The following is a 144,179-nucleotide window of genomic DNA, read 5'->3' on the forward strand; positions in this document are numbered from 1 at the left end:
GGCCCGATTGGGTTCGGACCTTACACCTTATACCAATTTGAAATCAGGCCAGCCCAATTGGGTTCGGACCGGTCTCGGGCCCGGGCTCGGGCCGGGCTCGGCCTGTATTTTTTCAAAAAAATCAGGCCTAGGCCCGGCCCGAAGCTCGAAAATTTTTTTCGGGCCGGGCTTGGGCAAGGGTAGAACCCGGCCCGGCCCGGCCCAGTTCCAGCCCTATCGATAACAGCATCAAAATCTGATGTGCTCTTATTGCTAAAATGATTAAAGATACTATTTTTATCGAACTCCTAGTTTTATAGAGCAGGGTGAGTCAGATCGATCCACATAGATCTTAGGTGATTATATTTAGAACATAAAGTAAGAGAAAATTTAAAATTTTATGTGCACTGAAATCATTATTTAAAAATTATTAGAAACTAAGTAAATAAGAAAAATAAATTTTAAATTAATGATAAAAGTGATCAAGCAAGGAAGATCTCGGGGATTATGAATCATTCTTTTATAAAATAGATTTTAGTACTCAAGATTATGCAAGGATGGCTTTTTGTCAATAGTCTTTGAGTGTAATCTATCTCTATTTGAGTACGAACTGTATCTTTTGGATCATGGCTCATCTTTTTATTATCAGAGATTATCCCAAGAGGCTTTATAAAAAAAACTATAAGAGATCAAACCCTAAAACAACCTATTTCCTTCTTGAGCATGCACTGTATCCTTTGGATCACAGCACATTTCCAAAGGAGATAGATTATTTAAATTAATAATTTAATTATTCAAATCAAATAGAAGTGCAAGCATATATTAAAAAAAGAAAATTTCTTTTATTCTATGCATGAAAAAAGTACATAAAAAATAGAATAAGAAAAAATAAATCTAATTTACAAAAGAAGTCATCTCCTCTTCGAAATGGAAGAGTTTTAGCCGCTCATGGTATTAATTCCACTCGCCATCGCTCCCTTCATCTTCCTTCTCGCTGGAATGCTGAAGAAGAGGCTAGGAAAAGGTAGAAGAGGGATTGGAGGATTGAATGCTTGGATTTATTGGATGCTTGAATGATTTTTAGGTTGAGACATTGGGACTTATTTATAGGTACAGAGAGACATGAAGTTTAATAGATTAAGCAATATTGGATTAATAGAAGAAAGGATGGATAGCTAAGGTTTCTTAATTTTAAGTGGACATGTAAGGCTCCTTGATGATGGATGGTTGAGATTTATTGAGAGGATCAAGGGGCACTAGATGGTGGCATGAAAAAGGTTAGATGTGAGAAAAGAAGGCATTGGATAGTTAGGATATGGCATGAAATAAGATGGGTCGAAAGAAAGAAAAGAGGGAGCATAAGTTGTTTCTTAAGGAGGCGTTAGGGTTTCAATTGATGTGGCTTGATGGAGGGCTCAGATGCGATGAAAGGAAAGAAGGCACACACCCTAGATGGTGTGAGAAATGGAGGACTTCTTATGTGGCACTAAAAATAAAGAGAGAAAGGAGGGTGGTGTGTGCTCCAAATAAAGGAAAGAGAGGGGTGTTGGGATCTTAAGATGTGGCGCTAGGGTTTGTGATGAATGGCCTTGCATTTTGGCCATTGGTTGGAGCTTTTCTTTTAAGCCCTTGGATCTTGATATGGTTTCAATCTTCTAGGGTTTGGTGCTTTGAATATCATCCGTAGAGTGGAGCATTGCTTCTTAGTCCTTGGATGATTGTCTTATTTGATTAATCCTTTAAATTGGTTGCTCTTAGCCTCTTGATTCTTGAATTTTACTTTGGATTTGAACCAATTTGGATCTTGATTTTGCTCAATCTCTCAATTTTCTGTAAAAGAGGAGAAAAAGTATCAAATTCTATATAATATGGATCAATTAAAAAAAGATTTAATGCTTCTATGTCCTAATTAGTGTACTTATCAATCATATCCTAATAGAGACCAGCTAGCAGATGGATCATCTCTACTTGTGGAACATGGCTTTCAGAGTTGGATTTTATAGGAGTAAAGTCGGTCTAGTCATCGAAGACATCAACTCCCGAAAGGGATAAACTTTAGATGGTCTAGTTTGGGAACTTTAAGACTTCTCAACATGGTGTGGACTTTTTGATAGCCATAATGTTTGAATGCCAATCTTTTTTTCTGACCGTTTGACGATAGCTATTTGAATTGTCGCATCAAATATGTGAGAAAAAAAGTATGTTCACAGTAAAATCTTCTGTCAGGTAGATAAATGGTGTGCACATCTCTCAACAGCTTCAGAGGAGTGCATGGATGAACCACCAATATTGATAACGACTTTCAAAGACTTTCACTACCATGATACTATCTACCTTAAGAGAGGAGGTAGGATGCAGTGAGGGCTAAGTTTTTATACTATAGTTAAAAATTAGACCAAAAGAGAGCAACTAAAGCACAAAAATTAAAGATAAATACAAGAGAAATTAAAGGTGAAGATATAAATAAAGATAAGATGTTTGATTGGCCAAAGGATCCTCTCTTCCGGTTATATCTGATTATTTATGAAATGCAACTCTAAACCATTAACTACTAGATTCCCATATTCATAATTGCCCATGTTAGTTCACCACATATCTCTAGTGATTTGGTACTCATGTCCTAGGATCACATTTTTTCTAATAGCCGATCATGTTTGTCCCATTCTACATATAACCATAAGCTGAAGATTTAGTTGTCAGTCATTATCGAAATGTTTTGATTCCTATTATCCTATCATTGTTCGATTTGTGCTTCTATGCTTGTTGCGATTATTCAATCTACTCCTAGCGAGCTCCATTCAGCTTGATAAGGATCACATAGCAACTTTGCTTAAAACTATCCTAGTCTTTAGCTTTGTCCACATGACACCTATTCGAAGCAACTACTCAGGTTGCCAGGATGAGGAGTAAATCTCCAATTTGGCAAACACTAATTGCAATCCCTAAACCCTAATCTATGATAACCAGTAGCTTCGAGCCAACCTTGAGTATGACTGGTTCGTCCACCAGCATCTAGAGGGAGGAGAAGAATAGCGAGATCATGTTGTGGGTAAAGAAGAGTATACTTTATGCTGTATAAAAGGATAAAAATATCGTTCTTGATGTTTTCTAATGACACCATTGATTGACAAGAGAAGGATCACACTACATTGCTTGGAATGGACATTAGTGACAATGGGAGAGGGACGTGAGAGATGGGCAATGGATAACAATGAGGGAAATTAAAGGTTAGGGATCAATTGATGATGATGATGGGTTTTAGCAATGCCATTGATAAGTGAGAGGAGGATCATGTTGTATTGCTTGGACTGGTCAATGACAACAAGAGAGGGACGTGAGAGATGTGATTGATGATGATGAGAAAAACTTGAGCTTATGGATCAATAGATAATAATGATAGTCTTCAGCAATGCCATTGGTTGACGAGAGGAGGATCACATCTCCTTACTAGGATTGGCCATGGGCAGTGACAAAAGGGAGATCTGATAGATAGGTGGAGGCTAGATAGACAAAGAGTAATGATAAACTATCAAGCAAAAGGAGTGAGGGATAGAAGAGTCTTAAAGAAAGGAAATCAAGGGTTGGGGATTGACCGATGATAATTAGGAAAATTTGAATACATTCAATTATTTGATGGAACTAGAGTGAACGTCTATTTTAAGTTAGGGCTCATTGATCGAAACTAACCGACTAAATCATACTCCTAGTGGGTTGACTCAGCCGCTCGAAGTGTGGTTGGATTTAGGCTTAGGTTGGGCCTTGGGCTTGGTTCCAAACTCCATCTTAAACTTAGATCAAGCTTTGAACTGGTATGGATCAAGTATCAGGAGAAATTCTTTGTGCACCATGGGCTGCGTGAAAATTTATCATGAAACACACTGTTTTATATGATTGATTAATATAGCTATCACTTTCTAACATGCATTTAATGCCAGTTCCACTTTTTTGTTTGAAAATTTTGAATGACAAAAATATTATTGCTCTTTCGAAAAAATTATGACATCTTATATCCATATTATGACATCCTGCATGTAAGAAGTTATAATTTTGATGTGGGTATCATAATATGTCATAGGATGTCATAATTTTTTCAAAGAGTAGGGGTATTTTTGTCATTCAAAATTTTTTAAAAAAATAAAATTGTAGGCATTAAATGCTTGTTGAAAAATGATTGGACAAAAATACCTCTTCTATATTATGTATCATTTATATATGAAATCATAATTTGACGTAGGATATCATAATATATCATAGGATGTTATAATTTTTTGGAACATATTATGACATTTTACTGATAGAAAGTCATAATATGTAATTTTTTTAAAAAATAAAATATTTTTATAATATAAAATTTTTAAATAAAAAATAAAATTATAAATATTAAATATATATTAAAAAATAATAAATATATTGATCAATCATAAATATTAAAGCAGTAAACTCTGCATCGGATTTTCTGCACCCGCCCGCGGTGCACAATGAATATCCCCAATTGTCCGTATGAGCTGTGCCTGACTTCTCTACGGACTTGAACCCACACGTGAGCCGAATATCTCGATGTTAGGCCATGGCTGGATCGGAAACCAACCGACTTATAGGCCTGGGCTAGTCTGAGCCCACTTCCAGCTCTAACCCTGATCTAAAGTCTGAAGCGGCAAAGCACTTCGCGGCTTCTTTGCTGCCATATCACATGTCCCCCGTACGAACTCCGTCCGCCGACTCAACATCATCCGCCAGTTGCCTCGGGGAACGGCGCTCGCTGTAGCGCAGGGGAGTATTTTGAAGCTCTAGATTTACTGATCGAGGCCCTAAGACAAGCAGTGTTGGAAATTCAAGTCGAGATGGAGGGACTACGGGAGAAATTGCACAAAAAATCGTCCTCTATGTCTGTGGATCAATTCGTCTCCATCATGACCCCTCTAATCGATCTAGAAAAGGTTTCCTCTCTCTCTCCGTGATGTGGGAATTTGGTCTGTTTTTCTTACGTTGAATTTGAGATTTAGGGGTTTTCCGAGCCTTGAAGTTTAAAGATTTAGGACATGTAGCCAACGAGCGCTATTTGAAATTCTAGGTTGCTGGGAATGCAATTTTGTTCCCGTCGTGGGATGGTCAGTACTACAGCTTGGCTTCACATACTTAGTTCGCCCAACCGAGGCCTTCATCAACGTTCAACTTCACCTAAACCTTTACTAAAGGTTGCTGCTATTATAGGAACAAGAATTAGATGACATCTTTCTGAATTTTCTTGGTATGTAAAATACTTTCTTCTTTGTACCATGTGCCGAGGAAAAAACAAAATTTCCTGCCATCGGTTTGAAGGGGAGCGTCGTTTTGGGAAGCTTGAGGTCTACCATTGCTTTGCCCTATGTGATTTTGTATTTTTATGTGGAGAAAGTGGCTAAGCAAGTTAAGCATGAACCTCCTTTACCTACATGGGAACAAAAGATTTGGGTCCCGCACCAAGGCATTCTGTGTGCTTACCGTGCTGTGTGATTTCAGACTTTGGATAAACCAGGAGTAGATAGGAAGAGTAGCATGCATGGTACCTTCCGTACCGAGATGTGACTGGTACACCTCCTACCATGGTACTATTTCAAACCTTGCGTGAAGGTGTTTCTTGGTTGATAGAGTGAACAATTCAATCCAGCCTTGTAATTGTCAGTTGATGACTGGACGACTTGTTGTAGTTTTTTGTAAGCACAATGCATGGCCACTTTTCTTAAGAAAAGGCACTTCATGAATGATTACTGAGTAAAGAAATGGTTGTTTGATTCATCCTGTTAAATAGGTTGCTTTCTTATCATTGATCGTGCATACTTCCCTACAAATAAACGTAGTCATTGTTAGTTACTTTCCATTTTCCACCCCTAAAATTGTAGCTTGTTTCATTCCTGAGCTCGCTGATCTAACTTGACACATGATAATATGTGTTCCAATTAATCATGGAATTTAAGTTGTGAGCTATTTCATAATTTGGTCATTCTCATCTAAATGAATTATCCTCATGATCACCTAGCTAAATGCATTTAAAAGAAAAAACACGTTCTTTGAGGTGCTATATCTTGCACAATGAATAGCCTGAGCTTCTTATGAGATCTGTGGCTGCGGCCTTTTCTAGTGATTGCAAATACTGGTATATTGATGATGAGCTTCTTGTCCATGGCTGTTCTAGGAGGCTGAGATATCAGCATCTCTTGGTTCATCATCATCAAGGAGCTTAGATATTGCTCAAAAGAAGGGTTCTGCTATTCTTAATCTGAAATGTACAGATGCTCAGGTGTGTATTTTGTTCAGTACTCTTAATGTTTAATTGACTCTTTTTATGTAATCAATTTCTGATTGTGCTGATATTTTTACTAGACAGGGTTGATGGGAAAAGTCCTTCTTGAGTTCCAATCTAGCAAGGGGGATGTTCTTCCTGCTCACAAGGTGATAATCATGTAGAAACCAACTTGTGGATAACTTCCCATACTCTATATATTTATACACTCCTCTAGGTGAAAACAAATTCTGGCAATTTTGTGTGTGACATTTAAGTGCTCTATATTTTCTGTTCTTTTTTCTGTTGAAAAAAGTCAGCTTGTAAATAGATTCCCACACTCTTTATATATTTGTAGATTCATCCAGGTGCAAGTGAAATCTGCCAATTTTTATGTGTGACACTTAAGTATTTTACATTTTCCATTCTTTTTTCATCAAAAAGAGTATGCAAAGAGGTGCATTCCAAATTCTCTAACTGAAAAAGGGTAGCGAGAGTGTGTGGCTGCTGCTATAGTGTTATATATTTCTTCCTTTATTTGTTAGTTGTGATATGGAGGACCTAGGTCGAGAAGAAAAGGTATAATGATCCGTTGATGTGAAGTCATTTTTTCTCTTATAGTAATTATGCCAAGAGGCTTTAAGTGTTTTTTTAAAATTTTAACTTGAATGGTGCGTGCAACATTTTTTTTTCTTGTTATCATCTCTCTTTGTATCTTTGTCTATTTTTTCTTAAGTTTTGTAAGGGCCTATGAATAACTAGTAGCAAAATTGAAGAAAACTTGTCTTCATAGCTTTATTCTACCAAATAATCTTTTTTGGTACCAAAACAAAACTAGTTTAAAGAGGGTATGTATGGGATTTGAGACGAGCTGATAAGCACCTTTTTAGTCACTTATTTCCTCTTAACCTAGATAAATCCAAAATTGTCTAATAGTTTTATTCAGACTTTATTCAGACGTTTTCCTTTATTATAGCCTCAAACTCATTCCTTTTATTGATATGCCTAGAAACTTTGGAGGGATCTATGGTGTCTAGGTGTCCAATTGCTTAATCATTGAGACTCTTAAGTCTTGATGTTTATTTTCTAACTTAAGACACTAGAAGCCTATCAAACACTTTAAGACTTATTACAATTCACTGAAAATTACATATAACAAAATCACTTAATTGATTTAAAAGGCGGGCTTTGGCATAATGGTAAGGTTGCTCTATTGTGACCTGGGTATCATGGGATTGAAAAATGGAATTAGCCTCATTAGATGGTAGGGTAAGGCTGCATATACTTGACCTTCTTCAGATTTCTTAGTGGCAAGAGCCTCATGCACCGGAATACCTTTTTTCAGTCTCACTTGCTCCTCATGCACAAACCTTAATCTTTTGCATTGAGTTAGATTTGATTGTTCCTATTTATAGGCCAAGAATAATTTATTGAGGTAATAAATTTCTAATTGGTGCATCTGACACTTTAACCCAGGTGATTGATAACAACTTTCAGCAACTTTACCAACTGAACCAGTAGACACCCACTCCATGGATATATTAATTGCTTTGCATGATTCTAATTAATATAATTATTTTTATTCTGTTCTAAACACATTGTTCCTAACCTCCTTTTGCTAGATATTTACTAGGCACTAGTCTTTTTTTTTACTATCATGCTTATGATAAAGCTGCTTTGCGATACCACCAAATTGCATCAACACTTAATTACACTTTAAGGTCTGGCCTTCATAGTGTGTTATATTATCGTAAAAGGTTCCTATTAAAAGGTTCCTATTAATATGGAATTTTTAGATCTCAGTTTATCGTTGTCATTTGAGTTTGTCTTCATCCTATATATGGTAGCAGTCAAGATTTTAAATCATGTGGGATAGGGGTGTCCTGGTTTTTTCTTGAAATGAGATGCTTTATTGTCTGGCCCTATCTCGACGGTAGTCCCGGTCGTGCATTCCGGTAGATATTTTTTGTCTCTCCCTTTCTACTTTCATTTCTTTCTTTCTTTTTTTTTTTCCTTCTTTTTTCTTTCCTTTTTTTCTTTCTTTTTCTTCAACCTTCCTTTCTTTCCTTTCCTTTTTCTTTCTCATATTTTTTTTTTCTTGTTCTCATTTCTTTTTTCTTCTTTCCTTTGTCTTTTTTCTTCTTCCTTCATTTCTTTCTTTTCTTTTTCTTCTTTCCTTTCATCTTTTCTTCCCTTTTTTTCTTTCTTCTTTCTTATTCTCTCCCCATGTGGATTGGTTTCAGAGTCTTGATCCCATCCTAGTAGTCCTTCGGAACTTAAAACCTTGGTAGTAGTCCTTGACTTGACCTTCCACATTTTACCTATATCAAATAATGTGTTTTATTAGACATAGGACCAAAGGGCAACTATGCTCTAGAGGCTATAGATCAGCTTGGGTTGACAAAGTTCATTATGGGAGAAGGAAAAAGACCAGTGTTCGTTTTTGATAAATTCCTATAAAACATAATCTAAGTTGCAGCAAATTGTATATTGCAACAATATTTCTACAATACTACTCCTACAGTCTCTTCCTTGTAGTTCTAGTAAAAAGGACAACTAGAAACTCTTCAATAATAAAATTCATAATCAAGGTTTGCTGAACCAATATCAAGGCTCATATTGGCTGGCAACAAGGTCGATATGATGTTATATTGTTCTAACCATGAAGAGGGAGAGGGAGGAGAGTGAGGAAGAGAAAGAATGAGGGAGGAAGGGAGGGAGAGAAGGAGAGGGGGGAGGTTTATTGCTTGATGATGTCACGGCATCGTAGATGGGGGAGCGAGGTAGCATCTGACAAAGAGTGATAGAGAGAGGCTTACTAGATGACAACATTGTGGTGTCAAAGAGGGGCAGTGAGTGAGCATCCGACAAAGAGAGAGGGAAGGGGGAGAGGAGAGACTGAGAGAGGGGGGAGGCTTACCAGTCGACAGTGTTGAGGCATCGAGTGTTCAGGGGAGAGAGAGAGTCCTCAAAGGCTCTCAAACTTGCGAATCGGGGTGGGGGGGGGGAGGTGAGGGTCGGATGTTATATAACTGGATCGACCTATCTTGCCGAACCATCTTGACTAGGTGTCGGTTCGGTTCTTTTTGGCGTTTGCTGTTCACAATCCAATATTACCCATACATGGAAAGGCCACTAAAATGTTTTCCAACTGCTATTCTGGTAGGTTAAAGATTTCTTGACCCATCCTATACTTAGAGCATGATTTTAAGATGATATTCCTCCTCACGAACCAGGACTCAAAAGCTTACTGCAAAAGTTAGCCACCAAAATCCCTAGAAGATGGAAAATCCAAAATCCTCATCTTTGTCTAAATAACTAAAACATAAAACTGCAAACTCTCAATAAAACAGCAAATTAACTCTAATAAAAAAATAAAAAAAATTAAATCTAAACTTGAACTACATCATTACCTGTCTCATTTATTTGCCTTGAGGGAAGTTATTCCATTGTATGCCCATCTATTTGTCTTTGAACACTAAATTAAGTTCAGTAGTTATGTAGGGCAGATGATCTTGTAGGGATGTTTGCCATCTATACTACTTGTGCTAAAGGATTTTTTTTTTTCCCGGATGTGTGTTTGTTTGCAGTTTGGGACCCATGATGTGGTTGTTCTAAAACCAAACAAGGCTGATCTGGGTTCTGCTCCACTTGGTCAAGGTGTGGTTTGTCGCCTCAAGGTACTGTGTATGATCATATGATACTTGGAGACCTTGTTCACTGTTTTGTGGAGATAAATTAGCAAAAGATGTTTTCACTTTCTTTATCTGGATTTGATTGTGGAAAATAAAACAGGACTCTTCCATTACTGTGGCTTTTGATGATATTCCTGAAGAAGGTTTAAACACTCCTCTGCGTCTCGAAAAAGTTGCAAATGAGGTACTCCATTCAAATTTAGAAAAGCATTGTGATATCTGAAACTTTTCAATCTACCTTTTACCGACTTCTGCCTATTTATTAAAATAAATGCTGACACATTGTACACTATTATTATGATTAACTTTTTCTTTGGTGGTTCAAAGTAGTTTTGGACACCTTAACCAGCCCCGCATTCAAATGTAACCTCATTTTATTACAAAGAGAATATAATGAACATTAGATTAAAATTATCATATCTTGTCCTGGTACTTTTAAAGTTGTTGATATAAATTTGATTATTTGTGTTATGCCATTTTTGTTTCTCTGTAACTTTAGGCGTGGACATTGAAAGACCATTCAGCATAATTGCTGCCAGCCCTGCTTGTCCTTAAACTTTGTTCAAGAATGCACTTACCCTTTTAGAGTTCAGTTGACCAATACCTATGGTGGGGAAATACATTAACTGTTATGTCATAGCAAAGTTATATATTGCTTTACTACTGGTTCTTTTTGCCCCAATGGTCTTATGATTCTTAGTCCTTTAAAAGGTGCTGTATAATTTATTTGATGTGCTCATTTTTACATAGATTTTAACAGTAATAAAATAGTCATCAATAAAGATCATCAAGATCCTTGAGAAAAGCATTCATGTATTCTGCTATGAACAAAAATAAATTTCATTCCTATAAATACAAGCAGAAGGGGAGGATGTACTTTCCAACTCAAGTTCTCATCCTAAAATTCATTTTCATGTTTGCCCTGATGAAAATTCTGAATGTTTGGTATATCTCCCTTTCCTAATGGTTCCTATTAATTCTTGTGTTTTTTTTTTTAATTTTCTAGTTCCCCTTAACATGGAGTTTTCTGTGCCTGCTTTCAAGAATTTGGATCCCCTTTGTTGCCTTTTTTCATCTCCTGCTTCTTCTTGCTGCTTCATCAAATTGTGCATTGCAGCTGCTCGCAATGACAAAAAAATCATTCAAATGAGATGTTTGGAAAGCAATAGAGGATAATCATGGTAATAAGCATGTTAGATGAATGGAAGATGTTTCTCTCCAATGCTTGTGGTCTGGCACAACATTAAAAAACAAATAGCTATTACAATATTACAATAACTAGTATACTGAATCCAGAGTTCTCCAATTACATATTGTATATGTACAATAGGTTCCTACAGTGATGGCAAGTGTTTAGCTTTATCATTTCTCACCTGGTTAGAATATTATTTTTAAATTTATATTGTTACAGTTTTTATTTTTTTTTGGCTGCAAAAGATAAATATGCTTTGGAAGGGGATCTATTTTATGGATGGTTGTGACTATTGTTGGATAATTGGTTTGGAGACATATGAAGTTGAAGGCTATGGTACCATTCTGTTTGTTGATATACCTTTTCTATGGCCATATGTATGTATTTATGTATGTATGTATGTATTCCTTGCTAATAACATTACTGCATTATATAACATGTTTATTTTTAAGTATGGCAAAATGGTTATGCTGTAAAATACAGCCATCATGAAGATACACTAAAGCAAGAAAAAGTAGGTTGTTTGAATATTTTAGTTACACAATCTTGCATAAAATCTTATGAATAATAATCAGAGTGCTAATACATAAACCCTATGGGCATGGTCCACTGAACATCATTGTATAACCCCTATTGGCAGGGTCTATTGAACACCAGTGTATAACTTCTATTGGCAGGATCCATCAAATACTAATGAATAACTCACATTAGTGGGATCCACTGAACACCAATACATAACCTCCATTGGCAGGATCCACTGAATATAGTCTGAGAGTTCAAATCCAATGCATATGAGAATACTCTTGCAAAGTAATGTAAATGTTATAATTCCTATCAACATATGCATATTTTTAAGAAATCAATAAATTATAATTTTTCGAAAATCATAAAATTGCATGTTACTTTCCATTCAAAATATAGTTCTTAATTCACACTTAAATCAATAATTAATTTATCTTCTTTTAAAGTAAAATTATTTAAATAAAATATCTCAAAAAGATAGTTCATTATTTACTTTTGCAGAAATAATGAGTGGACGTATTTAATTAATCTAGAGATTTTCCTTCAGAGCCTAATATCCAAAATATATTCTTTGATCAAAATTTAATCAGGAATAGTTAAGGATAAAAATCCTAAGTTTCAATACTTCCATAAAGTTGGCAAAGCGATAGCACCCAACATCCTGGTCGGTCCAATCAAGATGATTTTATTTGATTATGATTAGACTAGGATACAGATGGTCTAACAGAGGTTGAAAGTGATCAAATCTAGTGATGCCTTACAAGAACCAAGATGGAGCCTGGTACATTGTTCGGTGATTAGGAGTTAGTTTGATCAAGTAACTTTATCTAATCAGGATCATTTAAGATTTAATGACTTTCAATAAAGACTAGATCTTGCGATGCTTGACAAAGGCTTAGGTGGTGTGGATATATTGTTTGGCTAATAGAGTAGTTCAAAACCTCTCTACTGGAATGAACTCGGATTCAAAGCAATAGGGCTTGGGATCCTTCACTGGATTTATAAATCAAATAGAGAGAATGATAGAGAAGAGAAAGAGGGTGGAATAAGGCTGATCAAGTGGCAACGCCAGTGGTGCTAGTCAGTCCAATCAAAGCAACTTCATTTGATCAAAGTCCAGGCCATAGTATAAGTGGTTCCATTGAAATCGAAAGCAATGAAATCTAGTGTTCTTGGTCCGTTAGGTTGGGTGTTGACATGCTGTTGAACGACCATGGGTGAGGACACCTTCACTAGGGTCGATCCGACTCATTGAGACAAAATCTTCTCAAAGATCCAGCAAATCTTAGGAGGGAGAAGCAATCTAGAGAGAGAAACCTTTAGAGAGAGAAAGTAGAGAGAGAAAATGGAAAGAGTGAAACTTTTTAGAGAAATATATAAAGAGAAAGTGGTGGAAGCAAGTGAAGAGAGAACTCTCTCTGTTTTTTTTTCTTTCCCCTTTTTTCTCTCTTTCTTCTCTTTTTTTTCCTTCTCTTCCTTGGCAAAGCAAGGGATTGTTGCTCCCTATTTCTCCCAATAATAGAGGAAGCCTCTTGCCGACTATGGTTGTGGCCGGTGATGCGGACCACAATGGTGTAGTTTGAGGTTGTCTAACCCACAGTCGGCGATGACGATTGGGGTCGGACAAATTCCAAAATAATCATGAAAAAATAGGAGAAAAATTAGAGGCTTAGTTTTCAAGAAAAATCCGACGATAGCTGGATAAAATTAGAGCTTCAGTGGTTGAGGAAGGAGAAGAGGGTAATCAAGAGATGCTGGGTTTTCTTGACTTTTGGTGACTTGTGGTGACGGTCACAGTGCTGGCGGCAGTTGACGATCGAAAAGAAAAGAAAACTTCGGTGGCTAAATTCGATGCGGCTTGGGATAATTGGTGAGGAGAATTGGGAGGGAGGTGGAAAGGCTCTAGATAGAGTCAGGAGGGCACCAGAATCCGCTTCAAAGTCGGATTACATCCGACGAACTTGGGGAGAGACAAGCATCGAGACCTTATTTCTTTCTTTTTTTTTTCTTGTTGGGCCAAGATTCACAATTTGGGCCGGTCAAGTGGATTGGGTTCAAACCATTTGGTTTGGGGTTATCACATTCTCCCCCTTAAAAAAATTATCCTTAAAATTTCTTATTGGTGCTTTCAGAAAAAAAGGGATTTACAGTTCTAATCGTATCCTCAATTTTTTTTTGATATTTTAATTATCGATGTAACTTCATCATTAAATCATCCTGGGTTTTATTACTTGACTTTTGATGACTTGTGGTGATAGTCATGGTGCTGGTGGCAGTCGGCGATCGGAAAGAAAACAAGAAAACTTTGGTGGCTAAATCAATGGGGCCTGGGATAATTGGTGAGGAGAATCATAAGGGAGGTGGAAAGGCTCTAAATAGAGTCGAGAGGGCACCAAAATCTGCTTCAAAGTTGGATTACATCCAACGAACTTGGAGAGAAGACTCCCATTGAGAGCCTTATTTATTTCCTTTTTTTCTTGTTTGGCTAAGATTTGCAATTTGGGCTGATCAAGTGGATTAGGCCCAAACCATTTTGGGCTAGGTTATCACGTTCTCCCCTTTAAAAAAAAATTATCCTCAAAATTTCTTATTGGTGCTTTAAAAAAAAATAGGATTTACAGTTCTAACCAAGATTCGTGGACTTGGTATTGGAATCCGTGTCGGCTGGCTGATGGTATGGGTTGGTACAGATCCGTATTGGATCGGACTGGTACGAACCGACACAGAGAAAGAAGCAAATCGGGAGGAGGAAGAAAGAGAGAGAGGGGAGGGGGAGGGAAGGGGAGGGAGAAGGGGGTAGAGAGGGAGAGTGCGGTCGGAGGAGATGCCAGCTCGGAGGGTAGCCAAGGCTCCACTTCATTCGTCGATCCTCGGTCGAGAGAGAGAGAGATAGAGGGGGAAGGGAAAGAAAAGGAGGGAGGGAAAGCCGTCGGGGGGCCTCCGGTTGGCTGCTGTGGTTGCCAACAGCTCAATCGTAGTCTCTGATGCTGCGAGTATGAAACAGGGATGATCGTCTCTATTTCATGGGATTTTTTTTAGAAATCCTAATTGCAGTGAAGTCGACAATGAGTTTGCTGGCTTCATTATTTTTATTTTTTTTTTTAAAAATTCTCAACTAGTGAAGCCGACAAACCCATTGTCGGCTTCATTATTCATCTTCCTTTCTAAAAAACCTGATGAGTGAACAGGTGCGGTCGCCCTTGTTCCATGGCCGTGGCTCCATCCATGCTTTTTCTGCTGCTTTATGGCCACGGCGGCCATTCGGTGCCCTCCGACAGCCTCTTCACTGGCTGTGCCTCCCTTCAGTATGGTTGCTCTCCTCTCTCTTTCTCGCTCGATTAAATGTCCTATTGGATGACATCGAGTCGTGGAGCCCTTCGTGGTTCTCTGACAGCCTCAACGGACCACCATTGGCCTTCGTTGGCGTCATGCCGTCTCTCCCTCCCTTCCTCTCTCTCTCTTGCTCTCTTGTCCTTTCTTTCCCTCTCTCCTTCGGTGTGTTGTTTTCCTTGGCCGAACCATCCCAGTTTGCCATCAGGACGGCTCGGAACACCTTGAATCATCCTGTTCGGCATTTCATGGTCCTAACCTTATCCTCAATTTTTTTTGATATTTTAATTATTGATGTAACTTCATCATTAAATTATTTCACAAGGGAATGGTCAATACCACAAGAGTTGATCTAAATCAGAACCATTCTTTTTTGTAATCGAATCTATATCCTAATTTTAGATAAGAATATCAAGTTTCTCACCAAATACACCAACAGCTCTTGATTTAATTAATCTATCACAAGTTCATAAAGAAACTTTAATCTACTCAATAAACGAACATTTGAATATAATATAAGGTCGATAAGCAATATCACATTCTTTCTATTGTATATTATAGAGGAGTATAAGTCTTAAATCTAGGAGAGAAGAAATATGCCTATAAACATTCCAACTCTGAAATAAAAAATCGATAGTCCACTGACTCAAGACTCAGAATGCTAGAAAAATTTTCTTAGCACAATAGAGAGAGGACCTATTGGTGAAAATCACATAGTGACATCCAAAATCAAAAACATTGTCCTTTCCAAATCAGATCATCTATTTTAAATTTTTTTAATTCAAAGAGTTAACATTATCGATCACTTTAAAATAATTTAGACCACCATACTTTGACTATGCACTCTTATTTAAACCATCAATTTTTTTTTTGGATGCACTAAATGGCTTTTGATCAAAATATACTATTGTATATTGAAAATATCCGGAATTTTAGGTTTTGTTTCCTTTCTAATATTTGGTAGTAGAAAGAAAATTCAAAATAAAAACTTCCACCAACTGCCCTAAAATGTTCCCTTCCTAGGAGGTAGCGATTTTGAGAAAGAAGAGTGAAAAATGTTCGTCGTGGAGAGTTGTCCTTGGCAAATAAGAAAAATATTTTCAATAATTATCTCTTTGATTTTCTTACTGCAACCAAACATGGACAATTTAATTTATTTTTCATCACGTCCTCAATTCGAGATTGTGAGTCAAGAGGTCATGGCAACCACTGTGTACTCATAGAAAACTCGTTCCATCAGTGTGCAAGACATTCCAAGCACAATACCAATGCATCACAGTGGAATTAATTGAAATAGTTAAAAGTCAAAATTCAATTAATTAACCAATCCAACAAATAATCAAACTTAAAGTCATATCAAATAAATTTGCACAAAAAATTTAAAAATGATAATAAGAGATTTATGTTGAATGATGTTGATAATGCTAGATCTCACTTCTAATCTCACTCCAAAGTAATATCCAAGTTCGCAATTATCTAATTTAAAAATAAAAGAGAGATAATGAGCTCGATAGCCTAGTAAGTAGTGAATATTTCACTGCAAATTTCAGGTATTATCATAAGATATGATATTAAAAAACAAATACAAGGAATAAACATAAAAATATATATAATACTATTTATGTAAATCAAAATTTTCAAATATTTATATACATATATAATCATAAATATGATGTGAAACAAATCATATATAATTCAACGGTCTTTAACTATGACCATATTTAAACTCTGTGGTAGGGCCAGAATCGAAATAATAAGCTCAATGATAATCATAATATCAATGCATAATTTTCATTGGTAGGGCTTACTGAACTAATGCATAACCCTCGTTAGCAGGGTTCTCGGAATACCAATGCATAATCTCTGTTAGTAGGGTCTACTGAATACCAATGTATAACCCTCATTAGTAGGGTCTGCTAAATATAATTAGGCTGAGAGCTCAAATCTGATGCATACAAAAATATTTTTATAAGATAATATATATATGTCATAATTTCAGTCAACAAATGCATATTTCATAACAAATTAATAAATAATAATTTTTCTAAAAAATAAAATTTTGCCAATCACTCTCCATTCAAATACAATTTCACCAATCACATATAAATTAAAGACTAATTATTTGCTTTCAAAATAAAATTATTTAAATGAAACATATCGAAACGATGGTTTATTACTTTTGTATAAATAATGAATGAACAGATTCAATGAATCCTGAGAGGGTTCTTCAAAATCTATTATTCAAACATATATTCTTGCATTACTTTTAATTCATAACTAATTAAAATAAAACTCTAAATTGAAACCCCACAAAATTGAACTAAAAATTAGGTGTGCCTCACAGATTAGATTCCTCAAAATAGGATTAGGCTAGGATTGTTCTAAGAAATCCTAGAAAATGATCTTCTAGATTCACCAATCCCAAGATAGAAATATAGTAGACGGAGATAACAGGCATGAGAGAGAGACTTTGAAGAGAGAAAAATAATTTAGAGAGAATTTTTAGAGAGAAAGTAGAGAGAGACTAAAGAGGAAAGAGAGAGGAGAGAGAAGAGAAAATCTACTTTTCTTGCTTTTTTTTTTCTTCTTTTTTCCTTTCTTGCTTTCTTTTACATTCTTCTTTCGTTTGGGCAAACAAGGGATTCTTGAATCCCCTTCTTCACCAAGCTAAAAGCATCTTACCTTGTTGGGAGATGCCAACTGATGCTTATGGTAGTGCAACCATGGATACTTGGTTCGACGATTAATAGCGATGACAGTGCTGGAAAAAAATCAGAAAATAATCGTGGAAAATAGGAAAAATTTAGAGGCTTAATTTTTTCAAAAAAAATTGATGATAGTGTTAGATGCATGTCTTAGAAGGCAATATGACTGACACATTATAATATATCTAGGACACAAATTTGTATTTAATATATTGATATGATCAATAAAAGGGACAAGTTCTTTTTCATTCAAGTGTAATGTGTCTTTGAATCATCTATAGAATTAGTTTCGATACATATTCCAAAGTGTTGAGAATTAGATATATGTATTTAATTCTTAAAGTCTTCCGATCATAGGATCATCATGAGGGCGATGATAGATCTAGATAGATTGGTGCACAAATCGCTTCCTTCGAGATAGATGGGTCTCTAATCTACTGTGTAAAGATACAGAACGACAAGTGCGGGTGGTTGTTAGAGAACAATTGACACTGAGCGTGACCATATGAGAGATCACTTGGATTTTTATTCAATCATCAGTGATTGTCTCGATACTGTAGTTGTGTGACTGGTCTTTTGACTTGAGATGGTATTGCTACTCGCAGTGAGGCTGCTGGAGTTTGATTGACACATAAACATGGATCTCAATGAGCTTTTGTAGTAGATGTTGATGACAGTTAGTCCACTGTCGGAGTGGGGTGCGCATTAAGATAGGATCTATTGACCTTGATAGAGAGTAGTCCTATAGGATTTGAGAGGCTAAATTCAAGAGTCTGTGGCAAGGTATGCTGAATCGGTACTGTCGGCCGTATCGGCTGGTTGATGGTATGGTTCGGTACGGTTTCGTACCGTATCGAATCGATGAAGGCAAGTGGACTCGAACTGGAAGAAAAAAGAGAGAGAAATAGAGAGAGAAAGAGGAAGAAAGAAAAAAAGAGAGGGAAAGGAGCCGGCGGGGCCGTCAGACGGCCTCCGGCTGGCCGTCGTGGTTGCCGGAGGGCGCAGTCCACGCGTGCGGCGCTGCGGGCGGGAAACAGGATCGTCGCCCCTGTTTCGCAAATTTTTAAAAAAAATCTAGTTTTAAGTGAAGCCGACAAATAGTTTGCCGGCTTCATGATTTTTGTATTTTTTTTTAAAAATCCCTTAAGTCGGCAACTAGGTTGTCGATTTCATAAGTTTAAAACTAAAAAAACAAAAAATCGAAACAGATGGTCGCCTGTTTCGAAAAAGAAGGGGCAGAGCCGCGGAGGGGCTTCCCTCGCTGGACCGCCCTCAGGCTGTCGGCATCGGCTCTTCGTAGCTCCGCCCGCTCGACTGCCCTCAGGCCGTCGGTGTCGGCTCGCCGGCCACTGAGGGCCTCACGATGGATGCACCGTCCGTCCGGTAGGTCCCTTACCCTCCTCAAGCGCTCTCTTTCTCTTTCTCGCTCTCTTGAAAGCCTTATCGGGCGATACGGGGCTCGAAAGCCCTCCGGCGGCCGCAGTCAGCCACCGTCGGCCTCCAGCGGCTCCCACCTCCCTCCCTCTCCTCTCTCTCTTTCTCATTTTTCTCTTTTTCCTTTCGTACCGTCCGTGTACCGAATTTATCGATCGAATCGTGTCGGTTCCCCATCGGTCCGATACAATACGGGGTGTACTGGTCGGTTCGGCACGGTATGAAAAATCTTGGTCTGTGGTCACAATAGTGTGATTGATGGAAAAAATTTTTCATAGAAGTCACAACTGGATTTGAGCTAATCAATCTATCATACGATTGGTGTTGATGTTTGATGATTTATCCATGACCTGCCATCTAGTCGGGACTCACGATAGAGGGACTAAATCACACGTTAACTACATCTAGAGGTTCATTTCAGTTTTACTGGATTGCTATTACATACTGCTAGGTGTCACTGGTGGATTGTGAGAGCTTACTAGGATTGTTCTGGATCGACAATCTTTGTTAAGTTAGAGTGGAATTATTCTGATCCATTGAAAAGAGTTTCAATGATACGATGATAGAGATCATTGTGTCTTACTACCAGATAGAATTGAATCTATGAGGTCACACAACAAAGGGATTAGGCCTGCAATAAGTAATTGAGCTTATGAAGTGTCAATTGGGTTTAGAGAAATCTATTGAATTCATAGTAACCTTGCAGCACATAGTTGGAACCAATTCCTTTTTTTATTGGGATTACTTATTTAATAAGTTAATTCTAACTTTATTACCTGCTAATAACCTATATATGAGACTCCAATTGTTGGGTGTCTAAGGTTATGGATCGCATAAATTAAGGGTGCAAGTGTCTTTTGAATTTCCTTGATAGTTATTATAGGGTGCCACTTTGATTTGATCAATTTGGGCGTGTCCATTAATTAGAGAGCCTTTGGTTTTTATATGGGATATCTCTTGGGTGCAAAAGAGGATGTCTAATTATGAGTGCGAGGGCTCCAATAGTTGGCGCCTAATGGACTTCTTAATGTAAGTTGGATAACTTAGGAATCCTAATGCAAGTAGGACTTGTATTATGAGATTTAATAGGATTCAATCCTTATGCCTATTTAAAGGGACCTCTCCTAAGGTCTCTAGAGCATTAAAACTAATAGCTCCTCACACCCAAAGGCTCTCCCCATGCCTTCTCTTCTTTTCCCTTTCTCTTCTTTTGGGTGTTCTATACACCTCTTCCTTGGGATGCGCGTCCTAAGGAGTTCCATACCCAAAGGAGTTTGGGTGCCTCTTCTTTACTGGTTTCTAGTATCTGGTAGCAGCACATAGCAAGGAAAAACTCTAGAGAAGAGAAGAAGATGAAAGAGAAAGATCAAACGTTGATCGCAATCCAGATTTCATTCAGATTCAGCAGGCTGAATTTTGGAGAATCAAAATTCAGATTATAGATGAGGGCTATTTCAGGCTGATTCCGAGTGGATACTCATAGAGGCCGGACATTTGTGTGGCTAACAGAGAGCCTCGTCTCTTCCAGATCCAGTTTTGAAGAAAGGGATTGCGAAACAAGTATGTGATTTGATCACAATCTGAATTTCAGCATATATCAATTTCACCATGTGAAATAGATCAATGTGGTTTTATGTTTTTATGCATGCAAAATTCAGATTAAAAATGTTTTAATCTTATTCTTCACTGCGGTTTTTAGAAAATAAAAGTTTTGAAACACATATGCGTGCACCAAACAAAAAATTCCAACAGTGGTATCAGAGCCACGGGTTTTCATATGCTGAATTTTGACATACATGTTTTGGAAAAGATTTCAAAATCAATTTTTTCTTTGATACATGAGATATATAGATAGATCAACTAATCTGAAATTTGATTTTGGGTTTAATATTACAACATATAGATGATATGTAATTGCATGTATAGATTTGAATTTTGATTTAGAAAGAATTCTAGTCCATGTTCATGTGATACATAGATGCATGTATAAAACCTGAAATTTTTCTATTATCTGAATTTTGATGCATATATGTGATATATGATTGCATTTTTAGATTATAAATTTGTCTTTAATCTGATCCAGATATATGACATTATGCTAAGATCTGAAATTTTGTTTAGATCTGATTTTACATGCATATATATCATATATGTTTGTATGCTAAAATCTAAAAATTATTTTCATGTTTTAAAATTTATTTTCATGCAATGAATTTAGATCTGAAATATGATTTTAGAATCTGAAATTTGTGTTTGTGTATGAGAATTTTTTGTCATCGGAAAATCATAAATTAAGTCATATAATAGGATTGTATTTAAGATTTTTGATTTGAGCCATATGGGTCTAATTCGATTAAGTAATTAATCAAATAAAGTCAAATGTTGATAAGAGTCGGATCAATTAAGTTAATGATCATACAATTATTGTTGATTAAATCGATTGAATCTCATACGTAGAATTGATCAACCTAAGGATCTAATTTGGCTCGTTGGTTTGAGTCTGATTTGTTTGAGCTAACTAATTTTGTTCAATCAACCTATTGGTGTTTAAGGCAAGTTAATGAGACGTGATTATTTAATTGGTTCCGTTAGCCGATCTGGCTAATTTATTGGTGTCTTGAGAAGGCAACGGGGAGACCCCCACCGATCTCCACTTACCTGGTCAATTTGGAAGATTGGGTCTTGAATTAGGTTGCTTAGCAATCTGGTTTAGCCCATGCCAGTTAGATCGGTCATATGTTGACTGATTAGATGAGACCTAAACTCAAACCTCCCACAAATATTAAGTCCATAGGTCTTCCACCGTTGTAGATGTGCGGGCGTGCTACCGGCATTGATTGTTCTCGATTGGTCAAAGTGGTTCAGTTGCATCGGGAATACGCAACCACTCTATTAGCAAGGAGTTGCTTCAGAGTAGAGATGGGGTTGGCCCAATAACTGTTAGGTGAGGGATCCGATGACGGTCTTGCACCTGTTTGTGAATGGTGGATTGGGTTTAACTAAGAAATGTGGATAATAACTGTTAGGTGAGCCCACATTACTTAGAGACCAAGTGGCTGCAACATGCTTAGTGAAACATCTGGACAAGGAGTTGTCTATCCATCGGTGTGCATGTTACCAATAACTGTTAGGTGAGGTGCATGTCATCGGTGGGACCGCAGCACCCACTAGGAATCTTTTGTCGCATTAGGATTTTCGTTTCTTTTCAAGAGAGTGGAGGGATCTGAAAAATTAGTGAGAGTTGTTATTTGCATCTTAAAGTCTTTAGAAGCAAATTAAAACATTAAGTACAAAAGTCTAATTTGAATCTCTACTTTTGCAATTAAACCATCATGTTAGTCTCAAACCTTGTAGCTCGCATCTTTGAAATCAATCGTTTGATTGGTAATAATTACAAAGACTGGCTCAGAAACCTCAGGATTGTCCTGACCTCAGAAAAGTTAAACCATGTTCTCGACCAGGATTTCGTTGTGTTACCAAATCATCTTACTGCTGAGCAGAGAGTTGCTTTTGAGAAGTGGACGGATGAAGACAGTCGGATCAAGTGTTATGTGCTGGCATCCATGTCAAACGAGTTGCAAAGCTAACACGAGCATATGCCCACTGTCCGGGCTATGATCACTCATCTGCAAGAGTTGTATGGTGAGCAGAGCCGTACTGCGTGCTTCGAAGTGTCCAAGAGACTCTTTAACTTGAAGATGCACGAGGGGCAGTCTGTCCATGATCACTGTATGACAGTGATCAAGGACATTGAGGAGCTTGGGAAGCTCGGGCTGGATATGCAAAAGGAATTGTAGATGGATCTGATCCTTCAATCCCTTATCAGTTCATATAGTCAATTCATTATGAATTTTCATATGAACAAATTGGCTGCACTATTTTCGAACTTATCAATATGTTGGTCACAACAGAGGGTATCTTGAAGAGTTCAAGGGGCACTGTTCTCGCTGTGGAGTGGACTTCTTCTTTCAAGAGAAAGTCTATTGGAAGGAAGAAGGCTAAATCCGCAAAGAAGCAGAAGAGAGAGAGCAAGCTAAAGAAGGATGGTCCAAAGGCGGTTGAGGCAAAGGGAAAGTATTTTCACTGTCATGCTGAAGGCCACTGGAGGAGGAACTGTCCGAAATATCTGGAGAGCCTAAAAATCAAAAAGGGTGATAAACCTTCTGAAGATATGCTCGTAATAGAATCTAACCTCACGGTTTTTTCTACTTCTAGTTGGGTATTAGACTCTAGCTTGAGTGCTCATATATGTATCTCAATGCAGGGTCTGATTGAAAATAGGAGGTTGAAGGAAGGTGACATGATCCTTCGGGTCGGCAAGGAGCAAATGTTGCTGCAAAGGCCATTGGCACTTTCCCTCTCCGATTACCGTCTGGTGTTGGATTAGATTTAAAAGACTGTTATTATGTTCTTGTAGCTGATCGGAATTTGATTTTTGTGACTGTGCTAACACAGGAAGGTTTTGAAATTAGTTTTAATAAAGACTTTTGTTTCATTTATTTACGAAATAAATTGGTTGCATGAGGTTTTTTAATTGACAGTCTTTAGCACTTGCATGTTGTTGCGAATGTGAACTTAAATGAGCAAATACTCAGTGTCGTAGGTCAAAAGAGATCCAGGGATGTGATTAACCGGAAGTACTTTGGCACCATAGACTAGGCCATATTGGAGAGGACAGGATAAACAGACTGGAAAAGGATGGGATCCTTGGCTCTCTCAACCCAGAGTTGTATCCAGCTTGTGAATCCTGCCTTCGAGGAAAGATGGCCAAGTTACCTTTTGTAGGACATGGGGAAAGGGCCATAGAGTTGCTTGTCCTGGTACACACCGACGTGTGTGGGTCATTCGATGTGCAGGCCAAGGGTGGTTATACCTACTTCATTATCTTTACTGATGATTTGTCTAGGTACGGGTATGTGTATCTAATGAAATACAAGTCTGAGGCCTTTGAAAAGTTCAAAAAATTCAGACATGAAGTAGAGAAGCAGACGGGTAAATCCGTTAAGGTTCTTCGATCTGATCGAGAAGGTGAATACCTTAGTCGGAAATTTTTAGGATATCTTAAGGACAACGACATAGTCTCTCGGTGGACTCCTCCTGGAACACCTCAGCTCAACGGGGTATTCGAAAGGAGGAACAGGATCCTATTGGATATGATCAGGTCCATGATGAGCTTCACTGATCTACTTTTATTTTTTTGGGGACATGCCTTGTAAACTTTCATTCACTTGTTGAATAGAGTTTCTTCAAAGTCCGTTCCTACCACACCTTATGAGATATGATTCGGTAGGAAGTCGAGTCTGGGTTATCTTAAGACTTGAGGATGTCCGGCCTATGTCGAGAGACAGATGGTGGAAAAGTTGGAGGATAGATATATTATAGCTCGCTTTATAGGGTACCCAAAAGAATCCATGGGATACTACTTTCTACAAGACCACAATGTGATTGTGAGTCGAAATACCGTGTTCCTGGAAAAATAGTTTATCCAGGATGGTGGCAGTGGAAAGTTAGTGGAACTCGAAGAGAAGGTCTCTGAAGAGTCTAGAGTTATAGATCCTCAGGAATCCGTAGTCCATGAGCCAGTAGTTGATGTTTCTTTGCCACCTCGTAGATCTAGCAGGATCTTCTGATCTCTTGAAAGGTACATGGGTATGCTTACGGAGGAAGCAAAAAAAATGTTCCTTATGGGAGATAGGGGTCATGGTGATGATCTCAATATCTTAGACGAGGCGATGTCTGGCATTGATTTCGAGAAATGGTTAGATGCTATGAAGTCACAAATTGACTCGATGCACTCAAACCAAGTCTGGATTTTAGTGGATCCACTTAAAGGTATTGTACCTATTGGATGTGAAAACTGTCTTCCTGAATGGATATCTTGAGGAAGATATCTATATGGAGTAGCCTATGGGTTTCACATCCGGTGATGGTGATCACAGAGTCTGCAAGCTGCAAAGGTCTATATGCGGATTAAAGCAAGTTTCTCAGAGTTGGAATCATCGTTTTGATGAGGTAATCAAATCGTTTGATTTCATCAAAAATGAAGAGGAACCTTGTGTATACAAGAGGGTCAGTGGGAGGGCGATCATCTTGTATTGTACGTGGATGACATTTTCTTATTGGGAATGATATTCCATGTTGACCACGGTCAAAAGATGGTTGTTCAAGGAATTCTCCATAAAAGATCTAGGAGAAGCATCCTATATTCTCAGAATAAAAGTATATAGGGATGATCTAAACGGATGCTTGGTCTATCACAAAAGCTGTACATAGAGAAGGTGCTGAAGAGGTTCAGCATGAAAAACTCCAAGAGAGGTCTTTTACCTCTTAGGCATGGTATTCGTTTCTCTAAGATGATGTGTCTGACCACATTTGAAGAGATTCAGCGCATGAGTAGGATTCTTTATACTTCAGCAATAGGAAGTCTCATGTATGCCATGCTATGTATTCGACCTGATATTGTCCTTGCTGTGAGTGTCACGAGCAGGTATCAGTCGAATCTAGGTGAGGAGCACTGGATAGCTGTGAAGAACATCCTTAGGTACTTGAGAAGGACTAAAGATCTGTTCTTGATCTTTGGAGATGATTTTGAGTTGCGATTCGAGGGTGTATTCTTGTTCGATTTATTAGAAAAGTTTTGAGTAATCGATCAATGGAGGTTGAGTATGCTATAGATGTATAGGACGAATTCTGGTTTTAATGTTAGTTGTAGAACTGGATATCATGCCATGACACAGTACTGCAAAAGACAATGGCACCATAGCCCTTGCTAAGGAGTCAAGATCTCATCAGAAATTCAAACACATAGAGCACCGATGTATGCGACTACCTCATATCGAGGTGCGAAGAGTAGACTCCGCGGATAACATGGCAGATCCACTGACTAAGTAGTTGAGTCAACCAAAAATGAAAGTCCATCTTGAAAAGATGGGACTTAGATTTGTGGCTAATTGGCTTTAGTCCAAGTGAGAGATTGTTAGATATATGTCCTAAAAGTCAATATAGCTGACACATTATAATATATTTAGGATATAAATTAGTACTAAATATATTAATATGATCAATAAAAGGTGCAAGTTTTTTTTCATTCAAGTGTAATGTGTCCTTGAATCGTCCATGAAATTAGTTTCGATACATATTCTCAAAGTGTTGAGAATTAAAGACATGTATTTAATTCCTAAAGTCTCCCGATCATAGGATCATCATGAGGGCGATGATAGATTTGGATAGACTGGCGCACAAATCGCTTCTTTGAGATAGATGGGTCTTTAATCTATTGTGTAGAGACACAGGACGACAAGTGCGGGTGGTTGTTAGAGAACAACTGGCATTGAGTGTGATCATACGAGAGATCATTTGGATTTCTATTCAATCGTTAGTAATTGTCTCGATGCTGTAGTTGTGTGACTGGTCTTTTGACTTGAGATGGTACTGCTACTCGCAGTGAGGCTGCTGGAGTTTGATTGACATACAAACATGAGTTTCAATGAGCTCTTGTAGTGGATGTTGGCGATAGTTGGTCCACTGTAGGAGGGGTGCGCATCAAGATAGGATTTATCGATCTTGATAGAGAAGAGTAGTCCTATGAAATTTGAGAGGCTAAGTCCAAGAGTGTGGCCACAGCAGTGGGATTGATGGAAAAGAGTTTTTATAGAAGTCACAACTGGACTTGAGCTAATCAATCTATCATATGATTGATGTTGAGGTTTGAAAATTTATCCATGATCTGCCATCTAGTCGGACTCACGATAGAGGGACTAATTCATACGTTAACTACACCTAGAGGTTCATTTCAGTTCTACTGGGTTGCCACTACATACTGCTAGGTGTCACTGGTGGATTGTGAGAGCTTACTAGGGTTGTTCCGGATCGACGATCCTTGTTGAGTTAGAGTGAAATTGTTCTGACTCATTGAAAAGAGTTTCAATGATATGATGATAGAGATCATTATATGTCTCACTACCAGATATAATTGAACCTATGAGGTCACACAACAAAGGGATTAGGTCTGGAATAAGTAATTGAGTTTATGAAGTGTCAATTGGGTTCATGGTAATCTTGCTAGCACATGGTTGGACCTAATTCCTCCTTCTATTGGGATTACTTGTTTGATAAGTTAATTCTAACTTAATTACCTACTAATAACCTACATGAATAAGATTCATGAGACTCCAATTATTGGGTGTCTAAGGTTATAGATCACATAAATTAAGGGTGCAAGTGCCTTATGCATCTCCTTGATAGTTATTATGGGGTGCCACTTTGATTTGATCAATTTGGGCGTGTCCATTAATTAGAGGGTCTTTGGTTTTCATATGGTGTGTCTCTTGGGTGTAAAAGAGGGTGTCTAATTATGGGTGCAAGGGCTCCAATAGTTGGCGTCAATGGGCTTCCTAATGTAAGTTGGATAAGTTAATAGAAAACCTAATGCAAGTAGGACTTGTATTATGAGATTGAATATGATTCAATCCTTATGCTTATTTAAAGGGACCTCTCCTAAGATCCCTGGAGCATCAAAATCAGCAGTCTCTCACACCCAAAGGCTCTCCCCACGCCCTCTCTTCCTCTCTTTTTCTCTTCTTTTGGGTGTTCTATACACCCCTTTCTTGGGACGTGCGTCCCAAGGAGTTTCATGCCCAAATAAGTTTGGGTGCTTCTTCCTTGCTGGTTTCTAGCATATGGTAGCAGCACATAGCAAGGAGAAACTCTACAGAAGAGGAGAAGAAGAAGATCAAAGAGAAAGATCAAACATTGATCGCGATCCAGGCTTCGTTTAGATTCAGCAGGTTGAATTTTGGAGAATCAAAATTCAGATTATGGAGGGCTGTTTCAGGCTGATTTTGAGTGGATACTCGTAGAAGCTGGACACTTGTACGGCTAATAGAGAGCCTCGTCTCTTCTAGATTCAGTTTTGAAGAAAGGGATTGCGAAACAGGTATGTGATTTGATCACAATCTGAATTTCAGTATATATCAATTTCAGCATATGAAATAGATTCATATGGGTTTATGTTTTTATGCATGCAAAATTCAGATTAAAAATGTTTTAATCTTATTCTCCACTGCAGTGTTTAGAAAATAAAAGTTTTGAAACACATATGCATGCACCAAACAAAGAATTCCAATAGATAGGCGGCTGGAATCAAACATCCACGGGCTAGGAATAATGAGGAGAAGGATTAGTGAAAGATTGAATGGACCTTTACCTTATTTCTAGTGACGGTTGACCTTGATTTCCTGCAAACACAGTGAGCTCAATCTTTGATTTTCTAGATAAGATTCGGGAAGAAGAGACAAAAGCTCGGGCTGGGGTTGTCGGCTTCATTAGAGAGGCAGCTCTCCTTCAAATAGAGGACCAAACAGAGGGAAAATAGGCTAGAATTTGAGTCCAGATTGAAGTCGAAGTCTCGGTCGAACAAGAAAGAACTCCTTCGGAAGTTCTGTTTCTTGTTCAATTTCCTAGCATGTGCAGAGCACATGTTGGCTTAAGATTTATTTTGGTAAGTTGGGCCTGTTAAGCTTTGGATTGGGTTAAACGGACTAAGCTCGGATCTAGGTATTACATTCTACCCCCTAAAAAAAAATTATCCTTAAAATTTGTTGTTTGTGCCTTCGAAGAATTGCGGATATTTTTGATTCATTTCATCCTCCAGTGCCTAAGTAGCTTATCTTTCCGTGTAATGACTCCATTGCACTTTGACATAAGGAATAACACGGCATCTCATTACTTGATCTTTATGATCCACTATCTGCACAGGATATTCTTCATATGATAAATCCTTCCGAACTTGCAAAGGCTTGAGTTTCACAACATGATTTGGGTCTGGCATATATTTCTTTAACATGGAAACATGAAAAACATTGTGCACTCTAATAAGTGAAGGTGGTAAAGCAATCTGATAGGCTATCTCGCCAATTCTTTTTTTAAAATATCAAATGGGCCAATATATTTGGGATTCAATTTGCCTCGAATACCAAACCTCAAAATTATCTTTGAAGGAGATACTTTAAGAAACATATGCTCCCCAACTTAGAAACTCATTTGCATAACTTTTTTGCCTGCTCTGGACTGCTCGAAGTTGTTCCTTGATTAATTGAATCTTTTTAACTATTTACTGTACAAGTGCAGATCCCAATAATCTTCACTTACATCATCCTAATGAATCAGCGATCAGCATCTTCGACCATATAATGTTTTGTAAGGTGCCATTTGAACGTTAGATTGATAGCTATTATTATAAGCAAACTCAATCAAGGGTAGGTGCTCATCCCATAAACCTTTCATATCCAATATACAAGCTCTTAATGTATCTTCTAAGATCTGAACAGTTCTTTTTGACTGGCCATTAGTTTATAGATGAAATGTTGTATCGAAATTCAATTTAGTGCCTAATGCTTTCTGTACACTCTTCCAAATCGTGATGGAAACTGGTGTTCCAATCTGATACAATAGTCATTAGAATTTTATATAGCCTTGTAATTTTCTTTATACATGTTATGGGTAGAAGTCTCTAGCGCTCGAACCGAAGATACTGGCAAATCCTGATCTCAGCCGACCTTTGTCGACCTACACATTGATCATCAACTAGTACACTAATTGTCAACTCTTGTCATCGATAGCCTCTATGCATTGGATTCTGATCCAGACTTCGGATGCCGACCCATGCATCGGTTACCGACCTCTATCTTCAACAATATGCGTGGCAAGCCACCGACCCTCGCTCCCTTTGATTTCCATTTTGATTGACATATTTGGAAAGGTTGATAGGGAACTCCCACATATTTCAGTCAAGTCACGGAACCTCTGGGTGCAGCTAGCCACGAGTCGGATAAGGCAACCATAGCAGCCTAATCCCAAGAAATTAGGTCAGAAATCTCGGGGCGGTGCATCTGAAGGAGTCAGAGTGGCAATCCAATTCTTTCCTTTTACGGCTCTAACCTTGATCTATAAATTGAGGTAACTTGAGGACCCCAAGGTATGTAACTTTTTCTCCTCTTGTGTGCTTCTTTCCATTTGTTTTGCCAATTTTTGACTTGAGCATTGGAGGATCCCTATCGAAGAGTCAATGCCTGTGAGGGATTTGTTTTACAAGTCCCGTGACCCCCTGTTGGTCGCCGTCTCACTCCAGTCCATCCGATCCAAGTCGGAAATTTGTAGCAGTAGATTGACGTTAGAGAAAGGGCCAAGCCCACTTTCTGGGAAGGAGCATGAGGTTTACAGCAATGCCATATAGAAGGATCTCATCGTGACATTCTAACGTCACAACAGATCGATCGGTTAAAAATTCAATTGGGAATCATGCTCAAGCTCAACAGTCGTAGGTGCCTTCGCAACCCTCCTACCTGGCTGTGGGGGTGAATCAGGTTCAATTCAATGCTTTGGTTGCCTAGGTGCAGGCATTAACCACAACGATCAATGCCATGCAATGACCAAGCTTGGCGCAGGAGGTGCCCCAACAACAACCACTTCAACCTCACCCTTGAAGTTTAGATGGGGGAAGGCAGATGCGGCTGAGTCGGCCTGTAAGCCCCGAGCGGAAGAGGCGCACTCCCACTCATTCCAACAAGGGATCCACTCTGGGCCGATCTCCATCTTGCCGCATGGAGGTCTACACGGCCCATGAAGTCAACATGGACCGCAAACTCCAGGAGATAAATTGGTGGATTGAAGCAATACAGCAGGTTGCAGATCGAAATGATCAAAGCGGCTTCCGCGTTGACCTACCCTTTAGCGACAGGATCATGTAGGAGCCACTACCCACCATTTTTAAGATGTTGCAGTTGGAAAGCTACAATGGATCGATCGATCTGGTGGATCACTTGGAGAGCTTCAAGGCTCTCATCCTCCATGAAGCAAGCGACGGAATCCTATGCCGAGCCTTTCCTTCGACTCAAAAAGGCGACTTGGGATTGATATTCGGGCTTGAAGTTGGGCTCCATTCATTCGTTCGACCAGTTAAGTAGGTCATTCATAGCCCATTTCATCAGCAACAAGAGGCAGTACCGGGAATCTGATTCCCTGGTGAATATGAAGCAGAGGGAAGGAGAATCAGTTGTTATGACCACCTTAAAGGGCGGACCTCAGAAGAATTCTCTTTTCTACTCTTTGGAGAAGAAGTCTTCGAAGAACTTTATGGAGATGCGAGATCGGGCTGAGAAGTATGCCCAAGCCAATGAAGCCTTTGAGAAGCACGAGACATTGAGACCTCGGCTGATGTTTCCATTGAGGAAAAGGAAGATTTGAAATACTCCCTGTTGGGTATGAAATACCCCTTAGCCGAAGTTCGTGTCAGGAGTGACCCTCCCGGGATTCTACCGATGTCCGACCTTCGACGATATCTTTCCAACCTCTCCGACGGCCGAGCCTCCGCGACGTTCCCGAGTTCTGCCGACGGATAAACCCCCACCAGTGTCGATCGGATTCTCCGCGACGGACGGACTCCATCCAAGTTTCTACGGTGGTCGACCACCTTCTAGACTTTGCCCGGCTCCTACGGGAGCTGGACTTCTTATCCGAACTCCGACTGCAGATAGACTTCGTCCGGGCTCTTATGGGAGTCGGACTTCTTCTCCGAACTCCGGCCACAGCTAGACTTCGTCCGGGCTCCTACGGGAGTTGGACTTTTCTCCGAACTCCGCCTGCAGGTAGACTTCGCCCGGGCTCCTACGGGAGCCGGACTTCTTCCCCGAACTCCGGCCGCGGGTAGACTTCATCCGGGCTCCTACGGGAGCCGGACTTCGTCCCCGAACTCCGACTGAAGGTAGACTTCGTCCGAGCTCCCACGGGAGCCGGACTTTCGTTCTGAACTCCTGATTGCAGGTAGACCTCACCCGAACTCTTACAAGGGCAGGACTCCGAGCTTCTACTGCAAGCGATCTCCTCCGAGCTTCTACTACAAGCGGTCTACTTCAAATTTCTACTACGAGCGGCCCACGTCGGATTTCTACTGTAAGCCCCCATCTGAGCTTCTATTATGGACAAATTCCTTCCGGATTTCTATTGCAGGCAGGCTTCGGTCGAGCTTCCTCGACAAATAATCCCCATCCGAGCTTCTACGGAGATCGGACTCCGACCGAACTTCTGTAGCGGACAGATTTCGGACGAACTCCTACGACACACGGACTCCAACAGCCGGACCCTTCCAGCGGATGAACCTCTCCAGCGCCATCCGACCTCCACTGCCGGTCGATCCTCTGCCGAATTCTGCGTGAAACCAAACTTCGTCTACGGAAAGCCTTCGACCGAGCTCCTACAGCAAATGGCCCTCGCCTGCAGTATTAACGCCCAAGGCACCCAACGGTAGAAGGCTCGCCAGCAACATCCGAGCTCCTCTCAGATGGATAGCTACCTCTCTCCGCCAGACATCTCAACCGAGCTTCGACCGACAGATCTGGACTCCCTGGCAGGCCACAGTAATGGCCACGACTCTGCTCTACTTCCTGCGACGGATTTCGCGCGGCTCCATTACTCCCTGGCAGGCCACAGTAATGGCCACGACTCTGCTCCACTTCCTGCGACGGATTCCGCGCGGCTCCATCACTCCCTGGCAGGCCACAGTAATGGCCACGACTCTGCTCCACTTCTTGTGACGGATTCTGCACGGCTCCACCACTTTCTGGCAGGCCATGGTAATGGCCACGACACTGCTCCACTCCCCGCAACAGGCTCCACGTGGCAGGCCACGGTGATGGCCACGATTCCACTCCACTACTCATAACAAACTCCTCCTGGCCCCGAGCGGCCCACTACCAGGCGATTACAAACGTCGCTATCAGTCTGTTGCACCCTCTGTCTATAAAAAGGGGATCCCAGATACGTTATTCTCTAAGCTCTAATTTTTATCTCAAAATTCTGCTAAAATTTTCGTTCGAGCACTCCATTCTTGTTGAGGCAGAGAACTGACTTGAGCGTCGGAGGGTCTTGCCGGAGCACCCTCAACTCCGGTTTAGACTCCTTTGCAGGTTCCGGCAGCGACCGTGACTCCCTCGACTCCAGTTTCTCCGACGCCGGCAGATTTTTGCACCAACAGGATTGTCACTAGAGGAAGGGCTGTGTCTTCGCAGTACCCTTGTTCTTAAAGGAGCGCTTAACGGGACCGCCTCCAGTCATCTTCTCCGACATCCTCTCCTCCAGTTTTCTGCCTGATCTCCACCTGATGCCTCCCCGAAGGGCATCCTCCAGGCGGTCACGGCCTGCGCGGTCAGATCTCAGCGGGCTCCGCAAGCCCCGGCCCCGTCTCCGATTTCCCAGGCTCCTCTTCCTCCGGCGACAGCAGTCGGCATGGAGCAGTCCGATGATCGACCTCCGATCTATTTCACCAACACCATCTCGGGAGAATCCCGGCAGGGAACAACCGGTGTATTGGCCGGACCTCTCAAGCGGCAAAGGATTGAGGAATCCATAACCTTTACTGAGGAAGATGCTCGGGGAGTTCAATTCTCTCATAACGATGCGGTTGTAGTTTCTTTAAATATAGCTAATTACGATGTGCGCCGCATTCTTGTCGACAATGGAAGTTCGACCGACATTTTGTTCTACGACGCCTTCTCAAAAATGTCCATCCTTGACGGTCGTTTGGGGCCGATTAGCTCCCCTCTGGTAGGATTTACCGACAATGCTATCCCGGTGGAGGGGGTAATAACTTTGACTGTAGCTGCGGGTCGATATCCAAGACAGTCCAGGGCTTTGGTGGATTTTCTGGTGGTGAAGGCGCCGTCAGCCTACAACGCAATCCTCGGCCGACCTGGCCTCAATGCCTTCCGAGCCGTGGTGTCAACCTACCATCTGAAATTGAAATTCCCTACTAGCCAGGGGGTCGGAGAAGTCAAGGAAGACCAAGCCCTGGCCAGACACTGCTACAGCATAGCCTTGCAAAGAAGTGACCAATCTGACCTCTGTCCGGTTGATGGATTGGACGCTCGCGACGATCTCGCTGAGGAAAGGGGCGGGCCAATCGAAGATCTGGTTTCGATCCCTTTGAATGATGGGAATACAGAGCATATGGTGAAGATCGGCTCCAACCTGGGGGAAGAGGTGCGGACGCAGCTCATTGATTTCCTACGAAAGAATACGGATGTTTTCGCTTGGGTTCCAGCGGACATGTCGGGGATTGACGCAGAGGTCATGGAACATCGTCTGGCCGTTGATCCGAAGCATCGACCGACGAAAGAAAAAATCCGAGGTCATGCACTGGAAAGGCAAAAAGCGATAGCCAATGAAGTGGATAAACTCTTGAAAGCTGGATTCATTAGAGAGGTCAATTATCCTGACTGGATTTCCAACGTTGTCCTAGTCAAAAAGGCAAACGGCAAGTGGAGGATGTGTATATACTTCAAAAAGCTGAATAAAGTCTGCCCAAAGGACAGCTACCCTCTATCCAGGATTGATCGACTGGTGGATGCAACCTCGGGCCATGAGCTTCTCACCTTTATGGACGCATTCTTCGGCTATAATCAAATCAGAATGACCAGAAGACGAAGAAAAGACTGCTTTCATTACTAACCGTGGTCTTTACTGTTACAGGATCATGCCTTTCGGCCTAAAAAATGCAGGTGCGACTTATCAGCGGCTGGTGAACAAAATCTTCAAGGAGCAGATCGGCCGCAACATGGAGGTCTACGTGGACGACATGCTCGTAAAAAGCAAATCTTCAACGAACCACGTCGCCGACCTCGAGGAGACCTTCGGCACCTTCCGAAAATATAAGATGAAGCTGAACCCGACAAAGTGTGCTTTCAGAGTGACCTTGGGAAAGTTCCTGGGCTTTATGGTATCGGGGTGCTGGATTGAAGCCAATCCGGAGAAAATTCGTGCCATCCAGGAGATGGCCGCCCCGAAGTCGATAAAAGAGGTTCAGCGCCTTACAGGGAGGGTGGCAGCCCTGAATCGCTTCGTTGCGAGGTCGGCTGAACGGTGCTTACCCTTCTTTCAAACCCTCAAGCGGCCGAAGAACTTCTGTTGGACCACTGAGTGTCAACAGGCATTCGAAGAACTAAGGAGCTACCTCGGCTCGCCTCCGCTATTGGCGAAGCCCGAGCTCGGGGAGGAGTTCTTGTACCTGGCGGTCTCCCCTATGGCCCTCGCAGCAGTTCTTGTCAAGAAAGAAGCAAAAATTCAACGGCCGATCTACTACATCAGTCGCGCGTTGAGAGACGCCGAAACCAGGTATACTAAATTAGAGAAACTAATTTATGCCCTGTTGATTGCAGTCCGGAGGCTCCGACTTTACTTTCAAGGGCACACCGTAAGTTGCTCACCGACCAGCTGATTAAGGCGATTTTGCACCGGACGGATGCTTCCGGGAGGATAGCGAAATGGGCGATCGAGCTCACAGAATTCGACATCAACTATCAACCTAGGCCGACAGTAAAAGTCCAGATATTGGCAGATTTTATAGTAGAATGCACTATCTCGGAGGAGGCCGAGCCTGAACAAGGTGAAGTTGACGGCCTGAAGTCCCGACTGAACCCCTCTGAAGAAGAAACAGACCCCCCTGATTGCTTTTGGGCCCTTTATGTGGACGGATCCTCCAACATGTCGGGCGCAGGCGCTGGCCTGATCTTGATCAGTCCGGAGGGGATCGTCGCGGAGTACGCGCTGCGCTTCGAATTCCCCGCAACGAACAATGGAGCGGAATATGAAGCTCTGGTCGCAGGATTGAGGATCGCCAAAGAATTAGGAGTAGATCGGCTCAAGTTTACAGCGACTTCCAATTGGTAGTGGGACAAGTCAGCGGAAACTACGAAGCACGGGAGGACAGCATGGCTAAATATCTTGAAAAGGTAAAGGAGCTCGTCCCCGCCTTTAGTAGCTTCAACATCAGGCAGATTCCAAGAACGGAAAATATCAGGGCCGATCTTCTCTCCAAGTTGGCTACGCTGGCTCCGGTTGAATTGCCCAAAGGTGTTCTCTTTGAAGTTCTGAAGTGCCCGAGTACGGAAGAATCGCGGCCCGTGATGGAAATTGGCCATGAACCCAGTTGGATCGACCCACTAGTGGCATATCTCAGAGACGGGATTCTCCCTCATGATGCAAAAGAGGCTCGAAAGCTCAGAAATCAAGCCTCCCGATACATCCTTTACGAGGACAAGTTGTACAAGAGATCATACTCTTTGCCCCTTTTAAAATGTCTCCGGCCTTCGGAAGCTGACTACGCCTTGTGGGAGGTGCACGAAGGAATCTGCGGAAGCCATCTGGGGGCTAGATCCTTATCCCACAAGTTGCTCCGCCAAGGGTATTACTGGCCGACAATGTATCGTGACTCCATTGAATACGTCAGAAAGTGTGACCGATGTCAGAGATATGCCAACATCCAGAGACAGCCTGCCTCCGAGCTTACACCCTTGAGCGCCCCATGGCCGTTTGCACAATGGGAATGGATATCCTTGGATCCTTTCCCGTGACATCGGGGCAGAGGAAGATCCTCCTGGTAGCAATTGATTATTTCACCAAGTGGGTTGAAGCCGAACCACTGGCGAAAATCACAGAAGCTAAAGTGCAAGACTTCGTCTGGAAGTCAATCGTTTGCAGGTTCGGCCTGCCGAGGACCCTAATTACTGATAATGGGCGGCAATTTGCAGGAGCGAGATTCGCCGAATTTTGTGAAGACCTAAACATCTTCCACAACTTTACATCGGTAGCCCATCCTCAGGCCAACGGCGAAGTCGAAGTGACCAACAGAACTCTGCTGCAAGGAATCAAGACAAGGCTCGAAAAAGCGAAGGGAACTTGGGCAGACGAACTTTATCATGTGTTGTGGGCGTACTGAACTATCCAAAGATTGCCCATGGGGGAGACCCCCTTCGCTCTAGCCTTCGGAACGGAGGCTGTTATCCCAATTGAGCTCAAACTCCCGTCGGCACGAGTCGTGGCATTCAACGAACATCACAATTCGCAAGGTCTTAAAGCCAACCTCGACTTGTTAGAAGAAAAGCGGGAGGTAGCTTAAGTTCGGATGGCAGCCTACAGACAGAAAGTCACCCGCTATTACAACTCCCGGGTCAAAAACAAAATCTTTAGAGCGGGAGACCTAGTGCTTCGACGAACCGCTGTCTCGCAACCTCAGGATCGAGGAAAGCTTGTCCCAAATTGGGAAGGCCCGTACGAAGTCAAGGAGGTAGTCCGGTCCGGAACTTACTACCTCAAGGAGCTCGGAGGAGCAGACCTCCCGCGACCATGGAGCTCGAAAAATTTACGAATGTATTACCGATAATTTTACTTTAAATAAAAATTTTATATCCACATGTCTTCTCTCTTGGCACGAGCCTATATCGACAGGACAATCGAAACAAACCGTGTCGAGAGCAGGAGGAGAACCTCGTCTCGACACAATCGAAGGCCCGGTTACACTTAGACCGGATGGGGGGAGAGGCCCTGCAACGCCCATATGTGCCCCCACAGCCCTGTTAGGGACAGGAGGAGAACCTCGCCCTAACAGGAGCAAAGTCGAAGGCCCGGTTACACTTAGACCGGATGGGGGGAGAGGCCTTGCAACGCCCATATGTGCCCCCACAGCCCTGTTAGGAACAGGAGGAGAACCTCGCCCTAACAGGAGCAAAGTCGAAGGCCCGGTTACACTTAGATCGGATGGAGGGAGAGGTCCTGCAACGCCCATATGTGCCCCCGCAGCCCTGTTAGGGACAGGAGGAGAACCTCGCCCTAACATGAGCAAAGGAGAAGACCCGGTTACCCTTAGACCGGATGGGGGGAGAGGTCCTGCAACGCCCATATGTGCCCCCGCAGTCCTATTAGGAACAGGAGGAGAACCTCGTCCTAACCTGAGCTGAAACCGATTACATCGAAAATAGGGGGAGAACCTCGTCCTGACACCAACTAAGGTCCGGTCATTCAAGACCAGATAAGAAAAAGGGAACCTTCTCAGTGGCCCCTCCGCGCTCCCGCGACCCCACTAAGAGCAGAGAGAAAATCCTCACTCGAGAAAAGAAAAAGAAAAAGGGGAGGGGGGTTAAAAAGGAAAGCGACGAACTGCATCAGCGACAAATGGAAAACAAATTACATCAAAGATACAGGGAACTTCGTCTCAGCGAGGATTGGGGTTCTTATCAAAATCTCCGGTCTCCAAGAGAGCTCTCAACACAGGCCGAGGATAAGACGGCTTCCTCGGGGCGACGAGAAGCTCAGACCTCCGAGCTCGAACTCTGAAAGGAGGCGTCAAACTCGAGTGGTCCCGGACAAATCTGCGGCCATAAACAAAAGGATGGGTCAATGCGACGGCGATCGGGTACCTCCGAACGGCATCGATATCAAGCAAGCAAAAATCGAAAGAAGCTCGGCAAACGACAATTCAACACGTGAGTAAAAGAGGTAACGAAAAATTTTCTTCTCATATCATTAACTAAGTATGCATTACAGAGCCCTTGAGGCTGGAGAAGAAAGATGACAAGAAAAGCAAGCCGACGTGGCGACGACCAGGAACCTCCAGACAACATCGGCATCGGACAAAAAAAAAAAAAAAGGGGGGGAATACAACAATAACAATAGTGAATGAAAGAAGTTCGGCAGGCGACAATTTGACGCAAAGTGCGGACAAGGTAACAAAAATCTTCTTTTCATTCTCAATTAACAAGGTGTACGTTACAAAGCCCTGAGGACCGAGGAAAAAAGAACATTACTACAAGACTTGAAAAGAATACAATAGAGACCGCTTCAAGCTTTCGACTTCTCCTTCCGGTTCCATCCTTCTCAGCAGTATTTCCCAATACGTGTGATGAACCCATCGGCTCTCGCCCCCCACCTCGTTCTGCTCCATTGCTGAAACCCCAACCCTAGGGGGAAAAGGGGGGGGATAGAATTCAAGGGGCGGCGGTAGCGACGGCAGTGGCAACGACGACCTGTATCGGGAAGAACTGGAAGTACCCTGGAGGCCGCGATAACGTCGGAGGCATGCACCACCACCGTGTGCTCCCCGACAACCACCGTCCTAGGTACTTCGGCGAGGTCGACATGCGCTACTTCCACCGCCCCCGCAACAAGTTCTACTGTCCCGCCGTCAGCGCCGACCGCCTTTGGTCCCTCGACCCCGACGACGTCAAGAAATCCGCCACAGCTTATGACGGCAACTCTACCCCCTTGATCGGTGTCGCCCCATTCAACTACTTCAAAATTCTCGGGCAGGACGCGCTCACCGGCTGGTTTCGTTATTAAATCCCTGTTGTTGAAGGAATTCTCCCTCGAGCCCCCTTCGAAGCTGTGGGAACCCTCAGTGGCAGTTCGGCAGCCGCTGAACTTGCAGGCCACTGTTTCCCCCCTCCTACTCTCGATCCGTAGCATCCTCTCGAGATTGACCTCCGGGGCAGAAGCCCCGGTGGGAGAACTCGAAAGGGCTCGGAAGACTGAAGGCGGCGGGGAGCCGGCGGAGATGGCGAAGATTGGCATGAAGAATGCTTGGGGTCGAAAAGGGTGCCGATGGGTGGCTAAACTCTCAAGCAGAAGAAAGGCGTTGTCTGGACTCTCAGGCGAAATGAAGTCCCTGGAGGGAAGGAGGGGATTTAAATAAGCGACGGGGCCTGGCACAGTTATGGCGGCGGATATCTCTAGGTCAACCAATGCCCGCCACGTGTCCCACTCACCGTGGCGTAGGGCTGACTGCTGGCGGGACCATTATGGTGTGGCACTTGGGATTACGCTCCAGCAGGAATTCCGAAAGGACTCTTCGGATCGCCCTAATTGGAAAAAGACTCCAGCACACGTGCATTAAATGCCAGGATTTTCGAGGGCGGTCGTGCGCGGGATTCAAGGGAGCAACTTCGGCTGTGAAAATTTCTCTGTACTTCATTCGAAACTCGAACTCGGAAGTAGGGGGACTGGTGTTGGGTATGAAATACCCCCCAGCCGAAGTTCGTGTCAGGAGTGACCCTCCCGGGATTCTACCGACGTCCGACCTTCGACATCTTTTCGAACCTCTCCGGCGGCGAGCCTCCGCGACGTTCCCGAGTTCTGCCGACGGATAAACCCTCACCAGTGTCGACCGGATTCTCCGCAACGGATGGACTCCATCCAAGTTTCTACGGTGGTCGACCACCTTCTAGACTTCGTCAGGGCTCCTACGGGAGCCAGACTTCTTCTCCAAACTCCGACTGCAGGTAGACTTCGTCCGGGCTCCTACGGGAGTCGGACTTCTTCTCTGAACTCCGGCTGCAGCTAGACTTCGTCCGGGCTCCTACGGGAGTCGGACTTCTTCTCCGAACTCCGTCTGCAGGTAGACTTCGCCCGGACTCCTACGGGAGTCGGACTTCTTCTCCGAACTCCGGCTACAGGTAGCGTTCGTTCGGGCTCCTACGGGAGTCGGACTTCTTCTCCGAACTCCGGCCTCGGGTAGACTTCATCCGGGCTCCTACGGGAGCCGGACTTCGTCCCCGAACTCTGACTGAAGGTAGACTTCGTCCGAGCTCCCACGGGAGTCGGACTTCCGTCCTGAACTCCTGATTGCAGGTAGACCTCACCCGAACTCTTACAAGGGCCGGACTTCGAGCTTCTACTGCAAGCGATTTACTCCGAGCTTCTACTACAAGCGGTCTACTTCAAATTTCTACTACGAGCGGCTCACGTCGGATTCCTACTGTAAGCCCCCACCTGAGCTTCTATTATGGACAAATTTCTTTCGGATTTCTATTGCAGGCAGGCTTCGATCGAGCTTCCTCGACAAATAATCCCCATCCGAGCTTCTACGGAGATCGAACTCCGACCGAACTTCTGTAGTGGACAAATTCCGGACGAACTCCTACGACACACGGACTCCAACAGTCGGACTCTTCCAGCGGATGAACCTCTCCAACGCCATCCGACCTCCACTGCCGGTCGATCCTCTGCCGAATTCTGCGTGAAACCAAACTTCGTCTACGGAAAGCCTCCGACCGAGCTCCTACAGCAAATGGCCCTCACCTGTAGTATTAACGCCCAAGGCACCCAACGGTAGAAGGCTTGCCAGCAACATTCGAGCTCCTCTCAGATGGATAGCTACCTCTCTCTGCCAGACACCTCAATCGAGCTTCGACCGACAGTCCTGGACTCCCTGGCAGGCCACAGTAATGGCCACGACTCTGCTCCACTTCCTGGCAGGCCACAGTAATGGCCACGACTCTGCTCCACTTCCTGCGACGGATTCCGCGCGGCTCCATCACTCCCTGGCAGGCCACAGTAATGGCCACGACTCTGCTCCACTTCTTGTGATGGATTTCGCGCGGCTCCACCACTCCCTGGCAGGCCACGGTAATGGCCACGACACTGCTCCACTCCCCGCAACAGGCTCCACGTGGCAGGCCACGGTGATGGCCACGATTCCACTCCACTACTCTTCATAACAAACTCCTCCTGGCCCCAAGCGGCCCACTACCAGGCGGTTACAAACGTCGCTATCAGTCTGTTGCACCCTCCGTTATAAAAAGGGGGATCCCAGATACGTTATTCTCTAAGCTCTAATTTCTATTTCAAAATTCTGCTAAAATTTCCGTTTGAGCACTCCGTTCTTGTTGAGGCAGAGAACTGACTTGAACGTCGGAGGGTCTTACCGGAGCACCCCCAACTCCGGTTTAGACTTCCTTTGCAGGTCCCGGCGGCGATCGCGACTCCCTCGACTCCAGCTTCTCCGACGCCGGCGGATTTTTGCACCAACACTCCCTAAATCAGAAGGATCTCCCAAGAAGTCGGTCACGATCTAGAACTCTACCTAGACGTAGACAATCTTGGACTCCTCAGGGCCGACCACCTAGAAGCCTATGGGGATAGCATCGCTCGTCATCGAGATGCTTGTCTCCGCAAAGGAGGTTCACCAACTACACTCCTTTGAGCACCTCCAAAACTCAAGTACTCATGGAGGTTAGGGAGCAGCTGTCTAGGGTGAAAAAAATACAGTCTCGGCTAGAAAATCGTTATCGAAAGAAATACTGCTTCTACCACTACGACCATGACCATGATACTGAGGACTGCATTCAACTCCAAAAGGAAATCGAGTTCATTCGGTGGGGTTGCCTGGATCGATTTATTTACCGTATTAGGGGGGATGCAAGGACCCACCAAGGGCACCTCACCAACTAGAACAGCCTCGGCAGGGGGAGCCAACTGAGAACTGACCCGTGGTTAATCAATGCTATCATCGGGGGGCACAACAGATTGGAGCTCAGAAAATCTGCCAAAAGACAAATATGAAGAAGTTATCACTTTCTTTAGGGAAGATGCAAAGGGGATCCAGTTTTCGTACAATGATGCGGTGGTTGTATCTTTAAATATTAAAAATTACGATGTACACCGCATCTTAGTAGATGATGAAAGTTCAGTCGATGTTTTGTTTCACAATGCATTCTCAAAAATGGATATTCCTTCGGGTCAGTTGGGTAGACTAGATTCTCTCTTGTAGGCTTCATTGGAAATACCATATCGATCGAAGGAGTCATTATCCTGCCAGTCACGGCTTGATGGGATCCCCGATAGTCCATCACCAATATCGATTTTTTGATCATCAGAGCACCCTCGGCGTATAAACCTATCCTAGGGTGGTTGGGACTGAATGCCCTTAAAGCTGTGGTATCAACCTATCATTTGTTGATGAAGTTTTCGATTAGGTAGGGGTTTAGAGAGGTCTGTGGAGATTAGGCGCTAGCTTGGCACTACTATGCAATCGCCCTCCAGGGGATGAGACCACCTATCGCTCTTATTGAGGGGTTAGACATCCATGATGAGCCAACTGAAGAATGAGGGGAATCGGTGGACTTTGTGACAATTCCCTTGAATAACAGAAATGATGGGCATACAATTCGGATCGGGTCTAGCTTAGATGAGGTAATCCGAAGCTAGCTAATCTCCTTTCTATGGGAAAACACGGATGTCTTTGCCTGGTCGGTCGCAGATATACCAAGGATCGATCCCGAAGTCATGATGCATTGGTTGAACATAGACCCCCTACACCGACCCATCAAGTAGAAGAAGTGGAGCTTCGCTCTAGAGCGGCTGAAAGCTATTGCCGAAAAGGTGGACAAATTGATCTGTGCCGGCTTCATTAGGGAAGTGACTTATCTGAATTGGCTTGCAAATGTGGTACTTGTGAAGAAGACGAATGGAAAGTGGTAGATTTGCATATGCTTCATCAACTTGAACAAAGCTTGTCCAAAGGGCAGCTACCTCTTGCCTCAGATTATCAACTGGTGGATGCTGTGTCTGGTCATGAGCTCCTCACCTTCATGGATACTTTCTCTGATTACAATGAGATCTAGATGGCACTTGAAGATGAGGAGAAAACTGCTTTTGTTACAATCGAGGTCTTTTCAATTACAGGATTATGCCTTTTGGATTGAAAAATGCATGTGTCATTTATCAGTGATTGGTAAACAAAATCTTCAGAGAACATATTGGTTGGAACATAGAGGTGTATGTGGATGACATGCTAGTTAAAACTCGGGCCTCAGAGAACCACATCATCGACCTCAGAGAAACCTTCGCTACTGTCTGTGACTACCAGATGAAGCTGAATTTGGCAAAATATACTTTTGGGGTCAACTCCAAAAAGTTCCTCGATTTGAGTCTCACATAGAGGCATTGACGCCAATCTGGAAAAGATCAAGGCCATACAGGAAATGAATCTTCTGAGGTCTATTAAGAAGGTCTAGCCTTTAACTGATTCATCTCCAAATCGATTGAGCGTTACCTCCCCTTTAAGATCTTGAAACAACCAATAGATTTTAAATGGATAGAAGAAGTCCTTGAGCATTTGAAGAACTAAAGGATAGCTCAGTTCGGCACCACTCCTTAGCAAGCCAAGTCCAGATGAAGAGCTGTGCCTCTACTAGGCAGTCTTCCAAACCGCAATAAACTGGGTGCTTGTTTGTGAAGAAGGAAGATTCAAAGGCCAATCTAATATATCAGCCAAACCCTTTGCAATATGGAGACTAGCTACATAGGGCTTGGAAAGTTGATCTACGCCCTCATCGTCTTGGCCTGAAAGCTCTAACCCTACTTTCAAGCCCACACCATAGTACTTCTGATTGATTAGTCTTTGAAGCCAATCCTGCATCAGCCAAACATAATCGGTCGGTTGGCAAAGTGGGCAATTGAGCTGAGTTCGATGTGAAATTCTGACCTCATCCTTCTATCAAGGTGCAGGTATTAGCTGACTTTGTTTTGGAATATACAATTCCTAAAGAAAGCGTCAAGGAAGGTGAACCGTCAAAGGAAAATCCACCCGAAGAGAAACCCAAGAAGTTGTGGGTCATGCATGTAGATGGGTCATCAAGCTCCACCGAATCAGGGCAGGTTTGATCCTTACCGGATTAGAGGGGACTGTCGTATAATATGCTCTGCGCTTTGAGTTCCCAACCATCAATAATGAGGCCGAATACGAAGCTTTTATCATCGGGCTGAAAATCGCAAAGGTACTTGGGGTACAAAATTTGAAGGTTTGCAGTGACTTTCAACGTGTGGTTGGTCAAGTCTGAGGAAACTATGAGGCTTGAGAAGAAAATATGAAAAGATACTTGTAGAAGGTAAGAGACCTATTCATCTTCACTAGTTTTGATATTCCACAGGTGCCAAGATCGGAGAATCGAGAGCCAATCTATTGTCTAAGCTAGCGATTTCGGCACCCGAGGACCTACCAAGGGAATCCTTCTTCGAGGCTGTGAAAGGACCCAGCACCGAAGAACCCGCTTCGGTCTTACAAATTGATGGCGAACCGAGCTGGATAGAACTGTTGGTCCATTTCCTTAAGGATGGGACACTGCGTTGGAATCGAAGGAAGCTCGGAGCTCGGAGACTCAAGAATCAGGCATCCTGCTCCATCCTTTATGAAGGCAAATTGTATAGGATGCCCTTTTCTTTGCCACTTCTCAAATATTTGTGCCCCTCCAAAGCTGATTATGCTTTACAAGAGGTGCATGAAGGAATATACAGAAGTCATTTGGGGGCAGGTTGTTGGTTTACAAAGTACTTTAGTAGGAATATTATTGGCCCACAATGCAGTAAGATGCAGCTGATCTGACAAAATGATGCGATTGATGCCAATGGAATGCCAACATCCAACGCCAATCAACTGTGCCATTGACACCCATCAGTGCCTTTTGGCCCTTTGCTCAATGGGGAATGGATATCCTCAGCCTGTTTTCTTAAGCATTGGGCCAACGAAAGTTTCGGCTTTTCGCCATTGATTACTTTACTAAGTGGGTGGAAGCCAAACCTCGGGCCCATATTACTGGAGCTAAGGTAAAGGACTTCGTGTGGAAGTCCATATGCCGATACGGCCTTCTGCAAGTACTGATTATGGATAAGGTCGCCAATTTACTGATGCTTGATTTGTCGAGTTCTGTCAGGAACTAGGCATCTTGCATCACTTCATGTCGGTGGGACATCCTCAAGCCAATGGGGAGGTCGAGGTGACTAATCGAACTTTTTTGCAGGGTTTGAAATTTAGGCTAGATCATATCAAGGGATCGTGGGCTGACGAGCTTCACCACATATTTTGGGCCTACAGAAATACTTAGAGGATACCCACTGGAGAGACATCTTTCAGCCTCTCTTTTAGAACAGAGGCAGTCATCTCTGTGGAGATTAGGCTTCCCTCTTTATGGATTGAGAGCTACAATGATCGGAATTATTCGGAACCGCTCCGAGCAAACCTAGATCTACTTGAAGAGATTCAAGAGAAAGCCGAGTAAGAATGGCTGCCTATCAATATCGAGTTGCATGGTATTACAACTCTCGTGTTCGTGGCAAGGAGTTCAGAGTCGGTGACCTAGTGCTGTGCTGGGCCAAAGTATCTTAACTAAATGAACAAGAAAAACTATCTCCTAATTGGAAAGGCCCTTATCGAGTGGATGAGGTCATCAGATCCGAAACTTATCGCTTGAAGCAACTGGACAGAACCTTGGAATTTGGACAATCTATGGATGAATTACCAATAGGTGTAAATAAGCATTCTTAGTGAACTTTCTTTTTCTATCAAAGTCTTGCTGATAAATAAGGGCCCCTGCCAAACCATCTGGAACAAAGAAAACCTTGCTCGGGCCACGAGAAGGGCGCTTCGTCCTAAGACGAATATAGCCACGACGAATTTCTTGAAGGCATTTTATTTCCAAATGAAAATAACCACGAGAAGGGCACTTTGTCCCAAGACGAATATAGCCATATTGAATTCCTTGAAGGTGCTTTATTTCCAAACGAAAATAGCCGCGAGAAGGATACTTCGTCTCGAGAGGAATATAGCTACGACGAGTTCCTCGAAGACAGCTTTGTTTTTGAATGAAAATAGTTATGAGAAGGATGCTTCATCTCCGGATGAATATAGCCACGACGAGTTCCTCGAAGTGCTTCATTTGCGAATGAAAGTAGCCATGAGAAGGGTGCTTCGTCTTCGGACGAATGTAGCCACGATGAATTCCTTGGAGACACTTCATTTTCGAACAAAATTAGCCACGAGAAGAGTGTTTTGTCTTCGAATGAATATAGCCACAATAAGTTTCTTGAAGGTGCTTCGTTTTCGAACGAAAATAGCTATAAGAAGGGTGCTTCGTCTCTAGACGGATATAGCCTTGACGAATTCCTCAAAAAGCGCTTTGTTTTCGAATGAAAATAGTCATTAGAAGGGCGCTTCGTCTTCGGACGAATATAGCCACAATGAGTTCCTTGAAGGCGTTTCATTCTAAATGAAAATAACCATGAGAATGGCACTTCATCTCTAGACGAATATAGCCACGATGAGCTCCGAAGGCACTTCGAGAACCCTAACAACTTCGATGGCCAAGGAGCAAACTAATTAAAGGAATCCCCGAAGGTTCGATGATCCTAAACAAACTAAGTCTGGAACATGGAGAACGACCCTTAGAGCTCTTGCCCAATTCGAAGGGAGGCCTAAGCTACTTAACGAACGAGGTTCTCGCTAATGTGTCTCAAACAATTGCCCTAACAATACGGAGTCATAAAATCAACTAACGAATGTGAAAAGTAATTTTATTAACTTCAAAAGTCAGAGTAATCGACTGTGATGATTACAAGTCAAGTGTGATTTGCAAGCCGAATCGATGGAACAAAAATACAAGTTTATGGCCAATCCTAAGCCTCGGAAGCTAGGATCATCCCTCACCTATGAAGGCTCCTTGTTGTCCCATTCGCTACATTAACCACGATCACAGAAAGCTCCGAGTCATTGGGGGGCAGTTCCTTAAGGAGATCGGCATCGATCCTAGGGAAGAGCTGCTTATCTAAGGATTTGCATTTTTTAAAGCTGAGTTGGTAAGCTGTTAAGGACGACTTCAGCACCCCATGGATGAGCCCAATCTTGTTCACAGCAAACTTTGCCTCCATCCTTTTGACTTTGCCTTTGACAAAGTTGGCTGCACTTTACTCTCTGCCATCTCCAATCGAAGCTCCACTGTTGTTGACCTCTTCCTATTAATCGAACACTTTAGGGAAGTAATCCTCTCTTGTGATATACGGAGCTCATTCCGAAGCTGAACAACCTTCTCGTTACTGCTTCACCTCGCTTCTTTGGCAGCGAATCCAAAAGGTGTTCCAGAATGGCAATTTTTTTCTAAGTTGAGTGAAGTTTGCCGCGGTGTTGCACTATTCTCTTGGCGGCACCTCACTTCGCTTGCTCAACGACCTTGTTTGACCTTGTACATAATCCGACCAATCGAGCCTTCTCGAAGGCATATGCCTTGTCAGTTTGGCCTGATGTTCTCCCTCAGGCATTTCACTTTTGCAAGGGCCTCAGCACAGGTCTTCTCTCTCTCCGAAGCCTTTTGACTTGCTTCAAAAGCCCTTCGATCCACCTTCCGAGCCTCTTTTTTGTGGACCTCGATCTAAGCGCTGGTAGGTAGAGCCATGGCTCTTGGTAGGGGTTCGGCTTGATGATAAATAACCATACAACCACAAGTTCCGCATTGGTTAAACTGCTCAAAGGCGAAACAAACACATAACAAAAATCAGAAGATCTTAAAGGTAAGCAGTTCTTTTGTTAAATAAAAAAGGTTTATCTTTATATGACAGACAACAAAAAAAGGATTACAAAATTGAAGCCTAGGTGGAGTTAACGACCTCGGGCTAAGGAACTCCCGAGGAGCCCGCAGGAACTTTCGCCACAACTACAGAGGTTTCCTTGGCGGCTACTGGCTCTGATTGGGCTTGAACTTCCTCAGCGGTCACTGACTTTGGTTGAGGCTGCTCGGCCATCGGTGCAGTCGGAGGTTGATCTTCACCTGTCTCGTCCTTGTCCAAGAAGGGCAAGTCCAACTCAAGGGAGGTGGGTGGTTATCCTTTGGTGAAGCATTCCTGTCGGGTGAAGAAGGCCTCCTTGAAGAACTAGATCTTCTCCTTGGTATACTCTAGAGAAGTGCGGAACATCTTGATCGCCAGCCGACCAGCATTGACAATCTTCTCGTCGGTTGCCCGATGCTTCTTTTTCTCCTATAGAAGCTCAGCCTCAGCCTTCATCTGTGCAGCCTTAGCCTTCTTCTATGCAACTTCGATTGCCGCTTTTGCTGCTTAGATTGCTGCCTTTGCTGCCTTGGTTGTAGCTTGCATGGTCTCGATCTTCTCTGGCGTCTCTTTAAAGTGCTTTGCTTCAGCTTCAGCCTTGTCAGCTCGTGATTGGAGGGTCTTGGCCTCCTTACGAGCATCAGCAACCTCCATAATGATAGAGTTTGTAAAAATGGCGACATAATGACCAAGCTGCAGAAGGAAGACAGTCAGTTGTTAAAAATATACAAAAGAAAAAGTAAGATTAAAGAAATTTATCCGAATAATGGAGTCAATGGTGTCTCTTTGCTGGAAGTCTAGGATCTGACCTTCCAACCTATCGACGTTTGCTGGAAGGAGCACGCCTCAAAGTAGGTCATGGGCCACCCGATGATCGTCCAAAGCGGAACTGGTAGGTGAGATCGAAGAGGTCTTTGATCCTCAACCAGTGGGTGGCGCAACTGATGCGGAACCAGCCCTTTTGGCCTGGGAAGGTGGAATTGAAACCTGGGGGGTAGAAGCGGAAACTAGGGGTGGCGGGCAAACCACAGGCACTTGAGCCTAGATCGGAGAGGCCAGCACCATCTTGGTCGAAGGAGGATCCACCTTGGTAGACTGCTTCTCCTAGATGGCAGCACGCTGACATTGTTTCTTCTAGCCAGTCACATCAGAATTTGAAGTGGAAGCCTTTTGTTTCTTCAGATTCAGCTTCTTTAAGTCTTCGAGCTCTTTGGGCCTTATTTCTACACCGAACCGAAGTAGGTCAAAAAAAAGGGAAGGAAAGTGTGAAGGTGGAGAAAGATGGTTTAGCCAATCCCATGCTCATCTCGGGGATCGACTGGACTGAGATCGACATTGAAGAGAGTCTTCTTCGATAATAACTCCAACAGTGGCGGAATCTAGTACTTATGCAATGCATTGAGGGCAGACTCCTTAGGTCAGCCCTAGCGAGAAAACCCCTAGCCCTCAATAGTAGAACTCTCCGTCCAACAATGAATGGAACGAGCATCTCCGATCAAGGCTGAAACCTCCTTTTGAGGGAGAGATACCACCAATCATGAGATATGGATGCCTCTTGAAGGTAAAAAAGGATCGGAAAAAAGATATAGATGGTTGAATCTCAATCAGAAAGCAAGCAGCCAAGAAACCGACAACGAAGCATCAAGAGTTCGGAACCATTGAACTCAGGGCCATATAAAAAAACTGAAAGAGGTTGACAATGATAGGATGAAGAGGAATCTAAGATCCATCCTAAACGACTCGTATAGAGCCAGCTGACCAGAGGGAGGGTTGCAGGCTCAACCACTCGGATTAGGAAGTTCTAACTCGGGAGGAATCCTGAACTGGGCCAAAGCACACTAAGATCATTCGGGTCCAGTTCTGAATGGCACTGTCTGGGCATGAAGTCCGTCCCATGCCCGACATTTGGCTCTCCGAAATCCCCTATCGAAGAAGGATTGGGAGACTGGCTCATCACCAGTTTTCTCAATCCATCCATCTTAGGGATAGCACACAAAACCAACCCCGAGAAAGAAACAAGGGAAGAGAGGTGAAAGCAATGATAGAACAAGCAAATACATGAGGAAAGCTAACTTGCTTCAGCTGAAAATTACTCAAAGGAATGATCATAAAACACTAATAGGACCCGGGCTTTTTCGGAGGATACTGCCATCACAGGGGAAGAGGAAACTGAAGGAAGCAACGAAAAGAAAAAAAATGATGGGTAAAAACAATGCCCCTATTTATAGACGAATTGGACGACCCGGATCCCGCATTGATTTTTCTGAAATCGCTGGACAGCCACCGCATGGCATACTTGAATAGGCTGAAATCATACTCCCAGGAGGTGCATTTATAAGCACGTCTCTAAAGGTGCAAGACGCCTCGAATCTGGTCAAATCTTTAATAACTGCTGTTTGATGTCTTTCGCGTATCCCACCAATTCTCTGACGTGATGGTTTAACCTATCCGAAAGCCAGAGGCACCATTTTATCCAAGTGATGGAGACTCTACACGTCTTTGGTGGATTGGATTTAGTTATTCTCCCTTTGCTCGATCCTTTTCTGGCTCAGACTTGGGAGTAGGGGGCATATATTATGGATGAAAGTCTCTAGTGCCCGAGCCGAAGAACTAGCAAATCCTGATCTCGATCGACGCCGACTTGCACATTTGTCATCAACGAGTACACCAGTCGTCGACCCTCGTCATCAACAGCCTCTATGCATTGGATTCTGATCCAGGCTTCGGACGCTGACCTATGCATGGGTTGCCGACCTCTATCTTTAATAGTATGCATGGCAAACTGCTGACCCTCGCTCCCTTCGACTCCTGCTTTAATCAATATATTCGGAAAGGCTGACAGGGAACTTCCGCACATTCTCATCAAGTCATGAAACTTCTGGACGTGGCTAGCCACAAGCTGGATAAGGAAACCACAACCATCTAATCTCGAGAAATTAGGTTAGAAATCTCGAGGTGGTGCATCCGAAGGAGTTGGAGTGGCCTCCAATTCTTTCCTCTTACGACTCTCACCTCGATTTATAAAAATAGAGATAACTTGAGGACCTTAAGGTACGCAATTTTTTTCTGTGTTTTTTTCCATTTGTTTTGTCTATTTCTGATTTGAGCATCGGAGGGTTCCCGCCGGCTTGGGACTTCTTTTGCAGGTCTGATTATTGTCTCCTTGCTAATCGTTGTCCCACTCTAGCCAATTTGGTCCAAGTCGGGAATCTGCAGTAGCAGTATATAATTTTGCTAGTCTTTTCAAACTAAAATCAACTCTACTCAGTAAAGTATACAGACTTTGTTGATCTATTAACAATTATCTAGACTACATTATTACCATCAGGAGTCTTGGGTAATTCAGTTACAAAAGTCATAGTGATATTCTTCTACTTCCATACTACAATGTCAAGAGGTTGAAGTAGTTCTGTTGGCCTCTAATGTTCAGTCTTGATCTGTTGACATATCCAACATTGAGCCATAAATTGAGCGATTTCGCTTTTCATATTATTCCACCAGCACATCTCCTTCAACTCCTTATACATCTTAGTACCATCAGGATGTACTGTATATCCCGTCTGATGAGCTTCTCTAAGAATTCCATATTTAAGCTCTGAATCCATGGGTACACATTTTATTTTGGAATCTTAAAGAACCATCATCATGTATTCTAAATTCAGATTGATCACCTGATTTCACTAATTCTTTTACGTTCAATAATTGTGGATCATTACTCTAAGCAACTCCAATTCTTTTTATAAATGTTGGCTGAATTCTTATATTAACTAGTTGAACCCCTGAATCATATATTCGAATTTCTAATCCAAGTTTTCTTGTGTCTTTTTATTGCTGATTTGTGATTAAAATGGCCAAGTTTCCCACAGATTTTTTGCTCAAGGCGTTAGCAAGAATATTAGCCTTTTCAAGATGATAATTAATTATTAAATCATAATCTTTCGATAATTTTAACCACCTTCTCTATCTTATATTTAATTTTTTTTGAGTAAATATATATTTCAAACTGTTGTGATATATAGATATTTGACACCGTACACCATAAAGAAATGTGAAGACCATTGTCGTTAACTCTAAATCATGCATAGGATAATTTTGCTTATAGAGTTTCAATTGTCTAGAAGCATAAGCCACTATTTTATCATGTTGCATCAGTACACAGCCAAGTTCCTTTCTAGATGCATCACTGTAAATTGTATATTCTCACTGCCTAAGGGTATGCTGAGAATAGGTGCAAAAACTAATATTCTCTTTAACTCTTGAAAATTCTGCCCATAATCCTCGATCTGTTCAAACTTAACTCTCTTTTGAGTTAGATGAGTCAAAGGTACAGCTATACTAAAAAATCTTTCCACAAATCTCTTGTAGTAGCCTGCCATTCCCAAGAAACTTCATACTTCTAATAAATTTGTTGGCCTGTTTACCATACCATAGTTTCTATCTTTTTGGATCCACATAGATTCCATCTTTAGATACAATGTGTTTGAAAATGTTATTTTATCCGACCAACTTCATACTTTTTCAATTTAGCATAAAGCTTCTCATTTTTTAAGATTGATAGTATACATCTTAAATATTCCTCACGCTCCACTTTGCTTTTAGAGTAAATCAAGATATCATAAATGAATATTACAACAAATCGATTCAAAAAAAACTTGAGAAAGACTAAGGATCTCTTCTTGATCTTTGGAGGAGGAGATTTGCAGGTATAGGGATACACAGACTCAGACTTCATGGCTGACATTGATGATAGAAGTCTACATCAGGTTTTGTGTTTCTATGTAACGTGGTGCGATTAGTTGGAAGAGTTTCAAACAATCGATCATTGCAGATTTCATCATGGATGCAGAGTACATCGCCATATCGGAGGTTGCTAAAGAAGGATTCTGGTTCAAGAAGTTCGTTACGGAGCTAGATGTGATGCCATCAGATGCCGTTTCATTCTTTTGCAACAACAATGATGCCATAGCACTCGTTAAGGAATCGATGTCTCATCAGAAGTCCAAGCATATCGAGCGACGATTTCATTTGATTCGTGAATACCTTGAGAAGAAATTCGTCGAGGTACAGAAAGTGGACTTCACAGAGAAGTGGCTGATCCGCTGATCAAGTCGCTAAGCCAATAGAAGACTGAAGCTCACCTTGAGAAGATGGGGCTTAGGTTTATGGCCATTAGCTTTAGGTCAAGTGAAAGTTTGTTAGATGTATGTTCTAGAAGGCAGATTGGCTAACATAGGTACACATTCTAGGGATAATTTTGTAATTGAAATTTTGAAATAAATAAATTTAGATTATTTTTCATTCATATTGTGTTTAAATTGTGTCCATGAATCGTCTAAAGAATTAATGGATGATGACACGTATTTTCAAGAGTTGAGAATTTGAGGCGTGTCATTAGTGGTTAATTTCTAAATGCTTTTGATCGATGGATCGTCATGAGAACGGTGATTGATCCGGATAGATCGGTGCATGGATCGTTTTCCTTCGTGGGTAGACGAGTCTCGAGTCGACAGTATGGGGATACTGAAGTGAGAGTGCAGGTGCTTGATAGAGATTAAGGATATTGAGCGTGATCAATACGAGAAGTCATTAGGATGGCTATCCACTCGTCGGTGATTTGCTCAAAGTTGCAGTGGTATAGATAGTTTTTTGACTTGCGATGTTTTGGCTGTTCACAATGAAATTGCTGTAATTTGACTACATCAATACTTGGTTATCTTGTCATTCGAAATCTTGCGGTATATATTGGTTACAGTAGGTTTATTGTAGGAATATGATGTGTATCAAGATGGGATCTGTCGATTCTGATAGATAGGGAGAGATCCTATGTAGTTCATAAGACTGAATCCTAAAATTCATGGCCATAATAGGTGAATGATGGAAAGGAGCTTCCATAAGATTTTATATGGACTCAAATCGATTGAATTTAATATATGACGGATGAACGGATTTGACGAATTATCCTTGATCTGCGTCTTATCGGGACTTACGATAGAAGATCAAACTATGTGATAATTGTACCTAGAGACTCAATATTTCATTATGCTAGATTGTCACTACGTACTGCTAGGTATCACTGATGGATTGTGAGATTCATCAAGCGTTGTCTTGATGATCCTTGATGGACAGAGTTAGAATCGTTCCAATCCGTCGAAAAGAGTTTCGATGATATTGTGATGGAAATCAAAGTATATCTCACTACCAGACAGAATAGAACTTAGGAGGTCATATGCAAAAGAGGTATTTGTCCGATTAGATGGTTGATTAGCAATTATGAATCGCTATTGGATCTGATCGTCAATGTGATTGATGATTAATTCAGTGCAAGAGTTGCAATAAAGCAATTCGCTAAGAGTTAGTGAGTTGTAAGACGATTAATTAGTAATTGAATTGCTAATTTGCTCAATTTGATTGAGCAATGGAGCTCAGATCAAGTCTAATTGAATTGGATTCAATTAGATTTGGTTTGGGTTTGATTAGATCAAGTCTGATTGAGTTATAAGATAATCCAATTGCAAGGGAGATCAATTCTTGATTTGCTTAGGATTTGGGTTCAATTAATTTCTAATTGGTTTAGGATTTTATTGAGAAGAATGGGTTCCTAATTAGATTAGGTTTCCTCCTCTTTGGGTGCAACCAAATCAGATTTCGTTGAGTTTAATTGAAGCACCAAGAGGAGTCCCAATTGATTGAGATTCTCTCCCTAGCACCCATATGAAACTCTAGCACCACCCTCCCATGTCACGCCAAAAAAAGGAATGCCCCATCTTATTTTGTGTGGAGAATGTGCATGCCAAATATTGCTTGTCGCCCTTCCTTTTTCAACGCCCTGATTTTGGATCAAGATTGGTTCAAATTGGAATTCAAACGATTTGAATTCAAGTTTGAACCTGATAAGAATTAATCCTTATCTTGGATGAGGTTTGACCTCATCCAAATCTCTTGGATGCTGGTTACAAAATGGCTTTTCTTTTGTGCGACTAAAGAGAGAATTAACGATGAAAAAGAGATGGAGGCGTGAGAAAATTTGAGTGAGGCATGGGCACCCTTCTGGCTTGAGAAAAAGAGGAGAGGTGTCTCTTGTGGGCTTTTATACATGAGATCCCTAGGGTTTCATCAAGGGGATTTGGGAAAAGAGAAAAAGAGAGAGAAAAGGGTTTTCTCAAGGGCTTTTCTTCTTCTTCCTCCACATTTTCTTCCTCCCTATTCTTCCTCCTGTGTTCCTTTTCAAGATCTGAAAGAGTCTGAGATATACAAAAAAGGAACCAGATCAAGCATCAGGAGACGACTTCTGGAAGGGAGCTAGCACCCCGATGAAGTCAGAAGTCTCTGATCGGATTGAGGACTTCGTGTGGATATCTGTAGAGGTCGGATGTGTGTGCGGCTCTACAGGAATCTTATCGGATTATCATGATCATCAAACTGCGGTGAAAGGCAATCCGTGCAAAGGTATGGAGATCAGATCTTTGATTTTTGATACTTTTTAAATCTGATTTTTATTTTCAGTGTCTTAATTTTGCATGTGATAGATCCTGGGGTGGCAATGATTAGATCTATTGCATGCATGATTGATTAAAAAGATTTTAATTAGATCTAAAATTTTTCTGCTGCAAGATTAAATTTCAGCATGCATTAGGAGATTAGATTTCCTAAAATTTCCTTCAAAAGCTAGGGCTGGGGTTGTCGACTTCAAGGGAGAGGCGGATCCCCTTCAAATAGAGGACCAAATGGAGGGACAATAGACTGGAATTCGACTCCAAATTAAAGTTGGAGTCTTGGTAGGACAAGGAAGAAAGACTCCATTGGGAGTTCTATTTCTTGTTCAATGCCCCAGCACATGCAGAGCACAAGTTGGCATAAGATTTTTATTTTATTGATTTATTTTTTTGTAAGTTGGGCCTGTTAAGCTTTGGGCTGGGTTAAATGAACTGGGCCTGGATCTGGGTATTATGTTTTTGCTTTACATCATTGGCAGCCAATCATTGACAAAGTGAATTGCATCATAGATAAAGGACTGGTTAGACCTTCTTTGACTGCATTGATTAGGGAACATGCAAGGGTTTGATTGGGCCAGTCTTTTGCCATCTTGAGTTGCATCCAAAGTGGAACTTGCTGTATCTTTATGGACTTCGGCTTCTCTTCTAGCTGATTTTGTTTATTTATTATTGTAACAATATTCTTTTCTTTTAAACAAATAATGTTTTATTTATATTTGAGATAGGTCCACATGGCTTAGCTTTAATATGGTTGTTCCTTTTACCTTCAATAGGTCAGTTTAGAGCTTACTGTTTACATTTTGAAGAAGCAGAAACTTCTTGTAGTTGAATGTAAGTTGGTTCACAAAATCCAATTGTAAATAAGGAAAAAAATCTGTGAGTTTTTTTTTTTCAATCTGATCCAGTAAAATCTATCTTCCTCATCAAGATCTGAACAAATTCTTGTGAAATTGGTACTAATTTGTGGAAACATCGATTGTAAAAATGAAGCTAAAAGTTTACATATAATATATGGATTACAATGCTTCTTAGCTACTTCATATGAAGAATGCAAATTTTGACTGTTTATGCAGGTGACCTATCGCAGGATGAAGGATGCTTTAATTCAACTTAGCAAGGGCACACAAGAAGGACCAGCTGCAGACTTGATTCCTGTATTATTTGGGGAGAAACAACCTATGCATTCGAAGAAAGTTGTGCAATTTACTCCATTTAACAAGAATCTTGATCATTCACAGGTGCCTTTTGTCCTCATTACTTTTATGTATCTGTATTTTGTCACCTGTTGTTTCCACTGCATACTTTGTCTTTTTCTTTACTTGTAGTTTCTTTTCTTTCACTGAAATTTGATTAATAGGGTATCTCCGTATATTAGTTAATGGAATCTAGCTTGTTGGTCACTGTAGTCTTGTTGAAAGCAGAAACACTGGATCAGCATGCTTGAGTGCGATGAATCAAATTTAGCTATTGGCTTGGTGCATGCTAAGATTATACTTGGCTAAGTTGATCAGGATTTTATCGACCCAGTTCATTAAAAGAAAAAAATTTATTAACAATGTGAGGTGGGTAAGAATCATGATAGAAGGTTGTTACTTTTTCTTCTTGATGATCAAAGGAAGGAGTTATTTTGAACTAAAGAAATAATGGTGTTGCTATTGTATTGGTAATGCTGTGGAAGAAAAAAAATATAAGAACACACGAGATAAGAAAAAGCTTGGAAGGAATTCGCTATGTGACTTGGTCCATTTATTTTGACTCTTCTCTTTAATTTATTTCCATGGAAGTGCATTTGAGGTGAATGACAGTCATTACCCAATCATTTTTTCGTATTTTCCTCCATGTGATAAAAGGGCAAAAATGCAAAAGAGGTATTCTTTTATTAGATTAATTTCTTACATTTCATACATATGATCAGAACATTCCCCTCAATTTGTGCCATTAGCACTACTCATGTCCAACTAGCTATGTCAAGTTTGATGATGGGGTCATCAAATTCTCTTGTAGATGGTTTTTGCAACCTCACTAGAGAACTAAGCGATTCATACTTAAAAGATATGGCTAGCGGAGTTGTGAATGATGGATCCGCCACCATCATTGTAAATGGAAAGATCATAGGTTCCATCAAAGTTGAGCTTAATACAGCTACTTTTTGGTGGTATTTATTTGAAAGTGCTTGTAGAGTTGGAGGTAGTGGTAAGGCCAGACATAATCTAGTTAGCTAATTAAGTTTATCTTGTTTGGTTGATTTTGTAGTGACAATTGTGAGGTGTTTAAATGCAAGGGCTACAATGGCTCTTACAATGAAGGAGATTTCTGTATTTAGGTTTTTACTCATGAGTCATACATGCATTTGGAGTAGTTAACTAGTTAATTTCTGTGTATAATTTAGCCGCCAGATTTATTTGAGATTTATTTTCTAGTCTCGTAGCATAATTAAGTTTTGATATTCTTCATCTTGTAAGGATTTTCATCCATGATAGATTAGCATTCTCTTGTTCGTCTGTATCTCAACATATCTAGGTTCACCAAAGTCATACCATCACTAAGTCGTTGAATCATATTTAGATTTATTGCCCTATGGCTTATGATACCAACAATTAGATACCAAATGTACAATGTATCTGTCACGCCCCCGACCCGAGATTGTGAATCGAGGGTCGCGGCAACCGCTGCATACTCATGAAGAACTCTCTCCATAAACATTCAAGGCATCTCATCACGATATCAATGCATCACAGCGGAATAAATTCAAATAATTATTATTCAACTCTGATTCAAGTAATTTAAATCAAATGTCTTACATCCAATAAAAATTTTACTAAAAATAAAACAATAGATCTAGGTTCAATGAAGTTGACAATGCTAAATCTCGCCTCTAAAAGCTCTATCCCAATATTTCTTCCCATGCTCGAAATTAATTATCTAAATCTGATAAATAGAAAGAAAGATAATGAGCTAGACAGCCCAGTAAGTAACAAATATCTCAACTAGATAATTCAGATATTATCAAATTTTCAAGAACAATATTGCAATTAAACATAAAAATATATTTCATGCTGATTTAATGCAAATCCAATATTTTCAAATATTCACATGTAATATAATCATAAATCCGATTCGATTCAAAAACACTCGTAGCTCAACAGCCTTGACTATGACCAACGTTTAACCCCCATTGGCGGGGTCCACAGAATACCAGCGCACAACCCCCACTGGCAGGGTCCACAAACACCAGCTCACAACCCCCACTGGCAGGATTCACAAACATCAGTGCACAACCCCCACTGGCAGGGTCCACTGAAATCAACGTATAATCCCCATTGGCGGGGCCCACTGAAACATAGTTAGGCTGAGAGCAAAAAAATCCAATCTGTATCAAATACTTTGAATCATAATATATCATAATTTTTCTCACTGAACGTGTGCATAATCGACGTACCATAATATTTCAAAAGCACTTTTCTTTCAAAACCTAATTTCATAAATCATGCATAATTTCAGAGAATAATTATTTATTTTCAGAATAAATATGGAATATCTCGAGAAGATGATTCATTACTTACCTTTCACAGAGTACTGAACGAATAGATCGGCTAACTTCTAGGAGATTCTTCCGTGCCTATTATCCAAAATTATATTTTTTTTACATTAATTTTAATTCAAAATTCAATCTAAACAAATCCCAATCAAAACCTCACTTAAAATCAGACTCTTCCCTAAACTCGATCAAAATCATCAAATGAAGTCTTTCACTATACTAATCCTAAAGGAATAACTTTAGAGAGAGAAAATTCATCAAGAGAGAGAAACAACCTAGAGAGAAAATTTTAGAGAGAAAGTAGAGAGAGAAAGTCCAATTTTAGAGAGAGAAAATAAGGGTTCAGACTGAAAGAAGAGAGAGAAGAGAGAGAAACTCTCTCTCTTATCATTTATTATTATTATTATTATTATTTATTTATTTATTTATATATATATAAATATATATATATATATATTTATTATTTTTTTTCTTTTCTTTTCTTTTTCTTTTTCTTCTTTTTTCTTTCCTTTTCTTTTCTTTTTCTCTTTTTCTTCTCTCTTTTCTTTTTTTTTTTTTCTTGGGCTTCTTCCGGGCCGAACAGGGGACGGCAGTCCCCTCTTTGTGCCGGGCCGTTCAGGCCACGGCCGCCGCGGCGGAGGCCGGCGGCAGAGGGGGGCCACTCCCCCGGTCACGGAGGAGTATGGCCGGCGATCGCAATCGATCGCCGGCGTCGGAAAATTTACGGGAAAAAAGGACCAAAACAGAGGTCCCTTTTTTCGACCGGAAATCGGTGACTCTCGTCACCGGCAGCCGCGCACAAGGGCACGGGAGGAAGGGGAAGGAAGAGGGGAAGAAGAGGAAGACTCACCTCGGCCTCCGGTGACCCCACCGGCGGGCAATCACGGCGAGAATCAAAACGGTGTCCGCGGCTTCGATCGGGAAAAACAGGGAGAAAGAGAGAGGAAGGGGGCCGATGTTGGGTTTCTAGGAAAAGAGGAGGTCTTCTTATAGAGGGCCCTAGGACTTCGAGAGGTCCTAGGACTCCTAATTTGCCCGGATCTCGTCGGAGAAGAAGACTCCTATCGGGAGTCTTCTTCCCGATTTTTTCTCTGTTTTTTTTTTAATTTTTTATTTTGGGCTTTGGTGGGCTGAGATTTGTTGGGTTTGGGCTATAACATTCTTCACCCCTAAAAAGAAATTTCGTCCTCAAAATTTTTCATACCTGTCACCATTGTATTGGAAGCCTGTGGATTCTGTTGAGTAAGCGCATAAACTCTTCCCTGGGTTTTAGAAATCTGTCCACCACCCCTATGTTGTCCTTCATAAGTTCTTTGGCCAACTTGACTTTCTGTATTTAACGGGCAGCTAGCAATTTTATGATCCATCTGACCACATTTGAAATAAGCACCTGTATTCCAATGGCAATCCTTGTCTGCATGATTTTTGCCACATCTGGAGCACTGCTCACCATCAATCTGTTGAGTCTTATTATCTATTGTTCCCTTAGCTGATCTTTTGATGTTTTTATTATTCTGTCCTTGTGTATCATTTGATTTTGCTCTCTTTCTTTGCTTTCTTTCTCTTTCCATGCGTTCTTGATTGACTTCTCTTTCAATTATCAGTGCTTTGTTCACCACATCTGCATAAGTTGTCAATTCATATGGAACCACTTGTTTTCGAATCACAGTTCTCAGTCCCATCTCAAACTTGTGAACACGTTCTTGCTCACCATCACTAATCTCGGAGCAAATTTTGCTAACTCTGTAAATTTTGCTTCATATTCAGTCACACTCGTACCCTTTTGCTTCAAATAAATAAACTCTTGCTCTTTCTGGATCCTTATACTCCGAGGGAAATATTGATCGTAGAATGCAACCCAAAATCTTTCTCAGGTAAGTATTTCGCCGTCTTGTTCATGCTTGCGCTGTAGTCGCTGACACCAGTTGTATGCTTCTCCTTGTAGTAAATAAGCTGCATATCGAATCTTTTCTTCATCAAGACACTCTTGGACAGCGAAGGCTTTCTCCATCTCCATTATCTAGTTATCAGCCTCCAAAGGTTCAGTAGTCCCCTTGAAAGCTGGAGGAGCAAGCTTTTTAAATTCTGAAATGTTATTCCGTTGTATTGGTTGCTCTCCATGTTGTGGTGGTGGATGCTGATGTTGTTGTGTATCTCGTTGTATTTGCTGTTGTTCAAACATTTGCTGCTGTATTTGTTGTTGCGCTTGTACCATCCTGATTAGAGTCTGCATTAATTGAGCCATATCTGGTTCTTGACGTGCTCTCGAAGTACTCCCATTAGGATCTACGACTCCCTCCTCCTGAGGGGTGCCACTGGTCAGATGGGGAGTGCTACCATCTCGTGGTTGTGATGTCTCTCTTGCAATTTCTTGAGTAGTTCTTGTCATTCTACGGGGAGGCATGGTAACCTTGTAGTAGTAAAACCTTATTAGATTCATTTATCTATTTGCTAAGATGGGTTTATTATGATGCTCATACTCTAACGTCCCAATATTCCTAATGTTTACCCACCTACACTCATACTATGTCAAATTCTATGTGTCATAATTTATCCACTTATGCTCTGATATCATATTAATTATCACGCCCCCGATCCGAGATTGTGAATCGAGGATCGCGGCAACCGCCGCATACTCATGAAGAACTCTCTCCATAAGCATGCAAGGCATCTCATCACGATATCAATGCATCACAGCGGAATAAATTCAAATAATTATTATTCAACTCTGATTCAAGTAATTTAAATCAAATGTCTTACATCCAATAAAAATTTTACTAAAAATAAAACAATAGATCTAGGTTCAATGAAGTTGACAATGCTAAATCTCGTATCTAAAAGCTCTGTTCCAATATTTCTTCCCACGCTCGAAATTAATTATCTGAATCTGAAAAATAGAAAGAAAGGTAATGAGCTAGACAGCCCAGTAAGTAACAAATATCTCAACTAGATAATTCAGATATTATCAAATTTTTAAGAACAATATTGCAATTAAACATAAAAATATATTTCATGCTGATTTAATGCAAATTCAATATTTTCAAATATTCACATGTAATATAATCATAAATCCGATTCGATTCAAAAACACTCGTAGCTCAACAGCCTTGACGACTATGACCAACGTTTAACCCCCATTGGCGGGGTCTACAGAATACCAGCGCACAACCCCACTGGCAGGATCCACAAACACCAGCGCACAACCTCCACTGGCAGGGTCCACTGAAACCAACGTATAATTCCCATTGGCGGGGCCCACTGAAACATAGTTAGGCTGAGAGCAAAAAAATCCGATCTGTATCAAACACTTTGAATCATAATATATCATAATTTTTCTCACTGAACGTGTGCATAATCGACGTACCATAATATTTCAAAAGCACTTTTTTTTCAAAACTTAATTTCATAAATCATGCATAATTTCAGAGAATAATTATTTATTTTCAGAATAAATATGGAATATCTCGAGAAGATGATTCATTATTTACCTTTCACGGAGTACTGAACGAATAGATCGACTAACTTCTAGGAGATTCTTCCATGCCTATTATCTAAAATTATATTTTTTTACATTAATTTTAATTCAAAATTCAATCTAAACAAATCCCAATCAAAACCTCACTTAAAATCAGACTCTTCCCTAAACTCGATCAAAATCATCAAATGAAGCCTTCCACTATACTAATCCTAGAGGAATAACTTTAGAGAGAGAAAATCCATCAAGAGAGAGAAACAACCTAGAGAGAAAAATTTTAGAGAGAGAAAATAGAGAGAGAAAGTCCAATTTCAGAGAGAGAAAATAAGGGTTCAGACTGAAAGAAGAGAGAGAAGAGAGAGAAACTCTCTCTCTTATCATTTTATTATTATTATTATTATTATTATTTTTTATTTATTTATTTATTTATATATATATATATAAATATATATATATATTTATTATTTTTTTTTTTCTTTTCTTTTCTTTTCTTTTTCTTCTTTTTCTTCTTTTTTCTTTCCTTTTCTTTTCTTTTTCTCTTTTTCTTCTTCTCTCTTTTCTTTTTTTTTTTTCTTGGGCTTCTTCCAGGCCGAACAGGGGACGGCAGTCCCCTCCTTGTGCCGGGCCGTTCAGGCCACGGCCGCCGCGGCGGAGGCCGGCGGCAGAGGGGGTATCGCCGGCGATCGCAATCGATCGCCGGCGTCGGAAAATTTACGGGAAAAAAGGACCAAAACAGAGGTCCCTTTTTCCGACCGGAAATCGGTGACTCCCATCGCCGGCAGCCGCGCACAAGGGCACGGGAGGAAGGGGAAGGAAGAGGGGAAGAAGAGGAAGACTCACCTCGGCCTCCGGTGACCCCACCGGCGGGCAATCACGGCGAGAATCAAAACGGTGTCCGCGGCTCCGATCGGAAAAAACAGGGAGAAAGAGAGAGGAAGGGGGCCGATGTTGGGTTTCTAGGAAAAGAGGAGGTCTTCTTATAGAGGGCCCTAGGACTTCGAGAGGTCCTAGGACTCCTAATTTGCCCGGATCTCGCCGGAGAAGAAGACTCCTATCGGGCTTTGGTGGGCTGAGATTTGTTGGGTTTGGGCTATAACAGTATCAGTATAGATCACGATGATGGTATGTTCCTCAAGATTCAATGTGGCACTGAGGAGAGTGCAAAATGACTTCTTGTCTTTTTGTATATAATTTGTCTAATACATTGGTAATTGCTGATTATGACATGTGCTGTTTTATACCTTTCTTTTCTTTAAATTATTAGATAATAGTTTTTGCCATTCACCTGATGGTTTGAACTTGCTGGAGTTGTTTTATTTTGCATCTTTGAATACTATGACTGTCCAGAGATGTTTGTTTACCGATAAGAGTTGTTGATACAGCATATTATTTTGAAAAACTTGTTTCCTGTGGCATTAGTGCCTGTTTTAATCCTTTTCAAGATGTTAAATGTGGTTTTAGTATTCCAAGCATGTCTGTTGATCACTGCGAATCAACCTAAAATAGTTGATTAATTAAGAGGTCCTCTCACTTATTTGTGCATAATGCTAAGGGACCTATTGAAGTTTTTATCTCTCTTTTCGTGCCCATATGTGCTTACTTGGCAAAATCTGTCAGAGTGAAATACAATTTATCTGACAGAGTACAATTTATCTGTAACTGATTGATACAGGCATTATACAAGAAAGTTGTTCTTTACCTTAATAATGCTTTTGTCTTAGGAGTTTCGTTGAGGTGGGTAAGTACACATCTTCACAAACGGAGGCAAATTTCTTTGCATATTTATTCAGTGAAAGAGAAAAATGCTTTTGAGATGAAGGGCCTCATGGTCCTTGCTGACAGCGTGCTTGACAAAGGAAAAAAGACATGCTTTTAGTTGACCATGTTGATGTTTTAATTCATGTAAATTTTTAATAAGGATATGAATGGTTTGAGTGCATTAACTTCCCCCAAGCCCAACCTGCTTTAGGAAAGTATTAGGCCCAGTGTCTATACATGGGTGAGGTTTAGGCTTGTTTTCCATTGGTGCATTACTTATTGATCTGGCTTTAGGTTGTCATAGCAGACAAGTCATCCTAGTTTATATCAAATTGGACTTCCCATCTGGCACCAAAATCCTCATAATAAATTCATGTGTACATTTGCACCTTTTTCTGTTTTATTCTCTGTTTGTTTTCAACTAACAGGGGATCTAGTCAAACAGAGTTGGTCTCTATGTACTGTTTTTTATCCTTCCAATATTTTTTAGAAGCATAATCTTTGATATTCATAGAACAATAACAATCTATGGATTTCTTTAGGTGTGCTTGTTAGTTTTGATTAGGCAAATAATTGGCTATACTTGGTGATAGAATTAGAGTAGAGTAGTAGTTTAGCTTATGTTGTTCCTCTGGAACAACTTATCCCTGAAATGTCTATTTAAGGATTGTTTTTTAGTTATAACCATATGTTAAGTTCTCACCATATTTAGTATGTTTCCGAGTACATTGTATCTAGTAATGGTCTAGTACATTGTATCTAGTAGTCTATAAAGGCTCTTTGAGAAGCTGAAAGAAATATGAAAAATATTCTCTTCCTTCAACATGATCAGAGCAAAACCCTAGCCGCGTCAAATCCTAGCCATCTTCCTCTCCTTCTTCCTGCAGCCTTTGGGTTTTTTCTACTATTTTTGCCCTGATTATGGTGTAGATTCTCTGGTCCTCTTATCTATGCTGTGATCAGGACTCCTCTTCCTTGTGTGCGGCCACTATTATCTTTAGATCTATATGGCATCGTCTTTGGAAGTTCCGAAGTCCATTCCTTTAGGCATCACGATCAAATTGAATGGTGCTAATTATGTCCTTTGGGCTCAGGCTTTCCACTTCTTTGTTGGTTCTTAACACAAGTTGAAACATCTCACTAACGCCTCTCCTAATGCCTCATTTTCCTTTAAGTCTTCTGATGGTGAGACGGCAACTAAAATTGTGGATAAGTGGCAGGACGATGACTGCGCAGTTATCACTTGGCTTTTGAATAGTTGTGAATTCTTGGTAAGTGCCAATATTATGTTTCTATCTACTACGAAAGATATTTCTCAAGGAGATGTATGGGCATGAGAAGAATATTAGCTATGTTTATGCCCTATATAAGCAGACCTTTAATCTTCATCAAGATGGATGATTTGTCAATGACTACTTTGCTGCACTTAAAGGTAAGTGGGATGAACTGATTGTTTATCATCCCATTACTATTAATGCACAGTCTTGAAGCAATAACGTGAGGAATTTTTTGTAGTCAAGTTTTTCTCCGGATTGGATGATAGTCTCAGTCATGTTTGGCAGTCTCTCTTGTCTGACCCTGCTGTCCCATCGTTGACTAGTGCCCTTGCTTGTATGCTCTGAATATCTACTACCACAACTGCTTCTGAATTTTCTCCTGCATCTGTTGATTAGTCTGCGCATATTGCTTTTGGGGGACGTGGCCGGGGCCGTGGTCAGGGTTGTGGTCACAATTTTTCTCCATGTATTCATTGCACTCGCACTAACCATCCTTCTGAGTGGTGTTGGTAGAAGTTTGGTAAATCAAAGACCGCTAAACCGGCTGTTGTTGCTCCTATGAGTGCTGTCCCTGTTTCTGAGATCATGAGCGATGTTATTACACTTACTAAGATGGAGTATGATAGATTATTGCATCCACATGCCTCCTCATTCCTTGCATCTCCATCTTCTGGGTCTGCATCGGCTACTGCCCATGGTAAGTCCTGGCTTTTAGACTGGTGTCTCCATCCATATGGTAGGTAATCGATCTCTATTTTTCACTGTCCCTTTCTTCTACTCATCTTTTATCTATTTCTGATGGCTCCTTTTCTTATGTTCTAAGAAGGGTCAGTGGTTGCCTCCTCTTTACCTTTCGATAGAGTTCTCTATGTTCCTAATTTTTCTTAGTCTTCTATCCATAAGTCATCTCACTTGCTTTTTGGACTGTTCAGTTATTTTTTTCCTTTCTATTGTGTCTTTTAGGATCTTCAGACCGAGAAATAGATTGGTGGCGGGCATGAGTTGCGTGGTCTCTACTATCTGGATGCAGAACCTGCTACTGCTGTTGCTGCTTGTCCTACTGCTCAGGATTTGGATCTCTTTTTGGCATTGCAGACTCGGCCATCTTGATATCTCGTCGTTGAGTAAATTTGTGTTCGTTCCTTCTACTTTGTCTTATTTGTCATGTGCTGCTTGTGAGTTTGGCAAGCACCATCGTGTGTTTTTTCCTTTTAGTGTCAATAGTTGGAGTAATACTCCTTTTGAGATTATTCATCCGGATATTTGGGGTCTGAGTCCTGTGTCATCTCATTTTGAGTTTCGCTATCTTGTTACCTTCATTGATGATTGTTCTTGGATCACTTGGGTATATCTTCTTCGGAATCGATCTGATGTTTTTAGTGGGTTCAAAGATTCTATATAAAAATAAAGACTCAATTTTTTGTGTCTATTAAGACTCTTTGCATGGATAATGCCTTAGAATTTGCCAGCTCTTTGTTTAAAAAATTCTGTGCTTCTAATGGTATTATTCATCAAACCTCCTAGGCATATACTTGTCAGCAGAATGGGGTTGCTGAACGTAAGAATCATATCCTTCTGAATATGGCCCGCGCCTTGATGTTTCAGATGCACGTGCTTAAAAAATATTGGGGGATGCTATTCTTGCTGCTTACTATCTTAGTAATCATCTTCCATCTTCTGTTTTTGTTGGTCAGACATCCTTCTCTTGACTTTATCCGAACAAATCTTGTTTCCACTAAGTCCTTGGGTGTTTGGCTGTCTGCTTCGTTCATTTGCTCGGCCCTGGAATTGACAAACTATCCCCTCGGCTTGTTAAGTGTGTTTTCTTGGGTTACTCCGGCACACAAAAGGGGTATAAGTGTTATGATCTAGTTGTCCGACGTCACTTTGTTTCTGTTGATGTTAATTTCTTTGAGTTTGTCTCGTTCTTTTCTCCTTCCGAGGCTCTATTGATACCCTTATTTGGACCTCCTCTACTTACACCAGCTCCATCATTACAAGTTGTCCCTTCCTCGAATCTCGAGCAGCTCTCAGAGATACTGCCAACAGCTCCTATTTGTAGGTTTATCGGTGCCATTAGAAATATACAACTCATGTTCATCCAATCTACCTTGACTCCGGGTCCGGATCTTGAGGTATCTGATCTTGATCTTTCTATTGCTCTATGCAAGCGCAAATGTATATGTACCATGCACTTTATTGCTAATTATGTCTTTCTAAATCATTTCGGCCCCTCTTTTCTGCCATTTTGTCTTATCTATATCCTTACTGTCTATTCTCAGGTCTTATTTGGAAGCACTGTTCGATCCAGCTTGGAAAGCTGCCATGGATGAAGAGATGAATGCTCTTATTGTTAGATGTATGTCCTAGAAGCCAGATTGGCTGACACATGTATACATTCTAGGGGCATAACTTTGTAATTGATATTTTGAAATAAATAAAATTTTGAGTTATTTTTTCATTCATGTTGTGTTTAAATTGTGTTCATGAATCGTTCGAGGAATTAACGGATGATGACATGTATTGTCAAAAGTTGAAAATTTGAAGCATGTGCCATTAGTTATTAATTCCTAAATGCTTCCGATCGATAAATCATCACGGGACGATGATTGATCTGATTAGATCGGTGCACGGATCACTTTTCTTCACGAGTTGATGTGTGGGGACACTGAAGCGAGTGTAGGTGCTTGATAAAGATCAAAGGTACTGAGCGTGACCAATACGAGAAGTCACTAGGATGGCTACCCACTCATCGATGACTTGCTTAAAGTTGCAGTGGTGTAGATAGTTCTTTGACTTGCGGTGTCTCGGTTGTTCATAGAGGGGTTGCTGTAGTTTAACTGCATAATTACTTGGTTACGTAGCCATTCGGAATCTTGCGGTGTATGTTGGCTGTAGTAGGTCCATTGTAGGAATAGGTGTGCACTTAGATGAGATCTGTCGATCCTGATAGATAGGGAAGATCCTATGCAGTTCATGAGATCGAGTCCTAAAATCCATGGTCATGGTAGGTGAATGATGGAAAAAAATTTTCATAAGGTTTCACATGGACTCGAGTCGATTGAATTTGACATATGACGGGCGAATGGATTTAACAAGTTATTCTTGACCTGCGTATTGTCGGAATTGACGACAGAAGAACCAAACTATACGGTAATTGCATCTAGAGGTTCAATATTTTTTTTTGCTGGATTGTCACTACATACTGCTAGGTATCACCTGTGGATCGTGAGACTCGTCGAGCATCATCTTGATGATCAATAACCCTTGATGGACAGAGTTGAAAATGTTCTAATCCATTGAAAGGAGTTTCGATGATATTGTGATAGGGATCACAATATATTTGACTATCAGACAGAATAGAACCTATGGGATCATACACAAGAGATCTTTATCCGATCAGATGGTTGATTAGTGATTATGAATCGCTATTGGATCAAATCATCAATATGATTGATGATTAAACCAGTGTAAGAGTTGCAATAAATTAATTCACTAAGAGTTAGTGAATTATAGGAGGATTTAATTTGCAATTGGATTGCAATAGGACTCAATTTGATTGAGCAATGGGGTTAGAATTAAATTTAATTGAATTGGATTCAATTTGATTTGATTTGGATTTGATTGAATCAAGCCCTATTGGATTATGAGATGACCTTATATCCAAGAAATCAATTCCGAGTTTGATGGGGTTTAATCTAACTAATTTTCTAATTGGATTAGGGTCTAATTAGATTCCTAATTGGGCTAGTACCTAATTAGTTAATTTGTTATAACTAATTTTTAAGTTAGTTAGGATTGGTCCAAAAATTAGTTAGAGACTAAAGCAAGATTCAAGAAAGTCATAGTTGGACTAGGACTCATCTATTTCTCGGCTGCCTACCCCATATTGCATGCCACACTTTTGATGCCCCTTATGATAGATTAGCGTGAGATTTCTCACGCTGATCTGATCCCTATGCGTGCTTCTTCTTTGTTGATTTTGTGCGTGAAATAAGTCACGCAAAAGGGGAGGAGGCGTCCAACCCCTTTGGACTCTTATCTAAAGGAGATTAAAACCTATCCCAACTCTCTTTTGGATGCCTTTAAAAAGGAGGTTCTCCGGGAGATATATGATACTTCACCTTGAGAAAAATCTGAAAAAAGGGGCGGGGTTCCAAGAGGTGGGTGACTTCTTTTTTGAGCGTGAAAAATTAAGAGGAGAGGTGTCTCCTCTCGAGGGGTCTTGTGCCGTAAAAAATCCCTAGGGTTTTCTAGGATGGTGTTGGGCTTTAGAAGAGAGAAGAAAACAAAGGGAAAGGGTTCTCATATACTTTTCATCTCTTCTTCTTCCTCCCATATTCCTTCTCTTCTCTAGAGAGTCTGAGAGATCTAGGAAAGGATACAAATCAGCCATCAAAGAGATGTCTTCTGCAAGGGAGCTAGCACTCAAGTGAAGACGTAGGCCTCTGATCGGATCGAAGGCTTCGTGTGGATACCCGTAGAGGCCGGACACGTGCAGCTCAACGAGGACCTCATCAGATTATCACGATCATCGGATTATGGCGTTCTTTTATCTGCACAAAGGTATCGAGATTTGATCTCGAGTTTCTTGATTTAAATCTGATTTTAATTTCAGCATCTTAAATCTTGCATGTGATCAATCCTATTAGCTGTAGATTAGACTTAATGCATGTTAGATAGATTAAAAAGGTTTTAATCTAGATCAGATTTTATTCCGCCATGTTCATGATTTTTAATAGTTAAAAATCTGCATGTTCTGATTTCTACATGCATGTCCTCGGATGTGCGACATCCTTCAAGTGGTATCAGAGCCATAGGTCGTTATTCACATACATTTTTATGATTTGAAAATCAGATCTTTAGATCTGAAAATAATTTGTTTAATGATGCATGGGATGCATGTTAATAAAAGTAAAATTGCATGAGATGCATGTTGATAAATCTAAATATTGCATGAGTTGCATGTTTGTTAGATCTATGTTGCATAAGATGTTTAGATATGAAATACATGTTTTATGATCTGATTTTTATATGATACATGCGATGTATGCTTGATCTATGTAGCATGAGATGTGTATTTTCAAAAATCAGATTTAAAAATCAGATTAGATCTTATTTGAAACATGTAATGATGATCTCGTTTATACATGTGATGTATAATATCTGTCCTTTTATGCATATATGATATGTGTAGATGTTGATTGATTTCTTAGTAGTCTAGTATTTTTTGAGAATTGTAGTAAAGACCATCCTGCCATAGAGGACTATGGTGGAAGGGGTGCCTATACGAATCAAGAGGAAGAACCGCGAAAAGAAAAGAATTTTTGTGTAAAATCCTAGATCCAAAATCTTTTAGGATCTGAAATTGATGTATGAGGTACATGATTAGATGTTTAGATATGAAATAGTTTCGACATCTAAACCAAATCTGATTTCATAATGCACTTAATTAAAGATCTGAAATTGAGAATTAAAGATTTAAAATTAAGTTAAATAAGTTTGTAAGTTTTGTATGGTTCATTGATACATGTAGTGGTCGCACTGAATTGCTACAACCCTTGATGTAGGGTGTATCGTGAACTTAATTGAAAATGGTTGTGATTGCAATTTGTAGTGGGGAACCAAAGTCAACTCAATCTCGAATTGATGGACCGATTTGGTGTTTAAGACAAGAACATAGATGGTGGTTATTTAATTAGGACCGTTACTATAGGCAACGGGGAGCCTCCCACACCTTATTTTATCTGATCATTTTGGGGATCAATTTTGATTTTGTGGTGCTTAAGGTTGAGTTCACTTCAATTTGCGTTGCACCATGAGATCGATTTGATGAGACCAAATCAGGATCCAATTTAATTGTGGATCTACATGGGATGTAGTAAACAATTAAATCTAAGAGTCATAAATTAAAAACCTCCTCAATAATATTAAGCCGAGGGGTTTACTATTGTAGAGTGCCGTGCCCTCTCTGATGTTGATTGTTCTTGGTTGGATACAGTGGGTCAGTTGCATTAGGGGAGAAGCAACCACTCTATTTGTAGTGGGGTGGAGATGGGGTTGGGTCTAAGATCTATCAGGTGAGGATCCAATGACAGCTTCATTCGTGCTCAATGGTGGGTTTGACTTAATTAAGGAATGAGGTCAAGATTTATCAGGTGAGGTCTCAGGACTTAGACCAAGTCTGCTGCAATTTACTTGAGAAGCATTGGACAAGAGTTGTCCACCTATTGGTTGACACATTCACCAAGATCCGTCAGATAAGGTGGTGTGCCAATCGGTGGGACCACAGTTCTCATTAGGAATCTTAATTCGCGAAGGGGTTTCCGCTTTCTAACTCGAAGAGTGTTAGGATCTGAAGAAATAGCGGGAGCTCCAAAAATTAGTGGGAGCTAAGTTTGTTTTTAAAATAAACAAACTAAATCAATTAGAAAAGTCTAACTAGAAACTTTTCTTTGTAGAAAATTGTTTGTCTTAATAGTTTTGCTCGCATCTTAGAAATCAACCAATTGTCAGGTTCTAGCTGTAAGGATTGGCTAAGGAACTTGAAAGGTGTTTTGAGTTTCGAGAAGCTAGGTTGTGTCTTAGACTAGAAATGTCAATAAGGATCTTGAAGAGTTTAAGGGACATCTTTAGAAGGTATGTCCGACCAGCTCGTGATTGAGACTAACTTAATGGTTTCTTCTATTACCAGTTGGATAATAGATTCTGGTTCTAGTGTACACTTGTGTACTTCAATGCAGGATCTTAAGGAATGTAGAAGGTTGAGGCTAGGAGAGATGATCCTACGAGCAGGCAACGGAGCAAGAGTTGCTCTGTGGCAGTGGGGATCTATCCTCTTCGACTATCGTCTGTTTTCTGACTAGAACTAAGGAACTGTTATTGTGTGCCTAATGCGAGTAGAAATTTGATTTCTGTTTCGTACTTAGCACAGAATGATTATGAAATTAATTTCAATAAGGACCATTGCACCATTTATTTTGAAAATAAAATAGTTGCACATGGTCACTTGATCAACCGTCTATCATTTGCATATTGATGCGAATGAATCAATTAATTTATCCGAGCAAACTGTGAGTGCCGTTGGATCTAAGAGATCTAAAGATAAGGTTAACCTAAAGTACATGTGGCATCTTAGGCTAGGTCATATCGAAGAAGAAAGGATGAACAGACTGGTGGAAGATGGTCTTTTAGACTCATTCTCAGATGAGTCGATTCTAGTTTGAGTTATGCCTTCAAGAAAAAATGATCAAGCTACCCTTTATGGGATATGGGGAAAAAGACCACTGAGGTACGGGCTTTGTTACATAGTGATGTGTGCGGTCCATTTCATGTGCCGGTCAGAAAATATTATCTTTACTTCATCACCTTTATCGATGATTTTTCATGATACAGATTTTTTATGAGACAAATCTGAAGCCTTTGAAAGGTTCAAAGAATTCAGATCTGAAGTAGAGAAGCAAATTGAAAAATCACTAAGATTCTTTGATCAGATCGAGGAGGTGAATAACTGAGTAAGAAATTTCTCGGTTACCTCAAGAAAAATGGTAGTCTCTCAATGGACTCCATTTGGAACACCTCAGCTCAATGAGGTTTCAGAACACAGAAATTCTATTGGATATGGTTCGATCCATGATGAGCTTCACTGACCTCCTTTTATTTCTTTGGGGACACGTCTTAATGACTGCCAATTACTTAATTAATAGGGTTCAATCTAAATCCATTCCTACCACACCATATGAGATGTCGCATGATAAGAAGTCGAATTTTGGTTATCTCAGAATTTGGAGATGTCCGGTCTTTGTCAAACGGTAATAGACGGACAAGTTAGAGGTAGGTCTATGAGAGCTCATTTTATAGAATACTCAAAAGTCTTTGGGATACTATTTTTATCTCTTAGACGATGATAATGTGATTGTGAGCCAGCATGCTAAATTTTTGAAAAGAGATTTTATCCAATATGGAGGTAGTGGGAGGAAAATTCAGCTCGAAGAGTTTTTAAAGAATGAGTCATAGAGCCTAAGAAATCCATTCCACCTCATAGATCTAATAGGATCTCACGTCCTCTTGAAAGGTACATAGGTATGCTGACAGAGGATATAGAGAAAATATTCTTCATGGGTGATATGGACCATGTTGATGATTCTAAAATTTATGACGAGATGATGTCAGACATCGACTTCGAGAAATGGTTGGAAGCGATGAGGTCAGATATTGACTCAATGCATACCAACCAGATTTGGACCTTAGTAGATCCACTAGCAAGAATAGTTTCTATTGGATGTAAATGGATCTTTAAGAGAAAGATCGTTTCAGATGGAAAGGTGGAGATCTTTAAAGCGAGGCTTGTGGCTAAAGGTTATAATTAATGCGAGGGCATTGACTATCATTAGACCTCGCCAATTACCATGCTGAAGTCCATTCGAACATTGCTTGTTGTTGCAGCAGCTCATGACTATGAGATTTGGTAGATGGATGTGAAAACTATTTTTTTGAATAGATATTTTGAGGAAGATATTTATATGGAGCAGTTTCTGGGTTTTGTGTCTGGTGATGGAGATCATAAGGTCTGCAAGTTACAAAGGTCCATCTATGGACTTAAACAAGCATCTCGGAGTTGGAATATTCGATTCAATGATGCGATCAAATCATTTGGTTTCATCAAGAACGAGGAACCATGCGCGTTCAAGAAGATCAATGGGAGGGTTGTCACATTCCTCGTATTGTACGTGGATGACATCCTCCTAATTGAGAATGACATTTCTATGATGATTTTTGTGAAAGTTTGGTTGTCCAAAGAGTTCTCCATGAAAGATCTTGGAGAAGCATACTATATTTTTGAAATAAAGATCTATAGAGAGATCTAAGAGAATGTTAAATTTGTCACAGCAATTGCACATAAAAGTGTTGAAGCAGTTCAGCATGAAAAACTCCAAGAGGGGTCTGTTGCCCTTCAGGCATGGAGTTTATCTCTCCAAGAAGATGTGTCCTAGCATATGTGAGGAGATTCAGCATGTGAGCAAAATCCGTTATGCTTTTGCTATAGGGAGCCTCATGTACGTTATGCTATATATTCGACCTGATATTGCTCTTGCTGTGTCACAAGCAGATATCAGTCGAATTTAGATGAGGAGCACTGGATTGTTGTGAAGAATATCCTTGAGTACTTGAGAAGGACCAAGGATCTCTTCTTGATCTTTGGAGGAGACTTGCTGGTACAAGGATACACAGATATGTCTGACACTGATGATAGAAAGTCTACATCAAATTGTGTTCCTATATAACGGTGGTGTGGTTAGCTGGAAGAGTTTCAAACAATCGATCATCGCAGATTCTACCATGGAGGCAGAGTATATCACCTCGTTGGAGGCTACTAAGGAAGGATTCTGGTTCAAGAAGTTCGTTGCAGAGCTGGATGTGATGCCATCAGATGTTCTACTCTTCTGTGACAACAATGGTGCTATACTATTTGCTAAGGAACTAAGGTCTCATCAGAAATCCAAGCACATTGAGCAATGATTATACCTCATTCATGAATAGCTCGAAAAGTTCGTCGAGGTGCAAAGAGTCGACTCCACAGAAAATGTGGCTCGAAAAGTTCGTCGAGGTCAGCGTTGAGCCAACAGAAGACTGAAGCTCATCTGGAGAAGATGTGGCTTAGGTTTATGGTCAATTAGCTTTAGATCAAGTGGGAGTTTGTTAGATGTATGTCCTAAAAGCCAGATTGGCTGACACATGTATACGTTCTAGGGGTATAACTTTATAATTGATATTTTGAAATAAATAAAATTTGGATTATTTTTTCGTTCATGTTGTGTTTAAATTGTATCCATGAATCGTTCGAAGAATTAACGGATGATGACATGTATTCTCAAGAGTTGAGAATTTGTGGTACGTGTTATTAGTTATTAATTTCTAAATGCTCTCGATCGATAGATCATTATGGGGATGGTGATTGATCCGATTAGATCGGTGCATGGAGCGCTTTCCTTTATAAGTAGATGAGTCTCGAGTCGACAGTGTGGGAATACAAGCGAGAGTGCAGATGCTTGATAGAGATCAAGAGTACTGAGCGTGACCAACACAAGTAGTCATTAGGATGGCTACCTGCTCATTGGTGACTTACTCAAAGTTGTGTAGATAATTCTTTGACTCGCGGTGTCTCGACTGTTCACAGGGAGATTGTTGTAGTTTGATTGCACAATTGGTTACCTAGCCATTCAGAATCTTGCGGTGTATGTTGGCTATGGTAGGTCCATTGTAGGAATAGGATGTACACCTAGATAGGATCTGTCGACCCTGTTAGATAGGGAGAGGTCCTATGCAGTTCATGAGATTGAGTTCTAAAATCCATGGCCATGATAGGTGAATGATGGAAAGAAGTTTTTATAAGGTTTCACCGACTCGAGTCGATTGAATCTGATATATGACGGATGAACGGATTTGACGAGTTATCCTTGACCTGCATATTGTCGGGACTCACAACACAAGAACTGAACTACATGGTAACTGCACCTAGAGGTTCAATATTTCGTTCTGCTGGATTGTCACTACATACTGCTAAGTATCACCGGTGGATTGTGAGACTCGTCGAGCATCATCTTGATGATCGATGATTCTTGATGGGCAGAGTTGGAAACGTTTCAATCTATTGAAAGGAGTTTCGATGATATTGTGATGGTCGTATATCTGACTATCAGATAGAATAGAATCTATGGGGTCACACACAAAAGAGATCTTTGTCCGTTCAGATTGTTGATTAGTGATTATGAATCGCTAGTTGGTCAAATCATCAATATGATTGATGATTAAACTAGCGTAAGAGTTGCAATAAATTAATTCACTAAGAATTAATGAATTATAGGAGGATTTAATTGGCAATTGGATTGTAATAGGGCTCAATTTGATTGAGCAATGGGGTTAGAATTAAATGTAATTGAATTAGATTCAATTTGATTTGATTTGGGTTTGATTGGATCAAGCCCTATTGGATTATGAGATGACCTTATATTCAAAAAATTAATCTTGAGATTGATGGGGTTTAATCTAACTAATATTCTAATTGGATTAGGGCCTAATTGGATTTCTAATTGGATTAGGACTTAATTAGTTAATTTATTATAACTAATTTCTAAGTTAGTAGCATTGGTCCAAGAATTAGTTAGAGATTAAACCAAGATTCAAGAAAGTCCTAGTTGGATTAGGACTCATCTATTGCTTGGCCGCCTACCCCATATTTGATGCCACACTTTTGACGGCCCTTATGATGGATGAGCGTGAGATTTCTCACGCTGATCTGATCCCCACGCGCACTTCTTCTTTGCTGAGTTTGTGCGTGAAATAAGTCATGCAAAAGGGGAGGCGTCCAAGAGTTGGACGCCCTCTTTGGACTCTTATCTAAAGGAGATTAAAACCGATTCCAACTCCCTTTTGGACGCCTTTGAAAAGGAGGTTCTCCATGAGATATATGATACTTCACCGTGAGAAAAATCTGAAAAAAGGGGTGGGATTCCAAGAGGTGGGTGACTTCTTTTCCGGGCGTGAAAAATTACGAGAGGCATCTCCTCTTGAGGGTTCTTGTGGTGTAAAAGATCCCAAGGGTTTTCTAGGGTGGTGTTGGGTTTTAGAAGAGAAAAGAAAACAAAGGGAAAGGGTTCTTATATACTTCTCATCTCTTCTTCTTCCTCCTATATTTCTTTTCTTCTCTAGAGAGTCTGAGAGATCCAGGGAAAGATACAAATCAGCCATCAAAGAGACATCTTCTGTAAGGGAGCTAGCATCCCGATGAAGACACAGATCTCTAATCGGATCGAAGGCTTCATGTGGATATCCGTAAAGGTCGTACACATGTGTGGCTCAACAAGGACCTCATTAGATTACCACGATCATCGAATTGCGGTGTTCTTCTACATGCACAAAGGTATCGAGATCTGATCTCGAGTTTCTTGATTTAAATCCTATTTTAATTTCAGCATCTTAAATCTTGCATGTGATCGATCCTGTTAGTTGTAGATTAGATCTATTTAATGCATGTTAGATAGATTAAAAATTTTAATCTAGATCAGATTTTATTCCGTCATGTTCATGATTTTTAATAGTTAAAAATCTGCATATTTTGATTTCTGTATGCATGTCTCCGGATGTGCGACGTCCTTCACTCACTAGCCGTGGTACTTAGGAGCTTGTAACCCCTCCCGTGGGTGTTCAGCTTGTTGCGTGCAAACGGGTGTTTACTATCAAACACCTATCGGATGGATCTATTGATAGATACAAGGCTCGCTTGGTTGCTAAGGGATTTACTCAGACTTACGAGATTGATTATTATGAGACTTTCTCCTGTGGCTCAAATGAATTTTCTTTGGATTGTATGTTGGGTTCCGGCCACGCTGCGGAAAGTAATTTTCAAAAAGTTTAAAACAAGCAAATCAATAGCCTTATCAAATAAAACTATCGAGCCGAACCCAAAATCCTAGAATCACTTTGCCGATCACGATCAAAGCAAATTCAAGCATGCAAAGAGAGAAAATTATACTTTAACCAATACGAAAAAGTGGCACGTTGGTGTTCTTCACAAGAGCCCAAGGTAGAAGTCCTCCAACAATGAACCACACGGAAGTTGGCCAAAATCCTTCCCAATCGGTGCGCTGCCACAGCCTTTTCTTCTTAAGAGCACTGTCGGCTTCGAACTTGTATCACGATCGCACCAAAATTCAGTTGCTTTTGATCTCACCATCAGAATGACATCAAGAAGACACTCTTCAGATGTCACACAATCTAGGATTTGATTTTTGACTCTAACATATGGAAAAATCAAATTCTAGGGCACTCAAGCAACCCTTGCTGAAAATCTCACCACCTTAGTAGTAACTTTTGCCACTCAAAATTCTCTTTTTTTCTTCAAAATTTTTTTCAGATTTTTTTCTATGTTTACCACGTCCCTCCTCTTGGTCTTAGCCAAAAATCACTGCACGAAACCATGTGGGGCGTCCCCTATAAATAGGGGACCAAGGGACATAACATGAGACCATGGGCTGCCAACCTTTGGCGCTCCAACTTCCCACGTGCCAAATAAATTTACCGAGTGAATTTTTGGCGATTCAGATACTTGGAGCAGAAGGACTCTCAGTCTTCTACGTGCCATAAAAATCCAAATTAAATTTGGCATCAAATCAGAGGAGAACTGATCGGGAATTTAAAGTAACGCGTAATAGTTAAGAGCCTTCATTAAGGACTCTCCACTTCTCATGCCAATTTAAGGTGGGCGGCATTTATTTTTTGCCGTGACTTCTAGTGGACGTGGAGGACTCCACTTGAAACTCTTTCAAGTTGGATAAAGATCCAATCTAAATTGACCCAATCCCATTATGTCAAAGTCAATTGGTCTAGGTTAGTTCAAACAATTTGATCAAAACCAATTTGGGAACTTAGATTAATACAATGTGCTAGCATATCAAATTAACCTATAGAATTTACATTAAACTCTAATTAGATCAAACCAAGGTCAAATCCCAAAATGTGTGACCCATAGGGTTCCAAATCTAGTCAGCAGTGGATCAACACTTTCGACGTAACTATAATCCAATAAGATTAGGTCACCCGAAGAGTCTCGATCAACTTGGACTTTTTCAAATTGACTCAAGAATTAAAATCTTTTAATTCTGACGAGCCCACAAGTCAAGATTGACGTCTAGCAACGTGTCATGACTATCCGAAAGATTTAAAATTTTGATAAAAAATTACCAAAATACCTTTCAGTGGCAAGTTTCGTGTAATTTAATCCTTCAGTCAAACAACATCTCAGATGAGTTGTGGGCAAGATTTTTCATATCGTGCCGAACCGGTTGGTACACCCTGTATCGTACCGGACCGACGGAGAACCGGCACGATTCGATCGATAAATTTGGTACACGGATGGTACAAAAGGAAAAAAGAGGGAAAATGAGAGAGAGAGAGGAGGAGAGGGAGGGAGGTGGGAGCCGTTGGAGGTCGGCGGTGGCTGGCTGCGGCTGTTAGAGGGCTTTCGAGCCCCGTATCGTCCGATAAGGCTTTCAAGAGAGCGAGAAAGAGAGAGAGCGCTCGGAGGGAGGCGAGGGATCTATCGGACGGACGGTACCTCTGTTGCGAGGTCCCTGATGGTCGGTGAGCCGACGTCGATGGCTTGAGGGCAGTCAAGCGGGCGGAGCCCCTCTGTGGCTCCGTCCCCTTCTTTTTCGAAACAGACGATCGTCTGTTTCGATTTTTTATTTTTTTTCGATTTTAAACTTATGAAGTTGGCAATATAGTTGCCGACTTAAGGGATTTTTTAAAAAAAATGCAAAAATCGTGAAGTCGGTAAACTATTTGCCGGTTTCACTTAAAACTAGATTTTTTAAAAAAATTTGCGAAACAGGGGCGACGCCCCTGTTTCACTCCCGCGGTGCCGTGCGTGTGGACTAAGCCCTCCAACGATGACGGCAGCCAGTCGGAGGCCGTCCGACGGCTCCGTCGGCTCCCTCTTTTTCTTTCTTCCTCTTCCTATCTCTCTTTTTTTCTTCCGGTTTGGGTTGGCTTGCCTTCGTCAGTTTGGTACGGTACGAAATCGTATCGAACTGTACCATCGGTCGATCGATATGGCCGACGGTATCGGTTCAGCATATCTTGGCTGTGGGCATGGAAATATGTCAAACTCAATCACTTATCATTATGTATCTCGATCAGAAGATGATGATTCAGTTGATGATACATTAGAAATTCTTTTCTAATTATCATCCTGCTTTGGCTAAAGATTTTCAGAATTACTGATCTATGAGATCACATAAGATGTTCGCTCTCCTTATTAGGAGTGACTGATCCCTAATTGATCACTTATAATCTCCATACACATCATATCCAGAACAACCCACACAAGGATCAGAGAACCAAGTTAGGTAGTGAACCAACACATGGATCCAAGTACATAAGGTACCATGGTGACCTTAGGTCTAAGGATCACTTACACAACTCCCACTAGAGAAATATCAGTTGACATGTAAATAAGACTCCATCTGATATTCTCTCATAGGTCAATTCAGTGAACTCATTCTCTAATGAGTACCCATATCTTTGTATTATTGTCACTACACAAGTGGTTATGAGATCAACCACCCTCATTTCTGAGCATACAAAGGACATGCCAATCTTATCGGTATTATTGATCTCCGACTTAATGTACCAACGATTAGGAATATTATAGATCAGGACTATCGAGGAATTAGGTCTCACTGACGTGATCTCATCACGATCCTAAAATCATTGTCCAGACCTATGGGGTTCATTATAATTTTAAAATTAATAAGATGCAGCATATAACGAATTAAAAAATATCTATTTTATTAATAATAAATGTCAATTTATATGAGTTTGAAAGATAAATTATAAAAATATCCTATCGCATCCCATATGGGATTGGCTTGTAGGGTATTATTCTTTCAATCTCCCACTTGCGCTTAAAGCCAATCGCCCCTATACTTGATATCCATGCTATCAAGATGGCGGTTAAACTGCTGCATTGACAAGATTTTAGTGAATGGATCCACTATATTGTTCTTGGTGTCAACTCGCTTCACGATCACATCGCATCTTTCGACTATCTCTCGAACGAGGTGGAACCGTCTTAGGATGTGCTTGGATTTATGGTAAGACATTCGTTCTTTGGCTTGAGCAACTGCTTCAGTATTATCACAATAAAGGGGCACTGGTTGTTCAATCCTTGAAACCATATCCAACTTAGTGATGAATTTTTTCATCCAGATGGTCTCCTTAGCAGCCTCACTTGCAGCAATATACTCAGCCTCAGTGATCGAGTCAGTAACCATTTGCTGTTTGAAATTTTTTCAACTTACTGCACCACCATATAAGATGAACACATATCCAGATATCGATTTGCTATCATCTGGATCAGATTGGAAACTAGAATTGGTATAACCTTTCAGTTTTAAATCAGATCCACTATATATCAGGAAAATATCTCGTCCTTCTCAAGTACTTGAGTATATTTTTCACAACTTTCCAATGATCCTCTTTGAGATCAGTCTGAAATCTGCTTACAATGGCCAAGGCATCAGCCACATCAGATCTGGTACATAACATAGCATACATTATCGATCCTACAGTCGAAGCATAAGGAATAGAACTTATTCTATTTCTCTCTTCAGGTGTCTTAGGAGACATCTTCTTAGAGAGTTGTATGCCATGACCTACGGGCAAGTAACTTCTTTTATTTCCTTCCATGTTGAATCTCTTCAACACAAGGTCAATGTACCTAGATTGGGACAAGCCTAGCATCCTTTTCGATCTATCTTTATAGATCTTAATATCAAGTATATAGGATGCCTCACCCAAATCTTTCATGAAAAATTTTTGTGATAGCCAAGTCTTGACTGATTGCAACATCAGGATATCATTCTCAATGAGCAGTATGTCGTCCACATACAAAATCAAGAAGACAATAGCACTCTCACTATTCTTCTTGTACATACAAGATTCATTCACATTTTTGATAAAGCCAAACGATTTGACTGTCTCATCAAAATGGATGTTCCAGCTCCTCGATGCTTCAATGCATAAATGGATCTATTCAGCTTGCATACCTGATTTGCTCTCTCATTAGAGACATCCCTCTGGCTGAGTCATATAGACTTTTTCCTCAAGGTTTTTATTGAGGAAGGCAGTCTGGACATCCATCTGCCAGATCTCATAGTCATGGTATGCTACAATAGCAAGCATTATCCGAATAGACTTGAGCTTGGCTACTGGCGAAAAAGATTTCTTCATAATCAACATCTTATTTTTGTCTGAAATCTTTTGCCACCAGCCTGCCCTTATAGGTCTCTATCTAGCCATCTGCTCTAATCTTTTTGAAGATCCATTTGTAGCCTATTAGGATCACACTCTCAGGCGCATCAATCAAAGTCCATACTTGGTTGGCATACATAGAGTTTATTTCGGATTTCATGACGTGGAGCCACTTGTCAGAGTCACTAATGACAAGCTTCCGAATAGATCGTGGGATCATCACTCAATAATATGGGTTGTGTTGTCATTCTCAATGACAAATCCATACCTGAGTGGTACACTACGCACTCTATTGACCTTTGGAGAGGTGTGTGTAGTGGTTGTGCTTCAACAATGGGCACAACTGGTTGAGAACTATTTGGTAAATCCTGGATGGATTGTAGGTTTTGAACTTCCTCAAGTTCAACGGACCTCCCATTGCCTCTTTCTTAGATAAACTTTTTCTCCAGGAAAATGGCATGTCTACCAACAAACATCTTTTGTTGAGTAGGATTATAGAAGTAATATTTTATACTCTCCTTGAGATAACCTACAAATATGTATTTTTCTGATCTAGCATCCAACTTATGTCCAATATTTTTCATATAAGTTAGACAATCCCAAATTTTAAGATGCTTAAGATTGGGTCTTTTTCGTTTTCATATTTCATATGGAGTGCTAGAAACAGATTTCGAAGGCACTTTATTTGAAATATACGCTTCAGCCTCGAGGGCGTATCCCCAAAAGAATATTGAAAGATCCGTGAAATACATCATGGACCGCACCATATCTAATAAGGTGCGATTCCTCCTTTCCGCAATTTTATTTAATTATGGAGTATAAGGTGTCCATTGAGAGAGTATTTCATTTTGTTTCAAATAATTGAGAAAGTCATTGGATAAGTATTCTTCTCCTCAATCCGATCGAAGAGTTTTAATACTTTTACTAGTTTGTTTTTCGACCATTCTTTGATACTCTTTAAATTTGTCAAAGGCTTCGGATTTGTATTTCATTAAATACACATATCCAAACCTTGACCTATCATTAGTAAACGTGATGAAGTAAGAGTATCTACCTCTGGCTTGAGTATGTACAAGGTCTAAAATATCACTCGTCCGATCTCCATGTCTAGTAAATGGAGTCTTGATCATTTTTTCGATGAGGTAAGATTCACAAGTTCCATATGATTCATAATGATAAGGATCAAAAAAATTATTTTTATATAACTTGTTAATCCTGGACTCATTTATATGGCCAAGTCGGCAGTGCCAGAGGTATGTGACATTCATATCTTCTCTTTTTTTTTTATATTATCAATATGAATCACATTTTCATTAAGTGAAAAAAATATAAGATCATTATTAATAAAAGCACTTCCATAATATTCATTAGAAAAATAAATAGATCAACCATTGTTTTTTACAATTATTTCAAAATCTTGTTCCAATAACAATGGTATAGAAATAATATTTCTAACAATATTAGAAATGTAATAATAAGTCTTCAGTTCCAAAATTTTGTCCGAAGGTAACTTAAAAATCCTGGTTCCTACGGCTTCAGTCTGAATGGACTCTCTACTAGTGCCGAAAGTTCGAAGTCACCTTTATTCAGATCCCTTATTTCTTGTAGACCCTGCAACGATTTGTAAAGATGTGAACCACAAGCAGTATTCAAAATCCAAGAATCTGAAAATGAAGTACTGAATGATAAATTAGTTTGTATCATATACAAATCTTTAGCAACGCTCGCCGATTTCACGGTTGCGAGGTACTCCTTGCATTTTTTCTTTCAGTGGCCCTTCTTGCCGCAGTGATAACAAGTACCTTTGGCAGAGACCTTTTTCATCTTCTTCTTGGAGATGCCAGCCTTAGGGTTCAACTTTTTCTTAGAACCCTTCTTTGCCTTCTTCTTGCTGATTTTATCAATATGAAGAATCTGAGTCTTTTCACCCTTGAAATGGCTTTCTGCTGTTTTCAGCATGTTCAGCAGTTCTGGCAAGCTGATGTTTAGTTTGTTCATGTGATAATTAATAACAAACTGAGAAAAGGAGTTAGGGAGAGACTATAGGATCAAATTCTGGCTCAATTCACCATCCATGGCAAAATTCAGTTGTCCTAGACGAGTGATCAAATCATCATCTTGAGGACATACGTTTGCACGGAAGAACCTTCAGTCATACGGGCACGGAACAATTGCTTCGATATCTCATATTGAGCAGTCCAACTTTGTTCCCTATATAGCTCCTTAAGATTAAGGAGAATAGAGGGAACGTCCATATTCTCATGCTGCCTCTGGAGCTTGTTGCTCATTGAGGCAAGCATGATACATTTGACAGTCACAGTGTCATCTTTCCACATCTTGTATGCGATGCTATCCTCCTCGGAAGCATCTTCCTCAAGAGAATCTGGAGCAGGTGTATTCAGAATGTAGGAGACTTTCTCTGAGTAAGAATAATTCTAAAGTTCTTAATCAGTCGACATAGTTAGGTCCCGTCAACTTATTTGCATCTAGGATAACTCTAAAGTGAAAGTGAGGATGCCATGTGGTAGTTAATCTACAACAACAAGAACATAATATAAGTGGACAACTCATGATGACATGCACAACTAGACTAAGACTTTTATCTAATTGTCTCCCACTATTTTATCGAACTTCATAGCCCTCAAGTATGAAAATCGAGAAACATTCTAATGTTTCTTAATGGGATTGAGATCCCTATTCCTTGCAAACACCTTGTGGATAGCACAACAAACATTCATGAGTTCAAGAGTAGGTAACTCTTTACCAATTGTACCTCTACAATTCTCAACATCTTTCTTTCTGGCCTCTAGATCACATATAGTCTTGTAGATAGTACAACAAACTATAGTGTTCTAGTTAAGTTGACCCTTCAATCCATATGGTCATACTTAAACAATGTTGCCCTTGTGGATAGTACAACAAAGCAACACTATTTAAATATGCCATAAGTATCAATATGCACTTGATCAACATAATGTCAATTTCTATAGTAAGCCTTGTAGATAGCACAACAAGCTCACTAAGATCTTGACATACTCTATCAACCAAGTTTGAAGGAAGGCCTTTGTAATGTCTACATCACTAATCAATCTAAGTTCGAAAATCAACGAGATCAAATTGGCCAGATAAGTAGGTGGGAGGCTCCCCGTAGCTTTTCTAGACACCAACAGAGTTGGCCAGGCCAGCATACGAACTTAATTAAAAAACCACCTTTGACACTTTTTTCGACACTAATTGATCTTAAGAATTCGACTTTTGATTAATAAAATGAATCTCGACATTACAACTTAATATAATTTTTTATGAGAGACTTTAAATTAGTCTCAGCACATCCTAACTACAACCACATAAAATGTACACTATAAATTATACAATTTGATATGCTTCTACTATTCTAAATAGCAATCATATGACATACTAAAATCATATAAGGATATAATGGAAATCAAAACATATATCAAGCATATCGAAGAAAAATAGCAAACCCTAATCACATTATGCATGCTTTGCACCCTTAACAATGCATCAATTTGAGCATCATACAACCATGATAATACAAATTTTAAAATTATCATAAATTAACAATTTAATAACTGAAATTATGTATTATGGCATATATAAAGTCAAAAATAATTTTTGAGTTTAAAGGATTGATGCTATAAATCAATACAAATTTTTTTGGCAAGATATGCACAAGAACGATTCTATGCACAACTATTGCACTTGTTTGATCGAATTAGACAAATGTGGCTCTGATACTATTGTTGGGTTCCGGCCACACAGCGGAAAGTAATTTTCAAAAATTTTAGAACAAACAAATCAATAGCCTTATCAAATAAAACTATCGATCCGAACTCAAAATCCTAGAATCACTTTGCCGATCACGATCAAAGCAAATTCAAGCATGCAAAGAGATAGAAAATTATACTTTAATCAATATGAAAAAGTGGCACGTTGGTGTTCTCCACAAGACCCCAAGGTAGAAGTCTTCGAACGGTGATCCACATGGAAGTTGGCCAAAGTCCTTCCCAACCGGTGTACTGCCGCAGCCTTGTCTTCTTAAGAACACTGTCGGCTTCGAACTTGCGTCACGATCGTACCAAAACCCAGTTACTTTCGATCTCACCACTAGAACGACATCAAGAAGACACTCTTCAGATGTCACACAACTTAGAATTTGATTTTTGGCTCCAATACATGGAAAAACCAAATCCTAGGGCACTCAAGCAACACTTGCTGAAAATCTCACCATCCTAATAGCAACTTTTGCCACTCAAAATTCTCTTTTTTTTTTCAATTTTTTTTCAGATTTTTTTCTATGTTTACCACGTTCCTCTTAGTCTTAGCCAAAAATCACCGCAAGAAATCATCTGGGGCGTCCCCTATAAATGGGGACTAAGGGACGTCACATGAGACCATGGGGCGCCAACTTTTGGCGCTCCAACTTCCCATGCGCCAAATAAATTCACCGAGTGAATTTTTGGCGATTCAGATACTTGGAGCAAAAGGACTCTCAGTCTTCTACGTGCCATAAAAATCTAAATTAAATTTGGCATCAAATCATAGGAAAATTGATCGGGAATTTAAGGTAATGCGTAATAGTTAAGAGCCTTCATTAAGGACTCTCCACTTCTCACATCAATTTAAGGTGGGCGGCATTTATTTTTTGCCGTGACTTCTGGTGGAGGTGGACTCTTCGACTTGAAACTCTTTCAAGTTGGATAAGGATCCAATCTAAATTGACCCAATCTCATTAGGTCAAAGCCAATTGGTCTAGGTTAGCTCAAATAATTTGATCTAAATCAATTTGGGAACTTGGGTTAATGCAATCTGCTAGCATATCAAATTAACCCATAAAATTTACATTAAACTCTAATTAGATCAGACTAAGGCCAAATCCCAAAGTGTGTGATTCATTGGGTTTCAAATCTAGCCAGCAGTGGATCAAGACTTTCAACGTAATCCTAATCCGATAAGATTAGGTCATCCGAAGAGTCCCAATCAACTTGGAGTTTTGGACTCTTCCAAATTGACTTCAGAATTAAAATCTTTTAATTCTGATAAGCCCACAAGTCAAGATTGACGTCTAGCAACGTGTCATGACTATCCGAAAGATTTGAAATTTTGGTGAAAAATTATCAAAATATCTTTTAGTGGTAAGTTTTCGTGTAATTCAATCCTTTAGTCAAACAACATCCCAGATGAGCTATGGACATGAAAATATGTCAAATCAATCACTTATCATTATGTATCTCGATCAGAAGACGATGATTCAGTTGATGATACATTAGAAACTCTTTTCTATTTATCATTCTGCTTTGGCCAAAGACTTCCAGAATCACCGATCTATGAGATCACATAGGATGTTTGCTCTCCTTATTAAGAGTGACTGATCTCTTATTGATCACTCATAACCTCCATGCATTCTTCACCATATCCAAAACACTCCACACAAGGATCAGAGAACCAAGTTAGGTAGTGAACCAAAATATGGATCTAAGTACACAAGGTATCATGGTGACCTCAGATCTAAGGATCACTTCCACAACTTCCACTAGAAGAACATCAGTTGACATGTAAATAAGACTCCATTTGATATTCCCTTGTAGGTCAATTCAGTGAACTCATTCTCTAATGAGCACCCATATCCTTGTATTAGTGTCACTATACAAGTGGTTGTGAGATCAACCATCCTCATTTCTGAGCATACATAAGACATGCCGGTCTTACCGGTATCATTGATCTCCGACTTAATGTACCAACGACTAGGAATATTTTAGATCAAGGCTATCAAGGAATTAGGTTTCACTAGCGTGATCTCGTCACGGTCCTAAAATCATTGCCCAGATCTATGGGGTTCATTATAATCTTAAAATTAATAAGATGCAGCATATAATGAATCAAAAATATCTATTTTATTAATAATAAATGTCAATTTATATGAGTTTGAAAGATAAATTACAAAAATATCCTATCGCATCCCATATGCGATTGGCTTGTAGGGCATTATTCTTTCATTATATTCTCTGTTGCTGTTAATCGAGATTGGCCTATTTTTTAGATGGATGTCAAGAATGCATTTCTTTATGGTGATCTTCTTGAGGATGTCTATATGGAGCAACTACCTAAGTATGTTGCTCAAGGGGAGAATCGGCTATTGAAACTTAAGAAGATCATTTATGGGCCGAAGTAGAGTCCTCGTGCTTGATTTGATGAGTTCACAAAGGTTGTTGCTAGGGCTCCGATGCTCACAGCTTGATCACTTGGTCTTTGTCCAAAAAAGTTCATGGGGAATTGTTGTACTTGTAGTTTATGTGGATGATATCCTCACTGGTGATGATACTGAGGGCATCACTGAAGTCAAACAAATTCAATCTTATTTTATTATCAAAGATCTTGGTAGGTCAAGGTACTTCTTAGGTCTTGAGATTGCTCACTATGTTGATGGGATTAGTCTTTCTCAAAGAAAGTATGCACTTGACTTGCTAATAGAAACCAGACTTCTTAGCTGGAAGCTTGTCAGCACTTCCATGGTTACAAGTCACAACAACCCCTTTGAAAATGATGATTCAGCTCAATACCGTCGACTGGTTGGAAAATTGATATACCTCACCGTTATACGATTAGATATTTCTTTTGCAGATGGACTTGTCAGCCAGTATATGCACAAGCCAAAGAGAACATTGGGAGGCAGCCCTCCGAATTCTCTATTATATAAAAGGCTCTAAGGACTACTTTTCAAGAAATCTGGACATCTTGACATCTAGGCCTATTCTGATGCAGATTATGCAGGATCTGTGGATGATCAATGCTCGACCTTTGCCTATTATACTTATATTGGAGGAAATTTAGTTGCATGGAGAAGCAAAATGTGGTGGCCAGATCTAGTGCAGAGGCAGAGTATAGAGCAATGGCCCATACTATCTGTGAAATGTTGTGGCTTAAGTCCTTTTTGGAGGATTTGGGGGTGGTCTATACAAAGCCTATGGTTATGCATTGTGACAATCAAACAATGATTTATATTGCTAGTAATCCAATCTTTTATGAGCGGACTAAGCATATAGAGGTGGACTGCCACTTTATTCGAGAAGCTGTTTTGAATGGGAAGATTATGACATCCTTTATGAGTTTAGCAGATCAGCTCATAGACATCTTCATCAAAGCTCTCAACTCTACTAGGTTTTTTACTATATGTTTCAAGTTGGGTTTAGTTGATGTATATGCTCCGGCTCGAGGGAGAGTGTTAGAATTAGACGAGTAGTAGTTTAGCTTATGGTATTCCTCTTGTTCCTTTGGAACAACTTATCCTTGAAATATCTATTTAAGGGCTGTTTTTTAGTTATAACCGTATATTAAGTTCTCACCATATTTAGTATGTATCCAAGTACATTATATCTAGTAATGTATCCAAGTATATTGTATCTAGTAGCCTATAAAAGCCCTTTGAGAGACCGAAAGAAATATAGAAAATATTCTCTTCCTTCAATGCCTGGAACATATAAGAGCTCGTGGATGAAAATTCTCTTTGTAAGCATTGCCTGTGTGCTGTTGGAGGAGAAAATGCTCTGTCCATCTCTTCTTGAAGAGGAACCTAGACTACTTGTCCTACTAGCTTTGTAGTAGGAGTATCAAAGAGTCTTGGCTGAAATTTTCAGTTGCTGCATAAATTTTAGCACCTGTGAACCATTTTAACCTTGTAGTGTCATGAGTGTCATAACAAATGTTAATGAACTGTTCTGTCAGAAATGGACCCTAAATGTTGTTAAGTTGACTGCTTTTGGTCAAGTGATATTTTAACGTCGCCCAACATTGGCACCAGAAGACGTTTTTGAAAGCAGGTGGTGCTTCGGTAAAGCTTAGCCTGGCCTAACTCTTGAGCTTCTCCACCCATACTTTAGGAGTGTAGCCAACTAGCCATTATATTTATCTAAATTGGACATCTTGTTTAGAAGTGTTGAAGTGTTGTTTAGAAGTGTGCTGTTGGAGAAGAAAATGCTGTCTATTTCCCTTATTGAACATCTTGCTATGAGAATCTCCACCTGTAGTTTAGAAGTGTGCTGTTGGAGAAGAAAATGCTGTCTATGATGGAAGAGAAACCTAGACTATTAGTCCTACTATCTTATTAGTAGTTGAATCAAGACTCTTGGCTGAAATTTTTAGTTGCTGCATAAATTTTAGGACCTGGGACCATTTTAACCAAGGTTTGCCATCTCAGTACGGGACCTGTAGCGGTAACATCCTATTATAGTATCCATATGCAGTACAATATGAGACGGTGAAGCATATTGAGTGTCGGTATGGTATAACACTATGTATTGGTTCCGTATTGGTATGATACAGCACCGACTGGTATGGCAAAACATTGATTTTTTTATGATCCAGGTGGTGTGCCCAAGGCCCAGGGGACCAAGGCTAAGGCCAAGGTCCATCATTCATGAGGGCTTCATGGAGGCTCTAGGGCTAGTTAGGCCCTAGGTTGAAAGGCTGTGGGCCTTTCGGGTTCTTGAGGTCTAGGTTATGTGGGTCTCAAGGGACCAACTCTTTATGGGCCAGGTCTGGGCCCAGGATAGGTGAGATTAGGTTGAGTCATGGGTGTACATGGGCTTGGGTTAACCTAATCTCCCATAGAGTTGGTCAAGGGAGTTTTGGGTTTGGGTCACTTGACCCGGTGTTTATATATACATGTACTTGTATAGGTTTGATCAAGCCAAGAAAATAGACAACTCTTTCTCGCAAGTTTCTCTCTCTCTTCTCCCTCTCTCTCCAGCCATCTTCCACGCCCCAGGAGCAAGAAACCCTAGGGTTTCTTGCCGCCAGTCCATAAAAGGAAAGAAAGGGAGGCGCTAGCCCCTTCCCCCTTTTGCAGCCACCAGCCATTTCTTCTCTCCCCTCTCTTGCAGGCGCCCAAACACCAGGTCCAGGACCTGGAATCTCTTGAGAAGAGGTTGGTACAAGTCCCTCTCAGATCTGGAGTTGATCTGAGGTCGTTTGAGGCGCGGGTGAGATCTCCATCAACAGATCTACAGAAAAGGCTGCAGCAGGACAGATCTGCGAGGTCTGTCTCCATCTATCTTCTTCCCCATCTAGAACGTCCCGATTTGAGATCTATGAATTGGAGGACCTCGGTCAAGGTCTGATCTGATTGGTTACAAGATTTTGGATTTTTTAGAGGTAGTTTCAGAGGCGTTCTTCATCTGGAACGAAAGGCTGACGAAGAAGACAGCAACCAGGCTGATTTCGTCAAGGGCCTTGGATCGTGTCCAGACGACTCCAGATCTATTCGTTGCTTGTTCCGCTGCACCCAAGGTCCGTGGGAGGAGCCGGGAGCATGCTCCAACAGATTTTAACCTTATGGTATCATGAAGATTGTGGCAACTGTGAATGAACTGTTTTGAAAAAAATGGACCTTAATGTTGTAAGCTGATTGCTTTTATTCAAGTGATATTTAGACATCACCCAGCATTGGTGCAAGAAGATGCTTTTGAAAGTAGGTGGTGGTTGGGTAAAGGTGTGCCCAGCCATGGTTCTAAGCATCTCCAGCTGCAGTTTAGAAGAGTCAACTAGCCATTATATTTATCTAAATTGAACATCTTGTTTAGTTACACCTAACGATTTATCATTCAAGTAACAATAATAGTGGTAAATTCAAGTTCTTTTCCAACTTCTTTATTAAATTTTCATATATTTCAGCTAAACCTTCTCTTTTGTTTTATTGTAGAAGGATGCCATCTCAAAGGCCTTTTCATCTAAGAATGTATTTTTACTTCATGGGCCCCCAGGAACTGGGAAAACAACAACAGTTGTGGAAATAATCTTACAAGAAGTCAAACGTGGATCAAAGATCCTTGCATGTGCTGCTTCTAATATTGCAGTTGACAACATTGTTGAAAGACTTTTTCCATACAGGTATCTTGAGTTGAGTCATAGGAATATAATTTACATTTCATAGGTTTGTCTACTTGAGCAAATTATGGATAGTGAATGTGCTCAAAGAAACATTTATATATGATGCTTCTTTACATTAGTTTGAAGGTTACATTCTTTTGTATTTTGGACCATTCTATTGATTGTGTACTTCAGTTCAGGCACCTCGCTGCCCATACTAGGTGGATATGTTCTAAACAAATATACATATTATTTATGGTTGGTGGCAAGCATGATCTTCATAACTATATCATTCTTATTGATATATTTTTGGTAACATTTCTCTCATCTAATGTGCTATTTTGCTTTCCACAAAAATAATGATTTTCTCATGATAATATTTTAACTTCTTTATCTTGGATTTGCCTTTGGCTTCATTTATAGTTAAAAAGTTTGTTCTTATCACATGATAAATTAATAGAATTATACTATGGAAACTGAAGGACTCATTTGGTTCGGGCGAATTTTTCTTCCCAGTAACTTCTTAGGAGGTTTCTTCCTAGGGAGGTTCTTTTTTGGGAATAAGATTTTGACATATTTGGTTAACCATGGCAAAGTGATTTATTGTAGAGTGACTTATATTCGGTTGAGTACTCATTTACATAAAAAAATTGTGTAGAATATCTATCATGTCCTCAATAGATATAAGACCATATCTTTCTGAAAAAAATTTATGTAAATATTATATCAATATATTATAATATAGCATCAGATCATAATAATTTATTATATTAATATAATACTAATGTATTAATATTATATTAATATAATATTAATATTTTAATATAATAAATTTATTAATATATGTTAGAATCTTGGTGAATATTATAATGAGTTGTCAAGATCATGACTACTATTGGTAGTATGACCACAGGAATTTCAAGATCAGAATATCATGGCTATTATGGTAGTGATTATCATAGCTATTATGGTAGCATCACTATAGAGATTTCAGGATCAAATTTATCATATTTATTTGATTGTGATTATTAGACATAATTATATAGCTACCATATCTAGTTGGATACAATTATAAAGCTACCATAGTAGCTATTTCATTTTAGTATATTTAAAGAGCTGTATTCATGAAGTTGATAATGAGAAATACAACATTATCTTTTCCATTAACATGGTATCAGAGCACTAGGTTTCGTAACCCTAGCCACCACCCATCACCACCTCAAACCACCACTGCTGCCTCCCTCACCACCCATCGCTTCTCTTCTTGATCCCACCCTCTATTTCTTGATCTTTTTTCTCTTCTTTTATATGGTGTAGGTATCTTTCCTATGCCGTGTGAAGGTTATCTGGCTGTCTTTCTGGCTATCTACTAATCACGGAAGTGGTATGTTGTCTGTGATTCTCGTGGCTGCCACCCCTTCCTCTTTCACTTCTGGCTGTTTGGTTATTTTTTGTCATCTTCTCTGGCTGTTGTGGCATCCTCAAATGACGACAACAAACAATTCTTGACGTTTTTGACTCTCGATTCTAACAATGCGATCAAGAATCTAATGGCAACTATAGTGAATCTTAATGGCACTAACTACTTTTTGTGGGTCCAATCGTTCAAACTATTTATTGGTGCCCAAAGGAAGGTGCAGTACTTGATTGATGATCTTCCAAATTTCAACGATCTTACCTATGAAGATTGGCTGGCTAGTGACTGTTGTGTTATGTCATGATTTTTGAATAGCATGGAAGAGAAGGTTATTGCTAGTGTCGTTCTTAAAGTCGGCTAAGCAAATTTGGAACACCCTCAAAGAGATGTATGGGCATGAGAAGAATATCTCAAGAGTATTGGAACTCTATGAGCAATTCTTCACACTGCAGCAAGGTGATAAGCCTGTAGCCGATTACTATGCCTCTCTGAGAGGTATTCTTGACGAGTTAGATTCACATTAGTCTCTAATCTTAGATCTACAAAAGTTACTATCATGGTCTGGTGGCTGCAAAATTTCTGTTGGATTGAATCATCTTTAGTTCATCAAATTTGTGGTCAGATTCTTGGTGGTGATTTAATTTTTTTAGTCTGCGATATTTTCTAAAGTTCTACGTGTCTCCACTGGAACATCAGCCTCTACTGCCACATATCAGATGGAGCATTCGGTTATGGTTGTTAGTGGTCGTGGTCGAGGCCGTGGTAGAGATTCAAGGGGAGGTAGTCATCGTCCGCTCATATTTGACAAGGGACCACGTCACTGTTCACATTGTGGGTGCAACAATCATGTGTTTGAGAAATACTGGTTCAAGTTTGGCAAACCTGATTGGGCACAATCGGTCTTTATCGAGACTACGACTGATACTCTTGTTCTACCACCGTTGGCTCCTTCTGGCATGATGCAGATCCCACAGGTTGAGTATGAGAAATTTCTTCAGTTTCAATCTACTCAATATGCATAGACAGTTACGCCACCACTCCAGATACTGGTATGTTTATTGCTTCCTCTACTAGTTCCTCGGTATTAGATTCAGGAGCATCATCTCATATGACAGGTATAAAAATCAATTTCACTTTCTTGTCTACTTCTAATCCTGTTCCTTCTGTTGCTGATGGCTCTTGTTCGGTTCTGGGTGGAGTTGTTCATGTTTCTTCGTCACTTTTCTTAGATCATGTGCTTTATGTTCCAAAATTTTCTGTTAGCCTTTTGTCCATTAGCCAAATAACCAAATCTAAAAATTGCTGTGAGAAAGGTGGCCTCTATTATCTTGACAATGGTGCATTTCTAATATTTTAGCTATGGTTTCTTCATTGTCGTCTATCTCTCTATTATTGTGGCACTATCGATTAGGTCATCCTTCTTTACAGAAGTTAAGACAAGTTCTGCCTTTTAAGTTGTCTGTATCTTCTTTAAAGTGCGAGTCCTGTCAGTTGGGTAAGTACCATCGTTCTTCTTATCCAAGTTGAGTCAATAAACACAGTTCCGTCACTTTTGAGTTAGTTCATTTTGATGTTTGGGGTCTATGTCGTTTTACTTCTGTTGCTGGATTTAAATATTTTATTGTTGTATCGATGATTATTCTAGAATGACCTGGGTGTATATGTTGAAAGACAGGACACAAGTTTTTGATGTTCTCAAAATCTATTATAATGAAATAAAAACTCAATTTTTCACATCCATTCGTATTCTTCGCATTGATAATGCTCTTGAATTTTGAAGCATGATGTATCTCAATTCTGCTATTCCTATGGGATTTTACATTAGATTACTTGTGCCTACACTTTTCAACAAAATGGTGTTGCTGAAAGAAAACATCGGCACTTACTAGATGTCGCTTGCATTCTTATGATTCAAATGCATGTACCTAAATATTTGTGGGTAGATGCTATTTTGTCTGCTTGTTATTTGATTATTCGAATGCCATCATCAGTTCTCCATGGGGATATCCTTTATTCGTGTCTCTATCTTGATAAACCCATTTTCTTCCTTATTCCATGTGTTTTTGGGTGTTTGTTTTGTGCAGGATCTTCATCCTGATCTTGATAAATTGTCACCTAGGTCAGTCAAGTGTGTCTTTATAGGGTATTCACGGACTCAGAAGAAATATAGGTGTTATGATTCGGTGACTAGAAAGTATCACACATCTGCGGATGTTACCTTTTTTGAGTCCACTCCTTATTTCTCTAATGGATCTCCAAACTTCACTATTGAGCATATTCCTCTTCCTCAATCAGTTGAATCGTGCCTGTTCGTGTTATAGCTAAACATTGTAGGTGTATACCAGAAGACAGATCTTAGGCATCATCTCTACTCAAGCTGATTCTTCGTCTTCAGCTAGAGATCCAAGCCATCAACAATTTGAATCTCCTATGATTACCTCATATTTGGATCTATCTATTGCTCTCCGTAAAGGTAAATGATCTACCACAGCTCATCCTATTTCCCATTTTATTTCCTATGATCATCTTACCCCTTCCTTTCGCCAGTTTGCCTTGTCCCTGTCATCTGTGTCTGTATCTAGATCTTACAAGGAAGCTTTGGATAATCCAACTTGGAAGGCTGTTATAGATGATGAGATGGCCGCTCTCCTCTTTAGAGGTACATAGGATCTAGTTGATCCTCCTACTGGCTTTGAAACTGTTGGTTATAGATGGGTGTTCACTGTCAAATATAAGCCAGATGGGACAATAGATAAATACAAAGTCAGACTTGTTGCAAAAGGATTTACTCAGACTTATGGCGTTGACTATTTTGAGACCTCTCCAGTTGCTCGGCTAAATTCCATAAGGGTGATCATCTCAGTTGTTGTCAACAAAGATTGGCCTATGTTTTAGCTAGATGTCAAAAATACTTTCTTATACAGTGATTTGCAAGAGGAAGTATATATGGAGCAATCTTCTGGGTATGTTGCTTAGGGGGAGAACATGGTGTGCAGACTTAAGAAGGCAATTTATGGTATCAAGTAGAGTCTTCATGCTTGATTTGACAAGCTCAATCAAATTGTTATGGCATTTGGTTTTCATATGTGTAACTTTGATCACTCTATTGTTGTTCGTCGAAACTCTGTAGGAACTGTTATTTTGGCTGTTTATGTTGATGACATACTATTGACCAGGAGTGATCTAAGTGGAATAGAGGAAACTAAGGAATACTTAAAACGGCATTTTGTTACCAAAGATATGAAGAAGCCTAGATACTTTCTTGGGATAGAAATTGCACACAACAAAAAAGGTGTGTTCCTTTCTCAGAGGAAGTATGCTTTAGATTTATTACAAGAGACAGGATTACTTGGGTGTAAATCTGAAAGTACTCCCATTAACATTGATCCAGAGTTCTGGGCTGAAGATGCAGAATTATTTGAAGATGTTACACGATACAGGAGGTTGATAGGCAAACTCATTTATCTCACTGTTACTAGACCACACATAGCCATTGTAGTGGGGGTTGTAAGTCAGTTTATGCAAAAATCTAAGACAGTTCACTGGAAAGCAGTTTTGAGAATATTAGCTTATGTTAAGAATTCATGAGGGAGAGGTTTATTGTACAAGAAGTGTGGACATCTTAGAATTGAAGCATATCTAGACTCTGGATTTGTAAGAGAAAGGGGACAGAAAACCTACATCAGGATACTGCACGTATGTGGGAGGTAATCTTGTAACATGGAGAAGTAAAAAGCAGAATGTTGTCTCCAGATCTAGTGCTGAGGTTGAGTATAGATCTATAGCTCATACTAGCGAGATGATGTGGATAAAATCTTTGATGTCTGAGTTTGGTTTTGATCACCCTAATCCTATGCCTATGTACTCTGATAATCGGGCAGCCATTTATATTGCAAGCAATCCTGTGTTCCGCAAGAGGACCAAGCACATTGAAGTAGATTGTCATTTTGTAAGAGATGTTGTGATGAACAAGATTATCAGAACGTCATTCACTCTATCATCCAAGCAATTAGCTGACATTTTGACTGTCTCTATCTTCTGGTATTTTTAACTCTGTGTAACAAGTTGGGTATATTTGATATATATGCTCCAGCTTGAGGGGGAGTGTTAGAATCTTGGTGAATATTATAATGAGTTGTCAAGATTATGACTACTACGGTAGCAAGACCATAGGGATTCCAAGATCAGAATATCATGGCTGTTATGGTTGTAAATATCATGGCTATTATGGTAGTGATTATCATGGCTATTATGGTAGCATCACTATAGAGATTTAGTATATTTATTTAATTATGATTATTAGACACAATTGTAAAGCTATCATATCTGTTTGGATACAATTGTAAAGCTACCATTGTAGCTATTCCATTTTAGTATATTTAAAAAGTTGTATTCATGAAGTTGATAATGAGAAATACAACATTATCTTTTTCATTAACAATATAGATATAAATATAATATTATATTAATATATTAATATAAATATTATATTAATATTAATATTATATTATATTTATATAAATGTTAAGATAATATTAATATGGAGATCTTGGCATATATCACTATTCAGTATTTTATCCTAAGCATCCATTGATATTTTGCAAAATCTAAGCTGTGGATTTTAAAAGAATATTTTTGGAAAGAAAAAGGCACCATTAATTCTCATGGGTTTTCACTTCCTATGAAATATGGGAAGTATTTTCTCATGGGAAGAGATTTTTTCATTCTCTTCACTTAAAACTCCAACCAAACAAGATGCTCTCTCTCCACTTTTTGGGAATTGCCTTTTCCCCTTCCACTTCCCATGAAGCAAATGAGTCATAATTTCTTATAAAATTGAAGGTGTACAAGGAAATTCAATGACATACTCATTTGTGAGAACTAAGTTTGATTGTTGACCATAGTGAAGACTGTTATTAATTATCCAATTTACCCAAACACAAGCTATTAGGGAATGAGTCAAATGTATAGCATGTTTAACACCGATAGAATGAGTCAAGAAGACATGCAAAGAACCAGGATATCAAATAGTCAGGAATAATCAAAAAAATAACTTGTTTAAAGGGGATTTGAACTCATTGATATCACCCACCTTGGTTGTTGACCCATCCCAAAAGCTTAAGTTGGTGGGGAATGAGTCAATAATGTATATTCGGCTTGGCAAATGTACCTGTAAATGTAATAATTTTTTTTATAATTTTAAAGCCAGAGAGTTTTTCTGGTATGAAGAATGCTGATTAATGTTGTGGTTGAACATCCTTTGGTTTTGTAGCTCACCCTACTTTTTTTCACCCTATCATCAGGCTTTGAGACTTCCTTTTTATATTCTTGGATAGTTCCACACTTGTCTTTCTGCACCTCTTACTGTGACTATTTGATCAACTAAAGGAGCTAAATTGTCTTAAAAGCAAGGTATCATGTTTCCTTTCTCCTAGACCGCTTTAATATACTTTTAAAAATCTTTAAACTATTTGTGATATCCATTACACCTTTTATTCACAAACATCATGGTAAACAAATAAGGATAAACGAAAGGAGAATAAAATCTATACCATATATAAATGCTTCTCTCACACAAGAAACCTCAAACATCTCACTAACACCCCATCTTCTTCCATTGGGGTGTCTACAGATCATAGCCACTCGATTAGCCACCTTTGATCTTCTTGTTTTGTAGTTCATAACTATCAATCTGCATGATTGTTGATAATTTTGCTCTTAAATGCAGTTTGTCTGGAAGGTTTTAGTTTTAGTGAAGACATTTTCCAAAACCGATATCTGCAGAATTTTATGAAAATTGCTGTTTGGGAAGATTTTTAATAGTTTTAGTTGGTCCTTGAATATCTTAGAACCAGAAATTAGGTTTTGAGGGACCAAGTGGTGCAATTGCTATCGAAGTGAGGCTTTTATGGCCTAAAGGTGAACACAACAACTACAAGAATCGAACCAGGAAGTGTTCAAGTCACTTGTTCCAACCAGCAGAGGGTTGAGATTGTGATTTGGAGCAGCAATCGGGGTATTTTAGGACCTCACCTGCTTCAAGGAACTTCAATCAAGCAAGGCACAGCTGGTCTTTCATTCAATGGCCCAAATTTGTCACTAATTAATTGGCCTTTTATTTATTTTCTTTAGTATATTGTTTTCAAGTTAGTTAGATGTTACTGTTCACAAGGTACCGTAGCATGAACAATGATTGCTGCAGTGCCGGGCTTAGTTAAGAGTCCTAATAGTGGTCAACTTGGTTAGTTGATTAGCAGATTTTTGGAGGTTTGTTTCTATACCTGTAAGTGTCCTAATTGACTCAAAAGTAGGAAGTTTTAAGGATATATTAAGTCTATAAAGAGTCTAGGAAGTGGCCTACTGGATGGTTGCACATTGATACTTTTATGAAGATATAGGACTACCCCTTTGCCCAAGGTTTGGCCCTCTTCTTTTCTTTCTCAGTATATTTTATCTTACCTCTCTCTTAATCCTCTTCTCTTTAGTTTTTCTCCTCTTCATCTATCTCTAATTTGCATTATTCTTAAATTTTATACATTAACAATCCGCAAAGAAACCTATTAGTAGCCTTTGAAGTTTGAACCATGGATTGTTGAACCAAATTGATACTAAGTTGGAATGGTTCATCGAGTTGGTTGGTTCAGTGGTATAAGTTATTATTAAATAATAATAACCTTCCCCTTCCATCTCCCCCCTTGGCATGGATTTTGATGCTTCAGCTCTCTCTCTCCCTCTCTCTCCATCAGAGCGACTTCCACCCTTGTGAGGACTCCAAACCCTAAGACCCACTCCGCCCCTAGAAGAGCACTTCTGCACAACTTGATGGATTCCTCCACTGCCACCACAATGGCTCCCGAGTTTGAGTTCCGATTTGAGGCGGAGTGGGAAGGGACTTCTACACAACTTGATGGATTCCTCCACTGCCATCACAATGGCTCCCGATTTTGAGTCCCGATTTGAGGCTTACAACTGCCTCTAGGCGTTTGCTATCACCTTCATGGATAAGCTCCCCATCTTGTAGATCATTGCCTACGGTGGCAAATCTAATGGCAAAAGCTCTCGTTCTCTCTCTCTCTCTCTCTCTCTCAATCTCCCTGTCTCTTCCCTTGTCAATCTTTTTATCCCTCACCCTCTCCCTATAAATATTTCTTGTAAAAAGATATTTATAAATATTTCTCTGTAAATTTCTTGTAAATACACTTGATCATGCTTGTATCAAAAAGTTATATCTTCGACAAATATGATCAGCCATTATAGATATACTTAACTAACCCTCTCTTCCCTTTTCTTTAAATTACAATTATTCCAAATAAATTGAATTGGTGCTAAAAACATCAGATATAAGAGTTGTAATTTGATTGGTAATATGATCAAGGCAAAAATCATAGCAACTATTGGCAAGCATTGAAATACATAATGTATTAAATAAATAGCAAGCTTCAAGTTTTAACAAGCATATCAAAGCAAATTTCAAATTTAAATTTTGGATATGACTTGAGATAAGAAAGTTTTAATTATACATCATAACTTCAAATAGATATAGTTGGTAGTTTAATACTAATGAGTTATGTGATCTTGACTCTTTTAATTTGGTATTTTTGCAATACATCACTAAGAATTTTTTTTGTTCCGATACTCCACATCAATAAAACTTTCAATAACTCTCTTTATCTTTACAATTAATAGCCCCTTTATATGTTCCACTTATATATTTTTTTATTCTTTGTCATTATTATTATCTCATTTTTTATTGCAAATTGAGTCATGATGTATTAAAGTAGCAAAACATAGAAATACATATTTCATAGTTTAAAAGTATATTTGTTTCAAAAAATATGATAATTTTTTAAAAATAAAGTTGAAACCAAGGTTTTAAATCTCGTGGGATGGAGGTGTCTCAGTATTTTCATGGAACGGGACGTCCTGATATCCCGTTCTATCCCGACAGCTGTCCCGATCATGCATCCCCGTAGGTATCCTTCTTTTCTCTCCCATTCTTCTTTCATTTTTCTTTTTTTTTTCCATTTTCCTTTCTTTCCTTTTCTTTTTGTTTCATTTTCTTATCCTTTCCCTTCTTTTTTTTCCTTTTTCTCATTCTCTCTTTCCTTTCTTTCTGTTTTCTTTTCTTTTTCTTCTTCTTTCTTTTTACTTTTTTCCTTTCTTCATCTTCCTTTCCTCTTTCTTCTCCTTGCATGGATGGGTTTCGGAGTTTTGACCCTGTCTGGGTCCCATTTTTTCATAGGAACGGGACGGCCAGGACGCCTCCATCCGGTCGGGACGTAAAACCTTGGTTGAAACCCAATGTAAAGGCAACATTGATAAGTTTCAGCAAATATCATAGTATTATGTGTATCAAATTGAGTACAAAGAGTATATAAAGTATCACAAAGTGATTTATCAAAATCAATCCATTGCAATATGTAAGAAAGAACATTGAGTACTTTTAGTTTTAACTAATTTATAAATTGATTCATTTTTAAGAGTTCATTTTGTTTCAGTTTAGGTTGAATTGTATGTCAAACTATCTATGAGCATAATATTTTTAGTCAATGTAGAAGAGGTGATGCTAATATTATTAGTACTATTGATTTTTCCTTTACCATTATTACCAAATGTTACTATCTCTCCATCTTTAGCTTCAAGAGTGATGAATTGAGATTTTTATCTCCCATTATATGCCTCAAGCATCCATTGTCGAAGTACCATCCCCTCTTTGATGCATGGGATGCTAGGCACACCTGCAAAACAATTATATTTTTTAATTTTGATATCTAAGCTTTCTTGGATCCTTTGAGGTAGTAGATATTGTTTCTTTTGAAATTCAAATCTTTTTAATTATTATATGACTTATTTTTTTGATATTACAATCATAAGCTTTATGGCCTAATCCATTGCATTTGAAACAAGTTATTGAAGAACTTTTAGAAGTAGTTTTGACACATTTTTTAGAAATATCTTTTTTTTTAAAGGATTAAATCAAAGTCTAGCTTTATTGAAAATCTCTTTGATCATTCAAAATCATTTGTAGTTTTTTTAACTCAAAGTAAATTTATCAACTATAGATTTTAGTTTATTAACTTTCTTTTTTAGCTTAATATTTTCTTTTGTCAAATTATTTTTTTGTTTCAAAATCTTAATTTTTTTAGTAAAAATTTGATTTTCTCTTTTAAGCTCTTTATTCTTATGTCCTAGATTTTTCAAATCATTTATCAATTTATAAAATGCATCTTATAATTCTTTAAAAGTAAATTCAGATTGGTGTTCAAGACATACCTCATCATCTTGTACCGTAAAGCACAACTTGTTTATCTTTTTTAGTGCTTAAATCTTTGTTGTCGCTCCAAGTTGCCTTCTTTTTCTTGCTTGGCTTTTCGTTAGCTGGAGCTTTGTTTCTTCTTTCTTGCTTCTTTATCTTTAGAAAGTTTTTGATGATTAATGATAAATCTTCATATTCGTCATCGGATTCTTTAATTTTTATGTTATCTTCCTGATTTGGGAACTTGAATGTTAATGTTTTCTTTCTCTTATTGTTGTCCTTTTTTTCTTGATTCATCATGGTCTGCTCATAAGTTATAAGAGAATCCAAGAGCTCTTTTAAGGATAGCTAACTTAGATCCTTTGCCTCTTGAATAGCTATCACTTGTGCTTCCCAAGATCTAAGAAAAGATCTAAGAATCTTTCTTACAAGATCAGTATTAGTATAATATTTTTTTCAATGAATTTAAATTATGAATAATATTTGTAAATCTTGAAAATATATCAGAAATAAATTCAATGGATTCCATTTTAAACATTTCAGATTCATGTGCTAGCATACTAATTTTTTATTCTTTCATTTTATTAGTGCCTTCATAAATTGTTTCCAATGTATCCCAAATTTTTTTAGTACAAGAAGATGTACATATTCTATTAAACTGATTTTCATCAAGAGCATAATAAAATGTATTCATTGGATTTGTATTCAATTGACCTAATTTTTTTTTATTATTCCATTTATTTTCATGTTTAGAAATTTGAATTCCAATAATTTTAGTGGATGTGTGTTATGAACTATTATATTCATAAATTATAATGTGGTGTTTGAATAAAAATCTTCATTCTAGTCTTCCAATAAATATAATCAAATCTAGCAAAAAGAGGTGGTCTTACAAGGGAGTGCCTTCATCAAAAGACATTTCAAGGGTTGCCATTATTCAAGGGTTGTCATTGATCTTGAGCTTTAGATGGTTAAGTCTACAAAAGATAAAAGAGTGCCTGCTTTGATACAATTGTTGCCCAAATATAACAATCCAAGAGGGGGGAGAATTGGGTCTTCCAAAAACTTCTACAATCTTGAAACAAGTATGTGATCAATTAAAGTAAACTAAATATATAGTGGAAGCAATAAATATGCACAACAAGATAAATGATAAATCAAGATACAATATAAAAACTAGAACAAGCATGACAAACACAATAATTGATAGTGGTTTGGTGCCAAATCAAAAATCTACGTTCACTCTTCAAGTTTTTTACTTGAGAATTCCATTATAATCTTCTTGATTATTATAAGTTTTTTACTTGAGAATTCCACTAAATATATAGTGGAAGCAATAAATATGCACAACAAAATAAATGATAAATGAAGGTACAACATAAAAACAAGAACAAGCTTGACAAACACAATAATTGATAGTGGTTTGGTGCCAAATCGAGCACCTATGTTCACTCTTCAAGTTTTTTACTTGAGAATTCTATTATAATCTTCTTGATTGTTATAAGATTGTTTTTTGGACTCACAATCTAAATCCAATCAATTATTTTAGTAGGCTCACAATCAATCCAGTTTATTTTGTATAGAAAATCAACTGAAACATTTCCAACTAAGTCACCTTTAGACTTGGTACAATGTCCAATTACGAGCTTGGACTGTAATTGGATTGGACATTCCTATCCCATAAGTTTCTATTCCAAGAAACTTGCAAAGAAACAAATATACAGTAGAAGTTGGAAAAAAATGAGTAAGAAAATAAGAAAATAAAACTCGTTGAAGCTTGGTTGAAGTCGATAATGAATGCTCGTTGAAGCTTTGACCTCTTTTCTTCAATGAATGTGAGGCTTTTCAATGATTGCTATGGATGTTCTCTTGGAACCTCACTCAATTAATTGTATTTAATCTTTCTCTTTGACTTGCTCAAGAATATTCGATGTTTTCATCATGAACTTGAATTTTCTCTTTTCTTCCTTGTTAGATTCCTTCTCCAATTTGATTTTATGTCCTAAACACACTTAAATTTGGTTGGAGGAAGTGTACTGGTTGTTGGAGGGGTCAAACTAACTGTTGGAAGTCAAATTTGTTCGTTGGAAGCTTTTAGAAAACTAGCTATTAGGCCGTTATCGTAGTCGAGTTGACTCGGATTATATAGGAGTTGACTTGTGTAGACTGAGTCGACTTGAGATAAGTAGGAGTCGACTCAAGGTCAGTGCTGAAAAATCAACTTTTTGTTTTTCTGGTAGTGTCGACTCGTAGTTAACTTGATGTTGACTCTTCCACTATAAAGACTTTTAAAATACTTTAAATGCTTCTCCAAACATTTCAAATACTTTTCCAACTTTAGGATTTGTTATTCTAAGCTTTTCCATGCTTCTTTAAACATTCAAGCTCATTATGCTCTCTATAAAACAAATTAACTACTCAAAGAATACACAATCATTAGTATCATGCTCATATGTTTTGTATTTATCAAAATCAATCCTTGGGTCAACACTTTTCTTTCCAAAACAATTTTGTAAGTCACATTTTGATGAATGGTAAGACTTTAATTCACAAAGCTGACCATGTCATGCAAGAATTAGGTGCATGATTTTTCCTTTTTCTCTTTGTTTATAGTTATGACGATTGTATTTTTGATTTTTTTCCTGCAATTTTGTTTTGATTCAAATATTAAGTACAGAGTTAAATTGCTTGATGTTGTAATTGCTCTTTTTTCTTAGAGTGAAGTTGGTGAGATTGGGGCATCCTGCACGCTTACTACCACAGGTGTTGGAGAGTGCGCTTGATGCACAGGTACTGAATTCCATATTGCCTCCCCAAAGTTTGTATTTTCTTGGGAGGAAGTTTATACGAGTGCTTCTTAATGATGTGTACACAAAGATAAGTAATTATTTAGTTGCAAGCAAATAACATTATCCTTCTACTTAAAAGAATCTTATTAACCTTGTTTATATCATGGTTTTATATGCACCACACATTTTAACAATGTGCATGAGAAATTAGTTTACAGCTATCAACTTGTATCCCGATCTGTTTGGATGAAATGCAATTACATTCTTACTTTCTTTTTATATTACCATGAATAGGTTTTACGAGGTGATAATAGTACCTTGGCAAATGACATTCGCAAGGAAATGAAGGTAACTTTCACAACTTCATTTTATTCTGCATCTTGTAAGATGATTTATTCCCTTCTTTGCTCTACCAACAGGGCTGAAATTTACTTTTCTATATATAGAGATTACAGATTGTTCTTCATAGGCTCCTTGTCCTGTTCCTCTTTTAATAGGCTTCTGGCTTCCTTTCCCAGGTCTTGAATGGCAAGCTTCTGAAAGCCAAAGATAAGAACACAAAAAGGGATATCAGGAAAGAACTTAGGACCCTTGCCAGAGAAGAGAGGAAGAGACAACAGCGTGCAGTCACAGATGTTATAAAAAATGCAGATGTTGTGTTGACAACTTTGACTGGTGCATTTTCTTGCAAACTAGAGGGCAGTGCATTTGATTTGGTTATAATTGATGAGGCTGCTCAGGCACTAGAGGTAGCATGCTGGATAGCTTTGCTGAAGGTCTGTTATCTCTTCTTGTTCGGTTGTATCAATTCATCTATGTTTAGTGGTGTCATTTATTGAACCCCAGTTTCTTTCCGTTGTCTGTATTACTGAGACATGATATGTTCACTTTTTTTTCGCTGGGGAAAATTCCACTACGTATTCCTGTCTCTTGCTGTGAAGATTGTTTCTCATGGTTGTCGAATGGGAAAGCTTTCTTTCTTGATTGGTGTTGGATGGAATTATATGATAAAAGGTCTGACAATTTGGTATGAGATTTAGGAACTGAAGAAAATAATTGAAGCTGGTCTTAGTGCGTACCTGTTAATGAGGGGAATGGGCCTGCAAAGTTGGCAATATGCATCTCTCAAGTTAGATGACTGTTTTTCTTTTGAAACATCGAGCTTCTTTTATATTCAGAGCATAATAAAGCAAAGGACATTTCAGAAAATTTTTGATTTCTGGAGGCAGTATTATATTGTAGAGATGGTGGACACGAGCTGGATCTGCTATGTATCATCTCTTGTTGATCAACGTCAAAAAAGAAATATTGTTTGAGTAGATATTCATTTATGTGGATGGAAGAGACCCATTGTATAAAGATATGAATTCTTGTTTTCTGTTGAAACTTGCTGATAGAGTACATCGAGAAGATGTGGTAAAGTATGGATCGATTCTTTAATCTGTTAATGTAGATGATTGGTGAAGGGCTCTTCCTTTCCTTCTCCCCTCTCCCTCCCCCCGTCTTTTTCTCTTTCCAGTTCAACCTATCCCGCATACCACGATTGTCTGGGGCCTTTCGATGGCCATTTACTCTCGCACTCCTTTCTTCCCTCCCCTTCTCTCTCTTCCTCCCCGGTTCTCCCTCTCCTCCGTTTTTTTTGCCGTGTTAGTTTGGGTCTACTATGGTCTGGTATGGGGGTGCATCGAACCATACTGCGAGCTGGCTGGCACGGGGTCCGGTTTCAGTTCAGCATGGGGTCCGGTTTCAATTTAGTGAATCTTGGGTTAAAAAGCATTCCATATCAGCTACTCGAGTGGTGGATTGGTTTCATTCAGTATTGTCATGTTTTCTTTGTTTGGATGTTTTAGAACCTAGGCTAATTGAGATAGAAACTAGATGTTCCAAGCAAGGTTTTGAATTGCGTGGGATGGAGGTATCCTGATATCTCCATGGAATGGAACGCCCCGCTGTTCTATCCTGTCTAGCGGTCCCGAACATGTGTCTCAGTAGATATCCTTCATCTCTCTTTTTTTCTTCCTTTTTTTATTTCTTTTGTTCTTTTTTTTTCCTTCGTTTTTTGGTTTCTTTTTTCCTACTTTTCTTCCTTGTTCTTTCTTTTTCATTTCCCTTCCTTTCTTTCTGTTTTCCTTTTTTTTTTCTCTTTCCTTTCTTCCTTTCTTTTTCTTCTCCCTTTCTTTCTTTCTTTTTCTTCTTCTTCTTTCTTTTCACTTTCTTCTTTTCTTCATCTTCCTTTCTTTTCTATTTCTTCCTCTCCACCCCCTCCCCACCCCCACAAAATCGTATTGGGGCATAAAACCTTGGTTCCAAGATCTAACCTTCCCTATAACTAATGAGGCATGGTTTAGCTTGGTGTTTAATACAACTCAAAATAGGGTAGTAAGGTCTTCTTTACATCAATATCTGTCCTCCAAATTAACTTAGACGTGCTGTATTGCGTCTAAATGTTTCGTGCACTTCTACTTTTGCTTACATGCTGTACTCTTTTATGATGGGTCATAGAACTTGTGGCTGATCACTCACTTTTCTTTTATAAAACTTGACCATCAATTTTATATTAGATTCTGTTTCTTGCAGAAATATTAATTTGAATAGAAAAGTAGTTGAGGATGCCAACTGGCTGAGCTGGTAAAATCTTTTGTATCAACACGAGAGCTAGGTTAGACCCTGTGCTCTCTCCAGTATTCAGGTAGTCTTCCACCTGTCTTAGTTCTTTAAATAAAAAAGAAAAAAATGAAAGAAAAATTTGGATATGCAATGCCTTCATTCGCTATATCAGGACATCACCAAACTTAATTAGCTATGGAAGACATTTTGAAAGGTTGCACCACTAAGGACTGTTTAAAACATTGAATGAGCTAGGTCTGCAAAGACAAGATTATTCATTTTTCTACTAATTCTTTCCAGCTACATTTAGGAATGGGTTAACTTGTTTGGCGCTCTTTGCATTTGTTCCAACTGTTTTGTATCATTAGTATTACGCTTGATTCGTTATCTTACTCTTGCAGAAATGCTCTTTTTTTTTTTTTTTTTTGTTGCAGGGTTCTAGGTGTGTACTTGTGGGAGACCACCTCCAGCTTCCTCCAACCATACTAAGTGTTGAAGCAGAGAAGAAGGGATTAGGTAAAACTCTCTTTGAACGTCTGGCAAGCATGTATGGAGAGGAAGTTACGTCTATGCTTACTGTCCAGTACCGAATGCATGAGCTGATAATGAACTGGTCATCTAAAGAACTCTACGATAGCAAGGTGATTTTCCATGTTTTTGGCTTATGAAGATACTATTGTCAAATATGAGACAAGAAATTCAGTATCTAGGACTGTTAGGTGAGATGAACATGGTCATGTACTTTCCCTATATTTGTTTTTGTACAGTTCTTATTTTCTCATTTTGTTTGAACAGATAGAAGCCCATTCAAGTGTCGCTCAACATATGCTTTATGATCTTGAAAATGCGACGAAGTCATCTTCAACAGAGTCCACCCTTATTCTCATAGACACAACAGGGTAAGTGTTCTTTTTGTGTATCACCAATGTTGTCATGCTAATGGTGATTAAAATCATGAACAGATTGATTTGAAATTTTGAATGCTTGAATTTGTTTGATAATATTGTGTTATACTCTAGGAGTCTAGTTAGTTTACTTTATCTTATTCTTTTTCTTATCATGAAAAATATTTACTTTGTACTATTTTTGCTTATTACATATTAATAACTAAAAATAGTTTACCTTTGCAAATTTTCACTAAATTGACCTCAATTTACTATTTCATAATATATATACATATTACTAAGAAAGATTATTAAAGTCAAATTTCCATCTTGGCCCATACGCCAATATGTCAATTGTGACAATATTGGCCAATATATCATGATACCTCAGTTCAAAAGATTATCTTGTTCAGTTTCAGTTGATCTCAATATAGCCCCTTGCCAAGCTCACCAAGATCTCAGTCACCAAAGACCACGATGCATTATGTTACTCATGGAAATGTTTAATTTTAAATATGATTTTTTATATTTTAAGTTATCATAATTTCTATGTTTTCTTTTTTTTTGCTTGGGAGTAAATTACTATATTCTTTGTTTTTTATGTTATTTAGTTTTTATTCCTAATTTTAAACTTTATATTCTCGTTTTATGCTCTCTTCTAATTCTTACAGCCTAATTGCATTTCTATTTATATTTTTCTTTATTTCATATTTGTTTGTTATTTCTATTAATTCATTTTTCAAATGATTATCTCACTCTTGTGTTCTTTTTGTGTCCAACCTAGTGTGTATGATCTTTTCCTTTTTCTCTTTTGATGTAACCAAAGACATTGTGGATGCCTCTGTGCTAGTTTATGTATATGTATTTATCAATTCATGAATGTACATCTGTATGTACATATATAAATAAATTTGTATCTATATCCCAGAATCCTTCTCCTCACCTCTCTATGTTGTGAATCCCTATCCATTCCATTCTCTCTCCCCATTTTCCCTCTCATCTATTTCCATCTCCTCTCTCCTCCTCTCCTTCCGTTTCTCCTCCCCCGTTGCTTATCTGTATCGTGAGTTCTTAAACCCAGCCAGCAGCTGGATGCTATTGTGCCCAACCCCACCATCACCTAGGCCGACCGTACCATTGCTCATCATCTTGTCTCTATTGCTCCTCCACTGTCGGCCAGCTGCCCAGCACTGGTGCCTGCTGCCTTGCCACCTTTTGTCCTTGTTTTGTACTTTGTACTATGCCCTCCTTCCCCTCCCACCAAACCCTCCCATCCCCCGTCCAGATCGGCTGATCGGGGCTTCTGCAATCTTGCTGATGTGCTGGAAGGTTCAGGTCAAAGCAGTCTGAATTCCTGGCTGGTTGTGCTGTGTTATGGTTAGGGCCAATTAAATTATAGCAGCAAGTACTGACCTAACAACTTTATTTTACCCACTGCCACATACTAGTTTTGGTCCTTATTTTAAAATATGATCCACTGGTTTCAATAAGCATCATTGTTCATACTTCATTGCGTATTGTATTTGCGTAAGATTTAAAATGCTTTCCTTCAGAATTTTCTCATCCAACTTGAAAATGAAACCAGAAGATAGTTACTCTGAGTAAACTATTTTAAGGTGGAAATATGGCCAAACAGTTTCTGGTGCTTTGAGAACTAAATAGCAAAATCCTTGTTAAGTTGCACATAACAAGTAAAAACGATAACCTGGCGAATTTAAAAATGATAGTGCTAGCATACTCAAGGATCTGAATGGAAGAAATTTATATCTGTTGGAATATATCCCAACTCTTTTTTTTTTTTGCTTCAGACATCACTTGAAGTTGCATCTGCTTAGCAAATGATTTTCTAGTTTTGCTAGAAACTTGTAGTCTGATCTAACTTGCATAGTCTGGAGTTGTTATTTCTTGACCTGTTTGTTTTCCTACTTGTAATCATCCCTTTGTGGTTCAGTTGTGACATGGAAGAAAAAAAAGATGAAGATAGCACTATGAATGAGGGGGAGGCTGCAGTTACCATAACTCATGCAAAGCGGCTTGTTGAGAGCGGAGTCAATGCATCTGATATTGGAATTATCACTCCTTATGCTGCACAGGTTTTATTCATTTCCTTTGCCACTTACCTGTTTGTGAGAAATTAACTTATGTAATGTTGAGTATTTATGGAATGATTATGGTTAGATATAAATTAGATGCATCTTGAATTTACATCATTGTATTGATTGGTAGATGTTATCGGTGGTGGCTAATCTTTCTATGATATCCCTCCTAACATCACAGTGGCTGTTTGTGTGTGTGTGTGTGTGTAAGGTCCTTTCTTTTTCCTTCACTTTTTTTCCTTTTGTTGACGTATATGCTTAATTTTTCTTGAATTCCATACTTCATGTTCACACTGTTGTCCCTCCAAGTGGCTGTTTTCTTCTGACCAGTGACTTGATGGCTTGACATGGTACAGGTAACCTATCTTAAGATGATGAGAAGCAAAGAGGACAGTCTAAAGGATGTAGAAATTTCTACAGTTGATGGATTCCAAGGTCGGGAAAAAGAAGCCATTATTATTTCAATGGTTCGATCTAATTCAAAAAAGGAGGTAAATCCTAGAAGGAAATCAAATATTTTTTTGCAATACATATATTTCCATGCCTGTTGTTTTTCACCTGGTTGGTAGTTTTCGCATAGAAATGATGCTGCACTAGCGTGTAGAAATCGTACTGCACTGGTGTAATCTGATGCAAGGTTACATGCCATTCAGGTGGGTTTTTTGAGTGACCGTAGGCGAATGAATGTGGCTGTGACGCGCGCTCGAAGACAATGCTGTCTTGTATGTGATGCTGAAACTGTGGGTCATGACAGCTTTTTAAGACGTTTAGTTGAATATTTTGTAGAGTATGGGGAGTATTTGAGTGCATCTGAGTATGGGCATGAGTAAGCTTCTGTCATTTAAATCTGCACTTCTATTAATTGTCAAGCTGTTAAAATTATGGCCTCTGCAACGGGCCTTGCACATTCTTTGCTGGGACAGGAGATGAAACTGTGGAAATATGGTGCTGGGACGCTTCCCCTTGATGTATTATTAGAAAAGTTTAATTCTATTAATGGTTGAGAAATATCAATAAGCTAATGGCTTGTTGGGAGCAGCCCTAGGGACGGCGAATTGATTTGAAGCGGATAGAAAAACTGGTCCATCTGGAGGGATCAAAATCCATCCCCGAGGATGGTGTATCTGCAACGTATCCAAATCTAAATTTTATAGTTAACATTCAAATAATAAACTTCTATGCTGAACAGGAATCTTAATAATTCAAGTAAATTTTATCCGGATTTTAAGGCCTTGTTGGGCTTGTTTGGAAAGGATATGATTGGTCCAAATTTTATAGGATATAGGTATCTTGTGGATAAAATTTTTGTTTTCTTTTCTAAGTATTGTTTGCGGGATAGAACCATGGGGTGAAAATGACAGAGTGGGAAATCCTCAGGGTGATCCAAGCTATTGAAAAAATATTGTATTTGATTTATACTAGTGGAAATCTCAAAATTCATGTGATAATCTACTATGAGTGGATAAGAAAGAAAATAACAGATATATCAGATATATCTCTTCTATCTTCAGGTAAAATAGAAGGTAGCAAATAATGCTTGCTGTTTGATTCTTTTTCCTCATGATTTTTTAATCTCTATCTATAGATATAGGCTCACAGGGGATTTTTAAGCAATGCAATCATTTTTCTTCCAACATATTTATTTTTTTCTACCTGCTTCAGACTGGAGCATTGGAGGATTTTTATTGAAGTTGATTTCGGTCAGATATTTATTTTGTAGGTTTTATTGTCATCGATTTATCGTTGCCATCTTGTAATCATCATCTAGCTCTAGTTAAGCCAACCCAAAATAGAAATATGCAGTAATAGATTAGCGTTAGAGGAAAAAATCAAGTATATTTATAAACAGAAGCAAGCATTCAATAACAAGGACTGCATCATGTTGTTCTAATGCTGTGAAGTTCTTAAAGATCAAATTAGCTTAGATGTCAACCAGATCTGATCGTTTGCTGATCAACTGATGTCGATCAGATCTGACTATTTTTAGATCAGTCAGATGTCAATTATATCTAAGTTGATGATTTATAGATCGTCGATGCTAATCACATATGACTATCTTTAGATCGATCAAATATTGATCAGATCTAAGTTGACTATCTGTAGATCAGTCGATGCTGATCAGATCTGGCCGCTTCCAAATCAGTCAGATGTCAATCGGATTCGATCATTTTCAGACGGTTAGATGCTGATTAGAGCTGACCATCTTCAAATTGGTCGACGTTGATCAGATGCGATCACCTCTAAATTGATCCCGATCATCTTCATATCAGGCCATACCTCACTTCCAAGGTCTTTTTTCTCTTCTCATGGCTTCTCTTCTTTCTAATAAAAAAAAATCCTCTAAAGACAATGAAGAAAGAGAGAGAGAGAGAGAGAGAGAGAGAGAGAGAGAGAGAGAGAGAGAGAGCGTTTTCTTCCTTTTCTCATCCCTTTGTAATGGGACTCATATTTTTGATTAATTTATATCACATCCCAACTCTTATAAATGCCTATTCTTCTTTCTGATCAATATAACTGAAGCTTCCTAAATAGTCTCATAGATGATCTATGAGTTAGTAAACAATACTAACTTTTGCTACGTAATCGGAATCCAACATTAACACCTACGTCTTGATAGATAGGTGAGATCAAAATTTCATATCGAACTCAGTGAGCTTAATTATCCATTTTGCCATCCGATCAGTTGTGTTTGGCCGATGCAGGACTAACTTGAGAGGCTGATTGGTCGGAAGCACTATGATGTGTGCCTAAAAGTAGGGTCGGAATTTTCGAGCTGAGATGATGAAGGCATACATCAACTTTTCGAGCCTCGTATACCTGATTTTCGCATTTGGAAGGGCTTTGCTAATATAATAGATTTGTTGGAATTTTATGTCGGAACATGCATATATGTTTCAAATTTTTTTTTAAACAATATAGTAGAATAGAAGATTAAAATATTTTTTAATATTAATCATGTATGCATAAAATATAGAATACAAGGATCTACTTTATATGCTGAAATTAAACACATGTTGAATTGTATGCTGAAATTGAATATGTGATCGAATCATATACCTGTTTCGTAATTTTTTTTTTCGAATTTGGATCTGCAAGATAGTAGATTTTTTCTTAGCCGCATAAGTCTTCGATCTTTATGGGTATCCACTCAAGATCGGTCTGGAACAGCCCTCTTTGATGTTGATCTTTCTTTTCTAAGAATAATCTTCCTGCGAATCTGAACGAAGTCTAGATTACGATCAACTCTTTGATCCTTTTCTTGATATTTTCTTCTCTTCTTCTCTTGCTCTTCTTCTCTTGATTATGAAGTAATTAAGATCTGAAAGTCAGCAAGCAAGGGGATGCCCAAACTCCTTTTGGGCATGGAAGATATTGGGCACCCAACACCTTTGGGTGTTGGAACCTTAGGGGAGAAAAGAGGGAGAAGCGAAGGGGGCGTGGGAAGTTCTTATGGGAGGCATGAGCTACTGAAAATCAGATCTAAGGAGCCTTAGGGAAGGTCCATTTAAATAGACAAAAAGTTTGAATCCTATTCAAAACTAAATAGCCCCTTAATACAAATCCTATTTGTATTAGGAATCTTTATTTCCCTAGTTATTGGACCCCCTTTAGGAGATGTATTAGGTGCCAACTATTGGAGCCTTTGCACTTACTTTTGCATATGCCACATGGCACTTATGGGACGCCCCAGTTTGGTCCCACACGTCCTCTTTTAAGTGGGCACGCCCAATTTGATCAAATCAAGTGGTGCCCCATCCAAATAATCAAGAAAATTGATTAAGAGTTTGATCTCTTAATCCATATGATCTAAAATCCTAGACACCCAATAATTGGAGCTCAATGAATCTAATTCATTAAGATTATTAACAGATAATTAACTTGAATTAATCTTATCAAATAAGTAATTCAAGTGCGAAGAGAAAATTGAGTTGAATCATATGCGAGCAAGATTATCTTGAATCTAATAGGATTTCTCTAAATCCAATTGAGACTTCATAAGTTACTTATTTCAGATCTAATCCCTTTGTTGTGTGACCCCATAGGTTCAATTCTATCTGTAGTGAGATATACAATGATCTCTATCAAAGTATCATCGAAACTCTTTTCAATGGGTCGGAATAATTTTACTCTGACTCATCAAGGATTGTTGATCCTGAGCAATCCTAGTGAGCTTTCACAATCCACTAGTGATACCTAGCAGTATGTAGTGGCAACCCAATAGAACCGAAAAAGAACCTCAAGGTGTAGTTAATATGTGATTCAATCCCTTTATCGTGACTTCCGATCAGATGATAAGTCATGGATAAATCGTCAAACCTCATCATTAGTCATATGATAGATTCGATCAGTTCAAGTCCAATTATGATCCTCATAGAAATTTTTTTCATCAATTACACTACTGTGGCTACATATTCGGATTTAGTCTCTCAAATTTTATAGGACTACTTTTCTCTATCAAGATCGATAGATTTTATCTAGATACGTACATACTCCTACAATGGACCAACTATTGCCAACATCCACTACAAGATCTCATGAGATCATATTTATGTGTCAGTCAAACTCCAGCAACTCACTGCGAGCAGTGGTACCATCGTAGGTCAAATGATCATTCACACAACTATAGCATCGAGACAATCACTGACGATCGATTAGAAATTCAAGTGATCTTTCGTATGGTCACGCTCAATACTAGTTGTTCTTTAACAACTATCCGCACTCGTCGCTCAGTGTTTCTACACTGTAGATCAAAGACTCGATATCTGGAAGGAAGCGATCTGTGCGTCAGTTTATCTGGATCGATCACCGTCCTCATGATGATATTATGACCGAGAGTATTTAGGAATTAATTATACATTTCTCTAATTCTCAACACTTTGAGAGTATGTATCGAAGTATTTATTCCATAGACGATTCAAAGACACATTACTCTTGAATAAAAATTAAACTTGTCCATTTATTGATCAAATCAATATATTAAGTACAAAATTGTGTCCTAAAAGTATTACAATGCATCAGGCAGATTAGCTTTTAGGACATACATCTAACAACTTCCACTTAGACTCAAGTCAATTGATCACTAATCTAAGAACCATCTTCTCAAGGTAGACTTTTATCTTTGGTTGGCTCAATTGCTTTGTCGGTGGGTCTGCCATGTTGTCCGCAGAGTCTACTCTTCGTACCTCGATATATTTTTTTCGAGATAGTCACGTATACTGCTGCTCTATATGTTTGAATTTTTGGTGAGACCTAAGCTTTTTAGCAAAGACTATGACACCATTATCTTTGTAGTACATTGTCATAGCATCTAATGATATGATATTCAGTTCTGCAACTAACATTAAAATTAGATTTCATCCTACACATCTATTGCATACTCAGCTTCCATTGATCGGTTGTTTGGAACCTTTCCAATATACTGAACCAATATTGCATAAGAATACACCCTAGTGTAGATATTCTATCATCAGCATCCGTATATTCTCCCACTCCTAACTTTGTCTATTCTTCAAGACTAAAAATAGATCTTTAGTACTTCCCAAGTACTTAAGGATATATTCACAATAATCCAGCACTCCTAGCCTAGATTTGACTGATATCTGCTCGTGACACTCACAGTAATGGCTATATCAGATTGAGTACATAGCATGGCATATCCCTATGGCCAAGAGGTAGAAGTCTTCTTTTAGAGTTTTTCATGCTGAATCTCTTCAGTACTTTCTCTATGTACAGCTTTTGTGATAGGTTTAGCATCCTTTTAGATCTATCTCTATAAATATTTATTTCAAGAATATAGATACTTCCTCTAGATCTTTTATGGAGAATTTATTGGACAATCATTTTTTGATTGAGATCAGTATAGGAATATCATTTTCAATGAAGAAAATATCATCCACGTATAATACGAAGAATGTTATTGCACTCTCACTAATCCTCTTATATATACAAAGTTCCTCTTCGTTCTTGACGAAATCAAATGATTTGATCGCTTCATCAAAATAAAGATTTCAACTTCGAGAACCTTGCTTTAATCCGTATATGGACCTTTGCAGCTTGCAGACTTGATGATCACCATCATCAGATGTGAAACCTAAAGACTGTTCCATATAGATATCTTCCTTAAGATATCCATTCAGAAAAGCAGTTTTCATATCCATCTGTCAGATTTCATAATCATAATAAGCTGCAACAGCAAGTAGAGTGCGGATGGATTTAGCATAGCTACGGACTAGAAGATTTTTTGATAGTCAATGCTCTCGCACTGACTATAACCTTTTACCACAAGCCTAGCTTTATAGGTCTCTACCTTACCATCGGCATCTAATTTTCTTTTGTAGATCCATTTACACCTAATGGATACTATACCCTCGGGTGGATCCATTAAGGTCCATACTTGGTTCGAGTGCATTGAGTCAATTTTTAATTTTATTGCATCTAATCATTTTTCAAAATCGATGCCAGACATCACCTCGTCAAAGGTATTAGGATTATCACCATAATTCTTATCTCCATAAGGAATATTTTCTTAACTTTTTCCATAAGCATACCCATGTATCTTTCAGGAGGTCAGGATATCCTACTAGATCTATAAGGTGGTGGAGGAACATCAACTACTGGCTCATAAATAATGGGTTTCTGAGGATTTATAGCTTTTTGCTCTTCAAAGACCTTCTCTTCAAGCTCGACTAACCTTCCACTGCCATCATTTTGGATAAACTATTTTTTTAGAAATATAACGTTCTGACTCACAATCACATTGTGATCTTGTGGAAAGTAGTAGTATTCTATTGATTCTTTTGAATACCCTATAAAATGAGCTATTACAGATCTATCCTCTAATTTATCAGCTATCTATCTTTTGATATAGGTCGAACATCTTTAAGTTTTAAGATAATCTAGACTCGATTTCTTACCATGCCATATCTCATATGGTGTGGTAGGAACCCTATTTAATAAATAAATTACTGTTAACAAGGCATGTCTCCAAAGATATAAGGGTAAATCAGTGAAGCTCATCATGGATCTGACCATAGCTAATAGAATCCTATTCCTCTTCGGATATTCCGTTGAGCTGAGATGTTTCAGGAGGAGTCCATTGAGAGACTATATCGTTGTCCTTGAGATATTTCAGAAATTTTTGATTAAGGTATTCACCTCCTCGATCAGATTGAAGAATCTTAATGAGTTTTTCTGTTTATTTTTTTACTTTGTTTCTAAATTTTTTGAACTTTTTGAAGGCTTCAGACTAGTATTTCATCAAATACACATATCTATACCATGATAGATTATTGATAAAGATGATGAAGTAGCTATAACCATCTCTGGCCTGCACATCAAATGGCCCACACACATCGGTGTATTTCAGGGTAAGTAATTCAGTGGTCCTTTCTTCATGTCCCACAAAGGATAACTTGAGCTGGATATGACTGAATCAAAAGAGCCAAGGATCCCATCATTTTTTAGTTTGTTTATCCTATCCTCTCCAATATGGTTTAGTCTATGATGCCACAAGTACTTTTGATTAATTTTTATTGGGTTCCAATGGTGCAGCTGAAGGGTTAGGTGTTTAAAATTTTCATTCAAAACAGTCGATGCACCGAAAACTCCAATATCCAGAAATCTTTGATTATAATAATCAAAGTATAATAAATATAAATTGGGATAAGAAGAATATCTGTAGCGCTAATCTCAATTTTTGCAAGGTATCCAAGTGTCTGCCCTTCAATAGTGATCCATACGGAATCTAAACCAAGGACAGCACTCCTTCATCTTGCTTTAAGAGTTCTAGCCACTAGAACTCGACTAGCCTCATATCGGTCAGGTTTCTTCAAGAAACTGACTCTACCCTCTTAGAACCTTCTCTGAACTTTTGATCCTCCTTCTTTAGGACCCTCACAATCTTTGTTAGGACCAGATAAGGCTTTTTCTTAAATCTCAAAGCTTTGTCCTAAAACTAAGATAGGTTGTAAGAAAGAAAAGAGAGCAACAGAGACAAAATTGAAAACTCTTTCTGAATTTTCTCAGACACCCAGTGCCTCGATCAATTTATAGCCACTAGAGGGATGCTAAAAGAGAGGGATGCACCTCATCCAAGAGGCCTATCTGATCTGATTATTAGAGATAAGAGTTCCTTCAAACAGAAAGACTCTTATCAGGATACGTCGATCAGCACCCTGCTCTGCACGCGTGACCAGAGAAGGGATATTTTCGCATCCCTTCTCAAATCAGAAAAATTCTCAAAAATTCATGTGGATAGAGGATTCAATCCTAATTCTAGAACATATGATGAGTGGATAAAAATTCTCACAAATGGATGTGTTCTCACATCCTTTCATGCAAAGTTTGATTACCACATGCGCAAGTATGAGGAGGAACTTATGGCATCCGTTTGACATCCAGATAAGTCCGAAAAAATTTCAAAAAAATTATCAAAAATAGCTTGTGAAATGTGAAATGTTATCACCAAAATTTATTCCATTTTGAAAATATTTGATGAGGAGGAGTCTCCAAATCTCAGAGAGACGCGATGCTTCTGCGCACGCGCGTGAGACTTCCTTTCTTTTTTCAATTTTTCTACACTCCAAAAATTTTAGAAAAAATACATCTCATCCTTTGAGATGTGCACCAGAGGATGGAGGGTGATATGGGCTGCCACACACATCTTAATCTCATGCCAGAAACACTTGTACGCAGAACCTATTTTGCGCCAAAAGTCTTTCACAACTTGGACTCTTCATAATTGGTGTTAAAATGGGGTGTGGCACCCCAATTTGGACTGCTTCCAAGTGGCATAATCTGACTCAAATATCCACTAAATTGGGCTAGCTAATTAGCAAGAGATGAGACCAAATTGACCTCCAAAGGAGCAAGGGTTCCACATGTTCTAGCATGCTTACCGGAGCCCTGATTGAATCCAAAATTTCAATCAACTTTTTTCAAAAGGGTCCTTGACCAATTTTCATATGTGTGTGACCCATTGGATTCCACATCTAGCTGACAATAGGTCTGGATGCAAGTTGATCAAATTTGATTAGATTTCAATCTAATCGATTTTGGTCCAATCGAGCTAACCCGAGTTCAACAATTATAATCCTTTCTAATTGGTAATCGAATTAAATTTTTTAATTCGATCAAAAAATCTATAAGTCAAGATTGACGTTTAATAATGTATCATGACTACCCAGAAGATGTACAATTTTGATAAAAATATCAAATTTACCCTTCAGTGAAAAGTTACCATACAATTCAATCCTTTGATCATCCCTACACCCTGAATATGTTCATGAGTATGGAATCATGTCAAACTTAAATACATATTCATATCGATTCTCAATTAACTAATGATGACTCCAATAAAAAAGTATTAGAAACTCTTTCTAATCTCCTTTCTGTTTTTAGCCAAAAGATTTTTTCCAAGTCATCTAGGATTGAGAATACATAGGATATGATCTCTTCTTACTAGAAGTGATCGATTTCATGTTGACCTATTTACAACCTCCATATACACCCCACCATATCCAAAACACTCCGTACATATCTTAATGCCATGTCTGGGTATGAACCAAAATATAGGTTCATGTGCACAAAATTCTTTGGTGGTCTCAGGTCTAAGGATCATTTGCACAACTTCCACTTAGAGAACCATCTTTGACATGCAAGTAAGGCTTCCATAAGGTGTTCTCTTTCATCTAGTCAATTCAGTGGACTCATTTTTCAAATGAGCACCCACATCCTTGTATTAGTGTCCCACACAAATGGCTAGTGAGATCTGCCATCCTCTCCATCGAGCATACATAGGATGTGTCAGTCTATCCAAAACATTGATCTCCGACTCAATGCTCCTATGATCAAAAATATTTAAGATTAGAATTTTAGGATTTTAGGTCTCACTAGCATGACCCATTCATGTCTCCTAAAATTATTGCCCTAATCTTTGGGGTTCATTATAATCTTAGATATAAAAAGATGCAGCTAATATGCTGAATCAATACCTCAAATAATAAATATCATTTCATGAGTTAAAAAATTATAAAGAAAAGTTTCATCACAACACACTTGCGATTGACTTATAGGGCACTCTTCTTTCAATCTCTCACTTGCACTAAAGCCAATCACCTTTATATCTCATAAGATGGCGATTATATAGCTGCTTTAGTATGGCCTTAGTGAATGGGTCTGTTATATTATTCTTTTTGTCTACTCATTCAAGGACAATATATTATCTCTAACGAGATGGAAGCATCTGAGGATGTGCTTAGATCTATAATAAGACCTAGGTTTCTTTGCTTGAATAATGGCTCCAGTGTTATTACAATAGAGTGACACTGGTCCTTTATTTTTAGGAATGACTCATAAATCCATGATGAATTTCTTCATCCAGATAGCTTTCTTAATGGCTTCACTAACAGCGATGTACTCTGCCTCAGTAATTGAGCCAGATACTATTTGCTGCTTGGAGCTCTTCCAACTCACTGCTTCATCATTTAGGATAAATCATACCCTGATATCGACTTGCTATCATCTGCTTTTCAATGATCCTCCCTTGGATCAGCTTGAAATCTGATAGCTATGCCCAAAGCATAAGCTACATCAGCCTTGGTATATAGCATGGCATACATAATTGATCCGATAGCCAAAACATAAGGGATTTCATTCATTCTCTTTCTCTCCTCTAATGTCTTAGGACACATTTTCTTGGAGAGACGTATACCATGACTTGCAGGCAAGTAACCTCTCTTACTTGCCTCCATATTAAACCTTTTTAATATGAGATCTATGTACCGTGACTGGGATAAGCTTAACATCCTTTTAGATCTATCTCTATAGATTTTTATACTCAGTATATAGAATGCTTCACCCAAGTCTTTCATGAAAAACTTATTCGATAGCCAAGTCTTGATCGATTGCATTATTGGGATATCATTCTTAATGAGTAGTATGTTATCGACATACAAAACTAAGAAGAGAACAGCACTCCCACTTATCTTCTTATACATATATGGTTCATCCTTATTTTTGATAAAGTCAAACTCTTTGACTGTCATATTAAATCGGATGTTCTAACTTCTCAAAACTTGCTTCAATCCATAGATGGATCTCATTAGCTTGCATACTTGATTTGTCCTCTCACTTGAGATAAATCCCTCTGACTAAGTCACATAGACCTCTCCTCTAGATTACCATTGAGAAAAATGGTCTCGACATCTATCTATCGGATCTCATAGTTATAGTATACCGCTATAGCAAGCAAAATTTGGATGGACTTGAGCATAGCCACTGGTGAGAAGGTTTCATCATAGTCAATTCTTTAGCTTTGACTGAAATCCTTCAGCACCAACCTAGCTTTGTAGATTTTTACTTGGTCATTTGCTCCGATCTTCTTCTTGAAGATCTACTTGCACCCTATTGAGATCACACCCTTAGGTGCATCAACCAAGGTCTGCACTTGATTGATATACATCGAGTCTATCTTAGATTTCATGACTTTCAGCCATCTGTCTGAGTCATGAGTTGCTCCGATCTTCTTCTTGAAGATCCACTTGCACCCTATTGAGATCACACCCTTAGGTGCATCAACCAAGGTCCGCACTTGATTGATATACATCGAGTCTATCTTAGATTTCATGACTTTCAGCCATCTGTCTGAGTCTCTACTCATGACAGCTTCCGAATAGATCAATGGATCATCATCTTGAATGATGTTGATCATATTATCATCAAATCTTAGAGGTGCTTGATGCACTCTATTTGACCTTCAGAGAGGAGGTGTGTACTGTGGATATACCTCATCTTTAGGTACTTCTAATTGAGGATCTTCTTGTGGTCCAATCACTGGAATTTCTAGATCAATTTGTAGATCATGAACTTCAGTAAGTTCAATATTCCTCCCACTGCCTCCTTCTTGGATGAGTTTTTTTTCAAAAAAAAATGGTGTGTCTACTAACAAACACCGTTTGTTCAGTAGGTGGTAGAAGTAGTATCCATTAGTTTTCTTAGGATACTCTACAAACCTACACTTATCTAATCTAGCACTAAGCTTGTGTCCAAAAATATTTCTGATACAAGCAGGACAGCCTCAAGTCTTAAGATATTTAAGATTAGGCTTACTTCCCTTCCATTTCTCATATGGTGTGTTGCAACAGACTTTGAAGGTGTTGGGTATAAAATACCCTCGGTCAAAGTTCTTGGCAGGATCGACCCTCGCAAGTCTCTTCCGACTTTCGACTACTGTTGGTGAACTCTCGTCGCTCCGCCCGAACTCCTACGGGAGCCGGGCTCTGTCCACAACTTCTACAGCAAGGAAGACTCCGCCCGGACTCCTACGGGAGCCGGGCTCCATCCACAACTTCTACAGCAAGGAAGACTCCGTCCGGACTCCTACGGGAGCTGGGCTCCATCCACAACTTCTACAGCAAGGAAGACTCCGCCCGGACTCCTACGGGAGCCGGGCTCCGCCCACAACTTCTACAGCAAGGAAGACTCCGCCCGGACTCCTACGGGAGCCGGACTCCGTCCACAACTTCTACAGCAAGGAAGACTCCGCCCGGACTCCTACGGGAGCCGGGCTCCGTCCACAACTTCTACAGCAAGGAGGACTCCGCCCGGACTCCTACAGGAGTCGGGCTCCGTCACCGACTCCAACTGCTGGTAAGCTTTGTCCGGACTACTACGGGAGCCGAACTTCATCTTTGATTTCAATCGCAGGAAGGCTCCGCCCGGACTCCTATGGGAGCCGGGCTCCATCCACAACTTCTGCTACAAGGAAGACTCCGTCCGAACTCCTACGGGAGTCGGACTCCGCCTACGACCCCAACTGCAAGTAGACTGCGTCCGGACCTCTACGAGAGTCGGACTCCGTCTTCTATTCCGGCTACGGGAAAACCTCACCCAAAACTCCTGCGGGTACCAGACCTCGCTACTAACTCCAACCGAACTTCGGCCGACAAATCTGGACTCCTTGACAGGCCGTATTAACGGCCACGACTCTGCTCCACTCCCTACGGCGGACCCTGCGTAGCTCCATTACTCCCTGACAGGCCGTATTAACGGCCACAACTCTGCTCCACTCCCTACGGCGGACCCTGCGTAGCTCCATTACTCCCTGACAGGCCGTATTAACGGCCATGACTCTGCTCCACTCCCTGCAGTGGATTCTGTGCGATTCCACCACTCCCTGACGAGTCACGACAGCGGAGGCCGCTCCATTCCCCGTAACTGATTCTACGTGGCGAGCCACGGCGATAGCCACGATCCCGCTCCACTGCCCTCCACAATAAATTCCTCCTGACTCTGGGCGGCCCATGACCAGACGGTTACAGGCGTCACCGTCAATCTATTGCTCCCTCTGTCTATAAAAGGGGAACCCCAGATACGTTATGGGAGAGGTCCCATTTTCTATCTTAAACCCTACTAAAATTTTCATTCGAGCACTCCATTCTTGTTGAGGCAGAGAACTGACTTGAGCATCGGAGGGTCTTGCCGGAGCAACCCCACCTCTGGTTTAGACTTCTTTTGCAGGTCCCGGCAGCGATCGCGACTCCCTCGACTCCAGCTTCTCCGGTGCAAGCAGATTTTTGCACCAACAGGATTGGCGCTAGAGGAAGGGGGGCCGCTGTGTCTTCGCAGTATCCTTGTTCTTAAAGGAGCGCTCAACGGGGCCGCTTCCGGTCATCTTCTCCGACACCCGCTCCTCCTTTCCCCCGCTGGGTCCTCGCCCGATTTCTTCTCGCGAAGCATCCGCACAGCTACCCACGGTCTCCGCAGCCATATCTCAGGTCCCGATCTCACCTCTGGTTTCCCGGGCCCTGCATCCTCCGGCAATGGTCACCGGCATAGAGTGGCCGAACAATCGGCCTCCGATGGATTTCGCCAACACTGTCTCGGGAGGATCCCGACAGGAAGAAACTAACGTACCACCCGTACCCCCCAAGCGGCAAAAGACTGAAGAGCCCATAACCTTCACTGAAGAAGACACCCAGGGAGTCCAATTCCCTCATAACGACGCGGTCGTAGTTTCCATAAATATAGCAAATTACGACGTCCGTCGCATTCTCGTCGACAATGGAAGCTCGGCCGACATCTTGTTCTACGATGTCTTTTCAAGAATGTCCATCCTTGACGGCCACTTGAGACCGATTAGCTCCCCTCTGGTAGGGTTTACCGACGACGCCGTTCCGACGGAAGGAATGATAACTTTGACTGTGGTCGCAGGTCGATATCCAAGGCAATCCAGGGCTCTGGTGAATTTTCTGGTGGTGAAGGTGCCGTCAGCCTACAATGCAATCCTCGGCCGACCTGGCCTCAATGCTCTCCGAGCCGTCGTGTCAACCTACCATTTGAAGTTAAAATTCCCCACCAGTCAGGGGATCGGAGAAGTCCGGGGAGACCAAGCCCTGGCCAGGCACTGCTACAACATAGCCTTGCAAGGAAGCGACCCATCTGACCCCTGTCCCGTTGATGGATTGGATGCACGCGATGACCTCACCGAAGAGAGGGGAACCCCAATTGAGGATCTGGTACCAATCCCTTTGAACGACGGGAACGCGGAGCATGTAGCGATGATCGGCTCCAACCTAGAGGAGGGGGTGCGGATGCGTCTCATTGATTTTCTACGAAGGAATGCGGATGTTTTTGCTTGGGTTTCAGCAGATATGCCAGGGATTGATACGGAAGTCATGGAGCATCGCCTGGCCGTCGATCCAAAGCATCGATCGATGAAAGAAAAAATCCAAAGTCATGCACCGGAGAGGCAGAAGGCGATAGCCGAAGAAGTGGACAAGCTCCTTAAAGCCGGATTCATTAAGGAAGTCAATTATCCTGATTGGATTTCCAACGTCGTCCTAGTCAAAAATGCAAACGGCAAGTGGAGGATGTGTATAGACTTCAAAAAGCTGAATAAGGCCTGTCCAAAGGACAGCTACCCCCTTCCCAAAATCGATCAACTGGTGGACGCGACTTCGGGGCATGAGCTCCTCACCTTCATGGATGCGTTCTCCGGCTACAATCAAATCAGAATGGCATCGGAAGATGAAGAAAAGATCGCTTTCATCACTAATCGTGGCCTTTACTGTTACAGGGTCATGCCTTTCAGCCTCAAAAATATGGGCGCAACCTACCAACGATTGGTGAACAAAATCTTCAAGGAGTAGATCGGCCGTAACATGGAGGTCTACGTGGACGATATGCTTGTAAAAAGCAAATCTTTCGGAAATCACGTCACTGATCTCGAGGAGACCTTCGACGCTTTCCGAAAATATAGGATGAAGCTGAACCCAACTAAATGTGCCTTCGGGGTAACCTTGGGAAAGTTCCTGGGCTTCATGGTGTCGAGGCGCGGGATCGAGGCCAACCCAGAAAAAATTCACGCCATCTAGGAGATGGCCGCCCCAAAGTCAGTAAAAGAGGTTCAGCGCCTCACGGGGAGAATAGCGGCCCTGAATCGCTTCGTCGCAAGGTCGGTCGAACGATGCTTGCCCTTCTTTCAAACCCTCAAGCAGCCCAAGAACTTTTGTTGGACCTCTGAGTGCCAACAGGCGTTCGAGGAGCTAAGGAGCTACCTCGCCTCACCCTCGCTGTTGGCAAAGTCGGAGCTTGGGGAGGAACTATTTTTATACCTGGTGGTCTCTCCCATGGCCCTCGCGGCCATCCTTGTCAAAGAAGAGGCGAAGGTCCAACGATCGATCTACTACGTCAGCCGCGCTTTGAGGGACGTCGAGACCAGGTACTCCAAATTAGAAAAACTGACTTTCGCCTTGTTGATCGCAGTCCGGAGGCTCCGGCCCTACTTTCAAGGGCACATCGTGACGCTGCTCACTGATCAACCGATCAAAGCAATTTTGCATCGGGCGGACGCCTCTGGAAGGATGGCAAAGTGGGCGATCGAGCTCACAGAATTTGACATCAACTATCGACCCAGGCCAGCAGTGAAGGCCCAAATACTGGCAGATTTCATAGTGGAGTGTACTATCCCAAAGGAGGTTGAACCTGAACAAAGCGAAATTGATGACTTGAAGTCCCGACCGAACTCCCCAAAGAAGAAACGGATCCCCCTGATTGCTTTTGGACCCTCTATGTGGACGGGTCTTCCAACATGTCAGGCGCGGGTGCAGGCCTAATCTTGGTTAGTCCAGAGGGAATCATCGCAGAGTATGCTCTGCATTTTGAATTTCCCGCAACAAACAATGGAGCAGAATATGAAGCTCTGATTGCAGGACTGAGGGTCGCCAAAGAGCTGGGAATAGACCAGCTCTGGGTCCACAGCACTCTCAACTAGTAGTGGGACAAGTCAGCGGAAGTTACGAAGCACGGGAGGACAGTATGGCCAAATACCTTGAGAGGGTAAAGGAGCTCGTCCCCGTCTTTAGCAGCTTCAACATCAAACAGATCCCAAGGTCGGAAAATACCAGAGCTGACCTTCTCTCCAAACTGGCAACGCTGGCTCCGACCGAACTGCCCAAGGGCGTTCTCTTTGAAGTTCTAAAGCACCCGAGTACAGAAGAGTCACGGCCCGTGATGGAGATTGACCACGAGCCCAGCTGGGTTGACCCCCTGATAATCTATCTCAGAGATGGAGTTCTCTCCCAGGATGCGAAAGAAGCTCAGAAGCTCCGGAACCAAGCCTCCCGGTACATCCTTTATGAAGGCAAATTGTACAAGAGATCATACTCCTTGCCCCTCTTAAAATACCTCCGGCCTTCGGAGGCTAACTACGCCTTGTGGGAAGTGCATGAAGGAATCTGCGGAAACCATTTGGGGGCTAGATCTTTATCCCACAAGTTGCTCCGCCAAGGGTATTACTGGCCGACAATGCATCATGATTCGATCGAATATGTCAGAAAGTGCGATCGATGCCAGAGATATGCTAACATCCAGAGACAGCCCGCCACCGAGCTCACGCCCTTGAGTGCCCCATGGCCTTTTGCACAGTGGGGGATGGACATCCTTGGCCCCTTTCCTATGGCATCTGGGCAGAGGAAGTTCCTCCTTGTAGCAATCGACTACTTCACCAGATGGGTTGAAGCCGAACCGCTAGCAAAAATCACAGAAGCAAAAGTACAAGATTTCATCTGGAAGTCGATGTGTGTAGGTTCGATCTGCCTAGGACCCTAATCACTGATAACGGACGGCAATTCACGGGAGCGAAATTTGCCGAATTCTGTGAAGATCTGAACATCTCCCACAACTTCACGTCGGTAGCCCATCCTCAGGCGAACGGCGAAGCTGAGGTGACTAACAGAACCCTTTTGCAGGGGATTAAGACAAGGCTTGAAAAGGCAAAGGAAACTTGGGCGAACGAACTTTATCATGTGCCGTGGGCATATCGAACTACCCAAAGGCTGCCCACGGGGGAAACCCCCTTTGCTTTGGCCTTCGGTACGGAGGCCATCATCCCAATTGAGCTTAAACTCCCATCGGTGCGGGTCATAGCATTCGACGAACATCAAAATTCATGAAGTCTTAAAGCCAACCTCGACCTGCTGGAAGAAAGACGGGAGATAGCTCAGGTTCGAATGGCAGCCTACAGGCAGAAAGTCGCTCGATACTACAATGCCCGGGTCAAGAACAAAGTCTTTAGAGCAGGAGATCTAGTGCTTCGACGAGCCGCCATCTCACTGCCTCAGGATCGAGGGAAGCTCGCCCCAAACTGGGAAGGCCCGTACGAGGTCAAAGAGGTAGTCCGGCCTGAAACTTATTATCTTAAGGAGCTCGGAGGAGCCGACCTCCCCGACCATAGAGCTCGGAGAACTTACGAATATACTACCCATAACTTCATTTTGACTAAAAGTTGTATATTTGCATGTCTTTGGTACTATCCTACATCCACACGACAATCCAAACAAATTGTCTCGGAAATGAGAAGGAAACCTCGTCTCGACAAAGTCGAAGGCCCGGTTCCTTTTAGATCGGATGGGGGGAGAGGCCCTACAACGCCCATACGCGCCCCCACAGCCTTGTTAGGGACAGGAGGAGAACCTCGCCCTAACTTGAGCAAAGTCGAAGGTCCGGTTCCTTTTAGACCGGATGGGGGGAGAGGCCCTACAACGCCCATACGCGCCCCCACGGCCCTGTTAGGGACAGGAGGAGAACCTCGCCCTAACTTGAGCAAAGTCGAAGGCCCGGTTCCTTTTAGACCGGATGGGGAGAGAGGTCCTACAACGCCCATACGCGCCCCCACGGCCCTGTTAGGGACAGGAGGAGAACCTCGCCCTAACTTGAGCAAAGTTGAAGGCCCGATTCTTTTTAGATCGGATGGGGGGAGAGGCCCTACAACGCCCATACGCGCCCCACGGCCCTGTTAGGGACAGGAGGAGAACCTCGCCCTAATTCGAGCAAAGTCGAAGGCCCGACTCTCTTTAGGCCGGAAGGTGGGAAGGGCCCAACAACGCCCATATGGACGGCCACGGTCGCGCTAGAGACAAGAGGAGGACCTCGTTCTAACCAGAGCCGAGACCTGTTGCTACAGGAATGGGAGAAGAACCTCGTCCCGGCGTCAATTAAAAGTCTGGTCGTTCAAAGACCAGAGAGAGAAAAAAAAAGAGGAGAAAGAGGGGGGGGACTTCCCCTCGAAGGCCCATCCGCTGGTAAGCTCCGCCCAGACTCCTACGGGAGCCGGACTCCATCATCGACTTCAACTGCTGGTAAGTTCCGTCCGGACTCCTACGGGAGCCAGACTTTGCAGCTGACCTTAATTGTAGGAAGACTTCGCCCGGACTCCTACGGGAGCCGGGCTCCATCACCAACTTCAACCACCCGGACTCCTACGGGAGCCGGGCTCCGTCACCAACTTCAACCGCTGGTAAGCTCCGCCCGGACTCTATGGAGCCGGGCTCCGTCATCGACTTCAACTGCTGGTAAGCTCCGTCCGGACTCTTACGGGAGCCGGACTTCGCACCTGACCTTAATTGCAGGAAGACTCCACCCGGACTCCTACGGGAGCCGGGCTCCATCACCAACTTCAACCGCTCGGACTCCTACGGGAGCCGGGCTCCGTCCACGACTTCGACCGTAAGGAGGACTCCGCCCCTAGCGGCCCCCTCGCAACAAAACTCCGCCCAGACTCCCACGGGAGCTGGACTCCATCACCAACTTCGACTGCTGGAAGACTCCGCCCGGGCTCCCACGGGAGCCGAACCACACCCCGACTTCGCCTACGGAAGCCGAACTCCCGTAGCCTCCCCAAGAATAGAGGAAAAATTCCAAGCGAAAAAGAAAAAAAAGGAAGGCGATGGGTCACATCAACGACAAATAAAAAACAAGCAGCGTCCAAGATACTTAAAACCCTGTCTCGGCAAGGACTGGGACTCTTGTCAAGAACCCCAACTTCCAAGGAAGCTTTCAACACAAACCCAAGATAAGAAGAAAAAGAGAGAGGAGAAGAAGGGAATGCAACAATAGCAGCGGCAGAGGAAAAAGCTCGGCAGACAATGGTTCGATGCAAAGTACGGACAAGGTAACAAAATCACCTCCTCATTTTTCGACTAACAAGATGTACGTTACAAGACCCGGAGGGCCGGAAAAGAATTCATTATTACAAGGCTCGAGCACACGGCTTGGAAGGGATACACCAGAGGCCACTTCAAGCCGCAAACTCCTCTTCCCGTTTCTGTCCTTCCCAGCCGCATTTTCCAGTGCGTGTGGCAAGCTTGTCGGCTCTCGCCTCCACCTTGTTCTGCTCCACCTCCGAAATCCCAACCCTAGGGGGAAAAGGATGAGATAGATTCGGGGGGCAATAAGGGCAACGGCAGCGTCGACGAAGACCTGTTTCAAGAAGAACCGGAGTTACCCCGGAGGCAGCAATGGCGCCAGAGATATGCGCCATCACCGAATGCTCCATGGCAACCACCGTCCTAAGTGTTCCAGCAAGGTCGGCATGCGCTACTTCCACCGTCCCCGCAATAAGTTTTACTGCCCCACCGTCGGCACCGACTACTTCTGGTCCCTCAGCCCCGACGACATCAAGGATCCCGCCACGGCTTGTGACGACAGCTCTGCCCTCTTGACCGGGGTCACCCCGTCCTGCTACTCCGAAATTCTCAGGCAGAACGCCTTCACCGGCTGTCCCCATTATTAAACCCCTGTTGTTGATGAAATTCTCCCTCGAGCCCCCCTTGAAGCGACGAGAACCTTCAGCAGCCGCTCGATGATCGGAGAACTCGCAAGCTGTTGTTCCCCTCCTTGCCCTCCTCCAAGCCCGTGGCATCCTCTTGAGGATGGCCTCTGGGGCGGAGGCCCTGGCGGGGGAACCCCTTAGAGAGGAGTCGGGGGGCTGGAGACAGCGGGGAGACGGCAAAGGCCGGCGTGGAGGATGCTCGGAGCTAGCAGGGACACCGATGGAGTGGCTGGGTGGCAAAGCTCTCAAACGAAAGGAAGATATCGTCCTTCAAGCGAATTAAAGCCCCCGGAGGAAGGGTGGGGGGTTTAAATAGGCAGCGGATCTTAGCGCAATTATGGTGGCGAGTGTCCCTAGACCGACCGGTGCTCTCCACGTGTCCCACTCGCCGCTACCGAGGGTTGACTGTTCGCAAGTTTTCATGGCGCGACGTTTGGGATCACGTCCTGGTGGGAGTTTCGAAAAGACTCTTCGGGTCGCCCTAAACGGAAAAAGGGCTCCGGCATGCATGCATTAAATGCCGACATATCCGAGGACGGTCGCGCGCGGACGTCAGGGGGAGAACTTCGGCTACGACAACCTCTCTGTACTTCATTCGAAATTCAAACTTAAAAGTAGGGGGACTGGTGTTGGGTATAAAATACCCTCGGTCGAAGTTCTTGGCAGGATCGACCCTCACAAGTCTCTTCCGACTTTCGACTACTGTTGGTGAACTCCCGTCGCTCCGCCCGGACTCCTACGGGAGCTGGGCTCCGTCCACAACTTCTACAGTAAGGAAGACTCCGCCCGGACTCCTACGGGAGCCGGGCTCCGTCCACAACTTCTACAGCAAGGAAGACTCCGCCCGGACTCCTACGGGAACCGGGCTCCGTCCACAACTTCTACAGCAAGGAAGACTCCGCCCGGACTCCTACGGGAGCCGGGCTCCGTCCATAACTTCTACAGCAAGGAAGACTCCGCCCGGACTCCTACGGGAGCCGGGCTCCGCCCACAACTTCTACAGCAAGAAATACTCCGCCTGGACTCCTACGGGAGCTGGGCTCCGCCCACAACTTCTACAGCAAGGAAGACTCCGCCCGGACTCCTACGGGAGCCGGGCTCTGTCTACAACTTCTACAGCAAGGAAGACTCCGCCCGGACTCCTACAGGAGCCGGGCTCCGTCCACAACTTCTACAGCAAGGAAGACTCCGCCCGGACTCCTATGGGAGCCGGGCTCCGTCCACAACTTCTACAGCAAGGAGGACTCCGTCCGGACTCCTACGGGAGCAGGGCTCCATCACCGACTCCAACTGCTGGTAAGCCTGTTCGGACTACTACGGGAGCCGAACTTCATCTTTGATTTCAATCGCAGGAAGGCTCCGCCTGGACTCCTACGGGAGTCGGGCTCCGTTCACAACTTCTGCTACAAGGAAGACTCCGCCCGGACTCCTACGGGAGCCGGACTCCGCCTACAACCCCAACTGCAAGTAGACTGCATCCGGACCTCTACGAGAGTCAGACTCCGTCTTCTATTCGACTGCGGGAAGACCTCGCCCAAAACTCCTGCGGGTACCAGACCTCGCTACTAACTCCAACCGAACTTCGGCCGACAAATCTGGACTCCTTGACAGGCCGTATTAACGGCCACGACTCTGCTCCACTCCCTACGGCGGACCCTGCGTAGCTCCATTACTCCCTGACAGGCTGTATTAACGGCCACGACTCTGCTCCACTCCCTGTGGCGGACCCTGCGTAGCTCCATTACTCCCTGACAGGCCGTATTAACGGCCACGACTCTGCTCCACTCCTTGCGGTGGATTCTATGCGATTCCACCACTCCCTGACGAGTCACGACAGCGGACGCCGCTCCACTCCCCGTAACTGATTCTACGTGGTGAGCCATGGTGATAGCCACGATCCCGCTCCACTGCCCTCCGTAATAAATTCCTCCTGACTCTGGGCGGCCCACGACCAGACGGTTACAGGCGTCACCATCAATCTGTTGCCCCCTCCGTCTATAAAAGGGGAACCCCAGATACGTTATGGGAGAGGTCCCATTTTCTATCTTAAACCCTGCTAAAATTTTCGTTCGAGCACTCCATTCTTGTTGAGGCAGAGAACTGACTTGAGCGTCGGAGGATCTTGCCGGAGCAATCCCACCTCTGGTTTAGACTTCTTTTGCAGGTCCCGGCGGCGACCGCGACTCCCTCGACTCCAGCTTCTCCGACGCAAGCAGATTTTTGCACCAACAGAAGGCATCCTGTTTAATATATATGTGGCAGTCTCTAGGGCATTATCTCTAGAAATATATTGAAAGATTAGTGAAGCACATTATCGACTGCACCATATCCATCAAAGTACGATTCTTTCTTTTTGCTACACCATTTAACTGGGGTGTATAAGAAGGGATCTATTCAAAGAGAATATCTTTACTTTTAAGATGATCAAAAAATTTACTGAATAAGTATTCTCCTCCTCGATCAGATCGAAGAACCTGATATCTTTTTCAGTTTGTTTCTCGATCATACATTGATACTCTTTGAACTTATCAAAGGCTTCGAATTTATGTTTCATAAGATATACATATCCGAATATTATTTTTTCATAAAAGTGATAAAATAGGAGTATCCTCTTCTGACCTGAGTTTCATTGGTCCACATACATCTATATGTACTAGGGCTAACAATTCATTCGTTCTCTCTCCATATCCAAAAAATAAAGTCTTGATCATCTTACCCATGAGACAAGATTTATAAGTTCTCAATTATTCATAATCATATGGGTCAAAGAATTTTTCTTTGTATAACTTATTAATCTTTGACTCACTAATATGACCAAGGCGACAATATCAGAGATATGTGACATTCACATCTTTTCTCTTTCTTTTTATATTTCTTTCAATATGAAAAATATTTTCATTGAGTGTATGAATTAAAAGATTGTTATCAATATAACTACTGCCATAATATTCATTAGAAAAGAAAATAGAGCATCCATTTTTTATTAGCCTTATTTTATAACTTTTTTTTATAATAAAGATGTAGAAATAATATTTCTAATGACCTTTGACATGTAATAACAGTCTTTTAATTATAAAATTTTATCTGAAAGCAAATCAAGCATACAGATTTTTATAACCTCTGCGCTAATGGACTTCCACTTGCACCATAGAGCTAGAGGTCATCTCTTTTTAGACCTTTGATATTCTGTAGTCGCTGTAATGAATTACAAATATACAATCTACAGATGGTATCTAATATCCAGATATCAGAGTCTGAACCACTCAATGAAAAATAGGTCTGCATCATATACACACTTTTTGGTACTACACATGTACCCTACTTCAATATTGTAAGATTATTCTTGTAATTATACTCCTAATGACCAAATTTGCCACAAAATGAACAGATGATATTAAGGATATCTTTTGCCTTCTCATTATTACTGATCATCCCAAGATCAGAAATATCTAGAACATCAGAGTTCTTCTCCGATACGAACCTTATTTGCAAGTTCCTCAATCAATCCATAGAGTTGGATCGATCAACATATTTTTATTTATAGTGTTATGCAGTGAAAATAAAGAAGCCATAATGTAGACTTAAATATGCATAAATAAAGAATAATAGTATAAGCAAACCACTCATGTTTGACATGCATAACTAGATGTGGACTTTTAAACTAGTTATGTCTCCACTATTTTATCGGATACCATAGTCTGCTTCTATAGTAAACGAGAAATTCTAATTTGGTTTTTTAATGGAGTTGAGACTCTAATCCTCAATGAAGCCCTGTGGATATCACAACAAACCTCAATGAGCTCAAAGGTAGAAAAATCTATCCAATTGCTTCTCATGCAACTCTCAACATAACCTGTCTCTAAAAATACTCATAGCCTTGTGGATATCATAACAAGCTATAGTATTTTTTAGTTAAGTCAGACCCTTTATTTTTATATAGCCATATCTGAAAAATGATATCCTTGTGGATATCACAACAAAGTAACATATCCAAATATATCATAAAGCATATAATATGCACCAAGATAAATCCATATCAATCCCCATAGCAAGCCTTATGGATATCACAATAAATCTACTATAATTTTTGATAGGATATTGACTAGACATGAAGGAAGGCATTTGTAGTTTTCAAAATACTGAACTACCTTCATTCAAGATTCGAACTAATCCAATTGACCAGAAAAGTATTAAGATTGGTGGGGGTCCCTCGTTGCTTTTCTTAGACACTAATAAAATTGGCCAGACCAGCAATGGAATCAATTAAATAACCACCACACTTGAAACACTCCTTAGACACCAATTGATTAATCGATTCAAAAAATAGGTCAGCTATTGATTCATAACACTATGACTTAATATAATTTTTATGAGGACTTTAATGGTCTCATGCACATCCTAATTCAATCACAATGATGCACTATTATAGTTATATCTTAATAATCATAAAAACTAATTATGGCATCTATTCATATCTCTAAGATATGAAATCATAATCATTCAATATGATTATAACTAAGCATCTCAAGCATATCACATATGCATGAAGTTCTAATAACGTGCATGAATATAAAATATTTTTTTCACGGTTCTTCTTCTTAGGACATCACAATGGCACCCCTACGCACCATAAGAGTATCCTATTGAATAGGAAGAGAGGGTCTCTGAACTCTACTTGCTCTTATAATCGGACGGTCTGGTGATGAACCCAATTAGAGTACTAAGCTATTAAAAAAATTTTATACATGCATCATGTATTTTATATTTAAGAACATATCTCTAAGACATGTGAGAGTTTGGATGTTCAATCGGGTTCAACCCTTGACCCGACTTGAACCAAACCAAAAATGCATGTTTGATCATAATGAAGACAGCATTCTAACCTTTGATTATATAGATCAAGATAGGCTCTGATACCATTATTGGGTTTCGATAGTGTAGTGGAAGGGTTAGATATTTAAAATTTTTATTCAAAACACCTGATGCACCAGAAACCCCAATGTCCAAAAATCCTTGACTATAATAATCAAAGTACAATAAATATAAATTAAGATAAGAAGAATACCTGTAGCACTAATCTCAATTTTCACAAGTTGTCCAAGTGTCTGCCCTCCAATGGTGATCTACACAGAAACTGAATCAAGGACAGCACTCCTTCTTCACCTTGCTTCAAGAGTTTTAGCCACTAGAACTCGACTAGCGTCATACCAGTCAGATTTCTCCAAGAAACTAACTCTATCCTCTTAGAATCTCCTCTGGACTTTTGATCCTCCTTATTTAAGACCCTCATAACTCTTATTAGGACCAGATAAGGCTTTGTCTTAAATCCCAAAGCTTTATCCTAAAATCAAGATAGGTTGTAAGAAAGAAAGGAGAGCAACAGAGATAAAATTGAAAACTCTTTCTAAATTTCCTAGGACACCCAGTGCCCCGATCAATTTATAGCAACTAGAGGGATACCAAAAGAGAGTGATGCACCTCATCCAAGAGGCCTATCTGAGCTGATTATCAGAGATAAGAGTTTCTTTAAATAGAAGGACTCTTATCAATGATACGTCGATCAGCACCCTGCTCTGTGCGCGCGATTAGAGAAGGAATGCTTTCACATCCCTTCTTAAATCAAAAAAATATTTAAAAATTCATGTGGATAGAGGATTCAATTCTAATTCCAGAACGTATAATGAGTAGATAAAAATTTTCACAAATGGATGTGTTCTCATGTCCTTTCACTCAAAGTCTGATCACCGCACGTGCAGGCATGAGGAGGAACTTATGGTGTCCGTTGGGCATCCAGATAAGTCTAAAAAAATTCTATAAAAATTATCAAAAATATCTTGTCAAATGTGAAATGTTATCACCAAAAATTATTCTATTTTGAAAGCATTTGATGATGAAAAAGACTCTCCAAATCTCAGAGAGACACGACACTTCTGCACTCACATGTGAGACTTCATTTTTCTATTTTTTCTCTATCCCAAAAATTTTAGAAAAAATATATCTCATGCTTTGAGATATGCACCAGAGGATGGAGGATGATATGGGCTACCACACGTATCTTAATCCCATGCCAGAAGGACTCTTTTCTTCTGTCCACGCCAACACTTGTACGCATAACCTGTTTTGCATCAAGAGTCCTTCGCAACTTGGACTCTTCATAATTGGTGTTAAAATGGGATATGGTACCCCAATTTAGATAGCTTCTAGGTGGCATGACCTAACTCAAATATCCACTAAATTGGATTAGCTAATCAGCAAGGGATGAGATCAAATTGACCTCCAAAGGAGCAAGGGTTCCACACGTGCTAGCATGCTTACCGGAGCCCTGATTGAATCCAAAATTTCAATCAACCTTTTTCAAAAGGGTCCTTGGCCAATTTTCATATATGTGTGACCCATTGAGTTTCACATCTAGCTGACAGTAGGTCTGGATGCAAATTGACCAAATTTGATTAGATTTCAATCTAATCGATTTAGGTCCAATCGAGCTAACCCGAGTTCAACAATTATAATCCTTTCTAATTGGTGATCAAATTAAACTCTTTAATTCCATCAAAAAAATATACAAGTTAAGATTGACATCTAGTAATGTATCATGACTACCCAAAAGATGTAAAATTTTGATAAAAATATCAAATATACCCTTCAGTGGCAAGTTACCATATAATTCAATCCTTCGATCATCTCTGCACCCTGAATATATTCATGAGTATGGAATCATGTCAAACTCAAATACATATTCATATCGATTCTCAATTAACCAATGATGACTTCAATGAAGAAGTATTAGAAACTCTTTCTAATCTCCTTTCTGCTTTTGGCCAAAAGATTTTTTCAAATCATCTAGGATTGAGAATACATAGGATGCGGTCTCCTCTTACTAGGAGTGTCGATTCCATGTTGACCTACTCACAATCTCATATACACTCCACCATATCTAGAACATCCCATACATATCTTAATGATATGCCTGGGTATGAACCAAAATATGGGTTCATATGCACAAGATTTTATGGTGATCTCAAGTCTAAAGATCACTTGCACAACTCTCACTTAGAGAACCATCTTTGACATGCAAGTAAGGCTTCCATAAGATGTTCTCTTTTATCGAGTCAATTCAGTGGACTCATTTTCTAAATGAGCACCCACATCTTTGTATTAGTGTCCCACACAAATGGCTAATGAGATCTGCCACCCTCTCCATCGAGCATACATAGGATGTGCCAGTCAATCCGGAACATTGATCTCTGACTCAATGCTCCTACGACTAGAAATATTTAAGATTAGGATTTTAGGATTTTAGGTTTCACTAGCATGATCCATTCATGTCTCGTAAAACTATTATCCTAATCTTTAGAGTTTATCATAATCTTAGACATAATAAGATGCAGCTAATATGATGAATCAATATCTTAAATAATAAATATCATTTTATGAGTTAAAAAATTATAAAGAAAAGTTCCATCGCAACATACTTGCGATTGGCTTATAGGGCACTCTTCTTTCAATTTTTTCTCTTGATCTCTTTTGACTTACAGCACTCACTATTTGCTCATATAAATTTACATTCACATCAACATGCAAGTATAAAGATTGTCAATTAAAAGACTATATGTAACTAATTTATTTCATAAATAAATAAAATAAAATTTTTATTAAAATTAAAATAAAAAACATCCTGTGCTAGCACAGACATGAAAATTAAATTTTGACTAGCTATAGGAATAAAATAATAGCCTTTCAAATCTAATTTAAATCCTGACGGTAATCGAAGAGGATAAGTGCCAACGACTTCTGCAGTAACTTTTGTTCCATTGTTGATCCGAAGGATCATGTCACCTTCCATCAACCTCCTATTTTTTATCATACCCTGCATTGAAGTACATATATGAGCATTTGAACCAGAGTCCGATACCTAACTAGAAGTAGAAAAAATCATAAGATTAGATTTAATTGCGAACATACCTTCTGAAGATTTATCACCTTTTTTATTTTTCAGACTCTCCAAATAGAGTGGACAGTTCCTCCTCAGTGGCCTTCAGCATCACAGTGGAAACACTTTCCCTTTGCTTTAGCCTTCTTTGGAACATCTTTTTTTGGCTTACTTTTTTTTTTCTGCTTCTTTATAGATTTAGTCTTCTTCTTCCAACCAGACTTTCTCTCGAAAAAAATCCGCTCCATAGTGAGAACAGTACCCCTTGAACTCGTCAAGGTTTCCTCAGTAGTGACCAATATATCATCAGTTCGGATATAGTCAATCAAGTTTGTTCATATAAAAATTTATAATAAATTGATAATATGAACTTGTAAGGGATTGAAGGATCAAATTCACCTATAATTTCTTTTGCATGTCAAGTCTGAGCTTCCCAAGCTCCTCGATGTCTTTGATCACTGTCATACAGTGCTCATGGATAGACTGCCCTTTGCGTATCTTTAATTTGAAGTCTCTTGGATATTTCGAAACATGCTGTATGGCTCTGCTCCCCATACAACTCTTGTAGGTGAGTGATCATAGCTCTATCAGTGGGCATATGCTCATGTTGGTTTTGCAACTCATTTGACATGGATGCCAGTATATAGCACTTGACCCGACTATCTTCATCCATCCACTTTTCATAAGCTATTCTTTGCTCAGCAATAGGATGGTTTGGTAACACTAGGAGTTTTTGATCGAGTACATGATCTAATTTTTTAGAAGTCAGGACAATCTTGAGATTTCTTAGCCAGTCTTTATAGTTTATTTTGATCAAACGATTGGATTCAAGGATGCGGCTAGAGGGTTTGAAGCTGACATTGTTTAACTGTGAGAGTAGAGATTCAAGTTAAACTTTTATTCTTTAAATTTATGTTTGCTCTAGAGACTTTTAAGAAGCAAACAATAACTCCCACTAATTTTTTGGATCCCTCCACTCCTCGGATGGGAAACAAAAATCCTAACACGACAATTGGATTCTTAATTGATGCTGCAGTCCCATCGATACTATGTACCTCACTTAATAGTTATTGATAACACGCACATCGATGCGTGGATAACTCTTTATTCAGATCCTTCTCTAAGTATGTTGCAGCGACTTGATCTCTAAATTTGTGGGCTCACCTAACAGTTATTGATCATACTCCTTAGTTAAACCCAACTCACCATTCACAAGTAGGTGCAAGGCCGTCATTGGGACCCTCACCTAACAGTTATTAAGCCCAACCCCTTTCTTATCTTGGAGCAACTCTTTGCTAATATTGTGGTTACATATTTTCGGTGCAACTAAACCACTGTGACCAATCAAGAACAATCAACACCAGTAGCATGCCCGCACATTTACAATGGTGGAAGACCTATGGACTTAATATTTATAGGGAGGTTTAGGTTTCGATCTTATCTAATCAGTTATTATTTGACCGATCTAATTGGCATGGGCTAAACCAAACCGCCAAGCAACCTTATTCAAGACTCAATCTTCCAAATTGGTCAGGTAAGTGGAAATCGATGGGGGTTCTTTTATTGCTTTTCTTAGACACTAATAAATTGATCAGATCAGCGAACAAACTAATTAAATAACCATCTCTCAATTACTTACCTTAGACACCAATAGATTAATTGGTCCAAATAAGTTAGCTTAAGCAAATCAGGCTCAAGCTATCAAGCCAAATTAGGTCCTTAGGTTAACTGATTCTATATATGGATTTAATTGATTTGATTAACAATAATTACATGATCTTATAACTTAATTGATCTAATCCTAATCAATATTTGATTTGGATTGATCAATTACTTAATCGAATTAGACCTATTATGTTCAAACCAAAAATCTTAGATGCAATTTAATTACATGATCTAATTTTTGATTTTTTCATGATCAATACCCTCATGCACAAATATGAATTTTAGATTTTAAAACTAAATTTTAGATCTAAATTTTTTGCATGAAAAGTAAGTTTTAAATCATGAAACTAATTTTTAGATTTAATATATAAGCATATATCTCATATATGTATGTAAAATTTAGATCTAAACAAAAATTCAGATTATAACATGATATCATATATCTCATATGCAAATCATGAATCATATTGAAAATAATTTTTAAACCTTAATATGCAATCATATATCTTATATATGAATCATAAATTAGATCAAATTAATTTTTAGATTTATGCATGCATCTAGAAATCGATTTAGAATAAATTTCAGATCTATGCATGCCTTCTCATATCGAATATATGAACTGAAAATTAAATTTAAAAAAAAATTTAGATTCAAAGCAATTATTTATACATCTCATGTATCAAGAAAAATCAGATTTTGAAACTCTTTTCAAAAATATATATGTCAATTTCATGCATATGAAATTTGTGGCTTTGATACCTGTTGGTGCAAAAATCCACCTGCGTCGGAGAAGCTGGAGTTGTGGGGGTTACGGTCGCCGCGGGACCTGCAAAAGAAGTCTAAATCGGAGGTGGGGTTGCTCCGGCAAGACCCTCCGAACTCAAGTCAGCTCTCTGCCTCAACAAGAATGGAGTGCTCGAACGAAAATTTTAGCAGAGTTTCTAGGTAAAAAATGAGAGCTTAGAAAATAACGTATCTGGGGTCCCCTTTTATAGGCGGAGGGGGCAACAAACTGATAGCGATGCCTGTAACCGTCTGGCAGTGGGCCGCCCAGAGTCAGGGGAAGTTTGTTGCGGAGAGTAGTGGAGTGGACCCGTGGCTATCACCGGGGCGTGCCATGTGGAGTCCGCCACGGGGAGCGGAGCGGCGTCCGTTGTCGCAACTTGCCAGAGAATGAAAGAATCGCGCGGTATCTGTCGCAGAAAGTGGAGCAGGATCGTGGCCATTATTACAGCCTGCCAGGGAGTGATGGGGCCGCATGGAATCCATCGCAGGAGGTGGAGCAGAGTCGTGGCTGTTGCTGTGGCCTGCCAGGGGGTGATGGAGCCGCACGGAATCCGTCGCAGGAGGTGGAGCAGAGTCATGGCTGTTGCTGTGGCTTGCCAGGGGGTCCAGGCCTATTTGCCGGAGCTCGACTGGGGTGTCTGACGGAGAGAGATGGCTAGCTACCTGTCTGAGAGGAGCTTGGAGTCCGGCTCTCGCAGGAGCCCGAACGGAATCTTCTTTCAGTTGAAGTCGGGGACGAAGTCCGGCTCCCACAGGGGCTCGGATGGAGTTTCCCGCAACTGGGGCTGGAGATGAGTGAAGTCTGGCTTCCGTAGGAGTCCGGACGAAGTTTACCTGCAATTAGAATCAGGGATGAAGTCCGACTCTCGTAGGAGTCCGGATGAAGTTTACCTGTAGCAGGAGTCGTTGGCGAAGTCTGCTCCTGTAGAGCCCGGGCGGAGCCTGCAGATGAAGTTGTGGGCGAGGTCCGGCTCCCGTAGGAGTCAGGACGGAGTCTGCAGGTGAAGTCATGGGCGAGGTCCGGCTCCCGTAGGAGTCCGGATGGAGTCTGCAGGTGAAGTCGTGGGCGAGGTCCGGCTCCCGTAGGAGTCCGGATGAAGTTTACCTGCAATTAGAATCAGGGATGAAGTCCGGCTCCCGTAGAAGTTCGGACGAAGTTTACCTGCAGCAGGAGTCGTCGGCGGAGTCCGGCTCCCGTAGGAGCCCGGATGGAGCTTGCAGATGAAGTCGTGGGTGAGATCCAGCTCCCGTAGGAGTCCGGACGGAGTCTGCAGGTGAAGTCATGGGCGAGGTCCGGCTCCCGTAGGAGTCCGGACGAAGTTTGCAGGTGGAGTTGTGGGCGAGGTCCGGCTCCCGTAGGAGTCCGGACGGAGTCTGCAGGTGAAGTCGTGGGCGAGGTCCGGCTCCCGTAGGAGTTCGGACGAAGTTTACCTGCGATTAGAATCAGGGATGATGTCTGGCTCCCGTAGAAATCCGGACGAAGTTTACCTGCAGTAGGAGTCATCGACGGAGTTCGGCTCCCGTAGGAGCCCGGGCGGAGCCTGCAGATGAAGTCGTGGGCGAGGTCCAGCTTTCGTAGGAGTCCGGACGAAGTCTGCAGGTGAAGTCATGGGCGAGGTCCGGCTCCCGTAGGAGTCCGGACGAAGTTTACCTGCAATTAGAATCAGGGATGATGTCCGGCTCCCGTAGGAGTCCGGATGAAGTTTACCTGCAGCAGGAGTCATCGACGGAGTCCGGCTCCCGTAGGAGCCCGGGCAGAGCCTGCAGATGAAGTCATGGGCGAGGTCTGGCTCCCGTAGGAGTCCGGACGAAGTCTGCAGGTGAAGTCGTGGGCGAGGTCCGGCTCCCGTAGGAGTCTGGACGAAGTTTACCTGCAATTAGAATCAGGGATGATGTTCGACTCCCGTAGGAGTCCGGATGAAGTTTACCTACAGCAGGAGTCATCGGTGGAGTCTGGCTCCCGTAGGAGCTCGGGCGGAGCCTGCAGATGAAGTCGTGGGCGAGGTTCGGCTCCTGTAAGAGTCCGGATGAAGTTTACCTGCAATTAGAATCAAGGATGAAGTCCGGCTCCTATAGGAGTCCGGACGAAGTTTACCTGCAGCAGGAGTCGTCGACGGAGTCCGACTCCCGTAGGAGCCCGGGCGGAGCCTGCAAATGAAGTCGTGGGTGAGGTCCGGCTCCCGTAGGAGTCCGGATGGAGTCTGTAGGTGAAGTCGTGGGCGAGGTCCGGCTCCCGTAGGAGTCCGGACGGAGTCTGCAGGTGAAGTCGTGGGCGAGGTCCAGCTCTCGTAGGAGTCCGGACGAAGTT

The 144,179-nt window shown here is 40.4% G+C and overlaps 1 protein-coding gene across 6 annotated transcripts; it reads left to right on the plus strand.

Annotated features, from left to right (window-relative positions):
- The first annotated feature begins 4,633 nt into the window (after window positions 1-4,633).
- Window positions 4,634-112,348, plus strand: LOC105034182 (uncharacterized). 6 transcript variants are annotated; one of them, XM_073251734.1, is made up of 18 exons: window positions 4,779-4,916; window positions 5,051-5,385; window positions 5,479-5,564; window positions 6,152-6,256; window positions 6,340-6,408; window positions 9,829-9,918; window positions 10,034-10,117; window positions 56,657-56,821; window positions 92,162-92,349; window positions 105,719-105,791; window positions 106,085-106,138; window positions 106,309-106,566; window positions 108,832-109,038; window positions 109,193-109,296; window positions 111,233-111,374; window positions 111,508-111,588; window positions 111,734-111,868; window positions 112,031-112,348. In XM_073251734.1, exons 3-18 carry the CDS (start codon window positions 5,562-5,564, stop codon window positions 112,205-112,207), a joined length of 1,935 nt encoding a protein of 644 aa, XP_073107835.1. In that variant the 5' UTR covers window positions 4,779-4,916; window positions 5,051-5,385; window positions 5,479-5,561; the 3' UTR covers window positions 112,208-112,348. The 6 variants fall into 6 exon arrangements, with proteins under 6 accessions (XP_073107834.1, XP_073107837.1, XP_010907535.1 ...); XM_073251737.1 differs by having other exon boundaries at window positions 6,344-6,408; XM_073251735.1 differs by having other exon boundaries at window positions 5,051-5,324.
- The last annotated feature ends 31,831 nt before the right edge of the window (window positions 112,349-144,179 follow it).

This window comes from Elaeis guineensis, chromosome 2 (assembly GCF_000442705.2).
Source record: "Elaeis guineensis isolate ETL-2024a chromosome 2, EG11, whole genome shotgun sequence".
Taxonomy (NCBI): Eukaryota; Viridiplantae; Streptophyta; class Magnoliopsida; order Arecales; family Arecaceae; genus Elaeis; species Elaeis guineensis.

Bases quoted from the DNA above. Each gene is read 5' to 3' on its own strand.
- LOC105034182 (XM_073251733.1), top strand. From the start codon at position 4,821: ATGGAGGGACTACGGGAGAAATTGCACAAAAAATCGTCCTCTATGTCT. The intron at 4,917-6,151 runs GTTTCCTCTCTC...TGGCTGTTCTAG, and splicing joins CTCTAATCGATCTAGAAAAG to GAGGCTGAGATATCAGCATC. The intron at 6,257-6,339 runs GTGTGTATTTTG...TATTTTTACTAG, and splicing joins TGAAATGTACAGATGCTCAG to ACAGGGTTGATGGGAAAAGT.